The sequence below is a fragment of the Carlito syrichta genome, unplaced genomic scaffold (assembly GCF_000164805.1).
Source record: "Carlito syrichta isolate Samal-C Ts95f unplaced genomic scaffold, Tarsius_syrichta-2.0.1 Scaffold75494, whole genome shotgun sequence".
NCBI classification, from domain to species: domain Eukaryota; kingdom Metazoa; phylum Chordata; class Mammalia; order Primates; family Tarsiidae; genus Carlito; species Carlito syrichta.
Genome location: NW_007019590.1, coordinates 41,788 through 148,156, shown reverse-complemented (window position 1 = coordinate 148,156; position 106,369 = coordinate 41,788). Strand labels below are relative to the sequence as shown.

The 106,369-nt window shown below is 37.2% G+C and overlaps 1 protein-coding gene across 1 annotated transcript; it reads left to right on the top strand.

The window, feature by feature from the left end:
* Positions 1 to 24,247: 24,247 nt before the first annotated feature.
* BMP2K (BMP2 inducible kinase) lies at positions 24,248 to 74,664 on the top strand. Its single transcript, XM_021710118.1, is given in 15 exon segments — positions 24,248 to 24,362; positions 31,012 to 31,117; positions 34,066 to 34,208; positions 36,852 to 36,973; positions 39,101 to 39,182; positions 43,391 to 43,523; positions 53,059 to 53,162; positions 54,392 to 54,471; positions 58,728 to 58,888; positions 62,125 to 62,290; positions 62,292 to 62,323; positions 62,326 to 62,351; positions 63,402 to 63,497; positions 64,395 to 64,579; positions 73,411 to 74,664. Coding segments are annotated over 15 exon segments (1,689 nt in total). The 5' UTR covers positions 24,248 to 24,305; the 3' UTR covers positions 73,607 to 74,664.
* The last annotated feature ends 31,705 nt before the right edge of the window (positions 74,665 to 106,369 follow it).

Sequence of the window (106,369 nt, the reverse complement as noted above, 5' to 3'; positions counted from 1 at the left end):
CTGATGAAGCTTAGCTTGGCTGGGTAGGTTATTCTTGGTTGAAATTGTTTATCCTTTAGGACTTTGAAGATAGGGCTCCAAGCTCTCCTAGCCTGCAGGGTTTCTGCAGATAAATCTGCTGCTATTCTGATTGGTCTTCCATGGTGGGTGATCTGGCCTTTTTCTCTTGCTGCCTTTAGGATTTTTTCTTTTGTGCCTACTTTATTTAGGTGAATTATTATGTGTCTAGGAGTTGGTCTTCTCATTTGTTGTCTTGCGGGGGTTCTCTGAATCTCTTGTGTTTGAATTTTTGTATCACTGATTAGATAAGGGAAATTTTCTTGAATGATCTCGTGGAAAGTTTGTTCCAGTGTGGTCTCTGTTTCTCTTTCTGCCTCCGGGAGTCCGATTATTCTTAGGTTAGGCCTCTTGAGGTAGTCACTCATCTCTTGAAGGTTTCGTTCTGTCTTTTTTAGCTTATTTTCTGTGTTTTTAAGAGTTTGGGTTATTTCTATATTTTGGTTCTCAAGCTCTGAGATTCTTTCTTCTGCTTGGGTAATTCTGCTTTCCATGCTTATCAATTTGTTATTTATTTCATTCACAGTATTCTTTATTACTGTTATCTCAGATATCAGCTCCTTCCTAGTTTCTTCTTGTGTCTCCTCAATTCTTTTTAGTCTCTCCATTATTGTTTTGATATCTACATTTGCATTTTGAGACCCTTCATTCTGGGGACTTTTCATTGTTTGTATTCCAAAGTCAATTTTCTCAGAGTCTGCTTTCCCGGGCGTCTGGGAGAGACCCATACTCTTCTTTTTGTTTTTCTTCATTTCTGTAGATTTTTCTCCCTTTACCCCTTTCCCTCCCCCTCTTCAATTCTGTTTTTGAGGGAAGGTGGGGTTGCTTTTATTTCTCTTCTGCAATGACCTGTTCTTCCTTATGAGGGTCTTCTGGTTTTGTTCACTTTTCCCTCTGCTTTACAGTCTGTCTATTCAGCAGTTTGCAGTCTTGGTCCCAACTGAAGAAACAGAGCTGCAAGCTTCAAGTTCCAGACAAAAGCCACCAAAAATTATTTTTATTGTAGTGCTAAGGCATACTTGCAGTTTACACTGTACTGGCATTTGTACTGCCGGCACCTTGACAGTAATCAAGGCAGTAAAATATTTCATTACTTTTTCTTCATTTTGTTTTTTACTTCATTACTCAATATGCCTTGAGTACATGTCTGTTTTAAAAAAAAATTTTGGTAAAATATATGTAAGATATCCACTTTTAAGTTTAGTAGCATTTAGTAGCATTAAGTATAGTCACATTGTTGTACATTCATTATTACTATCTGTCGCCAGACTTTTTCTTTTTTAAATTGGAATCTCTGTTGCCCAGTCTCAAGTGCAATGAATGGCATGATCACGGTTCACTGCAGCCTTGACCTCCTGTGCTCAGCTAATCCTTCTGCCTCAGCCTCTCAAGTAGCTGGGGCTACAGGTGCATGTCACCACAACTGGCTAGTTTTTTGATTTTTGATTTTTTTTTTTTTTTGGTAGAGACTAGGTCTCCCTATATTGCCTAGGCTGGTCTTGAACTCCTGGACCCAAGCTCTCTTCCCACCTTGGCTTCTCAAAGTGCTGGTATTATAGGCGTGAGTTACCACACTTAGCCAGTCTCCAGAAATTTTTCATCAGCTTAAACTGAAACTCTGTATCCATTAAACACCAATTTTTCACGTTCCCAATTCCATCAGCCCCTGGTAACCAGTATTCTACTTTCTGTCTCCATGAATTTGACTATTCTAGGTACCTCATGGAAGTGAAGTTGTACAATATTTGTCCGTTTGTATTTGGCTTATTTCATTTAACATAATGAAACAAATGCCTCTAAGGTCCATCTGTGTTGTAGCATATACCAGAATTGTATCTCTTTTTAAGACTGACTACCATTCCAGTGTGTGTATATGTCCCATTTTGTTCATTTGTTCAGTGAACCTGGGTTTCCATCTGTTGTACTGTGGACATGTGTGCATGAATACGTATATACTCGTGTTCCTGCTTTCGTTTCTTCTTAGTGTATATCCAGGAGTGGAATTACTGGTTCATATGATAATTCTGTGTTTAGTTTTTGTTGAGGAACTGCTCTGTTTTGTACAGTAGCTGCACCATTTTACATTTCTACTGGCAATGCACATGGATTCCAGTTTCTCCACATCTTTACCTTGCAACTCTCTCTCTCTTTTGCTCTGTTTCAATAATAGCCATCTTATTGCATATGAAGTGTTGTCATATCATTGTGGTTTTGATATACACTTTTCTAATGATTAGTGATTTTTTCTTTTTTAAAGTTGAGAATGCAGGATTTATTGAGAGAACAGAGAAGCTCCCACAGTGGGAGGGGACCTGAGGAGGTTGCCTGCTTTGTTATTTTGAATATCTTCTCCTGTGCTCATGGCCATTTATAATAAGTACATGTCTTTTTAATATCTTATGTGAAGAATTGGGAAGTACACATCAAGCACTTTTGCTGCATTATGAAGCATGAGGGTGTAACTGAGGAAAGCACTTGGGTGAGTGTTTGAGTTGTGTGCTGACCTAGCTGCTTTTTTCATAGAATACCATTTTTATTAGAAACAATGACTGACAAACTATGGTTGTACATTTAAGCTGGGATATTTGGCAGCTGTTTTCTCAAATGATGAAGTGAGCCTGTCACTTCAAGGAAAACAGCTGACAGGTGTTATTAATACAGGACTTTGGACTTTCAAAGGAAATTCAGAATTTTAGAAAACTTGTATTAGCCATTGTAAACTTGACTGCTTTCTATTACTTTAAAGGGTTTTCTGAGTAGATGGGTGCTAATATTAGCAGGTGTGGTTTTTAAAAAAATTGTGTAATGGAAGACCTGTATAACTCAATGAACCAATATTTTTCAAATGCGTGATGTTACAAAGTACAAGATTGATCAAGGGATTTTAATTGTAACAGCGCATAAAATTCAGTGATGTAGTTTGAAATTTTGTACTGCAGTTGACCTTTGAGAAGCTGCTAATTGTCGTTTTCCTATAATATTAAAGAAAAATAGAATATCCGTTGTTATCTGAAAGACTATTAAAATACTTTTCACCTTTCCTTCCACATGTCTGTGTGAGGTGGAATTATCTCTATGGGCTTCATTCAGTCAAACACAGATTGCAGATTTATGCAGAAGTAGGTATGAGAATCCAGCAGTCTTTTATTAAGCCAAATATTAAAGAGCTTTGCAAAAATGTAAAACAGTATCACTCTTCTCTCTAAAATTTTCTTTTGAAAAATGTGACTGTTTTTCATAAAAATGTTATACTGACATAAAATGAGTTTATTATTTTATTTTAGAGACAGGGTCTTGGTCTGTCACTGAAGCTGGAGTGCATAGCCTCAAACTCCTGGGCTCAAGCAATATTCCTACCTTAGCCTCCCAAATAGTTGGTACTATAGGCTTTCACCACCATATCTGGCTAATTTTTAAATTTTTTTGTAGAGATGGGGTCTTGCTATTGCCCAGGCTGTTTTTTGAATTCCTGGCCTCAAGTAACCTTCTTACCTCAGCCTTCCATAGTGCTGGGATTACAGGCATGAACTACTGTGCCCAGCCTAGTATTTTAAATGAACACACAAAGATTTTTAAAATTTTCTTTTAAAATTTCTAATATAGTAAATATGGATATATAGAACCTATGTTAAAAAAGCTCTCTGCACAATAGCCACAAAAAAAAAATAAAAAAATAAAACATGAAATAATTCGGTATCTTCCTAACCAGAGAAGTGAAAGACCTTTACAGTGTGAATTACAAAACACTGCTCAAAGAAATCCAAGAAGACACAAATGGAAAAATATTCCATGCTCATGGATAGGAAGAATCAACATTGTTAAAATGTACATCCTACCAAAGGCAACCTACAGATTCAACGCAAAACCCATTAAGTTACCAACATCATTCTTCTCAGATCTGGAAATGACAATACAGAAATCCATATGGAAACATAAACGACCACAAATAGTCAAAACAGTCTTTAGCAAAAGAAGCAAAGCAGGTGTCACACTTCCAGACTTTGAACTTTACTATAAGACTATAGTAATCAAGACAGCCTGGTACTGGTACAAGAACAGGCATATAGACCAATGGAACCGAATAGAGATTCCTGAAGCAAAGCCTGTTTCTCAACCAGCCCATCTTTGACAAAGCCTCCAACAACAACCACTGGGGAGAGGAGAAACCTATTCAGTAAATGATGCTGGGAAAACTGGCTGATCACATGCAGAAGATTGAAACAGTACCCCTACCTATCACCATACACAAAAATTAACTCAAAGACCTAAACGTAAAACTAAATGGATCAAAGACCTAAACGTAAAACTTCAAGCTATAAGAATCTTAGAAAACGCAGGAGTCACCCTTATGGAAACTGGAACTAGCAGCCAATTCCTATTCAGGACCCTAAATGCCCATGCCTTAAGAAATAAGATAAACAAGTGGAACCTCATCAAACTAACGGTTTTCTGCAAAGCAAAAGAAACCATCAAGAGAGCAGGGAGACAGCCCACAGAATGGGAAAAAAAATATTTGCCAACTGTATATCTGACAAAGGCCTAACATATAGTATCTACAAGGAACTCAAACGCGCCAAAAGGAGAAAAACAAACAGTCCCTTTAAAAAGTGGGCAAAAAACATGAATAGATACTTCTCAAAAGAAAATATATGGGGAGCCAACAGACACATGAAAAAGTTCTCAACCTTACTCATTGTCAGAGAAATGCAAATCAAAACCACAATGTGATAACACCTAACCCCTGTAAGAATGGCCATCGTTAATATAACAAACAACAACAGTTGTTGGCAAGGATGCGGAGAAAAAGGAACACTTCTACACTACTGGTGCAAATGCAAACTAGTGCTACCTCTTTGGAAGACAGTGTGGCGATTTCTGAAAGAACTAGAAATTGTCCTTCCATATGACCCAGCAATTCCCCTATTGGGAATATACCCGGAGGAACTCAAATCATTCTACAAAATAGATAACTGCACACGCATGTTTGTTGCAGCTCTATTACAATAGCAAAAACATGGAACCAACCATGCTGCCCATCAAAGCTGGACTGGATAAAGAAAATGTGGTATTATGCCATAAAGAAGGACAGGCATATGGACTTCGCAGCAACTTGGATGGATTTAGAGTCGATCATACTCAGTGATCCATCACAGAAACAAAGAATGGAGTACCATATGTTTTCACTCATAAGCAGACCTTGAACAATTATTATAATACTATAAATAAGAAAGGGATTGGTAGTAGTGGGAAACTGTCAGGGGGGAATGGAATTGGTAGTTGGGGGAAACTGCTAGGGGAGGGAGGGGTTTACCTCATCAACAAGGATACCTGCATAATCAGAGTTTGTATACCTTACCCTGAATTGTACCCCACATCTTTATAATTAAAAAAAAAACAAAAACAAAACTCTCTAGGGTTTTCAATAATTTTTTAAGAATGTAAAGGCCAAAAAAGGCTTGAGATTCTCTGGGTCTATACGGTATAGTCCAGCAAAACTGTCTAATACTGGCTGAGCACAGTGGTGCATGCCTATAATCCCAGCACTTTGAGAGGCTGAGGCGAGAGGTTTGCTGCCCAGGAGTTCAAACCAGCCTAGACAACATAGTGATACTTCATCTCTGTAAAAAACAAAAGTTTGCTGGGTGTGGTGGCAAATGCCTGTAGTCCCAGCTACTCAGGAAACTGAGGAAGAAGGATCACCTAAACCCAGGAAGGTTGAGGCTGCAGTAAGTCATGATCATACCACTGCACTCTAGCCTGGGGGACAGAATGAGATCCCAACTCAATATAAAAAACAAAAACCTGTTTAATACAGCAGTTAGTAGCCACACATAGCTGTAGAGCATTTGAAATGTGGCTAGACTGATTTGAAATATACAGTACATATCAAATACACATGGGGTTTCAGGTGCTTTACTATGAAAAAAAGAATGTAAAAGGCCTTATTAATATATAATACTGATTGCATGTTGATAGTATTTTGGATGTATTGGGTCAAATAAAATGTATTATTAAAACATTTTACAGTTTTTACTTTGTTAATGTAGCTACTAGAAAAAAAAGCTCTCTGGGTTTTCAATAATTTTTTAAGAATGTAAAGGCCAAAAAAGGCTTGAGATTCTCTGGGTCTATACTGCATAGTCCAGCAAAACTGTCTAATACTGGCTGAGCACAGTATATTGGACAGTGCTGATCTGTAGTGCACCGTCTACATGTATATGTGTGCGCTTTGCAGGTGGGGTTGTTCACCTGGGGTTCATAGACATCCATATGCATTTTTATTGGGAGAGGGCTTATGACTTTCATCATTCTAAGGGGTCATGTGACCAGAGAGAACTCAAGAGCTACTGTAATATTTGTGGACCCCTTATCTGAACTCTGCTTATAGTCACTTGGGTACTGCTGATATCTTGAATTTGGGGGAAAATCACATTCTCACAGTTGGGCAGTCTGGGTGAAATTCACAATGTTTGTGGCAATGTAAATTAGTGGAAAACAGTTTGCTGATTCCTAAAAGATCTAAAAATTGACCTTCCATATGACCCTGCAATCCCCCTACTGGGAATATTCCTGGAAGAACTCAAATCACTGTATGAAAAAGTTACCTGCACATGCATGTTTATTGTGGCATTAGTCACAGTAGCAGAAACATGGAGCCAGCTGTGCTGCCCATCAAAAGAGAACTGGATTAAAAAAATGTGGTACATATACATGATGGAATATTATGTGGCCACAAAGAGGGACAAAATTATGAACTTCTTGGTAACTTGGATGAACTTACAATCTGTAGTACTGAGTGATCTATCACAGAAACAAAGAACTGAGTACCACATATTCGCACTCATAAGTGGACCTTGAACAATTATCATAATACAATAAGAAAGGGAGTGGCAGTAGTGGGGGGGGTGGGACACACCTTATCAACAAGGGTACCTGCATAATGAACATTTGTAGACCTAAACCCTGAATTGTTCCCCACATCTTTAAAGTAAAAAATTTGGCTGGATTTGGTGGGTAAGCCTGTAATCCTAGCACTTTGGGAATCCGAGGTGAGTGGATTGCCTGAGCCCGGGGCAACTTGGCGAGACCTCGTCTCTACAATAAATCAAAAATTAGCTGGGTGCAGTAACGCATGCCTGTATTTCAGCTACTTGGAAGACTGAGGTGGAAGGTTCGCCAGAGCCCAACAGGTCGACACTGGGTTGACCGTGAGCGTGCTACTGCACTCCAGCCTGAGCGACGGAGTGAGACTCCAACTCAAGAAAAATAAATAAATAATCAATTAATTAAATTAAAAAAAATTTTTTTTAAAAGAAAGACATCACCAATAAAATAAAGCATTTTAAACTAAAAAAAAAAAAAAAATCTCAAATGTTTGTTGCTAGGGGTACAGCAAGGTGCTTCCTTGGCCTTTCCAGTTGGAACCCTGAATGAATGTTCCACAGAACTGTTTTTAGAGAGAGATATTGGGTATTGCAGTACTTCAGCACTAAACTGCAAATTGACTGGATAACCTCATTATCACATAAGATTGTTCCTATGGGAAAATATCCCGAATACCAAAAGTAGACTTAGAAGCTGTCAGAACACAAACCACTGCTCAGTTGAGGATTTTGTACACTTCATGTTGGGAACCTGAGTAAATGAGTGGATTTTTAATTTGGGCATTAGTAGAGTTTGAAAAGAGTAATCATGTGTTAAAAAAAGTGGTAATACATTCTAAAGTTTTGGTGTGTTTGCTTACGACTTGTCCCTACTCATAAGTGGGATTATATAAACAAGCTACTAAGTTGGAGGGGATGTGAATTCAGTGGTTGCGTGTTTAGTTTGAATAGGTCAATGTTGCTGTGAATGTAATAGATTCTTGGCTGATGTGGCCATTTCTCATCAAGAAAATCTTCCTAAAACAATGAAATTTCAGGGCCTGTTTAGGCAATGAAAGAATTCTGGATTGAGGGTATTCCAAACATAATTACTTAATTGTAACCCTTTGTACTTCAGTTATATTGCTTTTAAAATTTATTGCAATGTGTTGTAATAACTTATGTTTGTCTATCTCCTCTGGTAGGCTATATACTAACACATACAGTCTCCTTAAAGTGCTCCAGAGGCTAGCACACTTACTAAAATTTGTTTAAAAATAAACATAGGAAGAACTCCAGCTGGTGGTGAGATAATTGTAGCTTACTTGAGATGCTAGTGTGGCTGTTGGGGAAGGGGAGCATGAGGCAGTATTAGAAGGTGATGCTGGGTTGTGGGGTTGCAGAGGACACTGTGAAGCACATCTGGTGCAGGAAGTGAATGCCACACAGACATCCCAAGGAGAGGCTGGCATGATGCTGAGTGTGGAGAGAAAATGTGATGCAGTGAGAAGGAAGTTATGAAATGGATGATGGAAATCTGTATCCAGGCTTTGGATTTACGAATGGAGGAATTTTGAGAAGCAAGAAAGGGAGAGGAGGTTTTATTAGTTGGGAACTAAATAGTCTTTTTCAGTTCTTCCCAACAACAACAGCAGCAACAAAAACAAAAACAGACTTCGATTCTAAAATCTGACTATCCCATCATTTGAAAAAAAAAAAGTGGGGATAAGGGAGGGGAAAAGAGGAAAGTCAGATGGGGGCTTCATTTCAGTCTTGGGAATGGGAGTTGAGGTGAGGGCTCTGGAGACCGTGAGATGTAAGACAAGTCAGGAAGTCTCTGAGAGCCCCATACTGGAGTAACTGGCCTATTCTGGGTATGTTAGTTATTAAAACACTGTAGTTTTGGGGAGTCTTATTCCTTAATACAGTGCTTCTTAGACTCTACTAAGTATATGATTCACCTGGGATTTATTACACAGTTTCCATTTAGTCCATCTGGGTAGGGCCTGAGTTCTGCACCATCAGCAGACTCTTAGGTGATGCCATTGCTACTGTTTCCACAGGTCACAGTCTCCTAAGAGGAAGAAGAAACCCAGAACATGGTCAGAGCCGTTCATTATGAGTATATGCTTTATTAATGGCCTTCAGATGGATCATTAGGAGCTTGCAGGACTGATGCAAGATTCTAGAACTTCATCTGGGTACTTTATTGAACAGATTCCAAGACTGACATCCTAGAGATTTCATTCTGGGTTTAGAGAAAGGTCCATAACACTTCAGGTTAATATGTACTCCAGATAATTCTGCAGTGTTGGGATTTTGCCTGACATTACATGAAAACTGTATATTAACTGGGGATTGGCAGTTGACAGCATAGAGTATTCCTTTCCAGGAACATAGGGTGTCTCTCCATTTTATTATTTCTCTCAATGAAGGTTTTCTTTAGTTATAAGTTTAGTCACCTGTGTTTTATATTACATTGTAAATGTGTTGACCTTTTGAGCAATGTGAAAAAATTTTATTTTGATTATCTTGATTTGTGGAGAAGATAATTTGCCTTTGATTGGAAAAGTATTCTTATAGCCTTATCACTTAGGCCTAGGAATCAAAATTAAAAGACCTTGTCTAGGAAGGTCTTGCAGTCTGTAATGTTTTTAATGAACTCGTTTTCTCAAATGCAAGTAAGTCAGGTGCATAGAGAATAACAGGTCATAAAGGTGAGAATTACAATAAGTTGGTTAAGATTTTGGTTGAAAGAAACAGGAATATATTCTAATGTAAATTATCTGTCATCAAGACTTACAAGCTGAATGGGAGCACTAAAGCCTGGTTATAATACCTACAACCACTTTGAAAAAGATCTAAGAAAAATCAAAGCCTTGAATACTATTTCTAATTTGTAATCATTATAAGAAATCAGAGAATATAATGGAAGGGTATTTACATAAAGTCTGCACACCTTCTGAAATCATATGCAGAATCTGTTACCAAATTTTCCTAAGGAAAAGGTCTATAAAACTTTCCTTAGATTCTCAAAATGGAAAAATAATTTTTAGAATCTTTATTGAACTATGTAGCAAACAGACCTTTTCCCAAAGTCTGGGTGTGTGTGTGTGTGTGTGTGTGTGTGTGTGTGTGTGTGTGTGTGTGTGTGTGTATGTATATACTCCCCTTCTTTAAATTGTCTATGTAACTGGCTTCTAAGGATACCTGGCCTTTGTTGGCGTCAGATTTGTTTTTCAGAATTTGGTATTTATAATCAGCATGGAAATATTGGAAAGTGAGTGTATAGAAAATTTATGATTCCAACCTTTATACAGATACTTGTTTCATGATGGGGATTCTGGTGCTGTTTCAGATGTTGTGTGTGTATGTCGTATGTATTTAATCAAAGTTTTACGTGCACATTTTATCTCAGTATGATTGGGCTTTTCTACCAAAAGTGCGTAAGATGTTTGTGAGGCTGTGTGTAGACTGAGTATCAGAAGGATTTGACTAGATTTTCCCAATTGGTGTGCTTTGGTGACGCTGATACACCACAAATGTGCCAAGATGATTTTTCTTTCAGCCTTCATAGTGACCTGGTTGTAGTTGAAGGTCCCTGCCTGTCAACTCATGTGGAAAGCCAATTTCTTCATTTACCCAGTGGGATGCAAGTTGTTGGAAAACAGCAATAATACTGGATGGTTTTCTGTTAGTATGATCAATGCAGAATTAGTCAATGGAATATTAAATATAGGAAATGGTAGAAGTTGGTGAGGACAATGTCCTGTACTGTGCCTGACAGGCCTCATAAGTCGGAAAATAGATTTGGACTCTCTTGGAAAAGGAAGAATTATGCAGATTAGTACTTGTCAGTTTGAAAGTCTTGTTTGTCTTTAGTAACATTAAGATAAACTTATGTGAAACATTGTAGAGTGTGGTTTTCTTTGGGCTCATACAGATTGTATAAATATGTATCTGTTTTCTGAACCAGGGTTTGGATGTCAGGCCTTGAAGTAATAGCTAGTGGCTTTTTGCTGACATTTGACTCAGGGCTGAGGCTTTTCTCAGTAGTCACCCCATCCCCCATTCTGAAGTAATTACAGAAGGTGCTGTGTTTACTTGACACTCTTGAGATTGTTATACAAAGTTCATGCATAAGCATCAACATGTTAGGCCTAGATCGTGATAAAGGATGGTGTCAGGAGGAGTTAATGTATTCCATATGGTACACTCAGCATCCTCTGTGACTTAAAAAGAAAACTGTAGCCAGGCTCGGTGGCTCAGCCTGTAATCCCGCGCCTTTGAGAGGCTGAGGTGAGTGGATTGCCCGAGCCCGCGGGTTCGAGACCCGCCTGGCCGGGTGTGGTAGCGCGCACCTGTAATTCCGGCTACTCGGAAGGCTGAGGCAGAAGGATCGCCGGAGCCCAGCAGGTGGAGGCTGCGGTGGCCGGGAGCGGCCACTGCAGTCTGGGCGACAGAGTGAGACTCCAACTCAAAAAAAAAAAAAGGAAAAATGTATCCTTATTTGGATTGGATGATGTGGAATTACCATGTTTCCTAACTTCCTCATACACATTCACTAATGCAAATTTTAGTGGTCCTTGTTTGCTAACTTTACTGGAATGTAGTTATACGAGCAGATTGTTTAGGGTCAGATTAGTTTAATTTCCAGGTGTTTCAAAAAAGTGTTTTGTTTTGTTTTTTTAAATTATTTTGCATTTTTCTGTAATCATTTCATGTTAATACTTTAAATTTGAATGTTTAAACTATAGCTGTCTTCAAAACCTTGAAGTAGAGCTGTTTTAATTTAATAAAAAGAATTTATATTTCCAGGCAAACATCTAAAATTAAAAAAAAAAGAAATTCATATGTTAATAGCTTTAGATTTAATTGCATTTATTTATTTATTTATTTGAGTTGGAACCTCACTGTCATCCAGGCTGGAGTGCAGTGGCAGGATCATGTATTTCAAAACTATTTTTTAAACACGGATTTTCTTTCTTCCTCCTTAATAACAGTTGTCTGCAGTATTTTAAGATGCAGCTAACACACTCCATAATGCTCCATCAACTTGCCTTTCCCGGTGCTGGCCTTTGATGTACTGTCCCTGTCTCTCTGTGAGATGAGTCTATTCACAAGTTCCCCAAATCTCTTCTCTCTGTAGTCCAGGCTTCCTTACCTTTGTTGTAGAGATGTCACTAAACTTAAAATATGCTTGTAAACTTTTAAGAACCTGAACTTGTCACTAAGTCAGCTTGTCTCTCTTGGTTGAGGAGTGGGCCCGATCTTAGGCATCCATATGAGAAGCTGGAGACTCATCTGCTGTCTCTGAGACTTATTGTCTTATTGCCTAGACTGTTGAAGTGACTGTGTGTGTGTGTGTGTGTGTGTGTGTGTGTGTGTGTGTGTGTGAGAGAGAGAGAGATAAGTGATGGAGAAATAACATAAACAGTGTAGATAAGACAAAAGTTCTTCACCCTTGGCCACTCTCACTCCCCTCTTGAGAGCCTTCACTTGGAGACCTTTTTCTTCAAGCTGAAATAGCTTTCTGATTTGTCTCCCAATTCTCACCTTAACTTCTTGTCAGTCTCTTCAAACAATGCTTACTAATTATCTTTACATTCGTTTCTTGCTTTGTTTTGGCCTGCTTAAAGTTCATTTTCCTTCATTTTATTTTTTGTCCTGTATTAACTGGAAGTCAGATACACTTTTTCTGTTCGTCTAGTGCTTGTTTAGTATAATAAGACTAAAGTTATAACTTATACCTCACAGATATGAGAACCTTAGAATGCTCTAATTCTATTACTACCATTATCTTCTCCTGAGAGTATATTATATTAATCTTATGATGTGACTTATGGTATTGTTTGAGATTTTACATCTATCTTTACTTTTTAAAAATTAGACATTGTACTTACTGTTTTACAAGTTAGTGGTTCATAGCCACAGTCTTTGTTCGTCTTTCTTGTATGTTGAGAAAGAAAGTTGTGTATGACTTTCCTTCCATCCAGGCTCAGTTATTTCAGTCTGACACACACTCCTTTAGTGAAGGTCATTTTCACTTAGCTTGAGAAGTCTGTTTTGCCTTCATTTTAGAAGAGGTTTTGCTGGATGGAGAATTCTATACAGATAGTTATTTTATTTTAGCATTTTTTTGAAGGTATTATTTCACTGCTTTCTTCTTTTTGCTGTTGAGAAGTTGGTAGTCACTATAATTGCTTTTGTGTATAATCTGTCATCTCATTGGTGACTTTGATATCTTTGTGTGATATACTTTCACTGTGATGGTGTAAGTAAGACTTTCTGTTTATTGCAATTTAGAATTCTTTCACTTTCTTAACTTGATGAATAGTGTGGTGTCTTCATCAGTTCTGGAAAATTCTCAACCATCATTTTAACCCCTTGCACTCAGATGTCCCCTCTTAGGGAACATAAAGAGATTGCTGGTAATTATATAGGACAAACTTAAACCAGTACAAATTTTTCAAAAATGTATATTTCCTTGAGATTTTCCATTCAAATTGAATGAAAAAGCAAATAAAGAGATGGAATATATACTGAGATATTATCAATGTTTGAGAAGTGGTTTTCAGAAATCACAAGTGCATCTTTCCACCTCTTCTTCGAACAACACACTGGACAATAAATGGCATATAATTAATGTAGGAGTGAGAAAACGAGACTGCATTGTCTTCTCGAATACAAAAACACCAGGTGGAAGATGTCTATTGCACAACATGTATCAACGAACTTGCAATGCATGTCTGTGACTCTTTCATGCATTACTACACATTAGAAAAATATACGATATAAAATTTTGATTTTTTTGTCATAAATAAGTTCCTCAGTGTCCAAAATTCCATTATAAACCACATAATTGGTTCCAGTGCTATACTATTTAATATGAAGTGATTTGTTTTTCACTATGTCCTTAAAAAGTACAGTTGAGTTGCTGGTAGGTGATCCACAAGATGTCTCCAAGTGCAAAGGGTTAATAATGTCTCTTCCCACTTCTCTTATGGTAGATGTATGTTGACTCTTCCTATCTGGCCCTCCAAGTCTCATGACCCCTCTCTTCCATTTTCCCTCTTTGGCCCTCTGTGCCACATTTTGATGTGATTTAGGTATACCTCTAATCTCTCTTCAGATGTGCTTTATCTACCTTTCCCCATCCCTTGAGTTTTTTATTTCAGTTATACTGTACTTTTCATATTAGAAATTCAATGTTTAGTGAAATTGCCTGGCCAATTGTGTTAGTCTTGCCAATTTTGATAGCCTCTTAATCCTTTTTTATACTCTTAATTTTTTATTTCATTTCTTTAAACATGTAGAAGTTATTTTGTGTTCTGTGTTTGGCATTTGTAGTCTTTTCAAGTCTCATTTTGTAGTTGGTTGTTTCTTCTGACTTTTGTTCCTGTTGGCTGGTTTCTTGAATGTTCAGCGATTTCCTTTCTTAGTTTAAAAATATTTGTGTATTCACATTCCTTAGACTCTTACTAATTGGAAGCTTTCGAGGTCTGAGTGCCTTTCTCTAGAGAGAATTTGAGTTTGTTTCTGCCAGACTCCTGGGCATTCCCACCTGGGTCTACTTTAAATTGTTGGCTTAGAATTTTTTTTTCTTTTAGTTACACAGGTAGTTGAATTACACATCTTTGAGAATTAAGATCATAGTTTAAGGAGACTGTACTACTTCTACCAGAGCCAAGGCTTGTATCTCTTTATTCTCATTAGCAAGGTAGATGTTTTCTATTTCATATTGAGGGTGAAGTGATTTGTGGGTCGAGGCTTTATGTAATGATACCAGTGACCTTTTTGGGTTGTCCTTTGGCTTCAGTGCAGCTTCTGGATTGCTACTTTCTTCTTGTTTCTGTTCCAGTTCAGCTTCTGGATTGCTACTTTCTTCTTGTTTCTGAATTCCAGGGAATTCTCTTGATCTGCCTCCATGATAATTTTATCTAGAATTTTAAGGACTGCTGTACCAGGAAATGTTTTTCTGAACTTGTAGTTTACCATGTTGCTAGAAACAAATTATAATTTAAGTTTTAATGTGGTCATATTTATAAGCTTTCATCTTTTGGGGTTTTTCATATCTAGGTAAGAAATTCTTCCCTACCTTGAAAGTCATGTAAACATTCTCCTGGATTTTCTTTTAAAACTTTGAACATTTAACTTTTAATATTTATGTCTTTAAACCATCTGAAATTTATATTTAATGTTTTATGAACTAAAGATCAAATCCCCTTTCCACTCCAGTTGTTCCAGCAATATGATGTTGACTGGCTTATCCTTTCGCCAATGATATGCGCTGTCTCTGATGTCATTTATTAACTTTTTAAACCTTTTAAATATATGTGACTCTGTTTCTGAGTTTGTTCTATTACTCTGTGGTCCTCTGTTTATCCCTGCACCATTACCATATAATCCTCTCAGAATTTATAATCTTGATAGTTGGTGAAGTGACTAACTAACCTACATCTTACTTCTATTTCCCCCTCAACTGTTATAGACATACAAAAATACATAAAGATTAATTTATGTAACTTGGGGAGTTTGGACATATGTATAAACTCATGTTATTTTCACCACAGTGCATTATCTTAATTCTTCTTGGTCTGTGCACTGTGACTCATTCCTGTAATTCTAGTACTTTGGGAGGCTGAGGTGAGAGGATTTCTTGAGCCCAGGAGTTTGAGACCGGCCAAGGCAACATAGCAGGACCCCACCTTTAAAAAAAATTAGCCGAGTGTGGTGGCATGCGCCTCTAATCTCAGCTATTTGGGATGCTAAGGTGGAAGGATTGCTTGAACCTAGGAGGTTGAGACTTGGGGTGAACTGTGATTGTGGGACTGCCTTCCAGCCTGGGCTGGAGTAAGACTCCAACTCAAATGAATGAAAGAATGAATGAATAAATAAAAGGAGTTGTAGTAGTTATTTTTAAATCATTGTACTTTCATGTGACTCTTAGAATCAGAGTATCAAGTTTCATGAAAAATGATTAGGATTTTGACTGGAAGTATATTACATTTATCAAATAATCTTTTGGAAAATTGAAAGCTTTGTAATATGGTGACTGCTCTGGAGCAGGAAACTCTATTAAATATCAAACCTACCCTTTGTTCCAAAGGGATGCACTGTCCATGTCATCTAAGGCTGTTCTCTATGTAGACAGTTTTGAAAAGATAGCCCAAGACAAAGTCAGTGCCAGTACCCATAAGAGATGCAAAAATGCAGGAGACCCATGCTTAGTGATCTTTTAGTAGTCTTCTCCATCTCTATTAATGGCAGCTTCATTCCTCCACTCCCTAGTCCAGAAGCCTTGCAGTCAGTTTTAACTGCTGTTTTTCTCTCATAGCCAATCTTTCAAGAAATCTTGTCAGCTTTACCTTCAACATGTGTATAGAATTCTTGCATTTTTTGCTAATTCTCCCTGCCCTAATCAAAACCACTGTCATCTTGCAATAAAATGATTGCAGAGACATACTTGTTTCCCGGCTTCTGGTCTTGTCTGTCTTTACTCTGTTCTCCACACGATGGTCTTATTAAAACATGAGTCCAGACATGTCAGCTCTCTGCTCAGAGCACTCCAGGAGTTTCCTGTCTACCACTGGGAAAGCCAGTGCCTTTGTCCTCATCCATAAAAAGACTCTGCATGACCTGGCTCCCTTTTAACTTAACTCTCCGACTGCTCTTACTTAAGTCTATTTTGTTAATTCTGCTCTAGGCTTTCTGGTCCCTTTGCCGTTCCTCAAACGTATCACCCATGCTCCTGCAGTGTAGGAGCTTTGTGCTTACTGTTCTCTCCACCTGGAATGCGTTTGCCTCCATGTCTGCATGGTGTATTGCCTTGCTGTCTTCCTGTCTTGACTTAAAGTCATCTCAGGCCTTCCTCATCCCTCCTTCAATGCAGTTTTCCAGGACTCTGTGCAGCCTTGTTTTAGTTTTTCTTTTCTCAGAACTTATCACTGTCTTTTATGTATGTGTATTTTACTTATCTTGTTTGAGTCACTCTAGAATGTAAGCCCACAAGGGCTTTTCTTGGATTTGCTTGTAGTTAGTTTTGTTCTAGCACCTAGATCAGTGCTTGGCATATTGTGAGCAGTTGATATATATTGTTGAATGAATAAATGAATGACTGAACGGTATATTCTTTATGCCTGAAGCGTGTGCTCTAGCAGTGTAATAGTCTGGGGGAGCATGATAAAGCAAAGTGGGGTCTTGGGATGAGATGAGGAGTAATGTTTTATAGTGGATGAAGGTAGGGAAATGCACTGGCAGTGGTGACATGGTGTAGACATCTCTTGTCTTCCCTCCATCCTTAGGAATTTTTTTTTCCAAGTTGAAATAGTGTTTTCTGCTCCCATGCTCGTGCCTCTGCAGGTGCTGTTCCCTGAACCGTGCTTAGGCTCTTCCCTCTTCCCATCCTACCTAACTACTGTCCAGCCTTCTAGCTCCACCTTCTTAGATTGACTCTATAATCATTCCATATATTTGTGTTATTTTAAAAGTATTAGCTTATCAAGGGCATAAAATATATTACAGTTTTTTTTCTTTCAAAATTTATTTCTTTTATAGTTCGCTACTCTTTATACTTTTACTACATTTGATATTATGTTCATATCTGCAGACTGGTACTTTAATTTTACAGTGACTTAGTTCTAAGACTCTTTTATTTGGCTGCTAAAGAAGCTAAATTTATATTCCCAATTTTTTTCCCCCAATTTGGAAACTTGAGTGAGCACACCAACTTTACCAGTAATGAATGAGATTGGATGGGGACTCCAGTTTTCAGGGTGACAAGGAAGACGATATTCCTTGAAATTGAGGTCACACCTTTTCTCCCACTCCTTTCTTATCATTAGACCTCATACTGTTTCATGTTTCTACCAGGATGTTTAGTACACACTTTGGTGTTAACTTGGTATTTCAGTTCTGGCTGTGCTATTTATGGTCATAATCTTGAAGAACTTACTAAATTCATAGTGGTCATTTTTTATTTTAAAAACTAGAGGAATGAGGTTAATACCAAAAATATGTGTCAAGAATTAAATGAGATAATTATGTGAAAATGTAACATGAAGTCTGGCACATGAAAGCCCATAACATATTTTGATTTATTTCTTTTTAAGTATAGGAGGCAATTTTTCTTCAAGAGAAAAGTGACAATAGTCTATATTTGAAGTAATCTTAAGAATTTTGGTAAGAAAACCCAGCTGAAAAGAAAAATGAAAAAAAAGAAATAAAATTAAGTAATACTAAGAATTAATTGACCAATTTAAAGTATATTTTTAGGGTACAATTTAATATTATAATTTGTCATATAATTAAACTCACATGATTTATATATTAAAGAAGTGAAATTCTGTTTTCAGAATTTGTACAGTATGTTAGAAATACAGTCAAATGAAGAGAAAGTGATTACTTGTTTTTACTTACAGATGATCAATGAGGCAATTATAGACTATCAGAGTTATTTTTCAGCAGAACCAGTTTACTAATGTTAAGTTCTTCACTCAACAGATATTTGAGTGCCATGCAGGTGGTAGACATTGATGATATTTGATAAATTATGTGTGTACAGTCTCTTTCCTTATGGGACTTATGTCCTAGTGGGGGAAGAGAGGCATCAAGTCTTGCAACTCTAAATACTGTGGTGGATCAATTATTAGATGTTCCTATTGTAAGGGCTGCAAATTCAGATGCCTGCAGAAGCCAGGCAGGTGATATAAGAGAGTCAAGTGGGTCAAGCATTGAGACAGCAGAGGGCGCTGGGATGAACTGCGCTAGCATATGCCCTACTAAAGGGCACAGCAACTCACAGCTCCCTCTGGTTGATGCCAAAGAGGAATGAGGACCCATCTTTCTCTCTTTCCAAGTTTTCCAAGAAAAGCTGAAAAAAATCCAGATTGTCATTTGAAATAGCAATCTTTTAAGGCACTACATAGTCCAAATTAAACATGATTTTGGCCTGCTGCAGGCCTCTTTTATATAATGAGTACTGCTTACTAAGTAAGGTTCTATTAAGAACATTTTAGGGACACTATTGTTCTCTCTTGATTACTCCATTTTCCTTTTGTTCCCTCTAAATTCTGTTATTCCCAGATCCTCCTGTTTGTAATTATGTGTCTAGACTTATCTTCTGGCATAAATTCTAACAAGGGTAGGTGTGGACTCAAAATCATTAGAATATGAGATGTGTACAGGAAAAAGATAAAAACAGACCTTCTGTCTGCATCTTATCAGGCTTGTGTTCTTGGACTAGCTCTTTACCTGCTTTCTCAGTGCTTGATTTATTCCTCATCTTTAAAATGGGAGTAACAAGGTAAATGCCTCACAATGTTATGATAATAAGACAGTGTATTCTCTTTCTACCCCTCCTTCTCCTGTTCTCTTCTCATTCAAGTATGCTGACTCATTCTTTCATTGCCCTGTAGTAGATAGCACTTACTGATCCAGTAACTTTGGCAAGAATTTAAGTTATTAACCACTTCTCTTTAGGAGTATTTTTACTTTTAAAGGAAACAGTTCTAGAGTCATTGTTAACTAAAGTAATGAAACTGTGTTGTATCACAGGCCAGTAGCCATGGGGTGGGAGGAACTTTCCTGTGGCTCAGATCTCACAAATAAGTACTACATCTCCCACTTATCCTGAACATGGTTTTCAAATGACATTGGTTGAAACCAGAAGTTGCTGACAGCGTGGTATTCTCTTTATTTTACTGATTTGCTTGGTGTCTAATGATTAATACAATACAGAAAGACCACATGTAATTGAATCCTTTCCTTCTGTTTTCGTCAACTCTCTTGATAGGTGCAAACACCACTAAAAGCCCAGTCTTCTTTCATAAACATGATAGGTGCAAACACCACTAAAAGCCCAGTCTTCTTTCATAAACATGCAGTAATTGTGTGTGTTGGGATGTTGGAGCTGTGGGTCTCTAGGATACCGTCAACATTTTCTATGGCAAGAGACTTTCAGTGCTGTCTGAGCAATCAGCAGATAATTCTTAGTGGTGCTGAGGTTGTTGGATGGCAAGAGAGATGAATCACCCAGGGAAAAAACACACCGAGTCTCTTGTTTTTTTCCCAGCTATATTATGAAAAATTTAAAACAGAAAAGTTGAAATAGTGGTACAGTAAATAACTGTATGTCCATCATCTGGATTCAACTATGAGTAGCATTTCATCACATTTTCCTTATACATTTTTGCATCATGTTGGTAATTTTGAGTGATGACTGTGCATTAGAATAATTATCTTTTTAGGTAGGGCAGAGGTACTGTAGTTATATAGGATAATATATGGACTTTTAGGATGTATGTGTGTTTACGTACCTGTTAAGTATTGTTCAGTAAAGTGACATGATGTCTATAGCTTACTTTCAAGCAGTTTGTTACCAACAAGAGATACACTTTACAGAATCCAAACTAGAATCCAGCCCAGGATTATACATTGCATTTGATGGTAAAGTCTGTAAAATATAGAATACTGTCCCTCATTATTATTATTTTTTTGAGTTGGAGTCTCACTCTGTTGCCCGGGCTGGAGTGCAGTGGCACTCCCACAGCCACCTGCGCGTTGACCTGCTGGGCTCTGGCAGTCCTTCCATCTCAACCTTTCAAGTAGCCAGAACTACAGGTGTGTGTTACCACGCCTGGCTAATTTTTGATTTATTGTAGAGACGAGGGCTTGCCAAGTTGCCTGGGCTGGTCTTGAACCTGTGGGCTCAGGCAATTCCCTTACCTTGGCCTCCCAAAGTGCTGGGATTACAGGCTGAGCCACAGAGTCTGGCCCCTCATTATTTTAATGTGTTGTGTTGACTCCTTAATGAGTTCACATGTGCAGTGTTCCACTTCTAGTTTGTCTGATTGTTTCTTTGTGTTGTCATTTTCCTTGTTCTTCTAGCCCCTGTATTCTTTTTTAATTTTTTTTTTTTTTGTAAGTAAAAGTTAGGTTTAAGATTTATTAGATTAAAGGTTTTTGGCGAGGGAACTTCATGGATGTTGCTGTTTCCTTCATATTGCATCATATCAGGAAGCACTGATGTCAGGTTGTCCCGGTGTTAGTGACCACCAGAGATTGCTCTCTTGCAAAGAGACGTTTTTCCCTTTGATACTTGGGAACTATATAAATATCCTATTTCTTACCAACCTTCCATCTAGGATTTTGGTATACATTGATGATCCTTGGTGAATCAGTTTTTTCATATCCTATTCAATTTTTTTTCCTACTCAATTTGGATACTTTTAATTCCAGTTTCATTGACAATGTCTGTCATTTTTGGGAATGAGTAATTGGGCAAGAAAATGAGTTGAGAATACGGTTATAGAAAACTTTTAATGGTATCTAATTGTATGTAATTTGTCCCAAATTGAATTTTTAATGCTTTGGAAATCAAGTACTGATTAAGAGCTGAGGGACAGTCATTGAGAGCAAATTATGCCTGACTAAATTAATTTCGTGTAGTGACCGGGACACTTTTACTTGTAGCAAGTATGTCAAATAAATTAGTGTATGTTAGTTTTAACAAGGCATTTAAAAAAAAAAAACCCCTTTTTTAAATGGAGAGACAGAGCAGTTTGGCTAAGTCATAGGTGATTGAACAACTGTGTTTTGGATATGTTGATAGTTTATTTTGCATTTGCTCTTGCATGTGACCTTCCTCAAATTGCCCACTAGGAGACATATTGTTCAGCTGCACCAAGTATGCTATATAATGTGAACAGGAAGCTGAGTGAGTTTCAGAGAAGTGCTGTGAAACCTGAAAGGGAGACTAATTGTATGAACAAATAAATATTTATCAAGTACTTATTAATTCAGTATTGCATGACTTCAAAATACTTGGTACTGATTTCCAGGACCTTTTGGATCTTTGAAAATCAATTTTGAATCCTGAATAGATTTAAAAATTTTTTAATTGTTGATGGAATGCATACTTACCCTCCCTCCTCACTCTTCCCTTTCCTTCTCTCCCTTTTTTTGAGTTGGGGTCTCTCTCTGTTGTGTAGGCTGGTGTGCAATGGCATGATCACCTTAGCCTCAACCTCCTGAGCTCAGGTGAGCCTTCCACCTCAGGTTTCCAGGTAGCTAGGACTACAGGCATGTGCTGCCATGCCTGGCTAATTGAGTATTTGTATAGATGGGTCTCACCAAGTTGCCCAGGCTTGTCTTGAACTCCTGGACTCAAGCAATCCTCCTGTGTTGGCCTCCCAAAGTGCTGGGATTATAGATGTGAGCCATCACACCTGGTCTTAAATGCATTCTTCAAGCACTAATAATATTAGCTAGCACTTAATCAGATAATTCTGGAAAATATAGTATTTGAGGAAATAATAAATTATTCCATTTTATTTTCAAAGCAGTCACCACTAGTGATCATTCTTTACCATGTTTGGTTATAGATTGTATTTTACAGTTGATGAACACATTTGGCTAGATAGCTGTCTAAATTAGGCTTAGTAAAATGGAAAACTTTCACTTTAGGAATGGCTTTATGAAGAAAACCTAGTTGGTGTTTTTTCTGCATTCCTCTGATTCATGGAATAAAGTCATATTGTTATGTGAGTGGGTCAGAGTAGGTTCCTATATAGGATCCCAGGTTCCTCCAGGAGCTTGGTTCAGTGGCTGTAGAACTTGGCTCTGCATCAAAACCAACTGTGGGAACTCTCTTCCCCTCCATCTGATATGCAGTTTAAAGCAGATACAAAAGGAGAATAGTAGGGGAGTTTCAGCAATGTATATACGAGGTCTCTTTTTAAACCCCTGACTCAGACTTGGGGTCAGAAGTTGGAAACTGTTCAAGATAATTCACACACAAACCAGCCACACGAGGCAGTTCTGATGCTTGATAAGTAGCATTGTTAGTAGGAGAAAATCTAGACTTAGCTTTTAGATAAGTATCTCAAAACAAATGCCATTTAAATGATTTCTCTTGGCTGTACTCATGCTACTTTCTTATCTAGGTATATTCTGACTTTCAAGATTTTCCTTAATTGTGTAACCAAATAAAATGTGAATAGTTTGAGTGGCACTTTATTTGGTCTTTTACCTTCTAACTTCTTAATGTTTACATATGAACTTGATGCTCAGTGGACTTCTTTTAAGTGATGCCTTGGACTGTTAGAGCTTTTACAAAAAATCCAACACCATCACCTTCTGATTTGTTTCGGATATCTGCCTGTGGAGTGGTGGGTTTGTTTTCCTCAACATTATATATGTGAAGGTCCAGGTGAATGGGATAGGAATCAGTAGTGTCTTGTGATGGCCATGGAGGGAGACTCAAGAGTGAGTGTGTTCAGACTCGAGTGTCCAGGTGCTCTTTCCCTCTGTTATTTACACCGAATGCTTGACTGTTCCTTTGCTTTGTATTGAACTGGGGTGCAGGTAACTTCTTATTGCTCAGGATGCATCAGGGCAATCAAACTGATGAAAGTGACACACTGTATTTTTTAAAAAATGTAATTAAACTATAGAATGTTTTATGCCACCATGAGTTTTTAAAATTCCAAGTGGAAATCTTTGTTTAGATGCGCCAAAAGGTTCTTTAGAATACCTAGCTAGCATGTGCTTCAGATGAGATGTGTTCTTAGTTGCAGCTAATAGAACATCCAGATAACCATGGCTTGAATAATGACATTTGTTCTAAGAGTTCTGGAGGAAGGTTGTTCCAGAGTTGGCTCATTTGGTAGCCCAAGTGTCAGTGTTCTTCCATCACTGCATGAGATCTAAATGTCAGCTCCAACACAATAAAAGCAGGAAGGAAGAGCAGGGCTGCTAGTCTCTCTCTTTTATCTCAGTGGAAGATCATATCCTGCAGCGTGGGCAGGCTTTACCCTGTTCCCCATTAGCCAGAGCTGGTGCTGTGCCCAAGCCTAACTTAGTTACTGAGAAGAAGAATGAGAGCCCTGTGGCTTAGAACAGGGCGGTTCATCCTCTGGGACTGGAGGAGGACCCGTCCTGTCCATGTCTTAGTGTAAATCACAGGAGGGGGTGTTTGATGGGTAGGCCATCACTGGGTTATACCAAACTGTGGACTAGGTAGGACATTTTCCATGCTGTATAAGAGTTATTCCTGTGCAAAAGGTGGATTTCTAGTGTTTTAGCTTTTAAAGAGAGTCATGTTCACTTGTGAAGCACATTTTTCTCTTAAGTACAACTTCATGATTGGCTTAGGGAGTCAGCGTTTTGGCTTTTGATCTGATAGTGATTTACTGCACTTATTTTTGTCTTGGGTGCAATCACTGTTTATTTCCCTCTGATATTAAGCTCCACAGTGATATTATATGATTTTGGCAGGTATCCCCGATTTTTAAAAGTTACTTGATACTTTTTTTTTTTTTAGGTGGATTCTCCACAGTTTTCCTAGTGCGGACTCACGGTGGAATTCGATGTGCACTGAAGCGAATGTATGTCAATAACATACCAGACCTCAACATTTGTAAAAGGGAAATTACAATTATGGTAAGTGAAAGAGTAATTCTGTTTTAGAAATTTGATGTAGGTTTTTTGTTTCATGCTGTAGCATCAATCAGCTTTTAGGCAAGCTGCTTATTTAGAATAGCCTTTGAAGATCATTAAATTAAGAAATTATCTGGGAATCGGTAGTATAGTCACCCCTCAGTCTTTGCGGGTAATGGTTCCAGCACCCTGTGTGTATACTAGATTCAAGGATGCTGGAATCTGGAGATGCTTAAGGCTCTTATAAAAGTGGTGTAGTGCTTGCATGTAGCCTACAGCCATCCTCACATATACTTTAAATCATCCTTAGATTACTTATAATACATAACACAATGTAAATGTTAGGTAAATAGTTGCTATAGTGTACTTTTAAAATTTATATTATTATTATTTTTTGCAAATATTTCCAGTCTGTGGTTAGTTGAATTGTGGATGTGGAACCCTCAGATACAGAGGAACCATTGTACATTTCTTGCAGCCATACTTACAGCTAAATACAGCCAGGCCATTCCTCTCTTTTTTTCTTCTTTCCCTATTGTAGAATCTGTAGGGAAGCTACTCTGCTTTCTTTTTTCCTTTTCTTAAATACATTTTAATTATAGACTATTTTGGAGATAAAAAAATTTAGAAAATTATATAATAAACTCAAAGTTTGCCCATCATCCAGTTTAAGAAATTAAGTCTTACAAATACTGTTGGAAGCACCTATGTATTCCTCCTCAGCTATATCCCTGTACAGGCATACCTCAGAGATACTGTGAGTCTGGTTCCAGATTATCACAATAAAGTGAGTATTGTAGCAAAGCAAATCATATAAATTTTTTGGTTTCTCAGTGCATATTAAAGTTAAATATAACTATTAAGTGTTTTATCGCCTTATATTTAAAAATAACATTGTACGTACCTTAATTAAAAAATAAATGCTAATCATCTGAGCCTTCAACAGGTTGTCATCTGTTTGCTGGTAGAGGGTCTTGCTTTTATGTTGATGGCTGCTGACAGATCGGGATGGTGGTTGCTGAAGGTTGGGGTAGCTGTGGCAGTTTCTTAAAATAAACAACAATGAAGTTTGCCATGTCAGTTGCCGCTTCCTTTCATGATAGATTGTTCTGTGGCGTGTGATTCTGTTTGATAGAACTTTACCTAGAGCAGGACTTCTTTCACAAATGGAATCAGTCTCCTCAAGCCCTGTTGCTGCTTTATCAACCAAGTTTAGGTAATATTCTAAATCCTTTGTTGTCATTCCAACAATGTGCACAGCATTTTTACCAGGAGTAGAAGTTCTCCATATCAAGAAATTACATTCTTTGCTCATCCATAAGAAGAATCTCCTCCTCTCTTGAGGTTTTATCATGAGATTGTAGCAATTTGGTCACATCTTTAGACTCCAGTTCTAATTCTCTTGCTGTTTCTACCACATCTGCTGTTACGTCCTCCACTGAAGTCTTGAATGCCTTAAAGTCATCAGTGAGGGTCGGAATCAACTTTTTCTAAATTCCTGTTAATGTTGATATTTTTACCTCCTCTCATTAATTGCAAATTTTTTTTTTTTTGAGTTGGAATCTCACTCTGTCACCCAGACTGTAGTGCAGTGGCCGCTCCTGGCCACCGCAGCCTCCACCTGCTGGGCTTCGGTGATCCTTCCGCCTCAGCTTTCCAAATAGCTGGAACTACAGGTGTGCGCTACCACACCCGGCTAATTTTTTTGATTTTATTGTAGAGATGAGGTCTCGCCAAGTTACCCAGGCAGGTCTTGAACACGCAGGCTCAGGCAATTCACTCACCTCGGCTTCCCAAAGTGCAGGATTACAGGCTGAGCCACTGAGCCCGGCTTTGCATATGTTTTTAATGACATTTAGAATGGCAAATTCTTCCCAGAAGGTTTTCAGTTTTTTGGTTTTTTTGAGTCGTAGTCTCACTCTGTCATCCAGACTGGGCACATTCATAGCCACCGCAGCCTCAGCTTGCTGGGCTCAGGTGATCCTTCCACCTTAGTTTTCCAAGTAGCTGGAACCACAGGCATGTGCCACCACACCTAGCTAATTTTTTGATTTGTTTAGAGATGAGGTTTCGCCATGTTGCTCAGGCTGATCTCGAACTCCTAAGCTCAGACAGTTCTCTTCCTTCTACTTCCCAAAGTGCTGGAATTACAGGTGTGAACCACTGCACCTGACAATTTACTTTGTCCAGATCTGCCAGAGAAATCACTCTGTAAGGCAGCTATAATCTTATGAAATGTCTTTCTTAAATAATAAGACTTGAAGGTTGAAATTAGTCCTTGACTGGGCTCAGTGGCTCAGCCTGTAATCCCACCCGTTGGGAGCCCGAGGTGAGTGAGTTGCCCGAGCCTGCGGGTTCGAGACCCGCCTGGGCAACTTGGCAAGACCTCATCTCTACAATAAATCAAAAAAATTAGCCGGGCGTAGTAGCGCTCGCCTGTAGTTCCAGCTAATTAGAAGGCTGAGGCAGAAGGATCGCTGGAGCCCAGCAGGTTGAGGCTGCAGTGGCCGGGAGCGGCCACTGCACTGTAGTCTGAGCAATTGAGTGAGACTCCAACTCAAAAAGAAAAAATTAAAAAAAAAAAAAAAGAAATTAGTCTTTGATCCACGGGCTGCACAATGGAGGCTGTGTTAGTAGACGTGAAAGCAGTGTTCAACTCCTTGTTTGTACATGTCCTTCAGCACTCTTGGTGACTAGGTGCATTGTCAACGAATAGTAATATTTTGAAAGGAATCTTTTTTCTGAGCAGTTCTCAACCATGGGCTTAAAATATTGAGTAAACGATGCTATAAACAGATGTGCTGTCATCTAGACTTTGTTGTTTTATTTCTAAAGCACAGGCAGAGTAGATGTACATAATTCTTAATGGCCTAGAATTTTTGGAATGGTAAGTGAGCATTGGCTTCAGTTTAAACACTCTTAGCCCCTGACAAAAGAGTCAGCTTGGCCTTTGAAGCTTTGAAGCCAGGCGTTGACTTCTTTTTTTTTTAAGCTATAACAGTCACATCTGTTATCTTCTTCAAATGGAAGACAGTTTTGTCTACATTGAAAGTCTGTTGTTTAGTGTGGTCATTCACTGGTTACCTTAGCTAGACCTTCTGGATAACTTGCTGCTTTACCTCTTACGTTTATGCTAAAATCTTACAAACCAGCCTCCTGGCTTCCACCTTCCCTCCTGCAGCTTCTTCACTTCTTTCAGCCTTCATAGAATCGAAGAGTTTGGGCCTTGCTCTGAATTAGGCTTTGACTTAAGGAAGGTGTTGTATCTGGTTTGATCTTCTATCCAGACCACTGAAACTCTCTTTATCAGCAATAAGACTGTTTTGCTTTTCTGCTATCCATGTATCTCTGGATTCGATTTTTTATTTCCTTCAAAAACTTTTTTGCCTTCACAGCATGGCTTTTTGGTGCAGTAAGTCTAGCTGTTGGCCTACCTTGGTTTTCCACATGCCTTTCTCAGTAAGGTTAACCATTTCTAGATTTTGGTTAAAAGTGAGAGTCATGGGATTCTTTCTTTTACTTGAATACTTAGAGCCCATTGGAAGGTTATTAACTGGGTTAATTTCAATATTGTTGTGGTTCAGGGAATGGGGAACCCCAAGGAGAGGGAGAGAAACTATGGAACAGCTTGGTGATGGTATAGTCAGAACACATGTGGTGGTTCACACCTGTAATCCCAGCACTTTGGGAGGCAGAGGCAAGAGGATTGCCTGAGCCCATGGGTTCGAGACCAACCTAGGCAACATAGTGAGACCGTGTCTCTACAATAAATAGAAAAATTAGCCGGATGTGCTGGCACATGCCTATAGTTCTAGCTACTTTGGAAAGCTGAGGCAGAAGGATCGCCTGAGCCTATCAGATTGAGGCTGCAGTAGCCGTGAGCATGCCTGGAGCACTGTACTCCAGTCTAGGCGAGTGAGACTCCAACTCAAACAAAACAAAACATTTACTGATTTAAGTTCGCCATCTTATATGGGCTCGGTTTGTGACACCCCAAGACAGTTATAATAGTGATATCAAAGACCATAGATTAAAGATCACCATAACAGATATAATAATGGCAAAATTTGAAATAGTATGAGAATTACCAAAATGTGACACAGAGACACAAAGTGAGGACATGGTTTTGGAAAAAGGATACCAACAGACTTGTGTGATGCAGGGTTGCCACAAACCTTGCATTGCTAAAAACACAGTATCTGTAAATCACAATAAAGCAGGGCCAGTAGAAAAAGCACAATTAAATGGGGTATCCCTGTGCTGTTCTCATCATCAAAAAACAAAAAAAGGCCACTGTCCTGAATACGGTGTTTACTGTTCCCATGTGTATTCATGTGTTCACCGTGTGTGTTTATAGTCAGTCACAAACAGTAGTTTTTTATTTTAAAAATGATGCTGTAAGTCAGTTGTTTTTCTTGTGAACTCTGCATTTATAGCAAGGTATCCTTCAGCAGGGGGAAAATTCTTTTTAAATAGTAGGAAAAGTGAAAAACAGTTAATAGGTCATCAAAAATATCAATAATTGAGTTTACTAGACTAAATAGTAAAAAAGAATTACAGAATGAATATTTTCTTCCTTTCCAGGGCTGCTACTTCTCCATACTCTGGGTATTCTTGCTCTTGTTTTTAACCTCACTTCCTCCCATTTCCTTTGTCTTCTTTTTCCTCTTTCCTCCTTCTCCATTGTTTACCAAGTGTGTGTGTGCATGCGCGTGCGCTCACACACACACGCATATATTTCAGTTTCTTGTTTTGTTTCAGTGAAATTCCCACAGTATAAAATTAACCATTTTGAAGTGGACCACTCCAGAGGCATTTTGTACATTCACAGTGTTGTGCCCCTACCACCTTTGTCTGGTTCCAAAGTCTCTTCATCACCCCAAAAGGAAACCCTGCCCTCTGAGCAGTTGCTCCCCATTTCTCCCTTCCTCTGACTCCTGGCAGCCATCCACCTGAGTTATGTATCTATGGATTCATCTATTCCGGATTTTCCTATACTAATTTTACAACATGTGACTTTTTGTAACTTTCGTTCACTTAAGAATAATGTTTTTGAGGTTTCTGTACATTAAAGCCTATGTTAGTACTTCATTTTTTTATGGTTGAATAATATTCCATTGTATGTCTGTAACACAATTTATCATTCATTTGTTGATGGGCTTTAAAAAATTATTTAATGTATATTTGGGCTATTTCTACCTTTTGACAGTTGCAAGTAATACTGTTATGAATATGTATATACATCTGTTTGAGTACCTGGTTTCAGTTCTTTTGTGTATACCTAGGAGTGGAATTGCTGGATCATATGATAATTCTGGGTTTAACTTTTTGAGGAATCATCAAACTGTTTTTCACAGAGTCTGAACCATTTTATGTTCCCACCTGCAATGTATTTTCCTATATCGTGCCAACACTTGTTATTGCCAACATTTGTTATATGATTCCTACTCATCCAACTGCTAACTGGGAGATTTCTTATTTTGTGTCAACATCTTTGCCAACACACATATTTCAGTCTCTTTTGTTTGAAAATAAATGCATTTATGCAATCTACATTTTCTGAATTCTACTTTTAGTTTCCTTGTTTCTTAGCTGGATTAACGATGATTAGGCTTTGAGACTTTCTTTTTTAAAGGTAAGGCTTTTCACTAAGAGGATGAAAAGAATTACTCCAAGATAATGGTGAAGCTCAGATTAAGTTCTCTAACTTGAGCCCAGATATTGTGCCACTGTACCAAATTTGCATAATTTTGAGACATAAAATATGAGCAACAGCACTTGAGTCCTATGCTTTTGGATAAGATTTTTGAGGGAGATTAATTCTTTAGAGTAGTGGTCTTCCAGTGTTTTTGATGACCCATTCCCCATTATGTTTATTTATTTATAAATTGTTCACATGTTCAGTAGTCATTAGCCCTTATTTAAATTTCACTGCATAGCCAAAACTAGGTTTGTTATTAATGATAGTTGGTGAAAATTTATTTTAAATAATTGCTTTAAAATTTATATTAAATTGTTAATATTTTAAATCTTTCTATGTGCTGCAATCTTGCTTTAGAAGCAGAAGTTTCAGATTTGCCGTTTTCTTATTATTTCCTTATACTTGTATTATTAGTGATATCTTTAATCTTTGGTTTCTTTTCAGATATCTATTTTAGCCACTTGTTTATTTTTTAGGTTATTTTATTTCATGTATCCATAAATCCATGTAATATTATAGATAAATTGCAATATGTTGCAGGCAAAATAAATGAGAGTATAATTGTTAGTTAATAGATATTAGAACTGGATTTCTTTACTCTTTTAGATAAAAATACATATAATATACATACAATAAAAATTCTAATATTTTATTCTGGAGTCTTAAAGGACTGTCTTATACACTTTTGTAGATTTTACTTTTGAATGCATTTTCTCAGTTGAGTTTAAAAATAAATATTTATTGATACATTATTTGTCTGTTAGAAAATGAGTCATATGCAGGTAAGCTTTCCGTTGAAATTATAGAAACCTTTGCTTGGTTGAAATATGTTTGATTCCATATTTGTGCCTAGTTCTTTTTGAAATTCTTCATATACATTAATTTAGGCTTCAAACTATTGGTAATAATATAGCTCTAAATGTATATTTTTTATTATTTTTTTTTAAACAGAAAGAGCTGTCTGGTCACAAAAATATTGTGGGTTATTTGGACTCTGCTGTGAATTCTATTAGTGAGAATGTGTGGGAAGTGCTTATCTTAATGGAATATTGTCGAGGTCAGTATGTTTTTGCTTTTGTGTTTTACTTAAAAATTTCTCCTTAAAATGGGTTACTAGGAGTCTTGGCTTTTTCCAGGTCAGTGATTAACTTATTCTAAACACTTAATGCAGTCTTACCTTTTATTATCTAATTAGGAATGCTGTTAAATTATTTAAAACCTCGTCATAGTTGCTGCAGCCATGATGTGAGCATGTAATGGAGAATTAGAAAAGTGCTATTGAGTTTAAAAAAAGGAATCTAAGGAAGTAGAGTTACAATTCTTGCTCTCTGTACAATTCTTTTATCATCCAACCAAGGTAAAGCATAATGTGTCAATGTTAATATAAGTTTGAATCTTTCCTTTATCTCCAGCATGTTGAAATTTCAAGATGTATGTGCCTTAGTTTGGGTCTTTTTTGGTATCTTCTTTGCAGGGCACTCTGTTTTTCTTCCATGTTATTATAAATATTAAATTTAACAAATTTAGAGGGTGCATTTTTATCTGTATTCTTTATTAACCTGTATTATATGGTCTTTTGGTGTTCTTTTTGCAAATATCAAAAGATAGAAAACCACAGTTTATTTGGCCCTAATGTGATATTTTGAAATAAGGACTTATTTGTATAGCATACCTTAATACTAATGTTCATAAAAATAATTGACATTTAACATTTTTTAATGTATGAGAAAGTGGCAAATAATCTATTTCCTCCACACTTTTTTTTTTTTTTTTTTTAAATCAGGCAGTTAGGGTTCTGGGGAGCCCTGGTTTATATGTAGATTATCTTAAGACAGCTATTATTGTTATTACTATACCAGGAACTCTTTATGGCTTCCTGAAGGTCAGAGGGGCTGGAGGGGATGATGGTGGTGGGGATGATGAAAATGTGGTTGCATTTACTGTAGTCTTGAAAGGAGGAAAGGACAGAGGAAAAGGAAGTGAGTCGGTGTTGCTATAGTTGTTGTGATGTACTTGATCGCTTTCTCTTTATATCTCATCTTCTTTCTGTAAAGCACTATGATCTCTCTTAGGACAAAATACTGATTTTTTCTACCCCACTTCTTTCCTGGATTCTAGCATTAGTGGTGCTAATTCTTAGCTAGATTCGAGTTTACTGATAGCCCTACTAATTGTAACTCTTTAAAGATACTTGAGTCAAGCATGATCATAAAACTGGATGTATTTAATTTATTGTCATCCAGAAGACTTTTTTTTTTTTTTTAAGAATTTATTGAGAAGACAGAAAAGCTCCCACAGTGGCAGGAGACCCGAAGGGGTTGCCCTAGAAGACATTTTAAAAGGGGAATGATCTTCAATTTTTAGGGGCAAATTTTATTTTAAAGTAGAAGCATAACCCGAACTGTTTATTGAGGAAGGCATATTTATGTTTAAAAATTTTTCAGAAATAATTATCTGGCATTTCAATCAGCAAGCTTTATTTTATGTAAAAATTTAAATTTTTTGAAAATAATTTATGTATATGATTTAAAAAGGCAAATGGTTCTATTAAGTTATGGCTGAATCAGCGCCCTTCTGCCTCATTCTTCTTTTCAGAGGCAGTCACCTTGAAATATCTGAGATGTTTCTTCTCATATTTACTTCCGTATTTTATACTGCGTTATATAAAGGAGGATTAGTAATTTAGTGAGTTCTTAAGAGCGCAACAGAGAAGGGACTTTTGAAACGAAGGGATGTAATTCCAGCATGAGGAGACTCTTGAGAGAAAGTTGGCTAGTGCTATTGCTGGTTTTATGTTTTAGATATTGTCTTCAGAAAAAGATGAGAACTTTCCTTGCAGTGTAGTGTATTTTCAGGTTTGGGATAAACTGGTGTTTAACTTACATTGTTTGCTTTTTATTGGTGGCATGTAATAGTCTGTAATTGCATTTTCTTGTACTTCTTTTTGCTTTTCTGGAGTTAATAATTACCTTATTTTTCATTTGCCTAATTATCTTCCTATATATTAGTATTTTAGTCCCACATTTCATTAAGCAGTATTTTGAACATTATAATAGCTGTGTCAATTTCATGTTTTCTTCCCCTAGAAGCACCCCTAGGGGACTTTGGTTTTCCTGCTTAATTTTGACAGTGTTTGTCTGTTGTCCTAGGATTCCCCTTCCTTCTGTGTTGGATTCCCTGCTTCTTATGTTCCCCCTTGCTTTCACTCTCTAATTTGGAAGAGTACATTTTTCAGTAGCTTTCAGACTGTGGATTTACGGGAGAAACATTTTTGAAATCTTGTATATATTAAAGTATCTTTATTCAGCACCTACAGTAGATTGTAATTTATTTGGCTGGCTAAAAGATTTTAGGTTAAGAACTTTAATCCAGGATTTTGAAGGGATTATTCCACTTTCTTTTATTGTTATTATCAAGAATTCTAATGTTATTGCGAATTTTCTTCAGAGACACTTCAGTTTGAATCTTTCCTTTATCTCCAGCATGTTGAAATTTCAAGATATATGTGCCTTAGTTTGGGTCTTTTTTGGTATCTTTTTTGCAGGGCGCTTTGTTTTTCTCTCATTTTCTCTGTTGCCTATTGCTGGATTTCTCATAGTTAAGAATATTCTTGTCTTTCTAGATTGATCAATCTTCTGATTTTCTTTTCTTTCTTCTCTTTATATGCTTTTTTTCTTTTTGGGGGGGAACATTCCTTAACTGTATTTTCTAGCTAGTCTATAGAATTTTGCATTTCTGTTCTCTTATTTTTAATTTCCAGGAACTCTTTTTTTGTTCTCTCAGTGTTCTTTGTTAAAATATACCTTGTTCTTGTACTAGCTGCAAATCTTTTGTTGTCTGTGGATATTAATTTTACTTTAAAAATATTTTTCTTATTTTCCTTGGATTTTTATTTTTTCTAAGTCAGTTTCTCATTACCTAAAACTATGAAGGCATTTCTCAATTTGTTTGTGATAGACTTCATTTATTAAAATTATGTCCTCTCAAACTTACTTTTCTGGTTAGCTGGGCAGGTAGTGAATCAGATGAATAAGAAGCTGCAGACAGGTTTTACAGAACCGGAAGTGTTACAGATATTCTGTGATACCTGCGAAGCTGTTGCAAGGTTGCATCAATGCAAGACTCCGATAATTCACCGGGATCTGAAGGTAAGAACTCTAGATACAATCAGTTAACTACTGAGTTTTTGACTTCGGAGATAAAGTATTCTTGAACCATTTACATCTAAACCAGTTTTTATTTCCAGCTTTGAGATTGGTCCTCTTTGTCCCCTCCCACATTTCCTGAGGTCATGTAGACACCGATGTAGATTTGATTAAGTAATGAGTTTGACTTTGGAGTTAAAATATTCTTGAACTATTTTCATCTAAACCAGTTTTTATTACTAGCTTTGAGACGGTCTTCTCTGTCCCTATTTGCATTTCCTGATGTCTTGTAGACACTGTAGAGCTGAAATTGTGCTTGACTTGACCCTGAGGATTTCCAGCATGGCTGTGAGCCTGGTTTTGTGCCCCCTACTCTGCATCTGTTTTATGTAGTAGGAATCTTAGAAAGGTTATTTGAACAAAAATGTTATTGTCCCTGACACAGGCTAACTGTCCCTCCACACTATTCTCTCTCAGTTCAGCTAGCATTCCTCCTATTTCCAGTATTGCATATTCAGCATCTAGGTGTTTTCAAGAAATACTAGAGGAGACTACAAGTGGGTCTCTTTTTCCATTTGTCTGTAATGTATTAGAGCTTTCTATAATTTGGTGGTAATTGTCTTTAAGATCACTTCATCTTTTTGTGAACTTATGACCTCTTGTATTTGGTACCCACTTGTTACAATAAAAAAATCCCCAAAGATGATTAAATATTACTGGCATCACATTGCTAGAGATATCATTTAGATCCACAGCTGTCTTCTTTCATACATACAAACCCTAAGATTATAAAAATTTCCCTTCCTGAAATGCTTTATGCCTAGATACTTCCTCTTCGTGCTTCACGTCTGCTTAGACCCAGTCTCAGTGAGTCCTATCCTGAACTTCCTTACTTAAAATTACAACCTGACATTTACCTGCTCTGATTTTTATTAATACTTAAACTACTTCTAAGATACTGTACGATTTGCTTATGCATTATGTTTTTTGTTTATTATTTGTCCTTTCCCACTAAAATGTAAACTTTGTGAGGTCAGAGAATTTTTAGTTTTTTTTTTTTTTAGTGATGTATTCAAGCATTTAAGACTGCCTAGCACATAGCAAGGTCTCAATAAATATTTAATGAATGAATAAATGAATCCCATGTTTGACAGATTATACAGAATTTTATAATATTTTATGATTGTAAAATACTTGGAAGAGAGAATAGAAGAGATCACTAAGAATATAGGTTGTTAATCATGAAAACATCATCTGGAAAACCTATGGTGATAGGAGTTAAGTCACAGCAGGCCTGAGATGCATAAATGAGATTTTTGTTCCTTAATTTGGATAATCAGGATAGCTAATCTCAGATCTTTTGAATATGCAGCTTTTACATTTTCCCTAATAATTTTGTGTGAGTTTTTTGTGCTGTTATAGTTCATTAATTTTTCCCCTTCCCCTCTCAGTTCATTAACTTTTTGCATAAAAAGTTGATATTCTCAGCTGAATTATCTTGATGTAAAACTCAAGAAGAGCATTAAATTGCATAATTATGTATCGTCAATATTCTATGTACTTTTAGTTCTTTTTATATGTGTAAACATGTTAAAAAGTAAATATTTTAATTTTTTGTATGATACTGTATTTTGTGCAAATCTTGTTAAAAGTAGGCCAATAGAAGAAAAATTATAAAGAAACTATTTTGATAAAATAGAAATGAATTGCTCATCTAAGACTATCATAAAAATAAGACGTATTGAAAAAACATGTAATAATCATATGTTGAGTTGAGTGCTTACTATATCCAGGACTGTTCTAAGCATGTTATATATTCTAATTCATTTGATTTCACAGCAATCTCATATGATAGGTATTATAATCTTCCCCATTTTATAGATAAGGAGACTAAAGCACAAGAGTGATTTAGCAGATTATCCTAATGGTACATGTGCTATTGAGTATCAGATAGGGCTGTGGGCCACAGTCAGCTTTCAGGAAACTGCATAATTGCAAAATTGGTTATTTTAGATACAGCAACACTGATATCCAAGTTAATCCAGATTTTTGTTTTACATTACAGTATTTTATATAAAATGGTACTGGACGTCAATCAAAAATAGAATGTAAATGATTTTCATTATTACTTGTCTAAGCTGAAGTGTCAGGGAAGAAGAAAAGAGAAGCTGGACTCTGCCGACTACTAGTTCTTCTTTTTCATAAAAGCAGTATTAGAGAGGATCTGGGGTTTCTCTGCCCCTGTAAAAACCATTCTATGATGTTCTCTGTTCTTAGTAGGAGAAAGAGTAGACATAGTGTGATATATTTTTGTTCTGGTTCATTTGCCCTTCCCTTCTCCCCTCTCCCCTCGCCCCTACCCCCTTTCCTCCTCCTCCCTCTCTCCCTCTCCCTCTGCCTCTGCCTCTGCCTCTCCCTCTCCCTCTCCCTCTCCCTCTCTCTCTCTCTCTCTCACACACACACACACACACACACACACACACATATACACACACTTGTATAATACACATATATGCATATATATGGCATACACACGTATGTATGTATATGGCACACACTCTTCAGTGTTAATTGTGTGAAAACATGGTTGTAAAGAGATAATTTTCATTTGAAAATACTACTAACTATTGATTTTCTTTTTTTAAGGTAGAAAATATTTTGTTGAATGATGGCGGAAACTATGTACTTTGCGACTTTGGCAGTGCCACTAATAAATTTCTTAATCCTCAAAAAGATGGAGTTAATGTAGTAGAAGAAGAAATTAAAAAGTAAGTGTTTTTATTGCACTTTGTTTCATGGTCATTTTAATTAACTTGAGTCTATGACCAGTTCTGCTAATACAGTTTTTAAATACTACATTTAAGATTTCTTCAAAATGTTCCTATAACATAGATATTGATCAATTAATGTCTGATCTATCTCAGTAGGAAATATATTTTACCATGGATGCAAGTTTTTCATCTACATTGTAAATAGATTTACAAATACATTTGTTAAATAAGCTATAGTATTTAGTGGAATCATTAAAGCCAATTTAAAGTAATTATTGAATTCAGTTGAACATCTTTGTTTTTACTGATACTGAGGATTTGTGCTTGTTAAGAGAAAGTTAAATTGTTTGAAAACATTTAAGCTTTTACTTCATACTTAATATTAAGATTGACCTCTGTATGCATAGAAAACTGTGGAAAATGAAAGTTTTAAGACTGTATTAAGTCATTGTTGCTTTGTAATGGTATAGTACCGGAAAGCTGTATGGAAGAAATTTAGGTCATACTTCGTGTTTTCTTAATCCTGTACTTTCTGTGGTTGCTAGAGTACCTGTGAGGACCTTTTCTTGATTTTCTGTTTTCTAGTTTTCAAAAACAGAACTGTTTGTAAATCCTAGGCTACCTTAATAAAGTGATACAGAATGCAGGATGGTCTGTCAGAATAGGACTTTCTAAGTAGTTGCCTCTTCTTAGTTGTCTCTCATCACTTCCTCACAAATTCTCAGTCACTTAATACATTTTCGGAGCTATCATTTGAACTGCAACATTTTGAAATCACTCAAATAGAACTGACCCAATTGTATAATACCATGGATTTCTAGGCAACATAATTCTACTCAGGAGACTTAGCCTATAATGATTATGTTAGATTTCATAAAACAAACACCTGAGTAAATATACAAATGTCCCAAAGAACATTATAGAAGAGTAGTAAAGTATTGAATTGGCTTTTAGGTGATATACGTATATACATATAATTAAAAAAATTATTGGATCTTGATTTTTAATGGCTTCTATAGGGTTCTGCTCAAGCACCTCTGACCTGCTGGACGTTTTATTTCTTGCTGTTGCCTTCTGCAGTATAGTCAAGGTTTAGTTGAATTTTGCATTAGTAATAAATGAAAACTCATGAGGTGCTCTTGTGCTTTGTGGCTCAGTTAAGGAGTAAATTAACTAACCATTCATTTAGTTTACAAATTATTCAGGGCCAACACTATTCTCGGTGCTTGGGTGTAGTAGTGAACAAAAATCCTACCTTCATGAAATTTATGTTCTGGTTTCTTAGGTCATTCGTCTGTATCATTCAGACTGTCTCACCAGTCAAAGTAATTTGGAAAAAGAAAAATGATAGTATGTTGAGTTTTAAGATACTGCTTGTAAAATAAAATGTAAAAACACTCAAAATGAATCTTAAATTATGCCGCATTGTAGGAAGTCTGTCCATATTCTGATAATTTCTGACATGAGAATTCGATACTACTTTATTAAAATGTTCTGCTCATAATGGATTTGTGGTTTTTATACTGGTAAAATATTTATTCATAGTATCTTTTAATTCCAAATAGCTTATGATGGTCGTCAGTATTAGCAGTGTACTTATTGAGTGTAGTTAGATTATGGAAACTAGATTACTTTTAAAACAAAAATTATAAAAGCAAACTCAAAGAAGATTTACTACTGTGTGCAAGGAAGTATGTTAGAGTACATAAAACAAACTCCTTAGTAAACATATAAATTAAGTTTTGGAGAGAGTAGAAACTTTGCCTTTAAATCAATAGGCTAAAATATTTTGATATGGAGATTATAATAGTCAAATTGTATTATTTCACATAAGCAAGTCAAGAAAACTTTTCAATACATTGTCATTATTTAAGATTTTTATAATAAAGAAAAATAAACTTTTATATCATAAGAGTTGCTGTTGTACTTGTTGAATAAAAGTGTGTATTGATGCTTTGTATTGTTTAATCCTTGATGGGTTTTTAATGAGCTTATAAAAATAGTATTATTTCTATATAATGTTGAATCTAAAATATTTTTTGCAGCATTTTATGTAGAATCAATGTATTATCTGTCTTTTTTTTATATATATATCTCCACTCCATTTCACTCATTTACTGCCAGGTACACGACTCTGTCATACAGAGCCCCTGAAATGATCAACCTTTATGGAGGGAAACCCATCACCACCAAGGCTGATATCTGGGTAAGGCCACAAAAGGCTGACATTTGCTCTAACCAAATAAGAAAATCTGAGTTCAGTTGCCTATTTTTTCCTGCCCCCACATAAACGCATTTCCTAATAAGTAGAAGAGAGTGATGTACAGTAGAACTTCTTATTTGAGAGAAGACAGTACTAGAACATTTAACTTTTCAATCCTGAGATGGAAAGCTTTCATGTAATGTAACTTTACCATAGTATTTTTTAGGATTTACATTATATATGAATGTTAACATTTCTTTTTTGATTGAGTGGAATTTTGGTTGATCACAGTACAGAAAAACTGGACATAACTTCTAAGTAATTACACAGTAATTTTTTGGAGTATTTTAGGATCTTTTTAATCAAAACTGACATGCGTAAGCTTTTTTTCTAATTGCAGTATGAACATATTATTGACTAACTTCTGTATATTGAGACTGTCACTTAGCATATATATATCTGGATTGAATTATTGAGATGCTACATGGTTCTTTATAGTTGAACTTTGTGTTAGAATGTCAACATCTCTTTAGAACTTATTTCATGAGTAAAATATGTATTTGGTTATATTTAATAAACTAGCAGGAGACTTTTAAATGTTAATTCATTTAAATACAATAATTATTTAACCATATCTGCCACTAGTGATCATATTAGGGATGCAGGAATAAAATTTTTTGAATATAGTTCCAAAGTTTACACAAAAAGATTTATTTTGTTTTTAAGACATGATGTTCAGAAAGTAGTCAAACATAATGTGAAGCTAAATGAATATCTCCTTGGTTTTTGTTTCCTGGCCTTCTCCCTGTTGGGGCTGGGTGCCTAACAAAGTCTTGAGAGGCAAATATTTTTGCAAGGTAATAACAAAATGTTGTTTATTATCTTTTCATCTGTCTTCATACAGTAGATACTTTCACCAAAGAGTGAATCTTGTGGTAGTTGAGTTTTTAACCACATACATGGTTCAATCACATTACAAGTAAGCATACTGGTTAACTTGACACTGCTTGAAGATCTGCAGCTTTTGTAACCTACCTTTGGTTTGCTTTCCACAGCACTCACATTCGACTCCATTAAGTGTCTTACAGTAAAGGGTTATGTATAATGTAGAAAACAGATTGAATTGGAACTTGACTTATAAAGTGAAGGTATTTGAAGAGACCATTGTGGAGGTCTTTTCTGGCTGAATTTTGTTACTGTTGTTGAATTGTGTATTACCTAGAAAGAATATTACAACCGTTTTGAAATCATTGAGTATTGATTAAAAGCAAAAATTGTTCTCCAAGCATGCAACTGTTATCCAATATATGAACACAAAGGAGGGAATCCTTTTTTTTAAATTTTTCATCAGACTTAGTAATACAAGGCAGCATACTAAGTTGTCAGTTATACTTTTAAAGTTTGTCATATGGGGTATGTTTCTGTGATGAATAACTGGCTATAACTGTGCGTTTACAAATAGATACTCAAAATAAAAAAGGAAACAAAGAATCAGAAAGCAGTATCTATGTTTATATGCTTGAAAAAGAAAGAATCTTAATTTCCATGATGCAGTTTTTATACTTTGCTTTACTTAGGTGAAAGAGAAGTATGCTACGACATTTTAGGTGTGAATTAAAAAACATCCAGAAAAACAATGTTTGGTTCAATTTGGTAAAAAATTTTATTTCTGATTCCAGGTGTGGTGGTGCATGCCTGTAATCCCAGCACCATGGGAGGCTAAGGTGGTTGGATCTCATGAGCCCAGGAGTTTAAGGCTAGCCTGGGTAACGTAGTAAAATCCTATCTCTACAAAAAATAAAAATAAAAATAAAATTATCCAGGTATGGTGGTGAATACCTGTAAGATTTTAGGTGATAGGATCACTTGGGTCCAGGAGGTCAAGGCTTTAGTGAGTTATAATTATGCCACTGCCCTCCAGCCTGGGAAACAGAGCAAGACTCTGCCTCTAAATAAATAAATAAATAAATAAATAAATAAATAAGAATTATATTTTTGTTCAGGCTAGCACTGATTCAGAGAGTTATAATATTGGGGTTAAAGTATTTATTTAGCACTTTATATTTTGGAATACACATTTTTTTTGCTTGGAGATTTCCATTGTAGGTTGTTTTCACCCTGAGATTTAGGATGCTGTTTTTTTTTGAGTTGGAGTCTCACTCTAGCACCCAGTCTGAAGGGCAGTGGCACGCTCCCCGCCACTGCAACCTCGACCTGCTGGACTCCAGTGATCCTTCTGCCTCAGCCTTCCAAGTAGCTGGAACTACACATGCGTGCTACCACGACAGACTAATTTTTTATTAATTGTAGAGATGAGGTCTCACCAAGTTCCCCAGTCGGGTCTCGAACCCACGGGTTCAGGCAATCCTCTCACCTCAGCCTCCCAAAATGCTGGGATTACAGGCTGAGTCACCAAGCCCGACCAGGATGCTGATTTTATTAAGCTTTAGGAAATTCAGTAAGAAATGCTTCATGTTACCTTCTAATGAAGAAATTTGAAGGTGGTGATGCTCAGTCTTCAAAATCAGGTCACTTTTTCTCTCCTGTTTCTTGTACATATTTCATTGTATGAAATAAATACAGAAGTGCCTTTGATAAGAAAAAGGTTAGCATGACTTCATGTGTTCACACTATGTGAAGCAGAATATTTAGATTTGTGTTTTTCTTTTTTTAAAGTATACTGGTATTGCTAACCCTACAACATTTACTCTGATACAAGACAAATTATTAAAGGTTTGATTGACAAGGTAAAACTGGCTAAAATGGAGATCTCTTTTGCTTAAACTGTCATATAGATCAGTGGAAAGTAGAATGTAATTTAATGTGGAATTATATCATGAACAGCATTTCTTTTAGTGCTGGTAAAGGAGCGTTAATGTTCAATTTGCTATATGTGCTAAAAGTATCTTCCTCAAAGAAAAAAGCATCATAAATCCCTTTAAACTATATTGAACTGGTTATTTCTATTTAGAATCTTCATAATTTTGTTAGTCATATAATAACCCAGTAATATTTCTAATATATTAAAATTTCCAAAGATTATAAACTGTTTTCATTGGAACATTGCTACAAATATTGAAAATAATTTTTTGTAAATTAATATTGTTGAATTTATGATGGTATTTCTGATATATTAAGATCTTCATAGTAGTTATAAAAGTTAGTGCTCTTGTTAGTTAGCTGTGTTTGCTAAGTTTATGTGTGGAGAATAGTCAAGAAAGGAAAGTTGATTTGCTAATTTTTAGATAGTAAAGCCCAATTTCAGTATTGTTGATAAAATTGTTAACTTGAATAATTTTATACAATCATTTTAGAATTGAAATGCCTCTTACACTCTGAAGGGGCCTGTAGGTTATACTTCTTGGGACAAAGTAATGATTTCTTAAGCTAAAAATCACTTTTTTTTAAAGCTGCTTTTCAGATTTGAGCTGTTAACAGGTTTGCTAGAAATTTTCTGTGCTATTTTTACAGATGGAATTTGTGTTTTGGGTGTTTTCCTACTTTGTCAGCATGTAGACTTACTGGTGATATGATAGTCATGAACCCATGCAAACTAGGCAGACAGAGCCCTTCCTCTTGAATTCTGATATAGATGTCTTAGGTTATGGATGTAATTAGCGTAATATGCAATAAAAAATTACAGGCGTACACATGAAAATAGCTTAATTTTTAAAGTATGAAATAATGAGGTGTGCTTAGTAAATAATCAATAAGAATATATTGATGGTTGTCTGATAAGTTTAACTGTGCTGGCTAACTCATTTGGAATCCCAGAATTTTTAAACATGCTTTATAGTGAATTTTTAAAAATATTGTTAGAGGGAGCTTTGTACTTACTTACTTTGTTGGTTATATGCTAGTTTTATGCTAAATACATATTTTCCTTGTGGAAGGAATAAAAGTTTTTTTTGTTTTTTTTTTCCCCAAAAGGAACCAGCTAACTTTTAATTTTAGTTCCGTGATACCATTAATTCAACCAGCTAGCCACAGATGTGATAGAAAATTATGGAAATGTTAACAGTAAAATATCGTTTCAAAAATTAAATATATTTGTTTAAGCAATACTTGGTGAAAAGATTGATGTGGTATAGAAACAGGTTTTTTTTTTTTTTTTAAATAGCACTTAGTTTTTAGTTTTGGACTTCTTTTATGTCTTGTGGTTAAGTTTATTACTTCAGCTCTGATGATATTCCTGCTTCTTTGTTTTACAGGCACTGGGATGTTTACTCTATAAACTTTGTTTCTTCTCGCTTCCTTTTGGTGAGAGTCAGGTTGCTATCTGTGATGGCAACTTTACCATCCCAGACAGTTCTCGTTACTCCCATAATATACATTGCCTAATAAGTAAGTATTTGGAAAGACATGTGAAAAAATTTTAAGATGCTATACTTAAAGGCCTACTATTTACATTCTTCACTTAAATCTATCTTAATTTCACATATTATAAGTTTGTGAAACTATACTAAAGAAAACAGCCTCATTATTGATGAAATACATGGATATTTTTAAGCCCCTAGGAACACGTACCAGAGTGTAATGTGAGAAGGGATAATTCGGCGGGCCCTCAATTTTAAAATAGTATTTTAGTATTTCTTCTACCCTCCTTTAAGATGTTTTTATTCCTTTTTGATAGGTACTGTAATTTAACATTTTATGTATGTACTTGGTAAGGTATCTGAAAACCATGATTTGAGGGGAGGGAGAGGACCATCAGGTATTAAAATGTATTAGAAAATTGCAGTATTTAAACCGCACCTCTCAGCACTTTTCAGTTAAAGTGCTTCTGGCATTTCTGTTTTCTTCTCTGCATTTTAAATACCCCTGTTGTAACCTCCAACCCAGTGGCATAGAAAAGAGGTTAATTTAAATACATTTAATGTTTGTATGATAAAGACTGTGGTTCAGCTTTTTGAGCTATTTGTGGGTGAAAACAAGGCCAGGATCTCTACCTGATTCTTCATGCTAAATTTTCAGATAAATCCAAGATTTAAATGTAAAAAATAAACCTGAATGTACTTGAAGAAAATATATATGAATTAATACTTATAAGACTAGAATGTGCTATTTATAGACTAAGCATTAAATCCCATGAACTATAAAGAAAGAGCCTTTGACATAAAACTGTAAACCGTTAAAAGTTTCCCCAAACTCATGGACCCTGGCAAAAAGCCAATGATAAGTTGGAAATAATATTTGTTACACATTTGACAAGGGGCTAACTTTTATGATTTATAAGACTTGTGTAAATAAAAAAGTAAAGGGTAAACATTCTCCAAAAAAGAGGTAAAAAATGACCAAAAGAAAAAGGAACTTAAAAGAAAGCCTAGTCTCACTGTGACTTAAATTACTTATAGTAGTAATATCTTATTTTCTTATGTTTAGGTTTTTTCTTCCTCTGTGCATGTGTATGTGTAAGGGAAGGTGGAAAAGATAATTACTGTTTGTAATTTTAGGATCTAATTGGGCTCTAGTTAGTTGATATTTTACAGTGAACCATATGTTTCCTTTGTCAATAAATATGCTGATTTTAGTTTTTATTGTTGCTAGTATAAGTTTGACTATATATTATTGTCTTTTAACTTATTTCTAAGAGTTAGGCAGAAATAAAAAAGGTGGTTAAAAATAAATGCATTAAAGTTAATCTGAAATTACAATAATCACAGTATTTTACTTCCTGCCAAAGGACTTTACTTTTTAAGTATTGTGTTGAGTAGTAAAAGTTTAATAGAGTAGAGATTTTTGAAACCAGAACATACTTACCCACAATGTAATATGTTTTTAAACAATTTAGATTATTTGCAATTTTAGTTTTTACATTTTTTCACATGTGACCTGGCCTGTCTACTGCCATCCTGTTTAGGTATCTCTGTCTGTGTTTAAAATACGTAATTAATGACTTACATTATTTTTAAATAAATCCTACATTCAAAAAACCAGGAATTGCCTAGCTTTGCTGATAGTTTTTGAATGCAAAAGTTATTGCCAATTGTTATTCATGCAGTATAGTTATTCCCACATATTAAGATAAAGCATAAAAAGGCATGTATCTTTTTAGTATTAATGATAATACTTATGCTGTTTGCATCCATTTTATATCACTCAGGAGTTTTGAAAATTAAATGGCCGTGGCAAATCTTTGTTGAAACTGTATGGTTTTTGATTCCTTAAAGTATTTGAATATACTTTTGATGATCACTAATCTAGGTCAAGGGTAATTATTATTACCAACTGCTCATAATACTTAGTTTAACTATTTCCTCTTTCTTTCCTGCAGAATTATATTCTTCAAAGCGTTGGGGTCAGTTATTTCGAGTTTCTCTTCTTAGCTTCTGTTAACTTTCCCAATAGAACAGGACATGGGGGCAGCATGGGGGTTGGGAAGAGAAGCATGGTCCATTTCAGATCCAAACGTTGACAGGACTTAGAGAACGTGTAGAGGAGAGAGAGAACATGGGACTCCTGAATGCAATGGAGAATGGGCAGAAGGCTGGCCACCCCATGTTTCTTCTAGCTGCTGTATGGGAGATGACTCAGGAAGTGCATCTAGAGGTGAAGGGCAAGCCCTCAAGAGTCTAGTGGCCGGGGTTGCGCTTGCCCTGTCCCTTATTGCGTATAGAGCACTGGGCATCTCCATTTATCTCAGCCTGCCCAATGCATACTAGAAGTACCTGCCTCTAGGGTTATTGTGAGAATTGGATTATGAAAAGTGTATAAGGGGCAGGACAGTTGTTATCAGAGACTTACTAGGGTATACTTTCTCTGCAGAAGTTTCTTTGGATGCTTTGAAATAGAACTTGGTTTTGTTGTTTAATGGTGGATCTACCAAAGGCCTATCTTAAATTATGATATATTCCGAATATGCTGTTAAATATAATTGCTTGGATTATTTTTCTCACCAGTTTATTTTGTGCAGTAGGTTAGTGATTTGTTATAAAAACCAGAAAAAAGCCCCCCCCACCTCATTTTTTTTGTTTTAGGAGCTTCTCACTTATTGTTGTTTATGGTTTCTTTCTTTCCTTTCCTTTTTTTTTTTTTTAAGTCATTGCCTCACTCTGTTGCCCAGACTAGAGTGCAGCGGCACAGTCAAGGCTCACCATAGCCTTCACCTCCTGGGCTCAGGCAATCCTTCTGCCTCCCCCTCCCAAGTAGCTGGGATTATGGTGTGTACCACCATGCTTGACTAATTTTATTTTATTTTGTTTAGAGATGAGGTCTTGCTCTGTTGCCCAGGCTAGTCTCAAACTCTTAGGCTCAGGCAATCTTGCCTTTACCTCCCAAAGGGCTGGAATACAGTCGTGAGCCGCTGGGCCCAGCCTACTTATGCCTTCTTTATCTTGGCTCTTAGCAGCTTATCTATTGGGGTTAAACTCATTATTTATTAATTTATAAATTTTTGAGATGTGGTCTTACTATGTTGCCCAGGCAAGTCTCAAACTCCTGGGTATAAGTGATCCTCCTGCCTCAATCTCCTGAGTAGCTGGTACTACAGGTGCATGCTAGTATGCCAAGCTCAGTGGAGTTAAATTTATTTTAATACCTATTTGTGGGAAACTAGGAATTTGCTTGCTTGTTCTGATACATTTAAATTTACTATGGAAATTTAATAATGTATACAAATATAGACAAAACAGTGTAATAAACTTTCATGTACCTGTCATTCATGGGCAATCTTATTTCACCTACATTCTCACCCACTCTCTTCTATATTATTTTTGGGAAAAAACCCAACAACCACCAACAATAAAAACCCAGTTCAAACATTTTAAAGTACCTTTGAAGAGAAATCAAAGATTAAGATGGGATTTCCTTGTACGTTTTCAGTCATTGGGTCTGGGCTACCACTTGAGGTGCAATAGAGAGAGGGACTCTGCTCAATAACCCCTAGGGATAGTTACCAGGACTATCCCAAGTATGTTATCCTGGCATATTGATAGTGCCACTTTGTATTTTAGTTGTAATTGAACATATTTATCATCAGCTGTTAAATTTGGTTTTATGTCAACTGTCCATTATAATAAGGTATATGGGACATACACCTCAATATATAAGTTGCTATAGTAAATAAAACTAATAAGTTGATGCTTGAAATATTTATTGTTATAAAATTAGAGTGGCTAGTTCTCTTTTCAGGGTAGATACTATAAGTGTAATAACTAGAAGTCTGTGGGAGAGAAAAGGTGCCTTTATTTGAAATAAAACAATTCAAATTTTAAGGAGGAACATTCTTTTGAGACTTTTATCCAAAGTATTTTCCTTTCAAATTTGTTGAGCAAGTATATTAGAGATGTTGACTTAACTTTTATCTGGGCCCAGGCATGGGTTTATTGTTTTGTGTGTCTTGAATGGTAGCTATTTAATTTTTGGCTTGGGTCCTTGATTAAACCATAATAGAACTTGGCTGTTGGAAAAGCAGCAGCAGCGGCGGCTCCTTCAGCTACTATTTTTATTAAAATGTGCAGGAATGTTGTACTTTTCTATGCAGTATTAGTATAAATATAATTAATTCAGCTACTTCAGACAAGAGCTTTTAAATACATATGTGTGATACCTTAGTAGGAAATATTAGATGGTTTAATCAAATGCTACCTTCCATGCTGAGGCAGTTTTTTTCAGGTTGTATCCATATTTGTGTCAATAGAAAGATGACACAATTAAGGTGAGCAAAAAACCCCTTTAATTTCCTTGTGGCTAATTTTTTAAAAGTTGGTTTTATATTTGTAGCGGAATCAGGGTCATTGGCAGTGGGCTTGTGATGAGTCACATGATCATTTTAAGTTGAATAAACAAGGGCGTATTCCAGCTTCTTTGCCTTTTTTGTTTTGTTTTTAAACTTAATCACTTGATAGCACTTTCAGATGAACCAGGTACATGTATTTTTAATTTATTTATTTTCCCCAAGAATGTATGCTTTGTAGATAATACAGTTTTGTTTTGTTTTTTTAAAGCAGGATTTATTGAGAGGACAGGAAAGCTCCCACAGTGGGAGGGGACCTGAAGGGGTTGCCTTATGATAGTTTTATTATCATGAAGTAGGAGTTAATAAAACACTAGCCTCGATGTTTGACTATTGCAAGAGGAAACACTTTGGACAAATTACTTAAAAATGGAAGTTGTCATTATTGGTAGATATGTCCCAGTTTTTAGCTGGATTAAACTTGATACTTCTGCACTCCAAATTACATCATTCAGTAATCCAAGGGTATGTTTTACAATTCATTGTCTTGAAGAGTACAAGAAATTATATTATTTAAATTAAATGCTTAAAGATACCTTATTGAATTTTTTTTTCCTTTTTTAATGACTGGTAATACTCAATTTAAAAATATTCAGAGATAAAAATGTAGCCATGTTTTACCTGTGGATTTCAGGTATGATCATTATTCTTTGCATACTTTGAATTTAGAACCAAATCCGAGATAGGGAAGAGAAACTTATCAGATAAATCAGTCAACTTTAGTACTGATAAAGCAGATTGTAGAACGAAATTTAGATCTGAAGCCAAATGGGCCTGTTACTCTGTCCCTAACCCCCAAATTTACTGACAACAGTCATAGATAATGCTGGAAAACCTTAGACTTCCTTCACAGAGGCAAGTTACTTACAGAACAGGGTTTAGCAGAGAACATATATGTTCTGAAAGAAAGAACATTAGAGATTGATGCATGTAGGTTGCTTAATTCTTTTTTCTAGTCTAACATAAATATCACTATTTTTCCAGTGGGGAAGAATGAGTTATAGTTGTAGGCAGAGATCAGGGGACTTCACTAGAAGAGTGGTTTCAGACTTCTTTGTGATTCAGTGTAAAAAAAATACATATGACCTGGTTTACGCCCCCCCCATCAAGTTTCATGAAACATTGCTTATACCTATCACATTAAACCACTCTAACATTTTCTGTTCATCATTAAAATAAATGTTAGTTCTGATCTTTTAAATTGATTTTATGTCACATAGGCGGGGTCAGCACAGTTAGATAGACTAAACTGGCTCCAGCAAATGTGTTCCCACGTGGAAATTGAGCCAAGGAGTCATAGGGCTTTTTGTTGGCTTACAAGATCTATTAACATCAGTTTTACCTGCAGTCTGGCTACCTCGTCATTAGAGAACATGGTGGTGTGTTTACCTCGAGAGATAGAATTATTCCTACTGGTGTTAGTTAGAACATAAAACATCAGATTTATTTATTTCCCCTCAATTCTTCTCAACTATTACAAAGGAAAAAAACAGGATTGCCTGAAGGATTATTCTGTTCTCTCTAGATACTTAAAAAGTTTTTCTTAGAATGAGCTAGCCACCGGAGAAGTGTATTCTTGTTCTCCCTTCCTTAGAATTTCTTCTGCAGAACACGTCCAGGTGTTATGCCACCAGTCCACACTGAAGGAGTGTTCACAGACCCTGGGCCATTCCCCAAAGTTCCTTAGGGACATTGTTCACTCTGAGGCATCTGTAGAAAGACCCGAGGGAGGATTTCTCTCTCCTCTCAGTATGAGGGATTGTGTTTTTTCTCAGCACCTGGTTTGTTTTTGTGTGACACTGTGATTCATGTAGTGGATCGTGTTGCCCTATTTATATGGACAATGTAGAAAGTGGAGAGCTAAATTGTGGGCCTACTTTACGAGCAAATCATATGCAGTTTTGTTACTGGCCTCATTATCCTCCCACTCACTCCCTTCTGCCATTACTTTCTATTAGTTCTAATTTTCTTGCATATTTAAAGAACTTAGTTTTGTGTGCCACTTCAAGTTCTTTATAGGAATAAATAGGTATTGTTAGCTACTGTTGATATTAGGGTTTTTTTGAAATTATAAGGAGAAGAACATTTTTTAAAATGGGGGTACATGTGCATGTTTAGTACCTGGGTGTATTGTACAGTGGTGGGGTTGGGCCTTCAGTGTACCCATCACAACCCATGTCTTGAACACTGTATCTAACAGGCAGTTTTCTAAGCCTTACCTCCTTCCCACCGTCCTCCTTCCTGGAGTCCCCAGTGTCTCTTCATTCCATCTTTATGTCCATGTATACCCATGGCTTAGCTCCAGTGGGAACAGTGGTATTTGATTTTCTACTTCTGATTAGTTCTCTTAGGATAATGGCCTCCAGCTGTATCTATGTTATCACAAAAGAGATGATTTTATTCTTTTTTATGACTGCATAGTATTATGGTATACATACTATATGAAATTAGATTTTATTTTTTTTATTTTTATTTATTTATTTATTTTTGAGTTGGAGTCTCACTCCGTTGCCCAGACTGGAGTGCAGTGGCCACTCCTGGCCACCGCAGCCTCTACCTGCTGGGCTCCGGCGTCCCTTCCGCCTCAGCCTTCCAAGTAGCTGGAACTACAGGCATGTGCTACCGTGCCTGGCTAAGTTTTTTGATTTACTGTGGAGATAAGGTCTCGCCAAGTTGCCCAGGTGGGTCTCGAACCTGCAGGCTCAGGCAATTCACTCACCTCGGTCTCCCAAAGCGTGGGATTACAGCCAAGCCACCGAGCCTGGCCTGAAATTAGATTTTAAAAGCCAAATAAATTAATTACTAGAATAGAAAAATAAGATAGTTAGTTTGTGAATTTGATAGGTTTCTTGTGATTTGTTTGGTTTTTAAAACTATATGAATAAGCATTTTTGTTAAAAGTATATTTAAATTGTATGTATATACAAGTTACATTATATATAAGTACATATACTGTATGCATTTTTGTGTATGTACTTTTGTATATAGGTACATATATATGTACTTTTGCTACTTTAAAAAATATTTAATATATGTTGGTATCAAGTTAGATGTGATTTATTTGGTGGAATAAAATAAACGTTGCAGATGTCTCAAATCCTTTCTGTAATGTGGTTGAATATAAACTAATAAATATTAGAATTAAAATGTTTTTAGTTATCTCTATGTAACAATGATGATAAAATGATAAAAAGTGAATTTTCTAAGTAATAATGTAAGCATTATAAATATATAAAATCAAGTTACATACATGGTTTTTGTATTTTTTAAGCTAAGTTCAGAATCTTTCAAATAAATTATCAAGTCTTGTGCTTAGTATCACCACACAACTGTGTTTCTAGCCAAAATAAATTTATAACATTGTTGGAGATGTGGTTGTGCTTTCTTTGTTCAAAATATTATTTAAATTTGTAAATCTGATTAATGCTATAAACTTTACATTTAAAATAATTTAAAAATGATTTTAACATTGTAAGAACTAAGAGTTAATTAATGAAGAGTTAGACAGGGAGATATAATAACAAAATATAAATTTTTCAGTTATGAAATTGAGTATAAATGTCAACCTTTTTGTGAAATTTTAAGTTAAAAATCACCCAAGAAATACACTAGTGACAGTGGTAATTTTTATTAGGAAAAAGATCAGGCATTTCAAGCAATGCTGTTAAGGTGGGTTGAAATCTGTTCATAAGAACCGTAAAACTCTTCTCATGCTTCTGAACATGATATGAATAACATGCTAAAATACAGAACTATGGTGAATATGGTTAGCCTCAGTATGGGAAGAAAAGATGTTTTCAGAAAGTCATTATTAATCTTGTAATACTTTGTTAAACAGACTGTAATGTACACAATTTAGTCTTTTCTCAGTGATTCAGGATCACTTAAAAATTAACAGAGGTATTTTAGATAATAGTGTGAATTATTTTGAATTGAATTATTTTGAAGGACCTTTCAGCATGGTCCTGTAACTTTCTTGAGTAATTCCTCAGTGTTCATTTAACTCACCTTTTTCTTTGGTGTCATTTTCTCAAGAGATAAATCATATTTGTCATTTATATTTCTTTTGGTGCAGAACTGTTCAGTGATCTGCTGTTAACTTGGGTAATTCTTTAGGTTTCTTTCTTTTTTTTTGAGTTGGAGTCTCACTCCATCGCCCAGACTGGAGTGCAGTGGCCGCTTCTGGCCACCGCAGCCTCAACGTGCTGGGCTCTGGCGATCCTTCCGCCTCAGCCTTCCAAGTAGCTGGAATTACAGGCATGCGCTACCACGCCCAGCTAATTTTTTGATTTACTGTAGAGATTAGGTCTCACCAAGTTGCCCAGGCAGGTCTCGAACCCACGGGCTCAGGCAATCCACTCACCTCAGCCTCCCAAAGCGCGGGATTACAGGCTGAGTCACTGAGCCTGGCCTGGGCATTTTCTGCTTTTTCTATAAGCATTAACAAAGTTTGCTAGAATTATCACTGATCTTAGAATGGAGCAGAATATATATATGAGGGGGACCCCTAAAAATCCAGAATTTATTTATAAAAAATTGTGTATCTATTCTTGCATGCTTAAACTTCAGTCACCGTCCAAATACTCTTCATTTGATGCAATACACCTACCTTTCCACTGTTCAAAACAGTTTTTAAACGTGTCAATTTTGATTTCTTTTACTGCTTCTGCAGTTTTTAGTTTCTCCTTTTCCACATCGGCAAAACGTTTCCCTTTGAGAACTTTTTTCGTTCAGGGAAACAAACAAAAGTTGTTTGGGGTGCGATCAGGTGAATAAGGAGGATAGAACATGGGGGTCATGCTGTTTTTTGTCAAAAACCACTGAACACTCGGGACAACCTGGGCAGGTGTGCTGGTAAATCACCCATCATGAAATGGGCAGATGAGTTGAAAGAATCTTAAAAAAAAAAAAAAGCATTCAGTGAAGTCAAATGCAGCCTCTCAGAAGAACACTAGCTGGTACAGTGATGCCGATGGGTTCCCAGAACACTTAACTAGCAGGGGAAGCCTGTACTACAAGGGGCCCACCCTCTAGAAAAGATAATTTCAGTTTTCTTTTGGTTCCCCCTTTGTATATTTTATCCTTAGAATGTGTGTTTCATAAAATGTTTCATAAAATGTTTAATATTTTGATCTTTTCTTGTAGGATTTATGCTTGACCCAGACCCAGAATGTAGACCTGATATATTTCAAGTGTCATATTTTGCATTTAAATTTGCCAAAAAGGATTGTCCAATTTCTAACATCAATGTAAGTAGTTTTTCAAGTAGGGTATGAATTTAGAATCCATTTTATTATGTGCAAAATGTCTATACTTTGAGAGTTACTTGTTTCAGGACAAATGGTCTGAACTTGTGTTGGATAGTATTTTTGATATAAAGCTACAGAACCCAAACTGTACACTGAGGTTCTCTAGAAACTGCAGTACTCTCAGGGATCACTGCATGATATTTTTGCATTTTCAAGAAAAACTTGGTGGCATCTGCCTTTCACAGCAAAAACTAATTTTATTAAGTTGTTTGGCCTAACCATTTAATAAACAGGCGTGTTAGTTTTTTTTCTTTTGGCTTAGAAATGTCACAAAAAATTACTGAGACACTAGTCACTCTGTTAACTGAGAAAGTGAGAAAGTTTGGGAACCTTTGGTGTCGAGAACCCAGACATTGTAAATGAAGAGACTTGAGTTCAATTCTGTTTTTACCAGTGACTGATTTTGAATCTTCTGGACTGTGACTTAATGTCTATATCTTTTCTATAAAATAAAGGTAGTGATTATAAGACTTTTACATGTAAAAACCCTGAGCCTCATCCATGGAAGATGCTCAGTTGATAATAGCTAATATTATTCCAAAGACTTTGAATTCTGTTCACTGCACAGTGCACACTTTAGATGAACCATGTTATGGTGTCAGTGTAGTATTTTCTCTGTTGAAGCTTAAAGTTATGAAGTTTAAACATTCTAGTAGTGAAAGGAGATTAGACATTTGACTGTGAATTTTTAGCTTTTTATTCAGCAAATATTTATTCAGTACTTTTACAATGAGCCAAACATTGGGTATAAACAAATGAGACCTCAGCCCTTATTTTCTAGACCTTATTGTAGTATTTAAAAACAGCACTTTATTCTTATCCTTGCTGTTTGCTGCCTTTTCTAAAATGTAAAACAGTCATTGATTTACATATGTAATATAATCTTTCTTTTTGCTCAAGACTTACTTTTTGTAAATGGGTACAGTGATGCTCTTCCTCTTATTTTCTAAGAGTTCCTGTGGAACAAGGACATGAAAGTGACGTGTAACATGCAGTGGTATTTGCGGATTAGATCTTGTAAATGTATGTGAACAATCTGTAGATGTCTGACATAAAAGGAGTGGTATCTCATAGACAGGACTTTTTAAGTTCAGTGATATAGTCAGAGCTTTAATAAAAGCCTTAGCCGTTAAAATAAAAACGAAGTGATTTTTTTTTCTCCTCCCAAGAATTCTTCTATTCCTTCAGCTCTTCCTGAACCGATGACTGCTAGTGAGGCAGCTGCTAGGAAAAGCCAAATAAAAGCCAGGTAGGCAAAACTATGTTAAAATTTAAAAAGTATTTTAAAAGTTATAGTTCTCTTTTTCAGTTCTAGCAAATATCATTGATTAAATATCATGTTCACCCACAAAAAAATGTTGTGTCGACTGGGTTCATGTGTATAATTCCAGCGCTTTGGGAGGCTGAGGCAGTAGGATTGCTTGAGCCCAGGAGTTTAAGACCAGCCTGGGCAACATAGTGAGACCTCATTTCTACATACAAAAAACGTTGTGTTGTTTGGCTGGGTTGTCATGTCCTTGTAGTCCCAGCACTTGGGAGGCTGAGGTTGGAAGGATTGCAGGAGCCCATGAGTTCAAGGCTGTGGTGAGCTGTGATTGTGCCACTGCACTTCAGCCTGGGTAACAGAGTGAGACCTGGACTCAAAAAAAAAAAAAAAAAAAAAAATGTGTTGTTTATTGCATGTGATGTAGTTTAGATAACAAGTATGAAGTAGGCTTTTTAAATGTTAGATAAAGGGCTTGCCATCAGTCTCACTTCAGCAACTCACTCTCAGTGATTAACAAGTGATTGTTTAGCTGATGATACGGTTTTTTTAGGGGGTGGATGTCTTTTATTACTAGCTTAATTTAGAAAATTTTATATTTTGAGTTTATAGCTAGTATGCTTATTAAGGAAAGAAGAAATAACTCTTATAGGCTATTAGAATATGTAGAGTATGTATGTACTTTGAAGAATTTCTGATGAGTGGTTATAATTGTGGTACTTTTTAAGACTGATAAAAGCATATGTTTTAAATCTTATTTTTCATAGATATTGTATCTGCTAATGATTGATTTTATTTTATTTTTTTTAAATGTAACAGTTAAGCAGGACTGTATCTTAGATTATCAGATAGGTATAATATGCATTTGGGGACAGTTCTTGGTCACAGCTTTTTTTGTATTGGATCTTACTTATCCAAAGTCTTATTTGACATAAAATACAGAAAATATATTTGTCATGTACCTTTTGTATGCTAGATATAGATAATGGAAACATAAAGAACAACAACGTTTTTATTTACGAGTGTACATTTTAATTGACAAATAATCAGTTACAACCTGACAGATACCAGGTCACTCTCAGAGTGTGAAGGATGGGAAAGACTGGAAGAAGAAGGGTTTCCCTGGGTGGGAGTTGGTGAGCTCTTTCCCGAAGGCTGGGTGGTCAGTCCAGGAAAGTCGGAGGGAAACTGCAGCAGGCTAGCCATTCAGGCAAGAAGGATGGCTCTTGAGAAAGTACAGAACTGAAGCAGGAGTGGTGGGAAGCAGAGCTGGAGCTGGATGTGAGCACCAGGCACAAGAACTTCATATCATGCTGGGAAATCAGACTTGGGCCTTTAGGCCAGTGAATTTCCACCCTTCCAAGCCATCTTACTATTTGAGACTTGGTTGTGAGATGTGTTATAAATGATCTTTTACTTATAAATGATTAAAATATCACTTAACAATTGTCAAATGATATTAAATAATTTAATGATAGTTAATAATTGTTAAAGTATCATTTAATGGAATTACTTCCTTTAAAACAACATTACTTAAAATGTCTTGATTTACTTGCATTCAAAATGATCTTGAAAAAGACAAAGGAGTTGAGTTGCATCAAACCTACAGACACCTAGCATGACCTCCTGTCTGTCTTGACTGCAACGTAGCTTTAATTAGCATCCACTGTTATAACTGAGTGATAATTATGAATTATTGTAGGACCTCTCAGTTGAATTTTATCATTAGTTGTGTTTTTAAAATACTTTTTCAATAATTAAATTTTTAAGAAGGTAGGTGCAGATATAAAAAGCATGAGTCAGCTCAACAAGAATAATGATTTGATTGTCTTTTAACTATAATACAGGTTATAGCTGTGTAATTATAAGCCAGTGAAATAGTGCTGTTAAAATTTACATTATTTATAATATGTTAAATTTGTATATTATGTATAATAAAAATAAGAATTGTATTTATTGGTTAATAATATAAATTTACTTTTCATGAATAATATCAGTGAGATCTTGAAAAAATCTAAATGTATACAAAGCTTGATGTTAAATAGATTTTCTTCATGTAAAAGGCATATTTTGGGTGGAGAAATCAAGTAGCTAAGTTCATTATTCATATGTTTTCAAAAAGCTTTTAGAGGTGTCACGTAACTGCTCTGCCTTCAATTGGTGCTCTTTGTTAAAACTTCTTAAAAGTCGTCTTCTACTTCGCCAGACTTTGCATTTGCTCTTGGGACTGTTTAAATTTATCTGATATATGTCTTAAAGGTGTAGACTTTGTGAATCGCTGTCCTGGCTGATGAAATATTGTAAGGCTTTAAGTAGGAGAGAGTGTCTGAATTTTAGAAAGACTGTCCAGGTAATGGTGAGGAGGAAAGAAAAGAAGGGAAATAGAACAAACAGCTCTTGACTGTTGTAACTATAGTTCCCGTGAGGCTGTGCCTCAGGTTAGTGCAGCAATCACTGTCTTTAATTCTAGTTGACTTTGAGTCTTCATGTTGCCTAACTTGTCTAGGCATTTTCCTCCCATTTCTTCACGTAGAATGGGTCTAATTTTTTTTCCCACTGTCTAATGAGATAAAATTTATTAAAACATTTTGATTCCCAGTTTTTACCTGAAGCTTTCTTTAGCCAGATTAAGTTAAAGGTACTGTTACCTTTCCATGATGCTCCTGACGGCATTAGTTTGGCACCGGTTATTTCTACTGTCTTATATTTTGCTTATGTTTCCACCAATGTGGGGCTTATTTTCCTAAGTGTACTGTAAATTCTTTGAAGACAGGGTGTGGTGTGGTGTTTTGCTGGATATCAGTAAATGTACAACAGATATTGGTACACTGGTAAAATAAATTAGGATACAGTAGATTGAACAAAGTCTGCAGTCTTTTAGTCTGCCTTTTAGAGCTTCTGCTATGCTTATTGATGTTGTGAATCTCCAAAGATTCACAACAGTGTGGACCAGGAACAAGGCACGATCAGCTCTGGCCTGTGCTATGAATTTAATGAAAAATGGATAGTAGAGCAGAAAGATTGTATACAGTGCTTCCCCAAATTATTTGAACTTAACGAGTACAGCATTGGTTTTAATGCCACATCAATAATTTGAAGTCAATAAATACTTGAAAATCATTAAAATGAGATATAATTGATTATATATATGATTTTTATTGTCTATTCAGTTTTTTTTTACTCTTATCATTCCATCTAAAGCATAAGTATTATTTTAAGAAAATAATGTATACAACATATTTCTGTGATTCTCTAAAATTTTTTATTCAACTTTCACTTTTTCATTCCTTGGAAAGATAGTTGTTGACAGGACTCCCTCTTGTGGTACGTACAGATCTTAGGAAAGAACTAGATCTATGCAGTTGTAAGCACACATGCAGCAAATGTGTGCTTGGTCAATCATGTATGTAAAATTTTAAAGTTAAATCACTTGAAAATATGGTGAGAGAACTTAGTAAAAATATTTTATTGCAAATCCTGTTGGCAGGTGAACATATGATCTTACTAAAAACATATTTGAGTTTTTGTACTGAATTTATAGAAAGCAAAGTTGATAAATATGTAAGTTAAAGATTTACCTGGCTTTGTTTTAAAAAAGAAAACCAAAGTCTGTGTCTTCTCAAATTGTATTTATTTTCTCTTAATTTCAAAACAGTGCTAACCACTTAACCACGCACTTCTTGGGCCTAAGCTAAGTCCAAGTGGGATGTCCATTCAGTGTTCAAGGAAGCCAACTTGAAGATTCATGGAGTTGATTGTGAGCAGGTGGCGCCACCTGCTGAAAGTTTTGGCTTCTTTTGTTTAACATGCCTCAGGGCACCCTCTTATCTTGCCCTGAGTCCAAGGGAGGGCAGATTAATTTCTTGTTGTTTCTTGTTCTTATTTCTCTGACGAGTTCAAGAATTATTGTCCAAAACCTTATGAGAAGGTCTCTGTTTGTTTTCTTTCCATATCATTTTGTCTCCTTAAGAGCATGTTCTTGGACTATATTATTTTTCTTCCAGTTTCAATAACTGACTGAATTGTAGTATACTGTTTTAAGGAAAATAGTTATTTTTATTTGTTTGCTTCCCTTCATTAAACATTAATACTTGAGAATGAGACTTAGGAGGACTCCAAGAGGACCAATGTGAACATCAATAATAATTAAAATTCATCTGTTGAATTAGATGCTTTATAGAACAAATAGTAAAGTAGAGATAATCCCAGTATTTGGAACAAAATGTATTCTTCTGTTGTAGAATAACAGATACCATTGGACCAACAGAAACCTCAATTGCACCAAGACAAAGACCAAAGGCCAACTCTACTACTGCCACTCCCAGTGTGCTGACTATTCAGAGTTCAGCAACACCTGTCAAAGTCCCTGCACCTGGTGACTTTGGCAATCACAGACCAAAAGGTAATAGAGCCCTGCCAGCCTCATTCTCTCTATAGTTAATGTAAATAAACCTTTTATGGCTTGATTTCCTAGGGACATAAATTAATGACAGCTTAATATTGTATAGCAGGTAGCATAATTCTTTTAAAAACTTTCTAATGATGTGTAAAAACTCAGTTGTTTTCCTAAAGTTGTATATGAAAGGACAGTTACTGGCAGTATATAATTATAAAATTTTGGTACAAAAACTTTGCAACATAATTTGTGTGATTTGCTTTGACTCTTCAAATACAAATTTTTATCCCTAGAGTCGTCCATTAGGAGAGTTTGGTTGGTAATAAATTTCAAGAGTATAAAAAATTTTGTGTTGTATTGGAAAGGATGAAGTTGAAACCCAAGCCTTACAAAGTTGAATGTCTTTGCACAGAATCAAGAGTCTTGGTTATTATGGACGTTGCAACAAAAAAACTGTCTTTTTATCTGAGAAAAATTGTTTTTTAAAAAATTTGAAACATCTTCTAAGCATTATGATACAGTGTGTACTTAAAAACATTTCCTCCAAAGACATATCCCTAATATTAGAGAAAAAACTTACTCTTTCAAGGGTCTTCAGTATTGTAGGAAGACCCACTTCAAGGAAACCTTGTTTTGTACTTTATTTCATAATAAATCTGTCGTATTTTAATGTTCTCGAACTCCAGGGCTTAGCAATTCTCCCATCTCCGCTTCACAGAGTGTGGGGATTACAGGCATGAGCTACTGCCCCCTACCTTGTCTTGTTTTAATGTTAAAATATTTTTATTTAGGATACTCCAGTGTTTAAGAGTCACATTGAGTCTCATAAACTTGATTGGAGTCTTGTTGCTCCCACTTTTTAGTACTTTATCGTGTAAAAATACTAGTACCTTATAGGTACCATATCTAATCTTATAGGATTATTGGGAGGATTAAATGGCTGCTTAATGTAAGACCTGGTAGTATTCCCTTAAGAAATGTTATTTATTAACTACTGTTATTACTATCAAGTTCTGCTCAGGAAAGATAATGTTATTTTTGTTTTACCTAGCACATTGCTACATACTTTTGTGTGATCAGGTCCAGCAGTGGGAGGAGTATTCTGTAGAGGATAATGGGAATCTGAACTGTGTTTAATTCCCATTTCACCTGTTCATGTCTGTAGTGTTGTCTCCCTCCTTTCTAATGTTTATGTGTATCGTCACTGTTTTTTCTTGGTGTGACTTACCTGGAGATTTATCTCTTTCATTGTTCTTTTCAAAGAACCAGTAGCCAGTTTTTGGTTTTATTGATTAACTCTGTGTTGTTCCTTATTTCACTATTTCATTAATTTATATCCTTATCATTATTAATGTATTCCTTCTACTTTCTTTGAGTTTTTTTGTTCAGTCTTCCTAGTATATAACATACACATTTAAGGTTAAAACATGTCTTCTTGAGTACCACCAGCTTTTTGCCCCACAGATTTTGATATGTTGTACTTGAATCATCATATTTTTAATAAGTTTTAAAAAAATTCTAGATATGAGTTCTTTAACCTATTTATATAGGGATTCTTTTTAAATTTTCAAAAGGACAGAGGTCACTAGAGGATGGGAAGGGTAGGGGAAAGTGAGGGATAGGTTGAAATTTGTTAAAGGATACAAAGCTACAGCTGATTAGAAAGAATAAGTCCTGTTGTTCTCTCCTAGAGGTCCTCAACCTTTTTGGCCAGTTTCTTGGAAAACAATTTTTCTACAGACAGATGAGGGGCAGGGAGGTTATCACCAGGCATTAGAATATCATAAGGAGCGTGCAACCTAAATCCCTTGCATAGGTCACAATAGGGTTCATGCTTCTATGAGAATCTAGTGCTGCCACTGATCTGATAGGAGGCAGAGCTCAGGTGGTAATGCAAATGATGGGGAGTGGCTGTCAATACAGATGAAGCTCTGCTCACTTGCTGCTGCTCACCTCCTGCTGTGCTATCGGTCTGCAATCCTGGGGATTGGTGACCCTTGTTCTATATAGCACTTAAGGATGACTCTAGTTAACAATCATATATCACATAGTTTCAGATAGCTAGAAGGAAGATATAGAGTATTCCCAATACCAAAAAAATGATGTTTGAGATGCTGAATATACTAATTACCCTTATTTGCTCACTGTATCAAAACATCAATATGTATCCCATAGATATGTACAATTATTATTTGTCAATTAACACAATAAAAATTTCGAGGGAAATGAATTTTGATTATTTTGATACTCTTCCAACTAGAAAGAAAAATGCTTAAAAGGCCAATTATAGTCACATCTATGTGGTGAAATGGTGATTTCATGTTTTTACCTTATATTCTCACAAATATTTTTAAGAATAATTAAAATGAGCATGCATTCTTTTATAATTATAAGAGTTAGAAATAGTCATAAAACTATTTACAGAGAGCTGTTGTACTTGGGCCTGAAGAGGTTTGGAGATACTACCCTTGATGAAAAAAGAATTCTTCTCCCACTCTTTAGACTCTTATTCCACTTTTTGAATTTAGGATAGGTCATTGAAAGGGAGTTTAGAAATTATAGTGTATTTAGTGTATTGCATTTCCTCTTTTTGATGTTGTGTATATCTTTTTAGGTATTTCAAAAACTTATTCATAGGATTTGCCTAGGGTAAAATTTATGGAGCTTATAAATAAATATCCACTTAGGAGACAGTGTTAATAGACTGACTGCAGTGAGCATTTACCGAACATCTGTGATATAATGGGTTCTTTGGGATGCTAAGAGATGAACAAGTCATCACCCTTTCTTTCAGGGTCCCTGGTTAGAAAATCCACACAAACCATTAATATGTACAAGACAGACTGAAACATAATAAACTGACTGGAAGTGTTAGATGAAGGAACAAAGAAGAGAAATGTGAGATAAAATTGAAAGGATAAGAAGGTAGACAGTGGTATTCAAGGCTGAGAGTCACATGGGTAAAGCTACATATTCATTGTTGAGAAATATGGAGCAAACCGACATGGCTGGTGTGTTGATGGGGAAACATGACATGTCTCTAAGATGTGGACTTGTTCAGAGTTATAGCTGACAAAATTAAGTTTTCTGGGTGCTTAAATTACAGTACATCCCTTTAGACTGTGCGCATGTGGGAGGGTTTCTATTATAAGTAAGGATATGAGTGCCTTGGGTAAATGATTATTTAAGTGTGTGTTTTGGAAACATTAGTGTGTTAATGCATGGCTTTGGGCCTCTCCTAGGGGCACTGAGACCTGGAAATGGCCCTGAAGTCTTTCTGGGCCAAGGCCCCCCTCAACAGCCGCCCCAGCAGCATCGTGTACTCCAGCAGCTACAGCAGGGGGACTGGAGGCTGCAGCAGCTCCACTCCCAGCACCGCCACTCTCAGCAGCAGCAGCAGCAGCAGCAGCCACCGCCGCCACCACCGCCACCACCGCCACCGCCACTCCGGGACACTTATGTGCAGCAGGTGGTTTCATGCTTCTTTGGACATGGAAGTAGTGTGGACTTGATGTGTCAATTGAATTTCAGTGAAGTCCTTTATACCATGGACACCTTGAGCTCTAGATCCAAGTACACATTTTTTCCAATTTCCCTGATCACTAAGGACTGTGTCTTTAATTTGCAGTCAGTGAGGTACTTAAGAGTACTCTGTTAAAACAGGTTGCATCGTGGCCTTATGAAGAAAGGAATATTCATCTAGACGTTGGATAGTCATGAATGAGCACTGCAGTTTATAATGAATATAATCTTTTGAGGTTGCATTTTAAGTCCATAGACTAATAATGCTATTGGTGGAAAAATGATATTAGGCTCTTCAGAAATAACATTTTTCTTAGATTTTTATTTTTAATTTTTGTTTTTCATTTTTTTGCCTGGGTTGACATGGGGTATGGGGGTGTGAGGGGCAGTATTTGGAGTTGAAAGCAGCATAACAAGATGAACTTAAGTTCTACTGTGTTTTGTGTCCCATCAGAACCTGCAAGTTTCTAATTTCACTCAGCTGTTTTACATTTAACTGCTGTTACCATCATCCTTTGATCATTTCCTGAAGTGTGATGGGCATTCTGTGCATGTCACCTTCCTCTGGCTTTCATTGATGGAGTGGAAGGGAGTCAGTGAGTGTGTCCAGGATGCCTAGGAGGCTCCATGGGAGGGGAGGCAGAGCAGAGTGGGGACTTACTGTCATGGGTCTTGATCAGAAGCCACTTTGGGATCCTCATCAGCTAGGGAGAGGTGGCCAGTGTGTTTGTGTGTTGTGTGTTGCTTTCTTCTGGACATTCTTAAACTGTGCTGAACATGGTTGTAGTTGAATCTCTGTTATGGTTTGCTGATGATTCTGAAACCAATTCTGATAAGCATATATTCATCACAGTCATGTAAGACTATAGCTGTGTTTATGCTGGTGTTGGGGCTACTGATTTCCCAAGTCACTGTTATGGTAAGATCAATACTCTAAAAAAGATCGGGCACAACAAAGACATGAATGACATTGCTAAATTTGCTCTTCTCATTGTAGTATCAACATGCAGTGCAGCAGCAGATGCTTCAGCAGCAGTTGTTAATGCATTCAGTATATCAGCCACAACCTTCTGCGTCACAGTATCCTGCAATGGTAACTGTTAAATAATTTCTTGCGATTTCTCTGAATATACATTATAGTGCTATAATTCACAGTATGTATGGTATTATTAGGAATCATTAATTTAGAATCAGTTCAAGGACGTTAATGGACATGTTTTATCAAAGCCAGTCATATTCTCAAGCAGCTTTAAATTGCACTGAGCTTTGGCACCTGGATATAGCATATAGCAAATGACTAATAACATACTTCTTTTATCTAATAGGATAAGGGAAATGATCTCTTACCCATAATCTTTTGTCATATGTCTTTTTCATTCAGCAGATATCTGTTGAATTAAAAAAAAAATCAGATCCAAAGGGAAAGTGCGTTTGCTTCAGAGAATAATTTGACCTTTTTTTTTACAGCAGCCACTGTACCAGTGACTTTAAACTACTCTGTCTTTTAAAGAATATTTAAAGAAGGATTTTTGAATCTGACCAAGTGACTAAGCCTCACAAGTTTTTTTTTTTGAGTTGGAGTCTCACTCTGTCCCCTAGGCTGGAGTGCAGTGGCATGCTCACGACACCATAGCTTCGACCTCCTTGGGTTTAGGTGACCTTTCCATCTCAGCCTCCCATGCCACCATGCTCAGCTGATTTTTTGATTTGTTGTAGGGATTAGGTCTCACCAAGTTTCCCAGTTCAAGTTTATTGAACCCCTGGGCTCAGACAATCTTCTTGCCTCCTCCTCCCAAAGTGCAGGATTACAGACATGAGCCATCATGCCTGGTCTGTAACTTTTTAAGTAGATTTATTTCTTTTTGCTGTAGTTTTTTTATAACAGATAGTTGTCTTAGGTTTCTGATTTTGTCACCAATGTGAGAGGAAGGAACATAGTACACAGGAGTGAGTTGATGTGTTGTTTGTGTGATGTCACTTCCTGTTTCAGATGCAGCAGTACCAGCAGTCCTTCCTACAGCAGCAGTTGCTTGCTCAGTGTCAGCCACCGCAGCAGCAGGCATCGCCTGAGTATCTCACCTCCCCACAAGAGTTCTCACCAGCTTTAGTTTCCTACGCATCATCGCTTCCAGCTCAGGTTGGAACCATCATGGGCTCCTCGTGTAGTTCCAATCGGCAAGTATATTTTTAGGGAACATAGAGGAAATGACTGTAAAAGTACCTGTGACTATAGCTGTGGAGGGGTCAATCAGTGGCTCTCGCATTGCTCTGGAATCTGTCTTTCTGTAGAACCCCCTCTTTCACCTGAGTCCTCTCTTCTGGCCCCTGTGTCTCCTTCTCCTTTCATTCCCATTCATTAATCCTGCTAACTGCTATTTGCAGGCATGACTTAGTAATATATAGCAGTCTTTAGGGCTAAGGAAATTATTGGCTTGTATGTAAAGGCATATTTTTTGATTTTTTTTTTTTTTTGAGTTGTCTGTCACTCAGACTGGAGTGCAGTGGCTGCTCCCGGCCACTGCAGCCTCGACCTGCTGGGCTCTGGCAATCCTTCCGCCTCAGCCTTCCAAGTAGCTCGAACTACAGGCATATGCTACCACGCCTGACTAATTTTGATTTATTGTAGAGATGAAGTCTTGCCAAGTTGCCCAGGTGGGTCTCGAGCCTGCAGGCTCAGGCAATCCATTCACCTTGGCCTCCCAAAGTGCTGGGATTACAAGCTGAGCCACTGAACCTGACCTTTTATGGAATTTAAGTAGAAACAAAACCCTAATTTTATAGTTAAAAAGAAATCCTTGTATAAAAGTTAACTTTTTCTGCTTACATGTTAGAGAATTAATTTGATAATTTATTTATAAAAATTGTGCAGTTTTGTTTTATTTAAACAGGTACAAACATTTAAAAATATATCTTCTGGTTAATTTTGTTTTTTTTTTGTGTGTGTATATCAGGGTCTCATTCTGTCATGCTGGTTGGAGTACAGTGGCATGATCATGATGATCATGGTTCACTGCAGCCTCTGCCTTCTGAACTCAGGTGATCCTTCCACCTCAGCTTCCCAAGTAGCTGGAACTATAGGTGCACGCCACCACGCCTGGCTAATTTTTTGATTTTTTTGTAGAGACAAGGTTTCACTATATTACCCAGGCTGGTATTAAATTCCTGGGATCCAGCAATCTGCCTCCCAAAGTGCTAGGATTTCAGGCACTGTGCCCAGCCCATCTGGTTCATTTTTAAGATGACATGATACAGCAGACTTACTGTTACCATAACATAGTTGGGAAATGGCATATTTTGGCAATTCATATACATTGTTGTGTGTAGTTATTTTTCATGGATAATTGATATTGAAAGCATTACAGTGCAAAAGACAGTTGCATTCTTATACACCAACAACAAGCAGGTGGAGAATCAATTAAAAAGCACAATCCCATCCACAATAGCCACCCCCAAAAAAGAAATACCTCAGCATCTTTCTAACCAGAGTAGTGAAAGACCTTTACATGAGAACTACAAAACACTTCTCAAAGGAATCCAAGAAGACACAAACAAATGGAAAAATATTCCATGCTCATGGATAGGAAGAATCAACACTGTTAAGATGTCCATCCTACCAAAGGTAATCTACAGATTCAACAAAATACCCATTAAATTACCAACATCATTCTTCTCAGATCTGGAAATGACAGTACAAAAATTCATATGGAGACATAAATGACCACAAATAGCCAAAACAATCCTTAGCAAAAAAAAAAAAAAAACAAAGTAGGAGGTATCACTCTTCCAGACTTCAAACTTTACTATAAGGCTACAATAATCAAAACAGCCTGGTATTGGTACAAGAACAGGCATACAGACCAATGGAACAGGATACAGATTCCAGAAGCCTCAATTTTTCAACCAACTCCTCTTTGACAAAGCCTCCAACAACAACCACTGAGAAGAAGAGAACCTATTCAGTAAATGGTGCTGGAAAAACTGGCTGATCACATGCAAAAGATTTAAACAGGACCCCTACTTATTACCATACACAGAAATCAACTCTAAGTGGTTCAAAGACCTAAATGTAAAACCTCAAACTGTAAGCATCTTAGAAAATGCAGGAGACACCCTTATGAAAATTGGAACTGGCAACCAATTTCTAATCAAAACCCCAAGTGCCCATGCCTTAAGAGATAAGATAGACAAGTGAGACTTCCTCAAACTGAAAAACTTCTGCAAAGCAAAAGAAACCATCGAGAGAGTGGGGAGACAGCCCACAGAATGGGAAAACCTATTTTCCAACTGTCTATCTGGCAAAGGCCTAACATCTAGGATCTACAAGGAACTCAAATGTGCTGAAAGGAATAAAACAAATAGTCCCATTAAAAAGTGGTCAAAAGACATGAATAGATACTTCTCAAAAGAAGATATACGTGCAGCCAACAGACATATGAAAAAGTGCTCAACCTCACTAGCCATCAGAGAAATGCAAATCAAAACCACATTGAGATATCACCTAACCCCTGGAAGAATGACCATCATTAATAAAATAAGCAACAACAGATGCTGGTGAGGATTTGGAGAAAAAGGAATACTATTACACTGCTAGTGGGAATGCAGACTAGTACAACCTCTTTGGAAGAAAGTGTGGCGATTTCTGAAGGAACTAGAAATTGACCTTCTATATGAGCCAACAATTCCCCTATTGGAGATACCTGGAGGAACTCAAATCATTCTACAAAAAAGATACCTCCACACTTATGTTTGTTGTAGCTCTAGTCACAATAGCAAAAACATGGACCCAACCGTGCTGCCCATCGAAGCTGGACTGGATAAAAAAATGTGGTACATAATAACACAATGGAATATTTTGCAGCCATAAAGAAGGGCAAACATATGGGCTTCGCAGCAACTTGGATGGATTTAGAGTCTGTCATACTCAGCGATCTATCACAGAAACAAAGAACAGAGTACCATATGTTCTCACTCATATGCAGACCTTGAACAATTATCATAATAGTGTAAGAAAGGGATTGGCAATTGAGGGAAACTGCTGGGGGTGCGTTGGGGGGGCACATCTCATCAAGGGTACCTGCATGAACATTTGTATACCTAACCCTGAGTTGTATCCCCTATCTTTAAAATAAAAAATTACAAAAAAAAGAGAAAGCATTACAGTAAATTAAAGAACTGATACAAATTTTCTCCAACTTTCATATGAAATGGCAGGTGCTTTAGGATCTTGTAATTAAGAATAATTATGAATGCCTTCCAATGTTTTTAAAGGAAGTGGCTGTTAGACTTTGATAATCAGAACACTAAAGTTCTTATTCAATGCTATTTCAGGATTTACTTGTAGCATTTAGCATACTTGTACCCTGTGCATCTCAAAAGAGAATTAAAGTATGCAAGTATGCAGGCTGCTGTAGACCCCCTCACAGTGTGTGTGTGTGTGTGTGTGTGTGTGTGTTCGAGAGAGATTGAGAGAGAGAGGGTGAGAGAGTGAGTTTGGGACAGGTAGGAGGGGGAACAGAAGAACAAACTGATTTACTGAAGTGCTTTTCTAAAGCAAAAAGTGGGGTGTGTGAATTAGGCCTAATTTGTGTAGATGGAGAGCAGAACTGTGGGCTAGACTCTGTCATCTACCATGTCAGACTCTGTCATCTACCATGTCCAGGTCAAAACCTGCCATGCTCTGTCACCTACCAGGTCCAGGTCAGTGCCTGACAGTCTCTGTCATCTACTAAATTCAGGTCAGTACCTGCCAGGCTCTGTCATTTACCTACTCTAGTTATGATTTTTTGCTTTATCCACATAGCACTTTTTTGTTTAATAAGTTAATAGCACTATTGTAAGTAATAAAATTAAGACATATGTTATACATTTAAAACAAATTAGAGCCACTAAAATGTGAACTATGAAATATAAGTAGTAATCTAATAAATTTGCAAAAAAAAAAGACTTTTGAAAATAAGTCCTTCAGTGATAAGAATGGAATACTTTTCCTTATTAAAAATAGGATATTCTGTTTGATGTTGTTTAAGACACTAATGAGGCTATTATATTAATTGGACAATTGATTTTTTTTAATGTTTGATGTTGACATAAAAAATATTTTGCCGGGCTCGGTGGCTCAGCCTGTAATCCTGTGCTTTGGGAGGCTGAGATGAGTGGATTGCTTGAACCTGCGGGTTCAAGACCCGCCTGGGCAACTTGGCGAGACCTCATCTCTATAATAAATCAAAAAAATTAGCCAGGCGTGGAAGCGTCCGCCTGTAGTTCTGGCTACTTGGAAGGCTGAGGCAGAAGGATCGCCAGAATCCAGCAGGTCGAGGCTGCAGTGGCCAGGAGCGGCCACTGCACTCCAGTCTGGGTGACAGAGTGAGACTCCAACTCAAAAAAAAAAAAAAAATTAATTCTAGTGTAATTTAATTGGAAAATGCAAAATATACTAAACTGTTTTCTCTCACATAGCATATATATTTATGCATACTTTGTATTCTAAAAGCCTGTTGTCTTCTGAAAGCAAAGTTGTGTTACTGAGAATGGAATGATGAAGTGGAAATCTATCTAAACTTCTGATTACTTGTAAAGAAAGTTGAATAATGTCCAAAGATTTGAGGCACACACAGGCTTGCAATGTGATGATGCCTATAACTCATGTGAATTACTGGGGCACTGCCTGCTTTATTTTCATCTGTGATGATACTATTCAAGAAATTAGTTTCACCCTTTGCAGGGAGGCATGTCAGAGAACTTGTAGATATATTTTAATACCAGTTTAAACCATAGTTTAAGGAGATACCTTGTTGAATTACATTTACTCCATAAATTAAAGTTTGACGTATAAGTACTCCCCCCCCCAATTTCTCTGTAAATGTTAAAATAAAAAAATTAGTTTATCACCAAAATCATTTTGCATATCTCAGGTTAGGAATTGAGTTGGGTATCTGTAAAAGTGTGTAAGATTTGTTTTATTCCTGTGAAGTTACATCTTTTTTAGAGATATGGTGGAAACAGTTGTACACATGGCTACTGAATGTTAAGAGTGTAGAACTTTGTATGGGATTGTTGCTTCAGCCACAATGGTGCCTCAGTGCCTCAGTGCTACTTTGCTAATATTATACCTATTTAATATCAGATTATATGTTGAGTGTCACATCTTCTATGACAATTTATAAAGAGCTCCATAATAAATCTTGCTCATGACTAAGTCAGTAGAAGATAAAAACTGGGATTATTATGTCTCTTAAGTACAGGGGCTATATGAGAACATTTAAAAAAAAAACCAAGTCATTCCTTAGAAAGTCACTGACTTAGGATGATTCTTTTTTTTCCCCTCCAATTTGCTCAAATTTCTACTCTTTTGCTGTGCTAATTTTTCTTTAGTATGAATATTGAAGAGTATTACTGTGTTGTGTCCCAGGAATAGTTAAAATAAATATCCTCTATGCATACATTATCTTAACTTCCTCTTTTTTTTTTTTTTTGAGTTGGAGTCTCACTCTGTCACCCAGACTGGAGGGCAGTGTCATGCTCCCGGCCACCGCAGCCTCGACCTGCTAGGCTCCAGTGATCCTTCCGCCTCAGCCTTCCAAGTAACTGGAACTACAGGCGCACGCTGCCACACCCGGCTAATTTTTTGATTTATTGTAGAGATGAGGTCTCGCCTGCCCAGGCGGATCTCAAACCCATGGGCTCAGGCAATCCACTCACCTCAGCCTCCCAAAGGCGCGGGATTACAGGCTGAGCCACCGAGCCCGGCTTATCTTAACTTCTTATGGTGTAATTGCCCTGCTGTATCAGTTATCTGTTGCTGCCTAATACATTATTCCAACATTTTGTGGTTGAAGACAATGATACATATTTGTTACTATCGTGCACGTTTTCTTTGGAGCAGACATTGAGTGGATTGGCTGGGTTCTGTCTGCTGTGGTGGGGTCTGCAGTCCTCTGAAGGCTGGCTGGGTCATGTCTGAGGCAGGGTCTGTCGTTCTCTGAAGGCTTACCTGGGTCATGTCTGCTGAGGCGGAGTCTGCAGTCCTCTGAAGGCTTGGCTGGCTCTGGAGGACCTGTTTACACGGCAGCCCATCCATATGGCTTTGGGCAGGAGGCCTAGTCCCCTGACACGAATTTCTTTAAAAGGCTGCTTGAGTTTACTCTTTGGCAAGGCAAAGACTGTTATGAACAAGGAATCATTGATTCTGGTTTCTCCCACAGTGATTGATCTAAGAGAGAGAGCAAGGAGGAAATCTGAAATAGCTTTTTATGACCTACTATCAGAAGTCACATGCTGGCGCTTTTGCCATATTTCATTTGTTAGAATTGAGTCACTAGATCTAGCCTATATGGATTCAAGGGCAGTCAAATTAGGTTTTACTCTTTGAGGAAAGGCATGTCAGAACTTGTAGACGTAGTATTTTAATACCTGTTTAAACTGTAGGTTAAGGTGATACCCAGTTGAATTGTAGTCTACCAAGAAGAATCCATAAATTCATTTCAGGACTGGCCAGAGGGTGATTTAGGTGGGAAATCAGAAAGTTCTGAAAGGGATCATTGATAGGTGCCCATCTCTTGCTGAGTTTTACCTTCTCTCATCTGTGTTTTAAGGACTCTGGAAGTCTATGAAGACAGTTTCAGAATTAGAAATGGTATTCTGTCACATGTTGGCAGTTGATGCATTCTTGAATGGGTTGTAAATGGAATTGTATTTTGAGATAGTATTTTGAACATCCAGATTCTCCTTCTGTAACCAGTGTTAGAGGATCTGGATATGAGTATAAAGGGCACTTGGCAGCATCTTATATTGTCTTGTTCATGTGCTGTGATTCATGTGTAGCTTAGTAACAGGGCTACATGGTGAGAAATGTGTTGCCAGGCAGTTTCATTGTTTGAGCACCCTAGAGCGCACTTACCCAAACTTGCTACACGCCTCAGCAGCTTGTTGCTCCTAGGCTGCAAACCTGTATGCTGTGGTGCTATACTGAATGCTGTACGCAGTGGTAGCACCATGCTATTTGTGTACCACAGCATATCTAGTCATAGAAAAGGTAGAAAGAATACAGTATAAAAGATTAAAAATGGTCCACCTGCATAGGGCTTTTACTGTGAGTGGAGTTTTGGATGAGTCAGTGAGTGATCGGTGGGTGAATTTGAAAGCCTAGGACATCACTGTACACTACTATAGACTTCATAAACACTGTACACTTAGGCTGCATTAAATTTATAAAACTATTTTCTTCAATAATAAGTTAGCCTTAACTTATAACTTTTTAACTTTGTAGACCTTTTGAGTCTTTTGTAATAATATTTAGCTTAAAACACAAACACATTGTTCAGCTGTACAAAACTGTTTTCTTTATATCCTTATTCTGTAAACTTTTTTCTACTTTTAAAATTCTTTATTTTTATTTTACTTTCAAACTTTTTTGCTTAAAACTAAGACACAAACACACATATGAACCGGGGCCTATACAGGGGAGGATCATCAACATCATTGTCTTCCACCTCCATACCTTCTCCCACTGGAAGGTCTTCAGGATAGTAATATGAATGGAGCTGTCATCTCCTATGATAACAACACGTTCTTCTGGAATACCTCCTGAAGGACTTGCCTCAGACTGTCTCACAGTTCACTTTTTTTTTTATAAGTAGAAGAAGTATACTCTAAAATAACTGTAGGTCGGGCATGGTGGCTCATGCCTATGATCCCAGCACTTTGGGATGCCGAGGTGTGTCCAGGAGTTCAAGACAAGCCTGGGCAGCATAGGGAGAACCTTGTCTCTGCAAAAAATTAAAAAATTAGCCAGATGTGGTGGTGCACGCTTGTAGTCCCAGTTACTCAGGAGACTGAGGTAGAAGGATTGCCTTAATCCAGGAGGTCAGGGCTGTGGTGAGCCATGATTGTGTCACCACACTCCAGCCTGGGTAACAGAATGAGACCTCAACTCAAAAAAATAAATAAAATAACTATGAAAAGTATAGTTTGGTAAATACGTAACCAGCAACATAGTCGTTGTGATATATATATGTTTGTATAGTGATACCAGGTATCATCACTATAAGTACTGAGTTGCTGTACTTTTCTGTACAACTGGTGGCCAAGTTAACACCAGCATCATCACAGACACGTGAACAATGTGTTGTGCTATGCTGTTGGCAGTAGCTGCAACATTTCGCTCTGTTGTCATGTCATGGGACTACGTTATGTGTGTGGTCTGTGTTGACTGAAACTTTCTGAAGCAGCACGTGACTCTCTCTGGGCTGGGCTAAGGAGGTCGTACCAGGGAATCTTGGTTAAGAAGTCTAGACTCTCAACTTTTCTTAAAAATCAAGAGACTATAAGATAATTTCTGTAGAACTGGTGAGCTCAGGCTCCAGATACATTAAACATCATGAGTACTTTATTATACACAAAATAACTCTCATGTAACTTTAGCTAATTTGTAAAGCAGTCAGTCCTAGCAATTAATCTTTTGCTAGTAGCTGTATATAGGGAGTGCCTTTGTCAAAAGGAAAATTATGGTGTCACAACATAACTAGTACATGCACTCACTGTATTCAGTAGTGATTTTGGAGGTTACTTCTTGATATGGTAGTTGATGTCCACTTGAAGGCTTGTTCACTGTGATAGTTAATATTTATTGAGTGCTTTTTTTTTTTTTAACTAGATACTGTTCTCTTTGTTTTATGTGTATTAAATCATTTAATCTTCGCAATCATCCTATTAGGTGAATACTGTCACTTCTTTTTTACAGAGGAGGAAACTGGGCCAGAGAGAGGTTAAGCAGCTTTCTTAAGGACACACAACTAGTGTCCCTGATATGGATAATTGTGGTGCTAATGTGTCTCGTGGAGGGCATTTGGATTTCACAAGTTTTCTCTGTCCATCCTGTGCCTTCGTCTGCCTTCTCCATCATAATAAGATGATCTGACTTTCTAAGCATTTGTAAAGTATGAACGAGTACACTGTATCTTTTTCTTAATTCTAATTTTCTTCTTTTTTTCTCTCAATTGTTACTTTAGATTAGTTGCTGATAAAGAGGCTGTTGCAAATTTTACAAATCAGAAGAACATCAGTAACCCACCTGATATGTCAAGGTGGAATCCTTTTGGAGAGGATAATTTCTCCAAGTTAACAGAAGAGGAACTGTTGGACAGAGAATTTGACCTTCTAAGATCAAGTAAGGGACACTTGAAGGCTTATTTTGCTTCACAGTAAAATAGCAGCTCTATAATTATTCAGCAAGGCCAAAGACTGTTTTGAGATGGTGTATAGAAAATTCTTTTTGTGCATTTGAGGGCGAAATTCAGGCCAACTTTTAAAATATATACTATCAAACTATGTTGTGTGCGTTAGAAATCAATTGCTTGAAACTAGCATAAAACCTAAGATTGCTGATAGTATGCTGATATCCTACCTAACAAACCCTTAAATACTGCATATCTATGAATGTTAAATTTAGATTATCTCCAAAACATGGAATACTCATGTTCAAATAAAAAGGGAGGTGTTATTATCTTGCCTTACTAATCATTTTGCAGCTCTGCTTTCTTGCACACTCAGTAGGAAATATTGTGGGTCTGAGATGCCCTTTGAAAATGCCTGAAAGAAAACTTGGGCTACTACATTATGTTAATGTTTTGTAATGCCCTTTTAATGAGTGGTGACATAAAAGGGCTGCTTTGTTTTCCTGGTATGGCAAAAGTAAAATAAATTATTTTTCACCTTAATCAGATATCTCAATGTTTTTACTTGAAATCATTGCCTTTCTTTAAACTGCCTGATAGGTGTGTCAAGCTTCACCATACATATTCTAGAAATGGTCCTTTTTGCAAGAGTGATGTGAATGTTTGAGGAGGTTGCAGAATAGGAGCAGAGTCCCTTCTCGAGCATGGAGTGCTGTTCAGGTTTCTGAGGCTCATGTGTAAATGTGTGTGTGTATGTGTTTCCTTTTGCACGTGAAAAGAAAGGCATAGGCCGGAGTGTCTAGTTCCTAGTTTCTGTGTTATTTAGGTTACTGGCCTTATAAGAATACTTACTAGATGAAATTTTTGTTCAAAATTGATATATATTTTATGTAAAACTTATAAATGCCCTGAATTTATGTAAGAATAGTCATTTGGGATTTAAATTTGTATTTTACATATTGGTTATATGATTATAAAAATTAAATTGATGATTAAATGCAGATATAAATGAATTCTGAGCCCTTAATAAAGGTTTGTTAACTTTGGTAAAAACCAATCTTGCATCTTATTAAAACAATTTTTTTTAAACCATGACTTTTTTTTGGTATTTTTCCAAGAATTAATGTTGAGTAGCCCCCAAAGCAAGGTTTTAAAAACAGAAATAAAGTATTTCTTTCAGAGTGATGGCAGGGGAGATGCAGAGTGTAACAAATCATTATAATTTATAGGATTATTTTCAAAGCAAAACATTTTACTTTTAATGTGTTCTGATCAGGGTTTGCTAAATCAGTATTTTCAACTCCTTGGGTAAAAAAATTCTTCTTTAAAAAAAATCTATTTATGGAATAGGTAAAGTTATTCACATTATTTTGTATCTTATAAAAATTATTATTTTAAGCTCCCTAGAATTTGTAAAGACACTCAAGTTTTATTTACTTAGCAAAGGCAAGAATGGCATAGAAATATGCCTGTATATGTATAACCTCATAAAAGTTGGGTTTAGCATGTAAAATTCTTTTTTTTTTTTTTTGAGTCAGGTATCTCATTCTCTTGCCCAGGCTGGAGTGCATCCCGGGTCCCCACAGCCTCGACTTCCTGGGCTTAGATGATCCTTTCACCTCAGCTTCTCAAGTAGCTGAAATTACAAGGATGCGCCACCACGCACAGCTAATTTTTTGATTTTTTATTTTTAATAAGGAGGGGGTCACACTATGTTGCCCAGGCCGGTCTCCAACTCCTGGGCTCAAATGATCTTCCCACCTCAGCCTTCCAAAGTGCTAGGATTACAGGCACGAGCCACCATGCTTGGCCTAACATGTAAGGTTCATAACCAGCTATTTACTTTCAGACTTCAAGAACAGAAAACATGTAGTTTGTACACACATGTATATACCAAAGAGAGTTCAAACTTCATTGCAGTATTAATTGTAGAAAGAGATTAAGTTCCAAGTGAAAGTGCAGGAAGAACTTTATGGCAACCTCTGCCATAGGGAAAACCATCTAGATATGGTCCCCGAGCTACAAAAATCATGGTTACAGTCTGATGCACTTTATTTGGAACATAGTACCAGAAAACATGAATGCTGATCTCTGTCCATGTCATTTAGTGAGGTTGTGCTCTCAATTAAATCATTTAGTTGCTGTCAGTCTCACTGGATGTGATGCTACCCCATAGGGTTGTCAAGAGAATTAAATTAAATGATGCATTTGAAGAGTCTAAATGCAACTTTCCCTTTCCTCACCTTCTGTATAACTTGTTCAGGCTGTGACTTGAGAGGTTTTTGGCCTTTAGCCAGCATTTAAAAATTATATCTAAGTTTTCAAGTTTCTTGGTGACAATTTTTTTCCCTTTTTGTTTTACTTTTTTAATTTTTTGAGGGGTACAAGTCAGGGCTAGATATACAAATATTCACCGTGCAAGAACTTTATTGATGAGGTGTGTCCCCCCTTCCCCAGGCAGATATCTCAGTGGTAATTTAAAAATCAAGTTAGAATGGGTTTTGTGGGCAAACGTGTCAAAAGCAGAAATGACAAACAATAGCAAAGAAGGGGCTAGAAAAGTGTCTACTTTTCCCTAATAACTGATAGTTATTGTAAGGGTGATCAAAAAGGTGTAATTTCTACTAAAGTTTATAAGTATGATAAAGTAATGTATAAAATGTAGTTTGAAAGATTTTTTCCTGAAGTTTTACTTACTGTAATATTTAATCACTTTAGTGCCTCTTTCATTCACAAGCAGTGAGATATCTAATATTTGATCTATTTGATAGGGTTTATATTATACTGATGGACAAAAGACATCTTCCAGAACATTAAGCGTTTCAGGAGAAGACTAACTGTGCAATGAGAGTTGAGGGTTGGCTATTACTGGTTGGTTCTTCTGTCCCTAACAACATTTTCCAAAATGAAATAAATTATTGATACGTTTGAAATACCAAATTTTTCTCAGCACAGGTATTTATGAACAATTTTTCAAAGTATTTTCTACAATAACTTACATTTAGTTTATGAAATGTTCTCCAGTGAGAAACAGAAAACCTTATATGGGCCTTAAAACTATAGGCATAACCCATTTCTTCAGATTAATACATTGTTCAGAATAATACATTACCATATGAGGTTTTATTTTGAAAATGATTTGTGGGCATTTGTTTAAAAAAAAAAAAAAGGAAAAATAATAATATGCTGTCTAGGAAATATTTTACTTGTGTGCATTATCCAGAAAGTAATTTTAAAATCATAATAGTATTTTGAAATATTAAAATTCTAAAATATTAGTAATGAGTAACAACTCTTTTTTAGTGATTTTTTTTAATGTGTATAATAAGCTAGATTATTTTTGCTTTTGGTGTAAATGAATATTATTTATGGTTCAGAATTTTTTTTTACCTGCTCTTAATTTTATAAAGACTGAAACATTAAATCAAGATTAAGCATTAGTAGTAAAGCTTGTCTCAATTATATTTTTTAAAAACTTAAGCTTGTATTTTTTATTGTTTTTTGTGCCAGAACATTCAGATTAGTATGTAAACCTTAGAAATCTGTCACAGTATTTAATATTGCATACTTTAATATTTAATATGTCAGTTTAAAATTGTTATAATATTTAACACATTAAACAGTAATTGGATTACAGATGTTTGCTTTGGGGAGATTATTAAACATTTGTACACATAGTTTTATAATTCTGTGCTAATTAAAAATAAGACTTCATAACTTTTTTTGGTTGATGATGGATTTATTGTTTATTTCTATTTAAAATTGCATAAAAATAACTAAAAGGAAGAAGATACTAAAAACTGGCTATTTTGCAAATTCTACTGAATAAGTCAGTTGTTTTATCTATGAAGCCACAGAATGAGATGGTTATAGATTTGAATCTATAATTTTTTTATTATAAAATATTAACTCAGCTGTTTTTAGCAAATTCAGACCTATGACTCTTCCATCAGGGCAGAATAACAGTACTTTTCAAATATAATAGTTTCAAAAGTATTGGATGTAGACTGCACTCTTAAACCTTACTCATTAACCTTTTAGCCTTTAATGCCAATGTATATTTAAGCAGCAGAGTTACCGTTTTAGAGTATTTTAATTTTGTGGTGATATTATGCAATATACTATGATTCTAGGATTTTAAAATCCTGTATCTTTGCCATCTGTAACAATTAAAATTCCTGAAAAAATATTGTCTTTATACAGCAACACAAATTCTTTTGGGAAGGCATGAGGTAAGTTTGTCATATTAGACAATTCAAGCTCAAGCTTTGTTCTAATAGAAAACTAATCTTTTGAAAAAGGTAGTTAAGTACATTATAGGAGTGACAATGTATTTTAAAAGTAGCTCTATATAACCATTAGTTTTTATTTATGGTTAATTAAAAAATTAATACGTATGTATATTTTGTATTTTATGTCCTGAGACCCAGAATTTTATGTGAACTTTAGAAACTTAAATGATTTTTTAAAATTATTCCATTGAAAAATAGATTCTGTGTTTTGTGGAACAATGAGAACATGGTTCACTTTGTTAATTCTGATTCCTATTTTGAAATAATTGGATAAATGAACTTTGCATAGAACAGTGTCTCCCATATTTTTACTTATGAGGAGCCACTGTCTAAAAATTAGTTCACCCCTACAGGGTTTGTACTTTTGTCATCATTACACAGTTCTGTTTATATGGTTACCATAAATTTACCATAGACTGATGGAGACAGTGCGGCACTGCTGAGAATTCAGAGCCTCAGCAGTGTCTTTGCAGTTTTTGTAAGCTGGGAGCCATTGGGATACCGGTGATTTGCACATTGCTTAACTCATTAAGTCTGTGGCAGGGCCAGGGTGACTACAGTTTATTTAGGAATTCCAACAATTAGGATGCAGATGGTTTAGGAAGAAAGTCTGGTTCTAATTCAGACTAAGTACATGAATCCTCTGGTCTTAGTTTTCAGGAACGAGAACCCTTGGATATCCACAAGCTGCTGTTGCCACTCTGCATCAGTCTCTCCTATGTGTTCTTTCCTCTTCCTCTTTTCTTTGCCCTCACTGTTTTGTACACTGGAATCTGGGAGATGGGGAAAGATGGAGGAGTTCCAGGAAGACTCTGAGACAAGGCATAATTCCTGGTTTTACAGTTACTTTGTAAATGGATTCAGAACCTGATAAATAGGTAGCCACAGGCAGTCTCTGTGATTCAGGGAATCTTAGACCTTTCCTTAAGGATTCGTTGTGACTTCCCTTTGCAATAAATGGGGGAGACCCTTGGTTTTATAAGTTATTCTCCAGCCTTTTTTAGAAAGATGTTATGAGACTAGCTTCTCTTTAGTATGTGTTTTGATAATGAAATATAAAAAAAAAATTTTAGCACAATGAGCATTTGTTATTGATTTTCTGAATAAAGCATAAAATTAATATCTTTAAAAATAACACCTAAAATAACTTTTCATTGTTAATCGTTGCCGTGTTGTATCTGAAAAGTAGCACTTGGTTTAGGAAGTTTTGTGTGTTCATAAATTGTCAGATGTGTTTGGTAACTCAATACTAGGCCTCAACAAAATATTTATTAGTGTTTCAACATTTTTAAAATTTTGAGTCAGAGTCTATCACCCAGGCTGGAGTACAGTGGCACACTCATAGCTACTGCAGCCTTGATCTGCTGGCTGGGCTCAGATGATCCTTCCGCATCAGCCTTCCAAGTGGCTGGGACTATAGGCATGTGCCATGCTTGGCTAATTTTTTTGTTTATTGTGGAGACGAGGTTTTGCCAAGTTGCCCAGGCTGGTCTCGAACCCTTGGGCTCAGGCAAAACGTTCACTTCTGCCTCTCAAAGTGCTGGGATTATAGGCATGAACCACTGTGCTCAGCCTCAACAGAATTTTAAGTAAAATTTTAAACTAGTTGAAGTTTCTTGTGACTGTTGCAGTTTGTCTTAGTTATGAAAGCTGGTAATTGTATCCATTGTCATAAAAGTTTTGAAAAAATTAGTTGTCCACAGGAGTGATTGACTATATCCTGGATGTATCGACTCTGGTATTGTCTACTCAAGAGTGTGTTCCTTGGACAGCAGTATCAGTGTCACCTGGGAGCTGACTGAAGTGCAGAATCTCAGGACCCACCTACCTGCTCACCTCAGGACACCCACCCCAACAGAATCTTTGAACAAATTCCCAGGTGGTTGGAATGTGCATTACATTTGAGAAACCCTGTCATAATTAGGGTTTTTGCTTCACTCTAAAGTTATGTCATTATTAGAGAATTCCATTTCTATTTGGATTCCCTCTCTCTACCCTCTTATCTCTTAGAACTCAGTTGAAACCAGCATAAATGACCCATAGAATTCTTGTATATAGGGCAGCCTAAACATGAATTGGATTTCTTTGAATGGCTACAGACCAAAGGTCTAGTCCTGGGAATGCCTAAAGTACTGGAAAGGAGGCAAAATGAGTCACAAATAGCAGAATTTTTATTGCTTAGAATCAGAGGATAGAGAGACAGCCTGTATAGATCAGGAATTTCTCAACTGGTATGTATCTACAATGTGCAGAGTCTAAGAGCAGGGAGCAGATAATCACTAGGTAGTCGGGGACCTCAGCTCTTTCGAGGCACACTAGCCTGATCTTGCCTTAGTGTCTTTGCCCTGGCTCTTCCCCTTCCTGGGGTTTTTCCCAGGTACCACTAGCTCTCCTCCTGCAAGTCTTCTCTTACCTGTAACTGTTATAATCACTATTACTGCAACCTTTCCCCCTTCCTTCTTTCCTGTTTCCCTGTGCTACATTTTTCTCAATAGCTTTATTATTGTTTAGCCTACTATCTACCTTTTTCATTAAGTTCATAGCTTATTATTTGTCTTTCTACACCAGCACTTGAACTGCTTGAGGGCAATGGTCTTTGTTTTGTCTGATGTTACATGCCAGTTGCCTAGATAGTGCCTGGCATATACTAAATAAACAAATATTTTTGAATGAATGAATAAACTTTGATTTTAATCTGTGTCTTTGTATCTGTGTGCATATGTGTGTGAATGCTTTGATAGTAATACAAAGTAATGTGAGAAATGAGCAATAAAGTAAAATACAGTAGATTGTTTTTTATCGATACTGAGAAATAGAGTTTACTTTATGGGTGAAAGGTCATTTGCAAAATTTTTACTATATGTATTTTTGGAGAAAGTGTGCCAAATATGTCTCTGTTTAGTAAGCTGAATTTAAGTTCAGGTATAATATATTGTAAGTTGAAGACAGTTAGTATTTAAATGAACCAGATTAAGTTATTATTAGGTTAATTATAGTCAGTGAAACCTGGCATTGATTATATTGTTAAACTTGCCTTGTTGCGACAAATATGTATTAAGTTCAGGATTATCCCCAGTGCTTGCAATGATGGACTCCGAAGCTAATGTTTTTTCAAAAAGGCTGTTGCTTTAATTTTTATTTTTATTTATACTGTATATCACTTATTTTGATTTAAAGACCATTTTCATTTCATTTTATTTTTTATTTTGTTTCATCTTATTTTTGCAGACAGGCTCAAGGAGAGAGCATCCTCAGATAAGAATGTAGACCCACTTTCTGCTCCACATAACCATCCTCCAGAAGATCCTTTTGGTTCTGTTCCTTTCATTTCTCACTCAGGCAAGTTACACATGTAACGTCATCACTGTCATTAAAAAATACATACAACAACAACAGCAACGTTTTTTTTAATATAAAATGAAAATAAGAATCAAGTGCTACAGAAAATCATTTTAATCTTAGCCATCTCAGTGTTCCTACAAATGTTCTTCGCATCGTTATTCAGTTGCACCTTTGCTAGCAGAAAAATGCTGATTTATGTCATAGAAACATAACTGTTTATTTTCATCTTTATTATAGGATACTATTTTCAAAAAGCTTGAAAATATATCTCCCTTTAATATATTTAAAATACATTTAAAGATATTTTCATACTTAGCTTTTGCTTAAAAATTGGATGTTTTCCTAATTTATATATGCTTGTATATAATTGAGTTTAAAAAGTATTAGTTATTTTGTATTTGTCTCATTTTGTTTTAGATGTTCTTTTCTTCTTATATCCCTACTTTTAATTTCAATTTGGAATTTAAATATCGATGTTATTCACTATTTTAAAATATTTTTTGTGAAAATTTCAAACTAATTGCCCAGTTAACACTTGGAATATACTAGAATGGAGTAGGATCCTACTTTGGCATAGATAAATTTTTTTATGTATATGTTTATGGTGGAACAGTGAGTTTTAATCTTGGTAAGGGAAATATATGAAAAGAGCTTTATGCTTTATGAGAAGGTAAATCTTTAATATATTCAAGGTAGCTGTCAGTCATGTTCTTCAGTTCTTTTTATTTCTCACTCAGGCAAGTTACATATGTAACGTCATTACTACCATTTACAGAATGAATGCAAGAATAACAACAAAAGAAAAGCTTACAAATGTAAAGCCAAAATAAGAATCAACATTTAGGATTTCTGATGAGTACACTGAACAGCTTTTCCACATTCAGATTTGGTTATCTGAGACATATAGCACAATAGTCAAGACTGTTTTTAATTGCCTCCATGCTCCCTACTTTGCTCTTTGACATTTATTGAAAACAATTTATATTCTTACCATTTTCTGCTTGTTGCCTTCAGGTTGTCTTTTTCATGAATAACATGGCGTCATTAATAGGGGAAGATAGCTTATTGTGTCTGTTTAATCTGCATTCATGTATCCCTCACATCCCTCAAAATAGTCTATAAGCTCTCAGGAGCACAGGCATCAGTGACTGTATGTGGCAGAAAGCAGTCTCAGCACTAGCTCTTTACCCCTTGGGAGGGAGTGGCAATGTCCCTCTCAGGCTTGTGTGGGCCGTTCCCTCTGCTTCCATAGCTTCTGAAGGAACCTGGGGAGTGCAGCATGGAGTAGGAGACCGGGAGCTCTTCTCTGGACACACCTGCAGTCTGAACCTGGCAAGGGGTTTTGTAGTCAGCAGTGTGTTCACAGACATGGTCTTGATTGCTGCTGTTACTTTATCTTTTTACTTTGGGTATTTAACTGTCTATTAGACTTTAAACCTGTTGAGGGTTGGAAACATGAATTGTCTGTCTCTGAATCCTGCCCAGTAGCCTACCCAATAACTACCTAATAATGTTCATTGAATATATGAAAAAAATTATAACTACTCATAAATATTCATACTCCTTAATGTTAGGATAGCAACCTTAAAAATGCTGCCTTTTGCTTAATATAATGCTTAATATATTAAGCCTTTTCAAAAATCTTTTCAAACAGTGTGAACATGGACATTGAAATTGGCTGTGAAAAGTTAGGAACATATACTGGAATAAAGGCGAGAACAGTTAAAGGAGAAATATGCCTCCATAGAGAGAAGAAAGAGTGATCACTTTGCTATGTTAGCATTGTTAATTGATATTTATCAGATCTAAAATACATAATTACATTTAAAAATCTAAAAATAATATCTGACCTATTAATGATAAAGCTTAGAAATACTTTGTCATATATAATTTTTAGACAAAAAATATTTGGGGCATTCATTTTTCTCTAATAGTAAAATAACTGAATCTACTGAAATAAAAATTAGCCTCCCCATAAGCTTTAGGAAAAAGTTGGAAGGATGAAAAAAATTCATCCAATGAAAATATACTCCACTTAGCATTGCGAGACTGAAAAGCATCTGGAGATTTCTAGGACATGGACCCAAGAAAGGCAAGAAGCTACTCCCAAGCGTGTGTGTGTGTGTGTGTGTGTGTGTGTGTGTGTGTGTGTGTGTGTGTATAGTTCAGAAGGATAAACATGATATACCATCCTTTTGAGAATTAACTATTACTAAACAGAATTTAATTTTAAGTAAAGCATATAGAGAATGCTCCTTGAGAATAAAGTGAATTTGATTGTACAGCAGAATGCTGTAAAAATTTAGTAAGTTTTAAGTCTAATGTTAATATGCGTTTATTTAAGAAGAACCAGTGTCCAGGCCGTCATTCTTCTCTGTAAGCTCTGGCCCCCTCCCCATTCTCAGGGAGGTGGATCCCCATTTTCTCTCTCTCTCTAATCTACTTTCTAAATAAACCATATTTTCCAATCTAATTTCTAAATAATTCTTTGCATCTTACCTACGCCACCGACTCAGCACACTGGCCCACTGACCTAACATTTTTAGAGACCTAACAAAAAGGAAATAAAAGGCATAAAAAAAAAAAAAGAAGAAGAAGAAAAACACCCAGTATCCTCAGTGTCTTTATCTAGTGTTCCTTAAAGGAATTGTGCTCTTTTTAGAAAAGCTTTTAATATTAACTTTGATGTAGTAATAAATTAGTTTATACTTTGTTTTTCTTCAGTTTATCATAATTTTACAAAAAAATTTGTAAGTTAAAACTTTATTAAAATAGGATATGTATATATTGGTCTTAAGTTTGTAGTGCTTTCTGCTTGTGCATGGATTGCAAATGTCACACGAGGGTTGACTGGCCACAGTTCATCACATTTGCCAGTTCGTGGGCTAACTGACATAAATCATCATGGATTAAAGCCTCTAAACAGTCTTTATCTAGGCCAATGATCTTCCTGAATGTGGAAAATCAGGTCAAAGTTGCTTTCTTTGGGATGACAACACCATTTTTTGCTGTGCTTTCCCAATGGTATTCTCTCCGGACATGGCACAGATGTCCTGAGTTACTCCCGCTGCCTTCACTCCTCTGTTATACTCAAACAGAAGAAGATGCCGGAAGTGCTCATTTTTTTTCCATGGGACACTCCATCTTCTTTAGTCCGCAAATAGCACTGACTTTCTTCAAATCTGCAAAATGTAGAGCATGTTCACAAGCACAACATTGTCACTCCAAATGACAAACCCACTCCTAACACATGCCAAAGACAAATGATACTGTTTTATGCATCAACCTAATAGTTTAAAAGGTCAGTTTTAACAAGGTTTCTAGTGTGTGGGGGGAAATCACTTCTCTGCTTGTTCCCTCATGGTCTCTTCCTGTTTAACCTTCCAAGAGGTGACTTCACTTCTGGTGTTTTAGCGTATCATGTTTATTTTGTGATTTCATACCTTCTTCACTTTCCCCCAGTTTTTAGATAGTGTCTGTGGACTTCCCATTATAGAAAATGAGGATTTAGATATTTTACACTCTTTGCCCCTCTTATACACACACAATCATGCAGATATATGTATATGTGTGCATATACCTATATGTATGCATGCATATGTGTATGTATACATGTGTGTGTATATATGTGTGTATATACAAGAGTATGCATATGTGTGTATGTATGAGGGGGGACCCCCAAAGAACTAGGCCAAAATTATCTTCTGGAGGTCAGACCCTTTATAGTCCAGGCTTTCCCCACTAGGTAAGTGTTCTAGGAACCCATCGGCATCAGTGTACCATGTAGTGTTGTGAGAGGCTGCGTTTGGCTTCAATGAATTCTTTTTTTGGAGAGTCTTTCAGTGCATTTGCTCATTTCATGATGGTTGGTTTACGAGCACACTTGCCCACACCGTGCTGAGTGTTCAGCAGTTTTTGATTTAAAAAAAAAAAGGCATGATCCTCATACCCCACCATTCTTATTCACCTGATCTTACCCTGAGTGCCTTTTTTCTTCTGAATGAAAAAAGTCCTCAAAGTGAACTGTTTTGCCAGTGTGGAAGAGGTGAAACAAGAGCAGAAGCTGTAAAAGGCATCAAAATTGACGAATTAAAAAACTTTTGAGCAGTGGAGAAAGCATCTCAATAGGTGCACTGCATCAAACAGAGTACTTTGAAGGTGACTGAAGTATAAACATGTAAGAATAAGTGCACAATTTTTTATAAATCTGGTTTTTGTGGTGTTCTCTCTTATATATACACACACATACAATATATGTGCGTATGTATACGCATATACATATATGCGTATATGTAAAATATGAGTATATATTAGTGTCTATATGTGTATGTATATGTGTGTGCATGTCTATATATGTGTGTATATATAATGTGTGTGCTTGTGTGTCTATACTATGTGTGCATGCATGTATATCTGTGTATGTGTGTATATAATGTGTGTGTGCAAATGTGTATATATGTGTATATATAATGTGTGTACATGTGTGTATATGTCTGTGCATATATAATGTATGTGTGCATGTGTACGTGTTAGATATAATGTGTGTGCACGTGTGTATATATACATAAAGTGTGCATGTGTGTATATGTGCACGTGTGTGTATATGTGCACACATTTGTGGAAGTATATGTGTGCATGTGTGTATATATATAATGTATATGCATGTGTGTGTATATAGTGTGTGTGTGTACAGGGGTGACAAAAATGTATATGCATTTTAAGTATGACATTCGCAAATGTGTATACATTTTTTAGCACCTTTTGTATGTGTGTATATATGTACATTTGTGTGCATATATATGGGTTCATGTGTGCATATGTATATATGTGGCTACATGTGTGCATGAGTGTGTATGTGTGTATATGTGTGCATTGTGTGTATATATAATTGTGTGTGATTAATGTGTGTATGTGTGTGCATGCATGTGTGCATATAATGTGTATACATATATAATGTGTGAATATGTAATGTATGTACATGCATGCATTTGTGCATGTACATATATATAATGTGTATGCATGTGTTTATATGTGTGTGTATGCACGTATAATGTGTGTTTTGTGTGTATATATGTGTATGTATATATATACTGTGTGTATATAATGTATGTATATTATATGTGTGTGTATAATGTGTACACGTGATTTATGCTTATATACATGTGTATATATAATATGTGTGTGTATATACATGTGGATTATGTGTTTGTATGTGTGCTTGTGTTTGTGTATATGAGTGTATGTGTGTCCCCTTCTCTCCAATCTTCCTAATATGGTCTTGACACAGTTCTAGCTTGAGTATCTCTCCTCTTCACATCTTCCTTATTCTCCTTCCTTCATTTTTTAGCCTCTTCTGAATATTCTAGATATTGGTCCTTACTATGAGTCTTTTTAATTCATTGTACTGGGGACCTAGTGGGCCTTATTCAATCTGAAAACTGACATTTTCTTGGTTTGTATCTTTTGATATTTCTCCTTTCTGGATTTTCTTCCTTTTTTTTGTAATTCCTGTTATTAGGATATTATGCATCTTGGATTGATCCTCTAAATGTAAATTTTTTCTCTCTGTCTTCCAACTCTTTGTCTTTTACATTTGCATCTTAGAAAGTTCCTTGATTTTATATTACAGACATTGTTTTGAACTTCATATAGCATCTTTTGTTTCTTGGATGCAATATATGTTCATTTCTCTGAAGATAATTTAGTTTTGCACATTTTGTCAATTATTCCTTCTCTTTTCTTTGCCTTTCACTTTAAGAGCTCCAAGAGATGAATGTATATTATTGCTCTCCAGAGAAGGTAGCTCTTAGACTTTGACTTGAAGGCTGTAAGAAGTTTCCTTGTTAGATGCCGTGTTCCCAGGCACCAGAAACCCTTTAGCTTGGTGCAGATACTGATGTAAAACGTGATGGTGAAGTGGAGAAGAGGTGTCTTACAGGGACTGCCAGCCAAACACCCTTCTTGACCATGATGTATTAAAATGTATATATGGTTGGCTTCAGTTTTTGAAAGGATTTTTTTAATTCATGAAGGATATTGACCTTTGGGTTTTTTGTTTTGTCTTGTAATGTCTTTGTCAGTTTTTGTTTCACAGTTATGCTGACTTTATGAAATGAGTTGAGAAATATTACCTCTATTTTCTGTAAGAACTGGTGTATGGTATTATTTTTTTCCTTCCTTAAAATTTAGAATTCACCTGTGAAGTAAACTGGGCTTTGAGTCTTCTTTATGGAAAGGCTGTTAATTACATATTTGATTTCTGTAATAGTTTCAGGGCTTTTTAGATGATCAGTTTTTTTCTGTTTAAATTTTAAAATTTATGTTTTTCAAGAATTTTGTCCAGTTTATATAAGATACTGGGTTTTATGAAGTATTTCATAATATTCAAATATCATTCTTTTAAAATGTGGAAGATTTCTCCCTTTTACTTGATCAGACTGGCTAAGGGTAGGCTGATTGTATTAATCTCTTTAAGGATCCAACTTTTTTTTTTTTTTTGGACCAAGAGATTTATTAAAGCGTCTGTAACGGGAAAAAAGAAATAGAGAGAGAGTAAGAGAGAGAGGAAGTGGGAGAGAGGCGGGGAGAGAGCTGCAGAGAGGGAGAGAGCCACAGAGAGAGAGAGAAAGAGAGACCGAGCGGAACCAACTTTTGATTTTATCTCTTCTCTTAATTCACTGATCTGTGCTAGGATTTTTATTTTTTTCTATCTACTTTGGAAATAATTTGCTATTATTTCTCTATCTTTTAAAATAAGATTTAAATAACAGGCATACCTTGGAGACATTGTGGGTTTTGTTCCAGATTACCAACCACAATACAGTGAATATTGCAATAAAACAAGTCACACAAATTTTTTGGCTTCCCAGCGGACATAAAAGTTATGTTTAAATTATACTATAGTCTATTAAATGTGTAATAGCATTCTATATTTAAAAAACAAACAAACCAATGCACATGCCTTACTTAAAAATACTTTGTTGGGAAAAAAATGCTGATGATCCTCTGAACCTAAAGTGAGCTGTAATCTGCTGATGGAGCATCTGGCCTCAATGTTGATGACTGCTGACTGATTGGGGTGGTGGTTGCTGAAGAGTGGGGGTGGGAGTGGCTGTGGCAATTTTTTAAAATAAACAAAAATGAAGTTTACCACATCAGTTGAGTCTTTCTTTCACAAGATTTATCTGTAGCATGCAATACTGTGATATCACTTTACCCACAGTAGAACTTCTTCCAAAATTGGAGTCAGTCTCTTCAAGCTGTGCTGCTGCTTTGCCAACCAAGTTGAGGTCATATTGTAGTCCTTTGTTGTTGTTTCAACACGTTCACATCATTTTCATCTCAAGAAATCACCTTCTGTGCTCATTCCTAAGATGCGGCTTCTCATCTCCTCAGGTTTGATCTGAGGTTGCAGCAATTTAGTCACATCTTCAGGCTCCACTTCTGGTATTCTTGTTACTTCGACCACACTTTCAATTTCTTCTTCTGAAGTCTTAAATCCTTCAAAGTCATTCATGAGGATTGGAATCCTGATCATCCCCCGTGAATCATGAATGTTCTTGATGGCATTTAGAATGCTGAATCCTTTCCAAGAGGTTTTCAATTTACTTTGCCCAAATTCATCAGAGGAGTTACTGTCTATGGCAGCTGTAGTCTTACAAAGCATATTTCTTAAGTAAAAAGACCTTATATGAATATTATTTTTAGTGACAGGGTCTTGCTCTGTCACCCATGCTGCAGTACAGGGGCATGTTCATAGTTCATTGCAGCTTTAAACTCCTGGGCTTGAGTGATCTTCCCACCTCAGTCTCCTGAGTAGCTGGGACTACTACATCTGGCTAATTTTTTAACGTGTTTTATAGTGACAGTCTTGCTATATTCCCCTGGCTAGTCTTGAACTCCAGATCTCAAGCAGTCCTCCCTTCTCAGCCTCTCGAGTAGCTGGGATTATAAGCGTGAGCCACTCTACCTGATTATTAATAAGATTTGAGATTGCTCCTTGATCCATGGGCTGCAGATTGGATGTTATCTTAGCAGGCATGAAAACAACATTAATCTCCCTGTACATGTCCATCAGAGCTCTTGGATCACCAGATGCATTGTCAGTGAGCAGTAATCTTCGGAAAGGAACCAGTAGGTCTCAACAGCAGGCTTAAAATAATCAGTAAACCATGCTGGAGACAGATGTGCTGTATTTCTGGCTTTTTATAGAGCACTGGCCAGGTAGTTTTAGCATAATCCTTAAGGGTCTAGGTTTTTTGGAATTACAAATGAGCATTGGCTTCACCTTAAAAATTCTAGCTATCTTAGACCCTGGCAAGAAAGTCAACTTGTTCTTTCAAGCTTTGAAGCCAGGCATTGACTTCTCTCAGTGTGAAAGTTGGATGTGGCATTGTCTTCCAATGGAAAGCTGTTATGTCTCCTTTGGAAGTCTGTGGCTTGGTGTGCCTACCTTCACCTGTTACCTTGCTCTCATCTTATTGATAACTTGCTGCATCACAGCTTCCCTTGCACTCTATTCTTTAGAAGGATTCTTTTGCGTAAGAGTCAGGAACCAATTTTTGCTAGCTTCAAATTGTTTTTTTCCTGCAGCTTCCTCATCTCTGCCTTCATAGAATTGAAGAGAGGTTCTTGCACTGGATTAAGCTTTCGCTTGAGGGAATGTTGTGGTTGGTTTGATCTTCTATTAAGACTACTAAAACATTCTCTGCATTAGCAAGAAGACTTTACTTTCTTACCATTTGCGTATTTACTGGAGTAGCACTTTTAATTTCTTTCAGGAACTTTTCATCCAGGCACCGTGGCTCATGCCTGTAATCCCAGCTCTTTGGGAAGCCGAGGTGATGGAATCACTTGAGGTTAGGAGTTTGAGACCAGCCTGGACAACATAGTGAGACCGCCTTTACAAAATTTTCTTAAAAAATGAGCTGGGCATGGTGGCACACACCTGTAGTCCCAGCTACTTGGGAGGCTCAGGTAGAAGGATCATCTGAGTCCAGGAGGTTGAGGCTGTGGTGAGCTGTGATCGTACTACTTGCACTCCAGCCTGGGTGGCAGAGTGAGACTCTGACTCAAAAAAACTCCCCCCCAAACCCCCCCCCAAAAAAAACAGTAAACTCCCTCAAAAACCTCAGTGGTATCACGGAGGAGAAAATTGCTTTATTTTGACTGGCTTGAGGTTTGGAGACGAGGAACTCTTCATGTAAAAGATGTCACTTGTGGTGAACCTTGAGAAATGAATATACATGAGCTTGTAGGAAAAGTTCAGAGAAGAGAAGCAGTTGTGAGCATAGGTCTTAGCTGACTGTGTTCAGGGAAGGACAGTGTTTGAACATGGGAGTTCAGGTGGGGGATCACACTGAAGTAGGGAGGGAAACAGGGCTGTGATGTGGAGATGGGAGGCACTGGGCAGAATGGAAGGACTTCAGGGAGGAGAGGAATGTGGTTAGATATGCAAGCTGGGTAGATTTCATGGGCTTCTGACCTGGATGGCTGACACTAGAGCAGAAAGACCACCTGAAGCATGGCTTCTCAGAGTGAGGTCTGCAGGAGTGAGAAACCGAGGGCACAGAGAAATGACTATGTGTTGAGCCACTTAGTTGGTGTGACTTGGAAATTAATAACAAAAAGCAACTAGATTCCATATTGGAAATGATGGTCTGAGAGATGTTACAGAGGCAGAATCTGTAGAATTGTGTAACCATGTTGGGGAGTGAGCAGGGGGACCTTGAAGGAAAGGAACCTAAAATGATTATGAGATTTTTGGTTTGGCAGAATTGGTGATGTTCTTTTCTGGAAATGAAGAATATGGTGTAGCCAAGAAAAAGAGTTTACGTTCACATAACTGAGTTTGAGTTATTCATGGGGCAGTGGGATCTTATTAGTAGGCAAATGCCTAAATAGACAAAGGGACTGACATTCACAACAGAGAGATAGATGTACCATCAGGAAGTGGTGACTGATGCTGGTTAAGACAGTGAAAGAAGAGGCTAGAAGACAAGTGAGAAGAGAATCCAGGGGAGTCCTAACTGAGGAACCACAACAGAGGAGGTAAGAAAAAAGACAGGGAAGGAAGGACCATAAGGACCAGAGCAGAGTAGCTGAGGAGAGAAAAATATTCTTATTTGCCAGATGATTGAGCATGTCTGTTGAAATGCTTAAGAGTGCGTTGACTGGAAATGGTCTGTTAGCCTTAGTGTTTAGAAGTTATTTCATCTTTGCAAAAATAAGATGACTGGAGTCCTGATTGCAGTGGATTGAGAAGTGAGTGGGAGATGAGAAAACCGAAGTGTCGGTGGTGGATTGCTCTTTGGAGGAGTCCTCTGTACTAAGAACAGAGAAAAGTAGGCAGATGAGGGTTCAGGAAAGGGTTTCAGTTTGATGTAGTAAAACCCAAAAGTTATATAATGTGGGGGTAGGTGTTAAGATACCTTAAGCGACACAGATCCAAGGTGCGTGGATCCACTTAAAGGCTGATTTTCTTCCACCCTGTTACCCCTGAGACATCAAGGCCATCCCTTCCTCCTCTTCCTCAGCCTCCTCAATGTGAAGACAATGAAGATGAAGACATTTATGATGATCTACTTCCACTTAATGAACAGTAAATACATTTTCTTCCTTATGATTTTCTTAACATTTTCTTTAGTGTAAGAAAAAACATATAATACATGTAACATTCAAAATATGTATTAATTGACTGTTTATGCTATCAGTAAGACTTCTAGTCGATAGTAGGCTATTAGTAGTTGAGTGTGGAATCAAAAGTTGTACATGAATTTTTAGACCACATTATGGGTTGACACCCCAACCCCTGGGTTCAAGGGTCTACTGTGTATGGGAAGGTTGAAAGTAAAGAGAAGAAATTAAAGAATAGTGTTCTGGAGGAGATGAGGTCACTAGAACATGTGGAAGAGTAGGTGTCTAACAAGGTGTAAAAGTAAAAATTGGTTTGTGATAGAAAATTTAGGAGAATTAATGCCCAGTGGCCTCAGCTTTCTCTGGGAAGCATGGAGCAGGCTTGTCTGCTGAGACAGAAAAATGGTGATAGGGCCAGGACTTGAGAAGTTGGACAGTTTGGGTGAACTGTGTGGGCATGAGAGCATTGATTCTGGGGGTCCACAGAAGTGTCTATCCAGCTCCTGGTGGTTGGCTGTTGCAGTGCCCATCTCCTTGACTGTGGAATTCCTATTGACTGGTTGGAACTGGTTTAGGAAAGGAGGAGGCAAGCATGACCAGATGTTGGTAATTAACAGGAGAGATGTGGAGGGAGAGGAAGGGAAATGGTGCTGGCAAGACAGGCATTGAGTCCTGTGTAGAGTGAGGTCAGGCTGTAGTGGGAGGTGGTAGGGCCACTGGGGTGATGAGCATTTGGGTCAAAAGGCAAAGGACCTGTGGAAAGACTGTAACTGTGGGGTCAGTGAGCAGCAGGTCTGGACATGCCCAAGGATGTCATCAGAGACACTGCACTCATACGTGGTTTACATGAATACTTTCCATGTTTGGCATCAAAGGAGCCAACAACTGGGTCTGGAGCATTCTATTTAATATTGAGGTTTCCTTGAAGAATGAAGGCTTGTGACCAGATGACAATAAAGCAGAAAAGTAGCAGTCTTTTGACTGGCTGGCTGAGCTACTGGAAAGCAAGAGTGCTTGTGTGAAGATTGGAAAACAATGCTACAGAGGCAGCAGGAGAGAATGTCAGGGCCCTCTGAGGAGTGGGATTCTAAGTGGCCTCCATTTGAAAGGCACAGGAAGGGACCTGGAAGGATGTATGACTTTCTCTATGTCACGTGTCATTTAAGTGGGAGTCATTTTCTGATGTTGCATTTCCAGCTCGAGGCCTCCAAGGAGACAGTACTTTCATAGTAGAAGAGGTTCAGAAGGAGCCTCTGACCTGGTGTGATAGCTGTCAGGGAAGTGGGAGGAAGAGTATCCACATGCAGGCAGTGGTTGGCTTCTTTCAAGGGTAAGGGCAGGTCTTCTGGAAGGAAAAGTGTAGAGAGTTCTAGGCAAATCGAGTAGAGCAAGCAGGAATTCTGGTGTGCTCATGGAAGCCGAGGAGTAGCTGCTCCCTGTGTCCCAGCCCTGGGGCCTGTTCCCACCTAGGGTCTAAATACCTTTTTACTGCACGTTTTCTATCTCTTTGGCAGCTACATGTTGCAGTCTGATACTGTCAGCTGGCCTATCCTGTGTTAGCCACATAGAATCATCTTTCTGATTCTGATTTGTTTGTTGCCTTAGTTTATGATATCATTTTCAAACTTTTAGGAAGAAGAACTAAAGATAACATTTTGGTAGACCACATTAAAATGAATCAAGTCTAGTTTTTTTCTCTTCTTAATTTTAAACATTTATTTATGGGAAAATTAAGTTTTATGATTATCTACTTATGCAGAAATTTCAAATAATTACATTAAGAATATTTGATGCCGCATGCAATGTAATGTCTTATTCCATTCATTGATATTTTAGTAATCATGGAATTATATTCACTTTCCATGTCAGGCTAGCAGTATAGATGTAGATATCAGTAGTCTAGTTTATCAGACAAACCATGACTTTGGAATTATAAAGCCCTGAATCACAATCTTGGTTCTGTCACAGATTAACCATCTGATACTGAGTGCTGCCATACTGCTTATAGAGTTTCAATTTCTTTATCTTAAATTGGGGATACTACTAGCTACTTAATTAAATGAGAGATGTTATACAAAGTACATATATTCTTAATAGGTTCCTGCTATGTTGAATTCCTGGCCTCAAGTGATTCTCCTGCCTCTGTCTCCCAATATGCTGGAATTACAGGCATGAGCCCACCATGCCTTGCCTGAAACCTTTAAAATGTGGAACCTGTTTGTGATGATTTTCACTTCCAGTGTGTTTAATAGTGCCATTCTTATTTTTACTAAAGCATAAACTACCAGTGTTTGCTACAGTTGACCCATAAAAATCACATTAAAAGCATGGTATTGACACTCATATCCCTGTCTTGAAACCTACACCCCCTTCCTATTCCCCAGGGCATGGTTTTAGTGTTAGTTTGTACACCATCATAGGGTGTGTGGCTCTGAATTTGAGTGTGCTGTGGACAACCCAATTTTAATGAACACCCACAACTTCTGAAACACAAAGTTTTCATGAAACTTCTAAAACTACTTAAGAGTTATTGATATGTAGGCCGTATTAATTAGATCACTGAAGTTTTAGATTTCTTATGTTATATTTCAGTTTTAATTAGGTTTGGTGAACTTTCCCAACTCTCCCAAAGACCCTAGACCTACCCCATGGGTTTTATGATCTAATGGGAAATTAAATTGAATTAGCATATATTGTTGGAATTTAAAATTTACAGATTGTCAGTCTAAATGCGAGGTCATTGTATAAGCCAAAATGCAGTGTATTGTATATCCCCTTACATTCTAGAGTATAATTCTTGAAGAATATCAGTATGTTAGCAATAGTAGCTATCATATACTTAATTGTACTGTATGCATTCAGTGGAAACAGGCTCATAAAGGTCAGTGGCTTGCTTCAGGTCACGGAGCCTATATGAAGGGGACCCAAGAAAGTCGGAATTTATTTATTAAAAATTGTGTATTTATTCTTCCATGTTTAAACTTCAGTCATCTTCAAAGGACTCTCCGTGTGATACAGTGCATCTATTGAGACATTTTTCCCACTGCTCAAAACAGTTTTTGAATTCGTTGGTTTTGACTTTTAGTGTTTCTGCCATTTTTGTTTCACCTCTTCCACATTGGCAAAATGTTTCCCTTTGAGGATTTTTTTTCATACAGGGAAACAAAAAATGTCACTTAGGGCAAGATCAGGTGATTAGGGAGGGTAGGGCACAGGGATCATGCCACTTTTCCTCAAAAACTGTTGATTCCTCAGCACGGTATGGGCAGGTGCGCTTGTAAGTCACCCATCGTGAAATGGGCAAACACGTTGGAAAGAATCGCCAAAAAACTCAAAAAATTCACTGAAGCTAAATGAACGTAGCCTCTCATAACAACGCTAACTGATCTACAGCTGCCGTAGGTTTCCTAGAACACTTACCTAGTGGGGGGAGCCTGTACTACAGGGGGGCTTACCCTCCAAAAAATAATTGTTTTTTTTAGGAGGGCTTTTCCTTCGTTAATAGGAAGCCAGCTCTGATTTTAAACTTTGTTCTGTAAATAGTAGCAAGACAAAAGCATTAAATAACCTGTTTTAAGTTAAATAATAATATTAATAATATGAATAACATAATAGAAATGTAAGTTTTATGGCATTTTTAGTCTGGCTGGGAAATACAGTTCACGACAAGTACAGTTCTGTCATCCTCAAATCCTGTCACTTGACCTGCCTTCTGAGAAGCAGCACAGATTTTGATAAAACCTCCTAATCCACTAATCCTTGAGCCTCATGTGATAAATGGTGATGGCAGGCAGCATGCTGTCAATTCCAAGTGAACTTGAAAGTCGTAGTGCCCCTCCTGTGCAGCCTACATGATAAGACAGCAGAAGGCATGTCATTACAGGAGCAGTCCCAAGCCATTTATCCTCTATAATCTGATAGCAAAGAAAAGAACATCAAAACAAAATTTCCTTGACACTGGAAGCTTCTGACATGATTAAAACGTACCACCTGTTTGGTAACTGAAGGAACGACTGCCCTGTGGATGGAAGCCTGGTGACAGAAGAGTGCTTCTGTGAGCAGTGTGATCCCATGCACCTCTCTCCACATGTGATGGTTCTAAAGAACCAAAATTGTTGATATGGATTATGAAGACTTACTCATTTGACTTATATGTTGTAATGTGTATTTAAAATAATGTCGCATTAACAGGATCTCATTCTTTTTATGAAGTATTTGTTTCAAAATACTGTAACAAATGTCTGAAAATCCAGCCTAAGAAATGTCATTTTAGCACTGACTACAAATCTTGGCTTTTGAGTTTGGAATCCTCTTTTGGGCTGTGCAAGACTATGATCCCCTTGAAATTTTAACTCCTGGAAATTGCCTTTTATGAAAACCCATAAGCACAGAGTGGGCAAATTCATGTTCTTATATCCATCTGGTGAATTAACATTCTTATATTCATATGGTGAGATAAGCTAGGTTTTCAGAATTACCCAATTGTTCATACATTGGTTGTTCTTTTAGCATGTGTGTTTCTGAATGCATAAATGTATGCAATTGTTTCACAACTTTTAAAGTTAATGATAAGCTTCTTGCAGTTATTGTATTATTCATCTTTGTATGACATACAATATTTGCTGAATGAATGTCAAGGTATAGTTTGGTGATCTAATCTGTCTATCTCTCACAACACATGCACACACCCCAATATTTATTGAACATTCACTAAATAAGATTCTTATTTTATGTTCAGCTCTATCAGGTAAGTTCCATTATTGTCCCTGTTTTATAGATGAGGAAACTAGGCTTATTTGGATGTTTATCTTCCATGGATTTTGCCAAGTTGAGTATTCTTTTGCTTGTTGATAAAGGGTTATCGTATTTCTAGAACTTGACTGCAAAGACTATTAAAAGAAAACACAAATACTCATCATACAGTTCAACAAAACAGAGCTCTTCCTATTCGTATTTTTTACATTACAGGCATGGTTTTGTAAAGAGGATACAAAAGAAATGCAAGAAAAGTCTGTGGTTGTATTTTATGGGTTGATGACCAACTGTGTTGAATTGTTGCTGGTGATAATATTTTACTGGTATTTTAACTGTAAAATATACAGTTGAGAATTTTAAGCTAGTGTCAACAGCAGAGAAGTCATGGCCTTGATATGTAGCCTTGGGCAAGTCTCAAATTCTTTATGTATAAAAAGTAGTTGGATCAAATCTCTAAAAATTTCTTCTTACGCTTTTAAGATATAGTGGAAGCTTTGAAACATGATTAAGGTCACCAAGAGAAAAAGTGCAAAGAAATAAGAGAAAGCCAAGGACTGAGTTTTGAGTGGTCACAGTGTGCATCTTTGACATGGAAGGAAGTGATGGTGATAATCTGACATGGAAAGAAGAGGGAATTTTCTGAAGTGTGGTTAATCATGTTGAAGAGAAAGAGCTCTAGAAAGAGCTTAGTACACCATACAAAGCATTTCTACCCTAAACTCATGGGAAGCCTGACAGTGGAGAGTTAAGAGATAAGGTATGAAAAGCCCCTGGCACTGCCCTTGACAGTGTGCTCTTCTAATACTATTAGCAGTACAGAGTGGGTACTCCATGAGTAACCATGGAATGATGGTATGACACAGTGGTAGTAACAGTCATAGCCATTTACTAACACCTACAAAGCACCAGCATTGGTGTAAGCATTTTACATAGATTTATCATTTTGATTCCTGCTACAACTTTGTGAGGCAGATATTACTGTTACCCTAATTTACAGATACAAAGAGTGAAACAGTAAATAATGCATGATTCCAAATAAGAACACAGGTCATCAAAGGACACCTTCATTTAGTATCCTTTGCTGATAAAGTAAGGGAAGTAGTGTATATGCATATAAATATATATTTGAGTCAGGGTCTTACTCTGTCATCTAGGCTGGAGTGCAGTGGCATGATCACGATGATCATGGCTCACCACACCCTTGACTCCTGGGCTCAGGCCATCCTTTCCCCTCAGTCTCCCGAGTAGCTGGAACTGAAATACAGGCCACCATGCCCACCTCATATTTTTATATAGACAGTTAGTAAATGGTTAATTTAGTATTTTACTGTTTTGTAAATGTTTGCATTTTACGAACAGTACTGAATAATTGAAGCATTCAGCTATTAGCTTTGAATGACTGTCTTGAAATTCTGTATATGAGGTGTATAAATGAAAACAATGCGAATAATTTTCATCAGCAGAATTTATGTGTGTAAATAAGTGCTAGTGTGCTGAATACTTCAGTAATAACTTCATTTCTCTAACTTTTTTTTGCAAACTTGTAAATTATCTTCCCCTACACAAGAGAATGTAAAACTTCACAAACATCATTGCTGTTCTTTATAATTAACCCAAATCTACATTGTCTGTCGTAGCCACTTGCCTTGTTCTCAGTATTTGGCTCTGAATGAATTTTGGCTGCTTCCAGCAGTCAAACTAAACCTCACAATATGAGGATTTGTGATTCTTTCAGATAGTGAAATCCAGTACAAGTAAAGACTTGAAAGAGCACTGCACTGGAGTTGAGACTTGCATTCTAATCCAAATTCTTCTGTTCATTAGATGTCAGGTAGAAGTTTTAGTTTTACTTGAAATAGTTTAGACAATTTTCATTTATTTATTTAAGATTCAGGAGTGCACACACATGTTCATTATGTGGATTTATTGTAGTGGTGGGAGTGGGCTTCAAGGTGCCCTGTAGGTAGTTTTTGAACCTTAACCCCTTCCCACCTCCCTACTTATTGGGGTCCCAAGTATCTATTATTTCCGTCTTTGTGACCATTTTGCTCCCAAATATGAGTGAGAATATGTGGTGTTTGGTTTTCTGTATCTGAGTCAGTTCACTTAGGGTGATGATCTCCAGTTCCATTCATGTTGCTGCAGAGGACTTGATTTCATTCTTTTGTATAGTTGCATAGTATTCTATGGTGCATATATACCACATTATCTTTATCCAGTCAATTGTTGGTGGGCATGGAGGTTGGGTCCATGATTGTGCTATTGTGAATAGTGCTGCAATGAACATACGCATACCAATGTCTTTCTTATATACTGATTTCTTTTACTTTGGGTAGATCTCCAGTAGTGGGATTGCTGTCAGATGGTAATGCAATTTTTAGTTCTTTGAGAAATCTCCAGTCTGTTTTCCGTAGAAGCTCAACTGATTTACAATCCCACCAGAGTGGATGAGCATTCCCTTATCTCCACAACCATGCCAACATCTTGTTCTTTTACTTTCTAATAATGGCCATTCTGACTGTTGTGAGGTGATATCTCATTGTAGTTTTAATTTGCATTTCTCAAATGCAAATTTAATTTGAGAAATGCAAATTAAAACTACAATGAGATATCACCTCACAATTATGGCTCAGCCTGTAATCCCGCACCATTGGGAGGCTGAGGTGAGTGGATTGCTTGAGCCTGCGGGTTTGAGACCCACCTGGGCAGCAAGACCTCATCTCTACAATAAATCAAACAATCAGCCGGGCGTGGTAGCGCATGCCTGTAATTTCGGCTACTTGGAAGGCTGAGGCGGAAGGATCACCGGAGCCCAGCACGTCGAGGCTGTGGTGGCCAGGAGCGGCCACTGCACTCCAATCTGGGCAACAGAGTGAGACTCCAACTCAAAAAAAAAAAAAAAAAAATTTTTTTTTCATTTCTCTCATGATTAGTGTTGTTGAGCATTTTTTTTAGCCACTTCAGACAATTTTAAACTATGTAATCACTAAAAGTTCCTCCACCTGTGAAAGTTTATGATTTTATAAGTCTAGGCTCTGAAAGTAAGATAGAAATAATTCATTCCACAATAGTGAATCTTTGAAAATGTTTGTTCTGATTTAAAAATGGAAAAAACAATCTTAGTGAGTCTGTGTCCTGAGCTACCTTAAAGAATGGTTTATTGTGTATTTTCATATACATATGTGGAACATAATATATTCATAATTTTTAATTTTTTTTTACTTAAAATCTACTGAATATTATGTTTTGTCTAATAGTCTACTAGTTCACTCTTATTTGGGGGGAACATTTAAAATAATATCTCTCTATTGATTAACCCTTTTGCTGAGATTCCTTTATGGTTACTAGTTGACATAAATTTTTGCATGACATTTCTTTATTAATTTACTGCATAATTAGTAAACTTGCTTTATTATCTGATTAAAATGCAACTAGCAAAGTACTCAAAAAGCTAAAATTTTTTAGTTTTTATTTCCAAAGCACAAAAAAGGGATTAAATAATATCCTAGGCCAGGTGGTGGCTCAAACCTGTAATCCCAACACTTTGAGAGGCTGAGGTGAGGAGATTGCCTGAGCCCATGGATTCGAGAACAGCCTGGGCAACTTGGCAAGCCCTCATCTCTACAAAAAAAGAAAATTAGCTGGGTGTGGTAGTGTGCGCCTGTAGTTCTAGTTATTTGGAAGGCTGAGGCGGAAGGATCACCTGAGCCCAACAGGTCGATGCTAGGGTGGCTGTGAGCATGCCACTGCACTCCAGCCTTGGTGACGAAGTGAGACTCCACCTCAAAAAATATATATATAATAATAATATCCTGACTAAAAACTATCAAAACATCATTCTATTGTATTCAGTGTAAAGGAAAATGAATGTTCTACTTAGAACCAAAAATACAAATAATTGGTCAATATATAAGATTATACAGTATTTTATCAAAATAAATTAGTAGAGGAAAGATATAAAGAAGGTAGAATTCTAGGCACATTCTAGCCATTTTTTAATGCTGTAAATACTTGCTCCTTGTAATTATTCTAAAATAGTATAGCTGCTCTCCTATCTATTTGAAAAACTGCAATTTTTATGTTATTAATAAAAATCTCGGTGAATATGAGGATTATTAGGATTTGGGACATATTGAATGATAAAGCCACATATTTGGGCTATACTTTTGGGAAATTAACTTCAGTGATGAAATAATCCTGATTAAATTTTTATAGTAAATCAAATGTGTATTATTTAATCTAACAACTGGAAAGAAGCAATCTGGCCCCAGAAGCCAATAGTGGAACTATGTGAATCTATTTTTTTTAAATTACAGGACTTTATCTAGGTAAAGAAATGGATTATAAAAGTTTATGGCACTCTTAGCTGGAGGCCGAATTTTAAATAACTGTCCATTGTACAGTTGTGACCAACTTTATAATTTGCAGTGCTTATTTTGATGGTCTTTTGTGCCCATGGAGCAGGACTAAAAGCCTTAGAATTATGGGAACAGTCTCGTTTCTCTCTCAGCTCTCTGTAGTTTCACAAGGCATAGAAAGGGACTGCATAGGTTCCAGTTACTACAGAAGTGAAATCTTGCCTGGGTTATTGGACTTGTGGCTTGGAGAGCACATTCCCTCCACAGGAGGTGCTGGAGAGATGTGGCCCTGTGTCCCTAGACTGTGCTGCATGGTGCTCAGCATCTGTGCTCTCAGCCTTGCTGTGACTTGACTTTAGGATGAATTTAAGAAGGAGTAGAAGAGGAAAGAAAGAAACATATACTCAGTATCAGAGTGGGCTGTGAGAATGTGAGAGAAGAAAGGAATTTGGATAAATACTTTTAGTTTTATGAGGAGGAGACCGTAACATAAACAAAATCAGTCTTTCTACACCAACATGAAATGTCCCTGTGCACATACGACTTAAGGATGTGTTCTGAAACCACAGAGGTGACATGGACCATCATGGGTGTCTTTCCTTGATCTCTCTGAATGCATTCCTTTTCCATTTCTTACACTGTGTTCTCGAATATAGCTATGACAAGTCAGAGATGTATTTGGCGGGATCCAGAGCACACCTGTGGAATGTGGATGTGCAGTGTTGGTCTGCTTATTCCTGGTCAGCTCTAAAGTGGACCTGAGCTCTTCTCAGATTGGCTATAGACTTGCTCCCTCCTCTCTCCACTCTCACTTAGATTCAACTTCAGTGAGCCCAGACGTTACCAGAAGGTTGTTGAATTCTTTTATTTATTTGTTTTAATTAATTTATTTATTATAAAGATGTAGGGTACAATTCAGGGTTAGGTATACAAACATTGATCTTGCAGGTACCCTTGTTGATGAGGTATTTCTTAAGTCATTTCCTTACAACAACCCTAGGAAGTAAAACCAACTGTCCCATTCTGTGTGTGAGGAAAGAGTGGAGCAGCCATGACCTTGTCAGAATTGTCACTGAATTAGCTTTACTGTGTGTTAATTATTCATAAGGAGGAAATAGTAGCATATGGATAAAGTGGAGTTGGTACTAAAAGGGAGAATTTTCTTTTTTCTTTTTAGCCCTTAAAGAAAAAGTGCATGAGTCATGATTCTATTTAAAATGCTGAAAAACTAGAAACAGCCTAGAGGTTCTATTAGTAAATAGTTAAAATCACACATACAATATTTTATCATGGATCTATCAGAATAAACAGTGAACTGTGTTGATAGCTGGAAAGGTGCATTCAAAATGGTAAGTAAAAAACCCTACAATTTTATGCCCACAAAGACAATTACAAAAAAAAAAAAAATCTATGTCACACTTTACAACCAAGAAATGTAGATTTCTATTAAGGCAACCTTGACAAAGAGCAGCAGGATGAGAAGTATAAAGTAACAGATGTCCTTCGGAAAACCATGTGGCCAGTTGGGCAAAGGATTAAAATAAAATAGAAGACATTTTTAAAAACATTTTATTTTATTTTAAAAATGTGGGGTTCAAATGAGGGTTAGGTACATATGTAGTCATCATACAGGTAAAGTGTGGATACCCTTATTGATGTTATGTGCCTCCCACCCCCCGTCAGTGTCAATATCCTGCTACTGCCAATGCCTTTCTTATAGTATTATGGTAAATGCTCAGAGTCTACTTATGAGTGAGTACATGTGGTACTCAGATCTTTGTTACAGAAGACACTTTGGAAGACATATTCCAGAAGGAAGTGTCCGTCGGATGGTTCCTGTTCCAGAAGACCTTCAGGAATGCAGGGAGGGCCTGGGAGCGGGCAGCTTCCCAGCTCAATGGTGAGGCTGCATTTTCCCAAAGTGCTTTTTGCATAATAAAGGCTGAAGGTGTTCCATGTACAGAGAAGTGCAGTGGGGCAGATTCGGGAGGTCCTAGGCTTCACACCACTGGGTCTGTTGTGAAGGACTCCTGGCACCTTCCGTGAGCATGATCCAGGTGAGGAGGGAGGTGGCAGGACAGGGAGGTGTTGCTTTGCAGACTAGACTGCAGGACTGCAGGCCTGCCGTAAGGCTTTTGTTGTGGGCACATGTTCTGCAGAGCACACCAGAGGGCATCAGGATGTCACTGGCAGCGTTCAGGCAGCCTGAGGGTGCATGTTGTGGCTCTCTGTGGGTGGCTGAGTAGCTTCAGGAGGTGGCAAGCGACATACTCCAGAGTCAGGGTGACTGGAGGGCTTCTGGAATGTGCATATCTTGCTTTTGAGTAAAAATTCATGAAAATGAGGGCACTAATCTAGAAGTAATCTTTGATTTGCTTCTAATCTGGTTGGATAACAAAGATGGCACAGAGCTCTCAGCAGGTGTGAGGGGCTGGAGGCGCTGACATCTGCATGTAAGTGCAGCCTAGGATGATTGCACCCTCTGGCCCAGCCCTCCTGCTTACAGTCAGATTGCCAGGAAGCTGCAAGGATGCCAGGGCCAGGCACGGCTCCTGAACTTGGTTTACAGAAACTCCTTGCTCTCTCAGTGCAGATGTTGGTGACCTCCCCTGGAGACACTTTCTCCCAGGCTTCTGGCATGCCCTTCTTCCTGGGTCCTTCTCCCTTTGCTGTCCTTCCTCCTGGGTCCTCCTCCCTCCTGGGTCCTCCTCCCTTTTCTGTTCTCCTCCCTCCTTTGTCCTCCCCCCTCCTCTGTCCTCCCCTCTCCCCTGCCCTTCCCTCTCCCCTGCCCTCCTCCCTCCTCTGTCCTCTCCTCTGCCCTCCTGCCACCTCTGTCCTCCTCCCTCCCGGGTCCTCCTCCCTCCCGGGTCCTCCCCTCTCCCGGGTCCTCCTCCCTCCTGAGTCCTCCTCCCTCCTCTGGCCTCCTCCCTCCTCTGACCTTCTCCCTTCTGGCCCCTTCCTTCTTCCTCCATCCTTCCCGTATCCTCCCTCGCCTGTCCTCCCTCTCAGATGCTCCCCTTCCTTTGTCCTCCACCCTCTCCTGTCCTCCCTCCCCCGCCCTCCTTCCCCATCTGTCCTCCCCCTCTGTCCTCCTCCCCCCTCTGTCTTCCTCCTTTCTGTGCCCAGGACTGCTCTGACCCATGTCTCTGTTAGTCCTACCTGTGTGTGTTCTTGGTCTTGTGCCCTCTCTGCACCCCTTGAGTGGTGATCATTCCCAAATCAGTTTTCTTCAGCCAAAACTAACTCTTGTGTGAGGACACAGCTTTCCAAGTGTGTTTCCCTCGAGTGCTACCTCTGGCCTCCACCCAGCGTCTCCTCGCCCATCTCTGTTCTTCCACGAGTGTCTGCCTGCTACCATTATCCAGGCCCCACAGTCTCTGACCTGTGTCAGCACAGTTCCTCTCCCAGGGCATCCACTGCCTCCCCTCCTGTGGCCTTTTTCTACAGAGCAGTTCTTTTTGAAATATAAATGTGATTACAACCATTTTGAAGATCTTTCATGGCCTCAAGAGGCCCTTTGGTCTGGCCCTCCCCAGCCTCTCCTGCCTCCCCTTGTGCTTCACTCCCTCTCACTGGGACCTGCCTCATGGGCCTGTGTCAGCCCTCTCACGTACCGTCATGTGTGTGGTGCTTTTGGCTGGTGCCGGCTGGCCCCTCCGCGTGCGTCCGGCCTCGCTGTCGTCTCTCTAGGGGTTGTCACTGACTGACCAGGCTGGGTGCACATCCACTCCCCTGCTCTCTCTTTCAGAACACCCATCACAATCTGTTCACTCATACTCTGACTGTAAACCCCTGAAAGCAGAAGCCGTGTTTGTTCTGTTTACTTTGTAATCGGTGTGTAGCATGTAGTGACGTGCACTGGAAAATGTTTTTTGTTGAAATAACATTCAACAAAATGAGGCAAGTGACTGACTGAATTTGGAGCTAAACACATCTCCAGACATGGAGAGTTGTGTTTCCTCGTGCTATTCCTTTATTATGCTTTCTTCATATTGGTGGTAGCCATGTTGTATTCTGAATATAGCTTGTGGGCTCAGAGTAGGCATATATGACTTCATTCAGCTGATGCTGGTCCAGCACTGTGCTGAGTAGAGAGACAATGATACATGAGACGTGATAGAAGGTAAAGGACGATGGTGGACAAGTAAGCAGAGTCGTTCGTAATGTGGGGGAGCGGACACTGTAGGTGAGGCCTGATCAGGCTCATCAGGCGCCGAGTGCAGCGGGGATGTTTTTCAAGAGGTGGCTCTGGAGGATCACGGCATGTCACTAGGCTGCCCCGTGGGAGTTGGCGTGGCAGAAGGGCATTTCTACTGGGACTCGATATTGCAGTGGCAGAGAGATGTTGACAGCACGGTGTCCTCTGGCACCCAGGTCTGTTAGGTTCCCGAGCTTCTGATGGCAAAATATTAAGAAGCTGGATGGTGAGAAAGCTCGAAAAAACATCTCCAGATCTACCCAGCTCCTGAGTTTTAGTAAGTAGAGTGAGTGTGGCCCTAATACCCCCAGAAGACAGGGCTTGAGGCTGAGGGTGTGGTGGGGGCAGGACCCAGACTGGGAAGAGCCCTCTGCCTGCTAGGGCTGGAAAGAGTAGAGATGGCAGAAGGTTGGTGAATGTGGGATCTGAACTTTCAGATTAACTCGATTTTGATGGGGAGAAGAAAATCTTCCACTTTGATGATGGCAAGAAGAAAATCTCCTTTATCACTTTCAGGGTGATATTTGGGGTACTGTATATAAAGTGCAGCTGTTAGCGAGGGTCCAGGTGAGTGAGTAGTGTACGGAGTCCAGAATGAGAAGTCTGTGTTGACTGCACCACCCAGTTGACCCTTTAAGGCTAATGACAAAGAAGTGACAATAGTTTTTCCTCAAAGGACATCAGTGGAGGGATTTGTGACGCTTGTGTTTATAGGCATTGATCTGTGGTGTAGGTGAATTCTGGGATGCATTGGAGTGATGTCACCATTTCTCCTTGAACCCGCAGGTTCTCCTGAAAAGAAGGTTGACTATCCATCCATGAATCAAGGGAAGTGCCTTGTGGTCCCCGCCAGGAATGGAAAGGCGAGCCCGACGTCTCCGGATCAGCGGGCCGGGCGGAGAGCCTGGCTGCAGGGCTCGGTGCGGAGGGGCAGCAATGACTCGGAGAGTGACTTTGAGTCGGACCCTCCGTCCCCCAAGAGCAGTGACGAGGAGGAGCCGGAGGATGAGGAGGCGCTTCCCGGGGAGCAGGGCGACTTCAACGACGACGACACGGAGCCGGAGACTCTGGGGCACAGGCCTCTGCTCATGGACTCCGAGGACGAGGACGAGGACGAGAAGCGCAGCTCCGACTCTGACGACGAGCGGGCAGGAGCCGCGCTCAAGGCCGGGGGCGTCCCCGGGGGCGGTGAGCCCAGCAGCGGCCCCGGCCTG